The 144,179-nt window shown below is 40.9% G+C and overlaps 8 protein-coding genes across 12 annotated transcripts; 2 read left to right on the top strand and 6 right to left on the bottom strand.

Annotated features, from left to right (window-relative positions):
* Window positions 1–46,986: 46,986 nt before the first annotated feature.
* Window positions 46,987–52,661, bottom strand: hoxd3a (homeobox D3a). The gene is made up of 4 exons (XM_054787946.1): window positions 51,798–52,661; window positions 50,410–50,469; window positions 48,565–49,126; window positions 46,987–48,487 (listed from the first exon to the last, which is right to left on the bottom strand). Exons 3-4 carry the CDS (start codon window positions 49,013–49,015, stop codon window positions 47,745–47,747), a joined length of 1,194 nt encoding a protein of 397 aa, XP_054643921.1. The 5' UTR covers window positions 49,016–49,126; window positions 50,410–50,469; window positions 51,798–52,661; the 3' UTR covers window positions 46,987–47,744.
* Window positions 52,662–55,526: 2,865 nt separating this feature from the next.
* Window positions 55,527–57,471, bottom strand: hoxd4a (homeobox D4a). Its single transcript, XM_054787947.1, has 2 exons — window positions 56,323–57,471; window positions 55,527–56,057 (listed from the first exon to the last, which is right to left on the bottom strand). Exons 1-2 carry the CDS (start codon window positions 56,726–56,728, stop codon window positions 55,759–55,761), a joined length of 705 nt encoding a protein of 234 aa, XP_054643922.1. The 5' UTR covers window positions 56,729–57,471; the 3' UTR covers window positions 55,527–55,758.
* Window positions 57,472–69,625: 12,154 nt separating this feature from the next.
* Window positions 69,626–70,780, bottom strand: hoxd9a (homeobox D9a). The gene is made up of 2 exons (XM_054787100.1): window positions 70,244–70,780; window positions 69,626–70,000 (listed from the first exon to the last, which is right to left on the bottom strand). The coding sequence occupies exons 1-2, from the start codon at window positions 70,746–70,748 to the stop codon at window positions 69,756–69,758; spliced, it is 750 nt and encodes a 249-aa protein (XP_054643075.1). The 5' UTR covers window positions 70,749–70,780; the 3' UTR covers window positions 69,626–69,755.
* A 1,870-nt stretch (window positions 70,781–72,650) lies between these two features.
* hoxd10a (homeobox D10a) lies at window positions 72,651–76,144 on the bottom strand. Its single transcript, XM_054787099.1, has 2 exons — window positions 75,457–76,144; window positions 72,651–73,678 (listed from the first exon to the last, which is right to left on the bottom strand). The coding sequence occupies exons 1-2, from the start codon at window positions 76,094–76,096 to the stop codon at window positions 73,404–73,406; spliced, it is 915 nt and encodes a 304-aa protein (XP_054643074.1). The 5' UTR covers window positions 76,097–76,144; the 3' UTR covers window positions 72,651–73,403.
* A 2,443-nt stretch (window positions 76,145–78,587) lies between these two features.
* On the bottom strand, window positions 78,588–81,880 carry hoxd11a (homeobox D11a). Its single transcript, XM_054787316.1, is given in 4 exon segments — window positions 78,588–78,823; window positions 81,144–81,687; window positions 81,690–81,857; window positions 81,860–81,880. Coding segments are annotated over 4 exon segments (969 nt in total).
* A 3,977-nt stretch (window positions 81,881–85,857) lies between these two features.
* On the bottom strand, window positions 85,858–87,679 carry hoxd12a (homeobox D12a). Its single transcript, XM_054787513.1, has 2 exons — window positions 87,106–87,679; window positions 85,858–86,341 (listed from the first exon to the last, which is right to left on the bottom strand). Exons 1-2 carry the CDS (start codon window positions 87,677–87,679, stop codon window positions 86,100–86,102), a joined length of 816 nt encoding a protein of 271 aa, XP_054643488.1. The 3' UTR covers window positions 85,858–86,099.
* Window positions 87,680–101,140: 13,461 nt separating this feature from the next.
* On the top strand, window positions 101,141–104,848 carry evx2 (even-skipped homeobox 2). 2 transcript variants are annotated; one of them, XM_054787405.1, is made up of 3 exons: window positions 101,141–101,783; window positions 101,943–102,190; window positions 102,365–104,848. In XM_054787405.1, the coding sequence occupies exons 1-3, from the start codon at window positions 101,393–101,395 to the stop codon at window positions 102,977–102,979; spliced, it is 1,254 nt and encodes a 417-aa protein (XP_054643380.1). In that variant the 5' UTR covers window positions 101,141–101,392; the 3' UTR covers window positions 102,980–104,848. The 2 variants fall into 2 exon arrangements, with proteins under 2 accessions (XP_054643380.1, XP_054643381.1); XM_054787406.1 differs by having other exon boundaries at window positions 101,141–101,786.
* A 6,101-nt stretch (window positions 104,849–110,949) lies between these two features.
* On the top strand, window positions 110,950–127,947 carry lnpa (limb and neural patterns a). 4 transcript variants are annotated; one of them, XM_054788184.1, is made up of 14 exons: window positions 110,950–111,075; window positions 111,553–111,647; window positions 112,564–112,605; window positions 115,099–115,286; window positions 115,381–115,439; window positions 115,520–115,560; window positions 116,051–116,134; window positions 116,753–116,804; window positions 116,889–117,122; window positions 118,856–118,961; window positions 123,560–123,630; window positions 123,926–124,084; window positions 126,060–126,237; window positions 127,628–127,947. In XM_054788184.1, the coding sequence occupies exons 1-13, from the start codon at window positions 111,048–111,050 to the stop codon at window positions 126,230–126,232; spliced, it is 1,332 nt and encodes a 443-aa protein (XP_054644159.1). In that variant the 5' UTR covers window positions 110,950–111,047; the 3' UTR covers window positions 126,233–126,237; window positions 127,628–127,947. The 4 variants fall into 4 exon arrangements, with proteins under 4 accessions (XP_054644159.1, XP_054644158.1, XP_054644157.1 ...); XM_054788183.1 differs by lacking the exon at window positions 127,628–127,947 and adding an exon at window positions 126,564–127,526; XM_054788182.1 differs by lacking the exon at window positions 127,628–127,947 and having other exon boundaries at window positions 126,060–127,526.
* The last annotated feature ends 16,232 nt before the right edge of the window (window positions 127,948–144,179 follow it).

Genomic DNA, 144,179 nt, shown 5'->3' with positions numbered 1-144,179 from the left:
AGCTCACTGTATAGGTTTCCACGTCACACTACTAATTGCATGTACACAGTAGTTCCAGGGCAAAATTAACATATTTCACACCATCAGATTTTGAAAGGCATAAAGTTGGACTTAACTTTTCTGTATATGAATGAAAACACAATACAACCGATACCATATGAAAAAAATTGCATTTTTAAGGACGTCCATACGGACTCTCCTAATCGAGCGTCCACGCACAGTGTTAGAATTTTGCATCGCTACAATACTGGGATTGTATTTGTAACATTCCTACATATGTGTTTTGACCTGGACACGCCGCGCTGGATGATGACATCACTAAGCGTCCCTTCTACTGGACCGTAAACTACCGTCCAGAGGCGTACAAAACATCCTTACATTGCATATTGTCCCCATAAAACTACATAACTTAAAAGCTGTTTCAAATAAGGACAGATGAGTTCAATATGACTACTGAATGAAGTGAATGAACTGACCAAAAGAAGAAGTGAATCAGCTGTATTTCACAGGTTGGAAGACAATGATGTCACAGACAGGCAGACTGTACCGTTTAACGTCTTTATCATTAAAAGTGCTAAAAAAAAAATGCCATACTTAAACACAGTGCTTCATTCCATCGATTGATTACCTTGATGTTAAATCAATATACAGTAATCCCTCGTTTTTCGTGGTTAATGGGGACCAGATCCTCCCGCAAAAGATGAAAAACCATGAAGTAGGATTTGCCAAAGATTACAACAGTACATGTACTTACTTAGGTATTTACTTACATCTTTAACTAAAAAACCTTATACAGTAATTAACATTCATCAACATTGCCTTCTGAGAGAGGCAATGTGTTGGTGGCGGAGGAGTGGCTCTCACTTTACTCGTAGAGGCTTTAGGTTCACTCGGAGACTCGAGGAGGCGAATCACTCCTGGCAGTGCTAGTACTGGCTTGAGGTTCATCAGGTTCGTCAGCACCTTCTTCAGCCTCTTCTTTGTCGTCATCGGGCAAGATTTGATCGTAGAGAGCTTTTGCCTTTGTCCTGATCATATTAGTGCCCAAACTCACTGTCTTTTTCCTGCAATCCACAATGCCAATGCAGCTTCCATTTACACAATTCTCTTATTACGCGGAGTTACCACACGTTTCGCTTCCGTATTGAAGGTTATTGAAGCGGCATTGTAAGGGCTTAACTAATCAAAAAAAGTTAGCGCGAACACAACGCCAAGATACAGTATGCTAGCCAGTCAACAGCATGGATGAGACTGGTGAGACACAACAAGGGAAGACGCTAGGTGATGCTGCGATGACGTGCAATCAATCGGCTCACAGGATAAATCCACTCGTGCTGTCATTGGTGGATGTCACGCCGGAAACCAATCACGCGCCTTGTCTGAGTGCGCGTGGCATGTACAGTACAGTACAGTACAGGCATGTACAAAGCCTCTGAGTCAACACATCTCTTTGGCACAAAGGGAAACCTTCTCGCTCACGCAGCAACATGAAACAACTCCTTTTTCCGCAATATGGCTGCCGATATGGCTGTATTTTTTCCATTTTTATTTTTTGATGATTTTGTTTTTTTTCGATGAATATTTTGGAAAAAAACGCAAAGCACTGAAGCCGCAAAATGGGAAGCACGAAGTGGCAAGGGATTACTGTATATGGAAATGGAATGGAAACTTCAGAACCCAGATTGATGCAGTTGAATTGTAGGAATATAAATCGATGCATCGATGTAGTCAATGAATCGTTACAACCCTACCATTTATGTTTCATTTTATTTTAACAATAAAACTAATAACATTCATTTCTGATTGCAAACAATGATAAAATAGCATTGTTCAAGGTCACTTGTTAGGTACACAACAGCTAAAACAGAAGGCGGATAACGACACAGAACACTAACCACAGTCATGGTGTCAGATAGAGCTAACAGACAACTAAATACACACAAGGCAACTACCAATACTACATGGAATGACAAAAAACTAATTACATAAGATTAAACACCTAATATTAACAACTACTTTACAGAGCAGTCCAGCGAAGCATGCTGGGAAGCTTTGATTTTTTTTGGAATAAAATGTACTCACATTTTGAGAATGGGGTAAAATATGCACAATAACAGACTAATAGTAGAATTGTAGTAATTGTTAGTTACAATGCAATCCTTTCTTGTATATGATTAAATCACATATTAATATAGAATCTTAAAGGTTAGCAAATACTGAATCCTGATTTTACAATGTATAAATTATGCCGTTAAAATAATAAAAAATAAAATATCCTTTTATTGACCAGAAATGTACAAATTTGCGAGGTCTTGAATGTGCAGGGATCCACTGTGCCCAGAGCCAAGATTTGAATCCAGTAGATTCCGGTTATGAGACAGACATGCTACTCACCTTGCCGCCATGCTGCCATATATTTATTTATTATGATTATGAAAATAACAATTGTTCTAATGTTAAATTACATTTTGCAGCTTTAAACTTTGACCATGACAGGAAACTTTCATTTCTGAAATACTCAAATGTATAAATTATTCACAAATAAACCGCTTGAACATTATATGCAGCAACTCCAATCACATTGAAATATGATCAATTATGGCATTTTAATTTTTACCCAATTGCCTCCCCTATCTCCACTTATATTGCACTCGTCTGCTGGGCCGTGCAGCATTAGCAAGGCGTCATTAGGGAAGACCAAGCGGCGAGGTGGCGTGCATTCGGGCAAATGGAAGTCGTAAAGCAACGCTACTCATGCAACAGACATTACACGCCGACCCTCCCCGTCCCTCAGCCACAGCAAATGGCTGACAGTGCACCAATGACACGGTAAACCGCAGGCTTTTCAGACTCAATTTAGTCCAACATTAATTATTCCTCTAAAGTATTCTATGCCCCTGATAATATTGAAATTCATAAATGTATAAGGTTAGGAGAGGCGTACAGTCCGTGCTGCACTCACCAATGTGATGATACAAATCCCATTTGATGGTAACTACCTAATTAGGACTAGCGAGCTGTGCACTGGAAGACTCATAAATCTGTGTTATATCAGACAAATGCCCCTGACTACCTCCTGGTTCAAAACCAGCACAAGTTCAGAGCTTTTTCATGACTCCAACTTTCATGATCTTATTTTACATTATGGCATATGCAGTACTGCCACACCTCTATTTTTATGGACATACATCTTGAAATGATGCACAAAAATGATTTCTTTCTGTTGCTAAGCGGAATTGTTGTAGCAGAGCTGTCCGACCTTCAAAATTTTACATGTTACCTAAAAATATCCACACAAATGCGTGGTGCTCAGCTTCATGGTGACCCTGAACTGCTCTTTAGCTCTGTCCTCATAGGTGAGGAGGGTTCAGATTTGCTGCCTGAGGGCCTGTCATTGTCCATTTGAACCCACGACCTATGGTGTAGGGTTCAGTGGTGCAGACGATGCTCCATCTCAGACGTCCACTGCACTGTGTGCAAATTTGCCACTCACATGTACGCTCATGTCTGAATCCAACAACAAGCAGGTCAGACTTACAACCACAGACGCAAACCAGTTTTATATGATAGCAGTCACCTTTCATAGAAGAAATCCATAGAAACACTCCAAAACAATCCACAGTCAAAAGCAACTGAACACTGACTCAAATAAGACGTGCCGTGTAATTAATGATCGTGATGGGAATTCATTTCTTTGACTGACTCGAGTTCTTCTCGTGCCACTCACTGAAGTGAACGGGGACTTCAATTCACTCGAGTCACCCGTCAACCAAGTTCGGCAGCCGAGCTCTTGATGCTCCGCGAGGCCTGCTGGTGAGTCAGTGAATCTCCAGTCTTTGTCAAGTATCCGTGAGTCAGTGAAACTCAAGTCTTCACCAAGTACCAGTGAGTCTGTGAAACTCGAGTCTTTGCCCATTACCCGTGAGTAAGTGAAACTCGAGTCTTTGTCAAGTACTCATGTATTAATGACGCTCATGTCTTCGTCAAGTGCCCATAACTCAGCAAAACTCATGTCTTTGTTGAGTACCCATAACTCAATGAAACTCAAGCCTTTGTCGAGTACCCGTGAGTAAATCAAAGTCAAATCTTTGTCAAGTTCCCATGAGTCAGTATAACTCCAGTCTTCTTCAAGCAACTGTGAAGCACACACGTTCCATCCAGCTGTACAACACCTCACCTGCCTGTAACAGATAATCCTCTAGTATTCATGTTATTGCTTATCCCCCACATCTGTCTTTTCTCTTCTTCTCTTTATACTGTTTACACTGTTAAATCTGCTTTGTATTTACTTCTATTTTTATCCATATCCTTGTGTCTTTTGTAAATATGCTAATCTATGCTATTTATGAAAATTGTCAAGTGAATGGACAGCATGCAAAAATGATAGCATGAAGGATGTTGCTGCATCCTTACAGGTCCTTTTCTTTCTGTCGACGAAGGCACAAAAACGAAGCATGTTGCATTATTGCTCGTATAGTCTTTAGTGTGACTTTTAATGAGACCACAGAAGACTGACACATCTCCTTCTTCATGGTTTGTGGTAGAGTTAACAGTTTGAAGCATTTAGAGCCGCCGCCTTCTGGAGAAGAGGGCATATTTGACAGAGTTAGCAGTCAAGTTATGAAAGTCATCGTCAGGACTGCACTTGAATTGTTTGCTTTGACTTTCTGTCACAGGAGATTTATCGTTCTAAAGTAGATACTGTACACCTATTCAGCTCATTCCTCTTACCAACAAAACAAAAACCCTATGGATGCCTTTCAAAAGTCCAACTTGAGCTTTTTGCATGTGTTCAGCCTAAGATGAACTGCTTCATTTATGAGGAGGCAAAATACTGGTGGGACAGAACAAATCTGTTTTTGTCTCATCTATCATTTTGCTGAGGAGAAGCCATCAACATTACCATCAGCGTCTGATAGAACATTCCTGTATGTTGCCATGGCTCCTGTGCAGCTGCTAATGATTTAGTGTACTGTACACACACAGGACACCACACTGGCTACATCTGCACAGTCTAATGAAATTGTCAGTCGACTGGCTGGTTTCCTGAACTGCATTTTACCATACTGAAATGTCTGACATTTTAACTTTCTTACGTATCCACAGTAAATAAGGCAGGGGTGTCCAATCTTTTTTCACTGAGGGCCACAAATGTACGAACTTTGCCCTTTCCAAATTTTTTCCCATTTTTGCTGTTGTTTTTTTTTTTTATTTACCAAATATTTCAACTTTCTTCTTAAATAATTTTTGTACATTTTTGTTTTGTAATATTATGACTTTATTCCCATAATATTATAACTATCTCCCCAAACTAATTTTCCACAAATTACAACTTTATTTTGTTTTATTTCTCATCATATAACAACTTTGAAAAAAAATCTAATAATAAAAAATGATAGTTAAAGTCTCTGCTATTAAAATGACAATAATTATTTAGCATTATTCATAAAATTGCCTCTTTTTGTCATTAATACCTTTTTTGTCTTAATATTTATTTTTTTCCTCATAAAATTATAGCTGTTCTTCACCATTTCTGCTGGGGTTTTTTCTTACATTTTCTTCTTGTAATTTTGACTTTATTCTCATAACATAACTTTTTCCTCAACCTAATTTTAAAAAAATTACATCTTTATTTGTTGTTTTGTTTGTTTCTAATAATATTACAACTTTAAAAAAAATTATGACATGGGCAATTTAAAAAAAAAAGCATACATTTGTTTGGTTTGACTTAAATGAAAGTATTAAAAAATATATGAATAAAATAAATTAATGAATGAAAAAAATGCATATATGACAAACAAAAATAACTTAAAGAAAGTGTAAAAATGAATAAATAAAAATAAAAATGACTTCAATAAAAGTGGTTCACAACTTAATGATCATGTGGGTCCCAGGTTGAGACCACCTGAGAACTCCTGGTCTGGCCTGGCAATGGTTCTCCATGACCATCACTCCTTAATGACAAGTGGCAACCCAAATTGCGTATATTTTTCAACTGAAACTCAAATATCTTATATTAGCATGTGGGGAACAGTACATACAGGTACTACAAGGTTACTCAACATGCCTTGCGGGTTGTAGATAGTTTGGAGTGTACTGTATGTTAGTGTGTAAGCGTTATTGATACCTAGATAGTCCCTGTGGTGCAGGTGCTTTGTGTGTTCCATTTGTGTTGACTTGTGGTGTTTTGTACACACCGTGTTGCGGGTCCCACCAGTTGAGAATCTAGTGTAGGGATGTCCAATAATATGTCTGATAAGAGCATAAAAATTTGATGTCAGCTCATATCGGTATCAGTTGTTCTGCCAATAATTTTATCAGATAAGGTGTTGCCTGGATTTCGCCCCAAATGAATTGATAGTAACCTTTTGGCATTAGCTTAAGGGATATTTTGGTATGGGTTGATATCTGTATCAAAAGTGAAATGTTGGTTAAAAACCGAACCGGTGAGATACTGTATGTTGCTAAATGATTGATTATATTAAATCTTACTCATGGGGAAGGATGTGTACCAGAAATGTTGAGTCTCTTTCTCCTCATATGCAGCCTGCAGGGAAGCGACGGCGCAGTAATGGAGGGTTTGTGACATTCAATAGAGGACATCATTTCACCGGAGACCTTGCAGCAGCCATACAGAGCAGACAGAATGTGACCAGATGGAACTGGACTAAACTGTCAACATTTCCCATTAGACCAGCCAGCAAAGTGGGTTCTACAATGGAGATTTGTATTTATTTTTGTATTTTCATATCCAATGCATGCACAAAGCCAGCAAAAGCCGTGCAGAGTTAGTGCACTGCAGCCTCCTGAGTGTCTCATCTGGGAGGACAAAGGTGAAGACTGGCTGTAATAAAGCCGTATGCCCGCTGTTAAGAAATGAAATGTAAAGCCATCACTGTGATCCATCTTCATTAAACAATTTCCCCTCTCCCTTACTTTCCAGGGTATTTTTTTTTCCAGGGGTCAGGTGCTATGTCTCCGCCTCTTGGGTGTCGGCATGTGTTTAAGTGTACTGTGGTGCAGCAGCGCCAACGGATGGCTGCTGGTCTCGTGCCTACTGGCTGCCATTCAAGCCTTGGAGGGCTTCCCATCACCCCCCTCTACGTGATACATTGCAATGTGACAAACGCAAACAGAGACATTTAGGAAAGCAGTGGGAGAAAACCTGTAGTTGTGTTGTTAATGCGCGTGCAGTGCCAAACTCAACTGGAAGCTTTGCAAGCCTGACGTGCATTACACTGTTGGAGCAGTGCATAATCTTAGTACTTATTTTCCTTCACGCCCGCCACTGTTTAAATTGTATTATTATTATGAATTAAATCATTATAAAGTACAGTTCACAATGTAGTGCAATTCGACGCAAAAGCGGTATCATTTCATGCTCAAATTGATTCATTCTGGCAGAGAGTTATTCATTTAACAATATGTTTTTTGTACCACACTGTGTCACACTGAATTGTGCTTTCCAAAGGGATTACGTTCCACCACCACCACGGATACGCCCATAAAAATGTATATTTTTGACACACGGCTCACTCCTCCCCCTCCAAACTCTCCTGCCAGCTTGTTGATGTTGACGTTCGTTGCAATAAAAGTGACTGCTGGACTTATTAGATTACATTATCTTCAATAAACACATTTAACATTTTAAACACAAAAAACTATTTTGATTAAAAACAAATTTATGGGGCCGTGAATGTGGAATGTGCGGGGATTCACAGTATGATAACAGAATAATATTTGATTTGCATAAATTAGCCAGGGTAGGCTCCAGCTCGCCTATGACTCATAACAAAATAAGCAGTAGAAACTGTATAAATAATACCATAATAAAGTTAAACCCTGATTTTCGGTGTTCGTATGATTTGTTTTTTGTCAAAAATTTCTGCTAAAATGTTTTGTTTTTATTTTTGCCAGATAAAACATTTGTTTTTTTGACCAAAAAGTTTGAATTTGTAGAACAGTGAATGCCAAATTGTGACTGTGCGGGGTTGCACTGTATATTGTTGGCAAAAGTGGCTAAAACATTGAAAAGAAGCAGGACTAATGTGATGCAATAAGGCTGTAGACCACTTCAAACTACAACCACAATAATAAGCATATTGTCAATGAAAACCAAGCATAATTGTCTTTTTTAACATTGGTACATATATGATGTGCATTCCTACCTGTATTATCATATCTTTATAAATTATTTACCAATTTATGGTGAATCAGATGTATTTTCTGTGAAATAAAACTGCTTTGACACAAAATTTGCAATGCGCTGTAAATGAAAACCAAGCATAATTGTCTTTTTTAACATTGGTACATGTATGATGTGCATTTCTACCTGTATTATCATGTCTTTATAAATTATTTACCAATTTATGGTGAATCAGATGTATTTTCTGTGAAATAAAACTGCTTTGACACAAAATTTTCAATGCGTTGTATGTTGGCCCAATCAAGCGGTAAAATACTATCGAACTGCACCAATTAATCGATGAATGGATTATTAATTGACTATCCAATTAATCGACAACTATTTTGTTATTTGATTATTTGATTGCTTGACTGTTTTCTTATTTAAAAATGTAAGTATCCTCTGATTTCAGCCTCTCAGATGTGAATATTTTTAAATTTCTTTCGTCAGCCATGAAAGCAGACCTATTTTCTTTGTGTTTTAGGCAAATAAAAATATTCACACACATCAGCTTTACCTTTGGAAAACAGTGAGAGACACTTTGCCTGTTTTCTGATATGTTGCAAACCAAAACAGTAACTGTTTGTCTTGGTTCATGTTGATTTGGTCGCACACAGAAAAATAAAAGAGTGTGTGGGGCCACTTTAAAATGGCTTGAAAATGTTTTTACATATATTCAAAGCCAAAGCATTGTGTTATTAATTGTTAGAATTGTTAGAATTATTTACATTTTGCTCTATTTTTCCATTTTTTTCTGGTTTAAGTGTTTAATTTTTGTTTTAATTTCATTTTAACGTGCCACAGCCCAAAAATAAACGAGCCTCGGGCTGCAAAAATGTCCACCATGCCGCACTTTGGACACCCAAGGTCTAGGCCCTAACCGATTAGTCGATTAATCAAACGACAATCTTCAGATTAATTGACTGATTAATAAAGGAAATAATTCTTCAAATGAAGCAATAATACAGTAGAGGCAGCGCTAATATGGTGCACTAAGGTTCTAGACTGGTATAAACTACAACCACAATAATAAGCATATTGTTATTGTCAATGAAAACCAAGCATAACTGTCTTTTTTTTTGCTTGTACAGCTCTTGCACTGCACAGGTGTACAGTGCTTACAATTGCAGCCCATAATCACACTATTCAATTTAAAAAAAAGTACATCTGTGCTTAAAAATGTTGTTGCAACAACACAATTAAATGATTTATGAGCTTTTTTTTTTTAATTGACTGTCTTGCTGTCTGTACTGATTCTGAGGGAAAACGCAGCAGAAGCGATCAGATGAATTGTATTTCAGTCAAAGTTGCGTTTTCTCACAAGAGAAACTCTGCAATCAATCTTCAGCCGCGCGGTTAGGTGTATTGCTCTGACTGCAGCCATCTCCTGTAATAGCTTCAAAGATTCCCTCAACACTGCAGGGCAAATCTGTTATAATATCAGACCCCAGCAACAAAAGAGACGCTTCACAGCCAGAATAAACACAGCAGGTGAGACTTGGGTGCAGTGCAATGGATGTGGAGGTTCTGTCAGGAACACACGTACAGTAGCACCTGCCGTGAATGAATGCAAGAAGTGCATTAGCACTGACACTCACTAAAAAGCTCTACTGATGCTGTCACAAAACCACTACAGTATCACAAATCTGCTCCTTACCTCCCGTGCCATTTAATGCAGCTTCTCCACGGTGCATGGGAATGGTGCTTTGTGTGCTTAATGCAAATTGCCAGGCGAGGTGATTAATTCATAATGTGTTTCAGTGCAATTGAAGGCAGCGGGGAAGTGATCAAGGGCAAGGACATTATGGAATGGTACAGGCCGCATAGGGGTGGCTCTGCTTGCTCCGCACTGTACCCCCAGCACGACAACAGCTCATTACACGGAGACAAAACACCTCCCCCATTGATAATGAGACGCTTTCACGAGGATTTTTGCTTGTTGTTGTTGTGCGTTCCTGCCTGGGCTGCACATCATTCTTCATCAAAGTGAATCAAGTATTGATCCAGCTCTACAGTGCATCTCATATCCATGCGCCATAATTGTACTGTGCAAGCAACGTGTCGGAGCGATGTGTCGCATCTAGCGTTGCAACATATGCACTGTAATGCATCACCAGCTGCAATTTAATAACAGGCTATGAATGAGATGATGGAAATGAGTTTGAAGAGCTTCCAAAAATAAACAAAACAGACAAACATTATTTTCCTTTGCTCTTGTTAATAGAATTTAGAGTGCAGAAAAGAATATCCTCCTCTGGGGAAATAAAACAGAAAGAGTTTCTGTGCTCCCAGCTCGTGTTGTGCTAAAAGTGTATGTGACAGTTGTGCTTAGCCGTTGTCTTCTTGAGTACAATAACTGAGACAATATTAATACTTATATGGCTCTGGCTTTTTCACACAAGCTCAAGCTCACACACACACATATGTGTTTTATATTGTGTATGGAAAGCAACTAATGTCAGTGTGGATTTAAGCAAAGGTAATGAATGAATTTTTACTAACATGATATATTGATATACAGTAGAGCCCTACTTTTAGCAGGGGTTCCCATCCTAGCCTGCCAGCGAATGGAAACCCATAAAAATGTCTATTTTTGACCCACGGCTCACTCCTCCCCCTCCAAACCCTCCTGCTAGCTTGATGTTGATGTTCTCCTTCAATTTTGGATCAACTGCATCAGGAAGGAAAAATCCACTGGAGTATCGTCCCCCTGATTCTGACTTTGGATTAGAATAGCAAGCAATGAATACACCTCCTGCTGTACTATCTCTACAGGGGGGAAGTGAAAACCTTTAAACAACTCACAGAAACACACAATTTAGACAAACAAGATTTTTATAGATACCTACAGCTACCGTTCTACTTTGAAAAACATATTACAATTACTGAGGGAGTATGTTCAAGTCTCATAATTTTTTTGTTGATATCGTTAATGGAAAAACAAAACAAAAAAAAATATTTCTAGAATGTATTTTTCCCTACAAGAAGAGAAAGGCAAATGACAAAAACAGGTGGGGAAAAAGATGCAAACAAAATTAACTGAAGAAAATTGGACAAACATGTAAAACATAACATACTACATCTACTTCCCCACTGTGGAGAGAATTTATATGGAAGAACTTGAGGTTCTTTATTAGCCCCAAAATTAAGTAACTACAGAACGACAAACCAGATGATGGGCATTGTTGTAGACTGTGTGGTCAGCAGGTCATTGTAATATTTTCTGGAGATGTCCAATTATCGTTACGTATTGGACAGATGTTATTTCTGCATTTCTTTTACACTCCTATTATTCTTCGTTTACATCACATTGCGCCGAACGGGATCACTGCAGGGACATAACAGACAACCGCTGCTACCATAGCAAGCTAGCGAGCTAACTAGTTAGCCTCTCCATTTGACTTATTCTAAAATTAAGAGAGTGTTTCAAACGGAATGGAGTGGAGTGGAGTACAAAGAAGCCAAAGACCTACCACTTCCACACGGAATGAGAGGCGAAACTTTTTTTCCATTCAATCTCAGCCATGCCATGTCCGTCTCAGCCATGTCATGTCGGCTCAGGTTTGCTGGCTCAGTAGCCAGTCTCCATGCAGTGTTAAAGGTAATGTAATCCAGTGTCATGTCTCATAACATTACTGATGCCTGGGGACCAGAATATTACATATAACTTGTCTTTCAATATTTTTGACTAATAATAGGCCATAGTCCACACAAAAAAACTGCGATCAATTTTTTTTTTTTTTTAACACAATATATTGAGGAAGCGATATTTGCCAGTGTTTATTTGTCAGTGTTTATTAGTGAAATGCATCCAGTGTTCATTTATTACACAAAATGTGACCTGACATTTTTAAGGGAAGTGCTGCTGCCTGTATTGGTATAGGTAATGAAGTGCTGGACGTTATCGGTATATTGGATATTGGTGAAAAAGCCAATATCAAGCATGTCTAGTTAGAAGGTAATGTATTGCGATTGCTTTCTGTCAAAATGGAGTCACCATTGTGTGCATGTGCATGTGAAGATGCTACATATGATATCATTCATGTCCATGCTTTTTCCTAAGGACAACAGGAGCCATGCGACACCCTCAGAGGCTCAACTGCAAGACACAAAGCTGCAGTGGCAGCGCTCATAGCTTCAGGTGACAGAGTGCTGATGATTATAGCAAGGACAATGCCCTGCATGTGTCAAACAATTGGCAAATAATTTATGTCATCTTTTCCACTGTTATTTCCGTGGAGGGGCGCTAACTGTGTTGCCAATATCAAACCTCCTGCAGGGGAGAAGCAAAGCGAGGGACATGCTGGAAAAAGACTGATGGAGGGAGCGAGGAAGAGGAAGAGGAGCAGACTGGGGGAGGGGAAGAAGTGCCAAGCTCAGCTTTTTTTCCCCCTCCTTCCCAACTGAAGATGCACCGCCATCTGCAAGGAGACAAACACGCGTACGGCCGTCATTTGTCCAACGTCTTACGTGATGTGAAGGCCTTCCTCTCGCCATGCCAACCTGTGTGGCAGATGATGTATGTGTTTCTTCAGTCCTGTGATTACTAGCATGGAGCTGCAGAGCAATGCTCTTCACCTCATCAGTTCCATAGGCTGCGCTCCAAGGTGGGTGAGGGATTCACTGCGAGATGCCTTCTGACACGCAGCACAACCAGGGGCGGACCGGCGTGAATATTATACAGTGCATTTCACCACAGCCACCCACTGTGAACAGATCAATCGAGGTGGATGAGGTGAATTATAATTTTAATAGAGTGCCTAGGAGCAGTAATTAAAAAGAATGATTATATTTTCCCTAAATATGAGAAAGTGAGCGCTCCATTGGGGTAGTGCAATGCTGCTTTAGTCTACAATGTACACTGCCTGTTTGCTTCTTTTGTCCTTTGTGGAAACTTTCAAACCTGAACTGAAATGACACAACAATATTCCAACTAATGATTGTTTTTATATGTAACAGCCCACTTGTAGGAATGGAATATTTTACACTCTGTTTTGGATAATATTTTGACATATTTGTTGTTCATAACAGAGATCTCAAGGCCTTTCACTTGGAACAGAAACACCCTGGCTGAGACAGACATGACATGAGATGGAATGGAAAAAAAAGGTTCTCCTCTCATTCCATGTGGAAGTGGTACATTTTTGGCTTCTTTGTCCTTCTTCCCCACTATGATTGAAAGTCTTTCTTAATTTAGAATAAGGAAACTGCAGAGGCTAACTAATTAGCTTGCTAGCTTTCTATGCTAGCGGCGGTCGTCTGTTATGTCTTGCAGAGAGCCCGTCGCCTGCTCAATGTGATGTAAAGAAAGAATAATAGCAGTGTAAAAGTGACTATTGGGGTGTTATTTCATGTCTACAGGGCTCTAATAAAGTTAAAACCCATATTTAGAAAGTCATAAACAGGCTTTCTATGCTCCAAATACAAAAATATTTTGTTTATTAATATTGAATCCTACTTCAAGCAAATTCACTTATCTCGGTCGGTTTGCAACAAATTAACCGTGATAAATGAGGGACGACTGTAGTTTCATTATGAGTCATTATGAGTCACCTGCCTGTCTGCCTGAGACACCCAGCCACCTTGCCAGGACTGGTTGAAACCAGATTCAAGATTCAAGATTCAAGATTCAAGTTTTATTGTCATATGCACGGTAGAACAGGCAGTTCTGCTATGCAATTAAATTCTTGTTCTGTTCATTCTCCCAAAAGAAAGAAAGAAAGAAAAACACAAGAAAATGAATAAGAACAGAAGAAACATTAATACCAATAATTTAAGCAACAACAACAGAAGAGACATTAGCGTTTCCAAAATGGGGACTTGGAACATACCAACACACCAACAAATAGTTAACAGGAAGTTTCCTGATCATTGGGATCGCCTCTACAGAAGGCGTATCAATTTCACTTTACAGACCGCTCAGACTTCACTAGACTCCTGGTTGGGTGGCTGACTGCTCTTTCAAGGACTGGCATTGCAATTGCTTGTATTCACTCCAAATAAAAGAAATTACTTTTTGACTCAGCCCTGGTCAAATGGCTGGACCGAACACCACTCCACAGGACACATTACATATCAATAAGCATTCACACTCACATTCACACCTATGCACAATTTAGAGCCGGGGTCACCACCCTTTTTGAAACCGAGAGCTACTTCTTGGGTTCCGATTATTGCGAAGGGCTACCAGTATGATACTGAAATAGCCAATTTGCTCAACTTATCTTTAACTACAGGTATATGTTACTATTAATAATTCATGATATTCATGTATGGGAAGACACTGGTCATGTTCATGATTTCTCACAATAAATAACAATGAGTTCATAAGAAAAGAAAGAGATTTTTCTATATTTTCTTTAAGCGCAAGTGTTTTTCAAATTGAATATTTTCAAGTGTTCACTTTTACAACAGTTATGGGAAATCACAATGTCCCATTTTCACTAGTCACTAACATTGTTTTCACAAATCATGAATTACTTCGCACCATGTTCTTTTCAAATAATAAATCATGTCACACATCGCTGACACCTTACCATTGTAGTTGCCTCAAGTTGGTTTTCAAGCAATTAGCATCAGTGCTTCTTTGACAACATCCTCGTCTGAAAAGACCTTCTTTCTCTTAATCAAGAGTTTTGTAGCTTTGATGAGCTACAAATGAGTCTTCGGTTGCTTTTAGGGAGTTTTTAACCGGTCTTGTAAAAAAAAGATTGCCGTTTGCACAATGCTGCCTTTAACTCCCGGGCTCCCGGGCTAATTGTGCACTTCCCTGTGGGTAGTTAGCATGGTAGCTTGTGTGAAGCACTGTGAAATGTCTCTCGACATTGTGCCGTAAAAAAAAAAAAAAAAATGTTCCTCCCATTCATTGTGAAAATGTTATGTTTTCTTTCTTTTTTCTGCCATCTTTTTGGGGGTCACTCATCTCATTTTTGCTGCGCCCGCAAGCTTGTTGCCACCATGTTTGTATCTCTCCACAAACGCTATGTTTTGGTCATGCGCACAGCACTGACCTTTGAACGGTACTAGGTCAGAGTTCATTCATATTAAACACTCACAAAATTCTCTGCGTTATATTTGTCGCCATGTCCCTTCGCACTGTCGCCTGTGCATTCATGTGTATGTGATGAAGATGCTCACGGTAATGCCACTCTTCTTCCGCAACGGAGCGCCACGGCCATCTTGTTAACGCATGTGTTCCACAACGGAACTAAATGCGAGCATCTGCATCACATACACATGAATGCTCAGGCGACAGTGCGCAGGGATACGGCGGGAGAAAAATATAAAGCCCAGTGTTTTGTGAGGACTGATTTTTTTGAGGACGCATTTTTGTGATGCAAATGTATCACTCTTTTGATCGCATATGGTTTTGATAAGCCAAACTCCGTACTTAAATGGCCCCTGCAACTAAGCAGATCTCACGGATCTCAGAGCAGAACTGGACTCACAGGACCATTTGGGAGTGTAAGTCACTGTTGGTACAGTACACTGCTGATGGGGATGTCATACAGCTTCATGTCAAAAAATCCGAACAATCCCTTAAAGTCAGAGGGGTGCCCAAAGTCCCAAAGAGTTTTTTTCATTTAAAATAGTTTATTGAATTTGTTTCCCATGTTTTAGTATTACTGAAAACCAGATTCAATATACCAGAATATTCAGATTCAAGTCAAATAGTACAAAAAGTGCTTTCAATGGGTCAGTTAGGTCCTAGAGGGGCACAGAATTCCTAGCGGCACCCCAAAATGGTACAAAACCTTTGAATCAGTGCCAAGCTATCATCACAGGCCATCCATCTTCACAGAATGTGATGTCACGTTAGTAGTCAAATAATTTTAGTTTCTTTTCATTAAGGTTTCTCGTGCTCTTCATGTGTTTCCCAATATATTATTTGAAGTTCAGTTATAATGCAGCAGTGCAATGCATTGTTTGCACACCACAGCAGTTGACCTGTAAGTAACACTGACGCCTTGTCTTCCCACACCCATTAATCACTGCCAAGATTTAGTCAAACTTCCATATTATGTTTCATTTCATTTGGACTATCAAAGGCCCGGTGCTGCTTTTGGACCACAAGTCTTTTATGGATGATGCATAATGTAAGACATAGCTTATCCAACATGATCACTGCAGGCTATCTGGCAGTTTCGACTCACTTCTTGGTACCTCACTAGTTCTGATTTTGTTCCAAGTGGAGCCTGCATGGCACGCTGGCTGCCATAATGAGACTCTTGCTAAGTTGAACAGCAGGACAGGAAGGATGTTGTCACTTTAAAGTTCATGACTAAATCTTCCTCGGTGAGCTCGGAGTCATTTGGAGCACTGTGGGCTGTCTGTCAACAAAATATCTATCTGTCTATCTGTCATTGTTCACCCGGAGAGAGAGAGAGATGTTTTTGTAGGGTGACCTGGCCGACTATTCTGTGTCAACTGGTGTCAGGCTACAAGTGCAATATAGCAGCGTGCCTCCAGGCTTCGCCCCAAACGAGGCCCCTTATGCCCCAAACAACAACCAAAAGATAAGGCTCCTCGTCTGCTCCATAAGGGGGGACTGGAAAGGTGACAGCCGTGGTGACCGGACAGGAAACGCCTCAGCCAACCAGTGTTTATGTCAGAGATGAGCCAGGGCGCCTGCATGCTTGTTAAGTTGCTTGCTCCATGTTGTCGTCATTTTATGTGCCACAAGACTTTGGGCTTTTGTTCCTGTGGGGATCAAGTCTTGCCTACCGCACCACAGTGGAAGCTTTATTTCACATCACAGAAGAGGAAGGAATGGCGAAACTATGCTGTGCATCCCTTCATGTTTCAGTTAGGACCAAGTGAACAACGCAGCCTCAGTATTTCTGAGAGCATTTGTCCAGACTTTAGGACCTCACTACAGCCACAACATTAGGTACACCAGCACAATCCAATGATAGCCAATAAAAAAATTGCCTTGAGAAAAGATAATTATGTTCCATTTTGATTGACACTGTCAGAGAGGTTTTAATTTCCTCTGTCAAGTGCAAAATGTCATGACTGATGTCAGCAAAAGCTATGGGACCAATTTCCCATTTGTTGTTGGGTGGCACATGAGCCAAAGAAAAGACAAAGACATGCCTGTGACTCAAACACTAGATAGGACTAGAGCTGTCCTATCTCGTAACCACTCATGAATAATAATAATAATAGTAATAATAATAATAATAACTTCAATTATCGCTCCTCACTATATCGCGTTGTTTCAGAAATAAATAAATGAATAAATGATAGCTGTTTCATAGTAGTCTATTATTAGTCAAAACATATTGAAATACAAGTGATATGTAGTATTCTGGTCACTAGGTGGCAGTAATGACGCAAAACATTGCAACATTACCTTACATTATATAACCTTAACACTGCACCTAGTCATGAAGTCAGCCATGGCATGTCCGACATGACGGAGTGGAAAAAAAAGGAAGAGGTGCATTTTTGTCTTCTTAATTTTAGAAGAAATTAATTCAAAGTTAGCTGGTTAGTTTGCTAGCTTGTTAACTCACTAGCTTGCAAGCTAGCAGCTGTCTCGAGTCCCTGCCGCTAAAGGGTTGCGCAATGTGTTGTAAACAATTAATAATAGGAGTGTAAAGGTGACTATAGGCATGTAATTTCATGTCCACAGCATTGTAATAATGTCAAAACCCTTATTTTGAAAAGTCATAAACAGGTTTTCTGTCCTCTAACTATGAAAATGTTACATTTATTAACAGTGAATCCCATACGTGGAAATTCATTTATCACAGGCGCGTCTGGAACCAGTTAATTGCTTTTGGTCAGACTAGAGCTGTCCTATCTAGTCTTTGAGCATGACACGATGAAGAGGCAACTGGACATTTCAGGTTGTCTTAGAATAGTTATCTCAACTGGTGGGTCATGACTCAGACGAGGGTCACAGGTCTTTACCTGGGAAAAAAAAATAGTAATGTAGTGTCCATAAATGCACCTCGTGTTCTTGTCTGTGCTATTCACAAGGTGTTTAGGTCGCCGATTGCATTGAGGGGTGATGGTGGGTCCCGCAGCTAAGCCTGTTGAGAACCACCGTCTTACGAGATGTTTTGCCTGTTCATCAGTTTATGTTCATGTGATTAGAGCTGCCCTACCCAGTCTTTGAACATGAACCGATAAAGACCACTCGGATGAGGGGTGAACGTTGTCTTCTTAGACAACCTAAACAGTCCAGTTGCATTCAATGTCCATTGTTGTGTCCATACGTGTCATCCTCCATGAACATGAACGTAGCCTGCTAACAAACAAACAGATACTCAAACTCCTCTGACCAGGCACTCAAATCTGAGGAGCCCTTGAGCAAGGCACCTAACTCCCACAACTGCTGTTTACTACGGTGACGGGTTAATAGCAGAGGTCAAATTCGGTCATGGTAAAAACAACAAAGAAGGGCTTCATCTCACTTGAGATGAGCAAACTATTAAAAAACGCCATTCTGTATGACGCAACACTTGATGCAAACTACAAAATCAAAGTTAAAAACTGAACTACGGGTGTGAACACATCCTAAAATATACCCAACAAGCACATCAACCCTCCCAAGCAGATATGAAGCCAAACGTGAACTGGATGGACTATAGCATTCCGCTATAGCAAAGTTTCTATTGTCATTTTTGCCTTTCGGGTACAAATCAGGCCATCCAGTTGAGTGATTCTCAAAATGGGATGCAGAAAAACTCATTAGGTTCCCCCTGAACCTCCCTCAGCTGTGGTTGAGCTGCAGCAGGTTAAGTGTCATTCAGAAATTAGCGTTCTCCTGGTGTAACGCCGGACGCCACCATTTTTTGTAACTACATTAAACAAACCCTCTGAAGACCTCAATGATGCATGCAATCTTAATTTTTATTACAGCAATTTATTATACACTCCCCAAGCTTATGACAGCCCCGACTGTCATTAACAGATTAATTATAATTTCCCCCCTGTGATCCGAGTTAAAGGGAAATGTGATGCGGGCGTCCCTTCGAAACGCTGAGAGTTGGACAGCCACGTATCAACATTCCAGCGGCTTTATCCTTGCAAGTGAAACAAAAGGAAGCGGGGCTCCCGCTTGCAGCCGCTGTGCATAACAAAGCACTCAGAAACAAGTGATGCACTTCAAAAGGACACAACCTCCTCCCAATTCATCATGTCAGCTCCTGCTTGCTTCTTCAACAACTAACAGCAAGTCTCTGCCCTTCAACTGCACGCACACACACACACACACACACGTCTAAAAACTAGCAAGAAGAAACTTCTACCAGGCATAATTTTCTTGTCATTCTTTTATATGGCTTGACTTGACTTGTCTTGACTTGAGTTGTCTTGGCTTTGCTGCAGGCCTTTTTTTGGTCCTGGACTGCATTCACACTTGACCAAACGAACCATAGTAGCTGAGCAAACAGATTGTAGTCAGTTTTGACCAGGCTAAATATGACAATTGTGAACGCACCCTACAATCAGAACATATATGACATTATATTCAATCGGCAGCCACAAAATGAGGTACCCCTGCACATGGACTGCAATACACAGGAGAGGACATCCATCACTGTCAAAAAAAAGGTATAATTCTTTTAAACAATATGATAATTAATCTAAATAATAATCTACCACTTGCATTTTGTCATGAAGTAACATGTACACAAGTCTCACTCTTGCACTATTCCATGTGATTAGGAACATCTGTGTTTGCCTAGGCCTCTTGTCAAAATGGTAACTGTGTAAAAACATATTTTTAAGCAATATGGAACATTTTCATTGTGTACTGTACTAGCTTTTCTCGATTTGCATACAACACGAACAGTGTACAATGTACAGTGTACAGTATTGTTTTCTCTCCCAACTGGAAACGCTTTAATCAGTTGTTTATTTTGAAGGCCTGGCTTTACCGGTTACCGGATGTATCACGCCGATGTTGTGCTAGTGTGGACTAGCGGACCGGAAGCTGTGCTGGTGCTGCTGAGCATAGTATTTTTTATATATACCGTATATCAAAGATAAAACACGATACACTATTCAACCGGGAAGGCACCGGAAAAGAGGGGCAAATACGGTAGTTTACAGGTGAAAAGGCTAGGTTTAACAGGTATAAATTACATCCTTGTGAACAAAAACTCAATAAACACGAACAAGCAAACCCAACTGGGCTAACTTACCAATCTTTAGGCGTAAGACACGCTCACGTCCATAGTTAAGCCAGAAGTCCGATTTTCCGTGAGTGGAAGACAAGAAAAACATTTTAATTACAACAACGCAACGTCCTTACGTTGAAAACTTCGACCACTTCCGGTTTGCAGGTGCCTTTGACTTCTGATCAATCAGCCAATCACAGCACGATGACCTTATAAGGGTGCATTCTACTTTCTGAAACCTGATGTTTAATATTTTCATTACATTTTGGTAAGAGAAAGCCATCAAATTAACCAGTTTAGTAATTAGTTGATGGAAATAAAAAAAAATTCAACATTGAGTGCACTCAAATTGAAATTTACTTCATGGAACTATGATTTTGTTTCTCTTTTTTTGCCTTATTGCTTTGTTGCCCTTGGAAAGGAAGTTAAGGAAAAGTGAAAAGGTGACATTTGCAGTGGAAACAAAGCAAGCGTTTTGCTGGCTCAGCATGCTCAGAGGATGTGACAGCACTCCCTGGTTTGTTGCATGAAAAATCAGTGGGCAACAATGTCATTTTTCTCCACAGTTACTGTATGAATGAGCGTCAATGAGCATACGTTGATGATTTTATGGTAATGACACAAAATGTCTCTCTGTTGTAAATAATCCTACATAACACAGAGACTGAATGTGGTCATTACAAGCCACAATGCCACGAACAAAAATCTGCTGATATCTTATCTGCAGATGAACTTTACTCTTCAACGGTCTTGGTGCTACTATTCAACACCTCATTGTGAGCCAGTGCCCAGCAACGTGGTCACCAGCTGGATGCTAATAACTAAACAAGTCAAGCCAACTTGATCTATGCAGCGTGAGGCTGACAACATGTCATTATTGTACTGTGGCAGTGTTGTCCCTTTTGGGCTACTGTACTGTATTGGGATTTTACGGCCTCTTTTTAAGATTGAGATCGCTGGTAATTTGCTTTATTTTGCACAAACTTCACAATTTACCACCTGTTTTGGGTTTAGGTGTTCTTTACCGTTGCAGTTAACCCACGTCACTGTTCACTGCCCCTGCAAGTTTGTGGTTTTTAGGTTTTTAGTTGTTGTTTTTTGTGCTGCTGCTGCTTTTTTTATTATTATTACTTGTTGTTGTGTTATGGCTCAAAATCATTCTCATTTCCGGAACTCCACTTTGTGGGAAAATCTGGCTCTCTAGTGCCACTTGTAGTAAACACACAGTACATTTTCACACATGAGTAACAGCACATTATAGGAACTGTTGACATAGTTTGAATGCTTCAGATATTTTATGGAGAAAAAAAAACTGACCAAAAATCTGTGAATTTGACAGAATTTTTGGTTGGACGCCATTAGACAGGTGTACTCAATGATGGGGTCAGTGACTGTATAAGTCAAGGGTGTCCAAAGTGTGGCCCGGGGGCTTTTTGCCTGCCCGAAGCTCACTTTAACATGGCCCCCAGGGAATATTCCGTACCTAAAATTGAATAGCGATCATGATGAAGGACGGTAATGACTTTCCTTTTCTATGGTGCACTGGCGCTTGAGAGACATAATGACATAATGAGCAGCACAAACCACAATTACCTCTCGTTCAAATGCTTTGGCTTTTTGCTCCAGAGTCCTCCTGTGTCCAAGGACTTAATCCCTGGGTTTGTAAACAACATCAACATGTAACAATAAGAACACAACAAAAAACAGACATTTATGAAAATAAACATAGAAGAGAGTTAAAAATGTCAATCTTATGGTGTTATCATGCTAGCATCAACTTGATACTAATATGGCCCTTGGTATCCATATTTGGAACAACCTCAATTGAGCATGTCTTGACCTACACTTTAGTCTTTTTAGTGCTTTTCATAAAAAATCACCCCAGTTTTTGTATGATTCAGTTTTTGCCACAAATGTTTGCCAAAATGATGCCCCGCTTTACATGCACTGTCTCAGTTATCATCTAATATTAATACTAGTAATAACAAACTGAGCAAATTCAAGAAACAATACAAGCAGTTGATGTTTGCAAAATACAAGGAAGAAGAGTCTTGAACTTTTTTTGTTATGTTTGTCTCTATTCTATCCATCCATTTTCTATACCGCTTCATCCTCATTAGGGTCGCGGGGGCATGCTGGAGCCTATCCCAGCTGACTTCAGGCGACAGGCGGGGTACACCCTGGACTGGTCGCCAGCCAATCGCAGGGCACATATAGACAAACAACCATTCACACTCACAGTCATACCTATGGACAATTTAGAGTCGCCAATTAACCTCAACTGCATGTTTTTGGGAATGTGGGAGGAAGCCGGAGTACCCGGAGAAAACCCACGGGGGAGAACATGCAAACTCCACACAGAAATGCCCAGGGCAGAATCGAACCCAGGTCTTCCCGATATTGGCCAACGTGCTAACCACTAGACCACCGTGCGGCCCTTGTCTCTATTCATTATTATTTATTTATTATTACACTGATTGTTATTTATGACATCTATTTTTATGAAAAAAATCTTAATAATTCCATCATCATATTGTTACATTACCTTATCACTCTTCTACAGTATGTATGAGTATGTATGAAAAAATCACATATGGAATACAGGAAAAACATCTAAATGTATACTGCATTAGAATAATGCATGTATACTGCATTAGATGAGGAACAGATGGGGGGTGGAATTAAATAAGCTTTGCTTCTTCCTATTGAATATTTTTGTAGTTATGGCATAGAAAACCTGTTTGCCACCTTCTAAATACGTTTTTTTTTATCATTATCAAAGCTTTCTAGACTTGAAATAACTCCCATGTAGTCAGCGCTACACGCCTATTACCTAATATAGTATACATAATAAGAGCAAATAATTCAGTTAAGACAGTTTACCTTGTAGGGGAGTAGAATTGATGGTGGACAGGAAGTGAGGTTAGGGGGTTCAGAGTTGAGTTTGGGCTTGTTGTGGGCTATGGCCGCAACAGTAAGCTGTGTTATTGTAATGATTATTAATATTATTGTACTTATTGTGGGATAATTTAAACCTGCAATAAAAGCCTGTTGTTCCAGCAATCCAGTCTGGTGCTTGTCTCACAGAACAAGTGCCCAAACAAAGCACCTATACCCGTTGGTGACTCCCTGTCAGTGTGTTTTTTTTTTGTGCGACTGTTAAATAACCTGTCATGGGGTCAAAGGGAGTTGCGAGTGCCAGCAATTTGATAAATAAGGTTTGAAACACTATTGAATTCAAGACAGAACTCATGGCAAAGTACGATGATGGCGCCTCTTCGCCTCCTCTTTCGCCGCTCCTCGCCATCTTCACCAACAGGAGTCTTCAACAGAGGTAAAAATTATGTTTAATGTTTATTTATCCAGTTCATTCATCATTTATAATAATTTTTTGTTTTCTGCAGGTAAAACTATAATTATTCTCTGTAATATGTATTTTTTTTAAATTTATAAATGTATTATAAATGTATGTATTATAAATGTATTTTTTTATATAGTTTTGGGTGCCTTGAGCAGATGAATTGCATTTACATTATTTCCTATGGAAAAAATAGCAGTGTTTTTTTTATTTTAATCACCTTTTGGGATGAACTAATAATAAAAACTGAGGTACCACTGTACACTGTAGTGTGGTAATATGACCTGACGCCACTTGGTTTTTCTGCCTAGAGGTCCAAGTAGTGAAACAAGTTCATTTTTTCTGCAGATGCACCTTCAGGGCGTGGGAGCATATAGAAAGTGTTTCATGCATGCTCATTGAGGCTTGTGCATTCAAAAAATAAATAAAAATCCACCGTGGCCATGCATGCAGCCTGACTGTGGAAAGAAATTGGATTTTTGCCCGCTGACTTTTCATGTAACCAAGCAGGGAGTGTGTGAGCGCTGTCAGATTCTCAGAGCATGCTGAGCCAGCAAAACACTCCCATTGTTTCCACTGCAAATGTCACCTTTTCACTTTCATGTACCTTTCTCTTTCAAGAAAGCAATAAACACATACAGTACATTTTAAGTGTGACCAGTGCTGAATCTAAATACACAAATTCTTAATATAAATGTCCTTTGACGTTTTCTTCTTGTTTTTTTTCATCGCGATTTCTATTATGACCTTATAAGGTAATAGAGAGCTGATTGGTTGGCGCTATATATGGTCACTTCTTGTTCACCTGTGAACCGGAAGTAAAAGAAGTGGAACGCTCCGACCGCTTTTTTATTTTTTTATTATTATTATTATTATTTTTAGTAGTATTTGTAAACAGTAAACAGTTTGTGAATCGTGAGTGTTTTTAAAATAATTTGTACTTTATAGTTTTCTCTTTGGACTTCTGTCCCAACTTTGGACGTAAATGTGTCTTCATCTGTGAGTCTGCTGAGTTTTCTTTGTTTGTTTTCTAGTTTTATTGAAACATTTAGTGCTAGATGTGACATGTGTTGTGCGTTGAAATGTGTATTGTTGCTGTTTAAATGCGATGTCTGTAGATGGCTTTGGAATTTGGCGCGTAAATCCTTAATGATGACGTTTGTACCCACCGTGGTGCCCAGTGATTTATTCGTGTTTCATAACCAGTGAGTCTTCCTTTGATTATTCAAATGATTGTTGTTCCTCAAGGTACCTATTTGTACCTTTTTTGGGCCTCGCATTTGCTTAATTGGTGAATTTCAGTGACTTTGATGACACTTCCTAAAATGTCACCCCATCAAACGGACTCTTGGAGACTCTTTGGTAAGTTGTAATTAACATATAGTATTAACCATTCCAGTGTTAGCTTACATTAGCATGCTAGCACCTGTGCATAAATAGTTCCCAATTAGGTTACTATTGTATTGTATTGTAATTGTAATCATATTGTAAAATGGAGGCTCACAGTGATTTAAGTGTATTTCAATGTAGTTTCTAAGCTTACTGTACTGTACTGTGGAATGTATTATACAGTATATTGTCCTTTGACATTGCTGTAATAAGATGACTGAACTTTGAGAAAATATTATCTTGGAGGTAATACAGCTGAATTTGTAAGTAAGTCATGTTTAGAATTGCGGGTACTTATCAACCTTACGTTTCAGGTTGCTTTCTTGACAGATCTGGATCCCGGAAGTCTTTGGGAGTTTTCACACTTGGGTCCCAATGTCACAAGTGGGAGTCGCCACTTGTAAAAAGGGGCGGAACCCAACGCAAGGAGTCAGACCAAAAATGGAAACAAAAGGTATTTAATAACAGAAAGTGTCCCGAGCGGGAAAAGTACAACACAAGGGAAAGTCACAAAACAAAGTAGAAAAACACAAAACACTGCCAGCAGAAGGCTGACAGGAATAACTAGAATGCAACTAAGAAATACTGCAGGCAAACCTGAGCTGGAACAATAACTAGTGTAACACGAAATAGTACTGAGCAGAGGGACAAGGGTGAGCCAGAAAGCGGGGAACAGGTAAGGAGCCGGACGAAGCGGAACAGGTAGCAAGGAGTCGGACGAAGCGGAACAGGTAGCAAGGAGTACAATCTGGCACTGGCTTCTCGTTGCCGCTGGGTATATAAAGGGTGCTTGATGAGATTGTCAGCAGGTGTGTGCTGGGAACTCCACCCACACCGGCTGAAGCTGCACAGAGAGCAAACAGACACAAGGCGGCAGCAGAGCGACAAACACCATCGTAACAGTATTCCCCCCTCTTATAAGGCGTCTCCTGACGGCCTACCTGGTTTGCTAGGGTGGAGATGGTGGAAGTCGCTAATGAGTGAGGGATCGAGGATACAGGAGCGGGAGACCCAGGAACGTTCCTCCGGACCGTATCCCTCCCAGTCGACCAAATACTGGACCCCTCTACCCCTCTTCCGGGAGTCCAAAAGAGCCTTCACCGTATATGCTGGCTGGCCATCGATCATACGCGGCAGGGGCGGCGCCTCGGCCGGCGGGCACAGCTGGCTGGAGGAAACTGGTTTGATGCAGGAGACGTGAAAGACTGGATGTACCTTGAGGGAGGGCGGAAGCTTGAGCTTGACAGAGGAGGGGTTGATGATGGCGGCGATAGGAAAAGGTCCCACAAACTTTGGAGCCAGTTTCCTGCTGGTTCCTGCTAGAGGCAGATCCTTGGCCGATAGCCAAACCTCCTGGCCCACCTGGTAGTCCGGTGCCGGAACCCTATGGCGATCTGCCAGGCGTTGGTTGCGTGCGGCTGTCCGTCTAAGTGCTGCCAGGGTCTCCCGCCAGACCCTTCGGGCGCGACGCAGGTGGGCTTGGACGGACGGAACTGCGACATCCGACTCCTGTGCAGGGAATAGTGGAGGCTGGTAACCGTAGGCAACTTTAAACGGTGACATACCTGTGGCTGAGCTTATGAGGGTGTTGTGGGCATATTCAACCCAGGGGAGGTGGGAGGACCATGATGCCGGGTGCTGGTGGCAAACACATCGTAACGCCGCTCCCAGGTCCTGGTTGGCCTGCTCTGTCTGGCCGTTTGTCTGAGGGTGATGTCCCGAGGAAAGGCTGACAGATGCCCCCAAGGTCCTGCAAAAGGCCTTCCACACTCGGGACGTGAATTGGGGACCCCTGTCGGAGACAATGTCAAGTGGTATGCCATGAAGACGAAACACATGTCTCACCAATAGGTGCGCTGTTTCGAGGGACGAAGGCAGTCCCGGCAGGGCGACGAAGTGTACCATCTTAGAGAAACGGTCAACAATGCTCAAAACGACGGTCTTGCCTCGGGAGGCAGGTAGTCCAGTGACAAAGTCCAGGCCGATGTGGGACCAAGGGCGGGATGGGATGGGTAATGGCTGAAGGAGTCCGGCCGGAGCACGGTGCAGAGTCTTGCTTCTGGCACAGACAGAGCAGGCCGCGACGAATCCCTTTATGTCCGCGGCCATGGATGGCCACCAGAACCTCTGCGCCACCGCGGCTTGTGTGCGACTAACCCCAGGATGGCATGACATCTTTGACGAGTGTCCCCACTGTATGACCTCCGACCTAAGATCCTGGGGAACGAATAGTCTTCCCGGTGGGCATCCTTGAGGCCGTTCCATACTGCTGGTAGCCTCCGAAACCCTCTTCTCCACCTCCCACTGGACTGCCCCCAACACCCGAGCCACAGGTATTATAGTCTCTGGTGCAGTCTCCTCCTCCGTGGTCCCAAAAGTCCTGGACAGCGCGTCGGGCTTAATATTGCGGGAACCGGGTCTGTAGGTGATGGAGAAGTCGAATCTGGTGAGAAAGAGGGACCACCGGGCCTGACGGGCATTGAGTCTTTGAGCAGATCTAATGTAAGCAAGGTTCTTGTGATCGGTTATGACCATGAACGGAAGAGCTGCGCCTTCCAACCAATGACGCCACTCCCGCAGCGCGAGAACGATGGCCAGCAGCTCTCTATTTCCCACATCATAATTACCCTCTGCTTTCGTGAGGCGACGCGAGAAGAATGCACACGGGTGGAGCTTTTGGTCGACTGGGGACCGCTGCGATAGGACGGCTCCCACTCCCGTATCCGATGCGTCGACCTCAACTAGGAACTGTAAAGCAGGATCAGGGTAAATTAACACCGGTGCCGTAGTAAAGAATCTCTTAAGTTGAGTAAACGCCTCCTCCGCCTTGGGGTTCCATACAAATGGTACTTTGGAAGATGTAAGCATGGTCAGGGGTTGGACTTTGCTGCTAAAGTTACGAATAAATCGTCTATAAAAATTTGCAAAGCCCAGAAACCTCTGCAATTGCTTCCTTGTTGTCGGAGTCGGCCATTCGACCACCGCCTGGATCTTAGCGGGATCGGCACGTATCTGACCCTTCTCCACAATATACCCCAGGAAGGACACGGAGGTGGTGTGAAATTCGCATTTCTCTGCCTTGACATATAACCGGTTCTCTAGAAGTCGCTGGAGGACGAGCCGGACGTGACGGGTATGTTCCTGTAGGTTCCTAGAGAAAATGAGAATGTCATCCAGATAGACAAAGCAAATACGATTAATCATGTCTCTTAGCACATCGTTAATTAAGTTTTGAAAAACCGCTGGGGCGTTAGTAAGTCCAAATGGCATCACCAAATACTCGAAGTGCCCCATAGGTGTATTGAAGGCTGTCTTCCACTCATCTCCCCTCTTTATGCGTACCAAGTGATATGCGTTCCGTAAATCTAATTTGGAGAATATTTGCGCAGAATGCAAAGCGGAGAAGGCGGAGTCCATAAGTGGGAGAGAATACCGGTTGCGGAGAGTGATACTGTTGAGCCCCCTATAGTCGATACAAGGCCTAAGTGACTTATCCTTCTTAGCTACAAAGAAAAATCCCGCCCCCAACGGGGAAGAAGACGGGCGAATAAATCCGGAAGCGAGCGAGGAGGAAATATAGTCCTTGAGGGCTTGCAGTTCAGGGGCCGAAACATTATATAGTTTGGCATTGGGCAGGCTAGCATCAGGTAGCAGCTCAATCGCACAGTCGTAAGGGCGATGCGGGGGAAGAGTTTGAGCGCTGTCCTTACTAAACACTTGCTTAAGATCATGATAGATCTTAGGTACCCCAGCTAGCTCAATCCTCTCCTCGACAACGTGGGCAACGGGGGTCTCAGTGACAGCAGAACGCAAACAGTTAGCGTGACAAAAGGGGCTCCAGTTATTAATACACATTCTGTTCCAATCGATCGAAGGGTTGTGTAATTTTAGCCACGTGAGACCAAGAACAACCGGGGCGGAACGAGACGGAATTAAATAGAAACGGATACTCTCAAAATGATTACCCGACAACCGGAGTGATAGGGGTTCGGTCTGGTGAGACACCGCCGCCAAGAGACGCCCATCCAAGGATAGTACCTCCTTAGGGGAGGGTAGTTCAACTAGCTTCAGATTGCAAGATTTAGCAAAATTAGGGTCCAAAAAACAGTCATCAGAACCAGAGTCAATGAGTACAGTCACTGGGATATTATTCCCCCCTCCCATGATAGTTCCATGGACCTGTAGTCTGTGTGGGGGTGTGCAAGACTGAAAAGGAGTGGCATTGGTCTTATACTCACTATCCCTAAGCGCAGGACGATCCCCAACCTTGGGTTGATCGATCCCTGATACCGATGTGAGGCTCTCGGCCGATCCCAAGGTCGATCCCCGCCTCTGTCCAGGTCTAGCAGGGCATCGTTGGAGCCGGTGATCTGGATCGCCGCAATACAGGCATAATTCCATCTTGAGGCGGCGGGTCCTTTCTGCTTGCGTAAGACGGCGAGCTCCCAGCTGCATTGGGGTCTCAGTGGGTGTCGAGTCGGTCTCCATCGGCAGGTGCCGGGCGGGTCTCCTCTCCATCGGCGGGGTTGATACGGGTCGCGGAGTAGACGGACGGGTATCGATCCTCCTCTCTTCCGCGTGCTCCTTTGCTCGGTCCCTGATACGATTATCCAATCTAATAGCTAGATCTATGAGTTCGTCCAATGACACAGAGTAGTCCTTGGCCACTAATTCGTCCTTTATGCGAGGATTTAGAGCCCTACGAAAAATGTCCCGAAGAACGGCAGTATCGGTGTAGCCGCTCTCGACAGCCATGACCCGGAAGTCAATAGCGAAATCCGCCACCGTGCGTCCCCTCTGTTTCAGTTCTAGTAATCGACCCCCGGCCTCTCTACCATGCACCGGGTGGTGAAATACTCGTCTCATTTCTGCCAGAAATGTCTGCATAGAGGTGCGCGTGGCAGGAACTGACTTGCCAATGGCCATAGCCCATGTCGCTGCTCTGCCGGTAAGTAAGCTCATAATAAAGGCTATACGTGCTGGGTCCGAGCCGTAAGTAGTTGGCTGTTGATCAAACACCAGCGAACATTGGTGCAAAAACTGTTCACAGGACTGTGACTCACCCGAAAAACGAGGAGGGTGAGGAATACTAGGTTCCCGTCCTGAGTTAGTAATCAGTGTCGATAATGAGGCAGGAGTGGAGGTAATCACTGCAGCTGTGCCTGCCTCGTCCTCCTGCAGCAGGTGTGCACATACCCTTGCTAGACGTTGGTCCATGCTGTCGACCGCTAGGGTGAGTGCGGAAACGGTGTCCGTGAGGTCACGCAGCCTCTTCTCATGGTCGCTGACCAGCTGGCCTTGATGAGACAGGGCGCTGCGGAAATGGTCCAACCCTGCGGGCTCCATTGTGGCCAGATTGTTCTGTCACAAGTGGGAGTCGCCACTTGTAAAAAGGGGCGGAACCCAACGCAAGGAGTCAGACCAAAAATGGAAACAAAAGGTATTTAATAACAGAAAGTGTCCCGAGCGGGAAAAGTACAACACAAGGGAAAGTCACAAAACAAAGTAGAAAGACACAAAACACTGCCAGCAGAAGGCTGACAGGAATAACTAGAATGCAACTAAGAAATACTGCAGGCAAACCTGAGCTGGAACAATAACTAGTGTAACACGAAATAGTACTGAGCAGAGGGACAAGGGTGAGCCAGAAAGCGGGGAACAGGTAAGGAGCCGGACGAAGCGGAACAGGTAGCAAGGAGTCGGACGAAGCGGAACAGGTAGCAAGGAGTACAATCTGGCACTGGCTTCTCGTTGCCGCTGGGTATATAAAGGGTGCTTGATGAGATTGTCAGCAGGTGTGTGCTGGGAACTCCACCCACACCGGCTGAAGCTGCACAGAGAGCAAACAGACACAAGGCGGCAGCAGAGCGACAAACACCATCGTAACACCCAAGGTCCGAATCCGGATACTTAACTTAGCTTTCATCCCTCCCAACTACACTTTCACTTAACTCATAACTCCCTCTATGGGCCTTTCCAGTCCGGTTTCCACCCCTGTCACAGCACAGGAACTGCCTTCCTAAAAATTCCCAAAGACCTCCTCACTACAGCTGACTCTGGCCTACTCCTACTCGTCATCCTCATCCTCCTAAAGACTGTCATCCATTGGCATCCCCCACACCCCCCTCGACTGGTTTCATTTATTTCTTACAGCTCTTCCAAATACCTACAGGTGTGCCTCAGGGCTCTGTACCGGGGCCCCTTCTCTCCATCACCTACCTTCTCCCTCTTGGAAACATCTTCTGCAGGTTTAACATCCACTTCCCTCCTCCCTCACCTCCTGCTTATCAGAAATCAATTACAAACATCCTTTAAGTAAAGAGTGACAAAATTGAACTTGATGAAAAACGTAAGTAAAGCATAAAGACAGAAACACGTAAAAATGGTGGCCTTTTTGTAACAGTGCCTGTATTGTCAGGTGTAAATTATTACCAGCTTTTTTTTCTTTTTTTTTTTAACCAAAAACACCTATTTTTGGACAAATATAATAATAATAATAATAATAATAATAATAATAATAATAATAATAATTGGTTTATTATTAAATAAATAATAATTGCAGGGGGGAAAAAAGCCATTTTTACATATTTTTTTCACAGATAACACAAAGGATTTTTTTTTTACGAAAAATTGAATTAAAGGGCCGTGTTTGCTGCGAGTGTGCAGTTGTACCATATATTAGAGCGGGCCGCAGCGTGAAATATTGATTCAGCAAGATAAGATGATCACAAACTTGCCAGTTGACTCGGCTCACCGGAAGGATCTCCACCGTCGGTGCTCAAACAAATATCACAGTGACAGATTGATTCATGGGGACGCCAGACATGTTGATAGTCGCAATCAGTACGAAGCGCCGGCCTGAGCGGCAACGAGAAATTACTTTTTTTGTGTGTGATGCATGGATCCCGCTGTTGAGCCTAGTTCATGGAAAGTTCAGCTGAGCAGCCTGCTCTGTCATGGTCCTTTCTGAATAGATTCCTTCTCCGCTATCTCCCTGGCAGGCTGCGGGTAATGGATGAGGTGCAAGGCTCGAACAAAAAGCACATCTGCATGCACACGATAACGTGTTTCACAAAGCAGTGGCGGCTTGCTTTGAACAAGGACCCTCTTGGACATTTCCACACATGGTCCTCATAAACAGTTCAGATGCGATGGACTGGCCATGTTCCTGGTCTGATGTATACGCCTTTTTAATATGCACTTTTTTTTCTTTTTTTTTTACCTCAGCGACAGGAGGATTTGTTTTTGCCTGCCCCTCTATGTTGGTACAACCAGTGTAACTTAAATACAAAGGAACTCCCTATCTTGAATGCCAATCAAGTTGTACAATTTGAAATTTGATCACATTTTTTGGTCACAGTATGCCTATGAACTTTGGAGTTTTTTGAATGTGTCGCCTTTTTCACAGTCGTAAACTACTGTCATGTTCAGCAGTTCAATGCCAATAGGGAGGAAACTTCTACTTTCTAGAACTGCTTCGCCTTGGCCCATGTCTCATCTTTTAACTGACAGATAAGGGACAACAGTCAGATGCTGATAAATACCGTAAATTCCTGACTATAAGCCGCTACTGTTTTCACACGCTTTGAACCCGACATCTTAAACAGTGATGCAGCTAATTTATGGCTAAAACAACTACAGTTCCCATGATGCTTAGAGTGCCGATTCAGGAAGTGCCGCAATGCCACGGATGTAGATTACCTTCACCAGTGTGTGAATAAGGGGTGAATGGGTTCATTTCACTGTGAAGTGCTTTGGTTGCCTTGAAAAGCGTTATATAAAATCGAATCTGTTATTATTATCATTATGCAGCATTTGTCTTTTGGTCTGACAAATCTTGAGTAAGTTTGATCAAGTGTAGAATCACTACAGCTTCTGCTTGGACTGCTAGCACTGCGGCAGCTGTTAAACTGAAGAAAAAAAGTGTCAGTCTCACTCAATTGGAGCTAACGCTGGGAACACCAAGTGCAGGTAGGATTGCAAGGTTTATTGTGTATCTTTCTGTTAACAAAATATCCCATGTTACAACGTGGATACCTGCGGCTTACGGGCAACTGCGACCTATATACTGTATGTACAAAAATGTCATCTCTTTAAATTTGGTGTGTGTGCTCAATAGTCCGGAATTTACGGTAATTTTACTATACAATATAGTGGTACCTCAGTTTTTGTTACAAATCCGTTCCAAAGCATCTGGCTAAAACCGAATCGTGCAAAAACTGAAAACATTTTCCCCATAAGATATATTGTCAATCCAATTCATCCATTCCAGGCACACAAAAATTTTAACACATACCACTGAAATATAGAACAATTACAGTAATGCCTCGACACTTTGCGCTTTGAATTTTGTTGCTTCACTCGATCACGATCTTTCAATAATATGTTAATTATGATGTTTCATGGTTGACTACAGGCCTATTATTTGTTTTAAAAAATGCATATTTAAGCAAATTTTACATATTTTTTTGTCTTAATTTGGCATTTTGAAGTATAAAAGTTGCTAAATGAAAACAAATATAAGGTATTCAGAAGATGCATTCAAAGACGTCGTGATGATATGTAGTATTCCAGACTAGTCACTAGGTGTCAGTAATGTTACTGTAATGTTGGGTGAGACAGACAAGCACCAGACTTGATCACCGGAACAACATGCTTTTATTGCAGGTTTTAATGATCCACAACACTCACAATAATCCCTAACACAGGCTACTGTTGCACGGGAACACGTTTAAGGCAAAATACATGAGCGCAAGTCTTATATATACTGTATGTCTTATATGTTATTTATATTTTATTAATTGTTTTGAGTTATTTATTTATATTTTCTCTTATTATGTGTACTATATTGGGTAATAGGAGTGTAAAAGGGACACTGGGGTGTTATTTCATCTCTAGAGGGCTCTAATATTGTAAAAATCATATTTAGAAGGTCGGAAGAAGATTTTGTAACTACGAAAATATTCCATTTATAAATAAGGAATCCTACTTCGCAGATTCGGGTCTGGAACCACTTAACCGCGATAAACTAGGGAAAATTTACCAAATTTTTTTCCGAAAATTGCCTCATATGAATATTAGGTCATTCGAAAATTGAGCTTGCATTGTACTGTAATTCTAGACAAATTTTACTCTACATTATAACATTAACATTATGATTACATTATCGAAGCAATATTAAAGTAATGAATGTGCCATGCACTTCAAGATGCATTTCCTCGTGCACTTTGGAGTAGATGCTATAGCTGGGCATGCACGGCATTGTATAATTGACTGGCTGGCCCTGAGGCAGCTGGAGGTGTTCGCCATCTCTCTGTGGTCACACCTCAGTGCCTCACAGTTGGCGAAGCCGGCAGCACCACAAATCACACACGGCTGACAGCCGCGCTCGTTCCCTCGCATCCTGCGGAACTGCAGCCGCCGCAACAAAAAGCCTGGAAGCTAAAACATTTGGAGCACTACGGTAAAGTTTTCCCTCTGCTTTATCTGCAAAACCAGTCCTGATTAACTGTGAGCAAACGGTGGTGGCATTTACCCTGCCTGTAACCTTTAAATATGGCTGGGGAAAACCTCTGCTCCAGCAAATAGGAGCTTCTGGCCAGAGAAACGTATTGTTTTCCACTCCAGAGACGGAACAGATGGGGACGTGTGCTTCTGATCGAGCCGGCAGGGTAGGAGTATGGGTAGACTCTACGTTTACACTTCAGAACATTAAAAACCCGAACATAAGCAGCAGTGAGCGCATAACTACATTTAATACCCCCATATGTTTGCTCATTTATTGATGCAACTTCCTGTTTGTATTTTTTATGCCATTTTATCATGGAGTCTCTGTTCTTCCACAGATGCTCTGAATATATTTAAATGTGATTCCAATCATGAATGAAGAAAAAAATTCTTAACAAGTTTAAAAAAAAAAAAAATCAATGTCCTGTCTGATTTATTCTCGGGACATTGAACATGCGTATAAAAAAATTGCGTACGATAGAAATTTGAATCGCAATAATGCAGCCCAGCCATTTCCCGCAAAATTGAGAGCTGACAAGCTGCAACGGGCTCCATGGCATCATCAGTGTAAGCGTGGGCTATAGCTAGCTCTGCAAAAGTATGTTCTTCCAGAGTGCGGCGCCGCTTTTTGAAGTTACTCATCCTCGCCTCTATTACTGCAAATAAACTACATTTCATGCAAATATTATTATCACTAAAAGAGGATAAGGAATGGCTAAACTAAGACAGAGGAGCCATGCTAACCACAAAGCTATCTTGAAAATAAAGTAGCGAAAAAAAAGTCTTGCTGGAACCACGTGACAGCAGAGAGTAACCAGCCGTGAGCAGGACATTCGCAAGTACAGTCGTGGCCAAAAGTTTTGGGAATGGCACAAGTATTGGTTTTCACAAAGTTTGCTGCTTCAGTGGTTTTAGATTTTTTTTTGTCAGATGTAAGTTACAATTACTGTATGTTGTTCCCAATGCCACTTAGTTACCACTTTTGCCTTTGGAAAGTGCATTGTTCATCACTAAACTGTTCTTGGATGGTTGGGAGAAGTTGCTTTCAGAGGTTGTTTTGGTACCATGCTTTATCCATGGCTGTGTTCTTAGGTAAAATGGTGGGTGAGCCCACTGCCTTGGCTAAGAAGCAACCCCACACATGAATGATTTCAGGATGTTTTACTGTTGGCATGACACAGAACTGATGGTAGCGCTCATCTTTTCTTCTCTCAACTGGCTTTTTTTCTGGATGCCCCAAACAATCAGAAAGGGAATTCATGGAAAAAATGGTTTTACCCCAGTCTTCAGGGCCCGTTTTTTTCCAAAAGGTTTAATCCGGGTAAAACTGATCAGGATTTGGCAATCCTTTTTTTTTTTGCTATCCATGATCACGTAATCCATTTTACTTTTGAGCAGGGTTTTCAAAGCAACATCGGATTGGATCAATTTGATTCGGATGGAAACTTTTCAGGATCGCCAGGATCGACGGTCATCTCCAGCCTTTGTACTTGTCAACACTCTCGCCTATATTAACCAGGGAATCACTCACATGATGTCAGCTGGCCTTTTTGTGGCAGGGCTGAAATGTAGTAGAAATGTTTTTTTGGTATTATGTTCATTTTCATGACAAAGATGGACTTTGCAATAAATAACATAACATACATTCATACATTATAACATTCAGAAGCATGTGCTGATTGCCATCATAAACACTGAGGCTGCAGATTTTGTGAAAATTAATATTTTTGTAATTCTCAAAATTTTTGTCCGTGACTATATCAAGTCTGGAGAGAGAATACCATCGCTACAAAGCGCACATTGTGCGAGCATACGTCCAAAATGTGAAAATTACGCATTATGTCAGCTGGCACAAGAGCCTTTGTGACCTGTTTTGAAATGGTTTTATTATCATTTATATACCAAATAATATATCTTGATATCGCTGGTTATCGCAAGAGGCTGCAGTATATATTGCAATATGGATTTTCAGGCCATCCCTAACCTGCAGGATGAATGACAAATATTCACTGATACTGTTTGATTTTACTATCAGCAAAAAGACTGCAGTATGCATACGTAGCCTCTAGTGGGGTAATGTAACTGTGTCTTCCTTGAATAGCCTTTGTTGCGTATTAGACTTTTAGAATCTGACCAATTTAAGTCATACGACTAAACACATAGCAACGCCGTGAATGGACTCTTTGCTGGAAAAGTGTTATAAGAATAATACAATGCATAATGCATTGTTGTTTGCTTGTATTAGGTTATGCCAAGACTTTCCATATCAAGCTTCTCCCTCTTTGAGACCCACTTTTACATTACTAGACCCCAAAAGGGCGTTTGTTGCATACATTTTCATTGCTTTTAATATTTTTTGGTGAAAAACTGTCTTGTGCAAGATAAGGACCACACATGTTTCCGATGATGTCTGGTGGCTTGAGTGCATCCCAAAATTCCTTAAGTTTGATTGTTACCCCATTTATCATTATTGTCTTTTGCAAACACAATACCAGCGCTTCCCAGAGGAATTAGGGCAGAACTGCAGAAGACAAACAATTTAGTAGCACTGTGCCTCACTGAGCAGCACTGTCAGCCTGCCAGGAAGCCACCATGTTCCACAATACATCTCCAGGCGACACAATAACTCACTGTATCCTATAAATGTATGAAAGTTATGACCATTATGTCAACATTTTCAAGCTTTTCAAACTCTGTAATGGACTGTATGTGTGTTTTTAAAATTTCCTTATCGTCATTAAGTACCAGGAGGATAGGTAACATGTAACATATGAAATTATTTCCACAAACCTTTGGCTGCCCCAAAACAATCCATATGTGTTAATGTTCAGAACTATACCTTCACCATTACTGTATATAATGATGTAGCCATCTGTTTATCTACAGTCTGACATTTATTGGTGTATAGTCGATTCTACTGCTCGTGGGACTTCCTTTCCGGACCCACCAGCCATCCATCCATTCTCTATACCGCTTCTCCTCATTAGGGTCGCGGGGCATGCTGGAGCCTATCCCAGCTGACTTCAGGCGACAGGCGGGGTGCACCCTGGACTGGTCGCCAGCCAATGGCAGGGCACATATAGACAAACAACCATTCGCACTCACATTCATACCTATGGGCACCAAATAACCTAACATGCATGTTTTTGGAACGTGGGAGGAAACCGGAGTAGCCGAAGAAAACGACCCACCAGCCATTGGTGAAAATCTTCAATAAATTGAGACGCCCATAAAAATATACATTTTTGACACATGGCTCGCTCCTCCCCCTCCAAACTCTCCTGCCATTGTTCACTCGCAACAAAATCCAAAATCCAGGTTTAAGCCCTTAATATGCCTCACACACTTGTTAAACACATAAAGTATAAAATGTATAGGTGCTCACCACTATGAATGATAATTTAAGATGATTGATGAATACATTCATTATTAAACTGTGGCAGCATCGCTTTTGCATCTCACCGCAATCATGGTGTGTTCAAGCACCGCCGAACAAAGTGCGACATCTCAACGCTTGGCAAAAAAGCATTATCAGTAAAGCAAAAAGACATAAACATGTAAAAATTGTTTACACCGCCATCTCGGATCACATGCATTTTCATTTTCTAGATTAAACGGCAACGTCGATATTTAGTTTCATATATTTTTTACAGTTTTGCAAATTGTGGTTGCAGCAGAATGGTGTTTATTTTGTGTTATTTTGTTAATTGATGATTTTTTTCCAACAAAACTAGTTAAAAGGGATGTTAATTGTTCAGTTGTCCATGCATTTGTCATTTGTAATTATTTTTGCATCATTTTCTTCATGTAAAAGTAGGATTGTTGTTGACTGTATCACTTTTTGTAGACAGTTGGCAGAGGTTCAGCACAGAACTTAGCTCTTCTAAGTACCATCCCAGTTGTTAATGAATTCAAATAAAAACACAACAAAGATGGACTCGGCAGCCATGATGTGCAGGACAAAATACCCCCAGCCTCCCTCCCCATATACTGCAGAAATTGTGCTATTTAACTGGCTCCCATTCGATAAGATCCCACTTGGCAGCCTTTTCTGCAATGACACCCTCTCCTAGCAGAAAGTAAATTAAGTGGGGAGCGAGTGCAGTGTGCCGCGGCAGGAATGCGGGGCCTGAGGCAGCCAGAGGCGAGGCAGCTGATGCTCCAGGGGAGCCGGAGTCCACATTATGCTGCAGCGTGGGCCACAGCGGCTACGGCGGCTGACAGCCCAGCGCCCTCAGCGGACGCTCTCGGACCGCCGCCACCATATTCTCAGGGCATTTACATTATTCAAAGATAAATGCATTGTCAATTTTGTGTCTCCAAACACTAGATATGCGCCCCGCTTCACTCCTCCCGCAGCCAAAGGTGGACTCACCTCCACCTGCTGCAAGACACTCGACAAATGAAATCAAATGTCTTCCTCAGTGGTGCGGAATTACTTAACCCTGTGAGCCGCTGCTGTGCTCTCAGATTTTAGATTGTAAAGTAAAAGCTTGGTGGAAGAAAAACACTTATATTAAGTGTCTCTCTATGTTTAAAGGTAGTTGTCTGCATCACAATAGAGGCTGACTTTTCCTCCATATCAACAAATTCATAGTTCTACTATTGCTATTTGATTATTTTAGTCCATAGAAATCAAACTTGGGTCTATTTATGGTGGGTTTGTGCCATTCCATAGTACATGAGACATATACAGTAGGCTACTGAGATCCAATTTAAGAGCCGTATCAGAACTCTGCCTTTAAAAGATAATAGTGCCCATCTTGATTAACATTGTAATAAAGGTCAAACATCCACCCTATAAAAATATAAAATAACCAGTTTCAGGGTGAAACTGTCATCATGCACAAAACCTTTATTAATTGTACAAATTGTGGTAGTGTTGAACGCATAAAGCACCGAATCACCAAACAGCCAGACACTTGCACCCAAAAGCCCAACACCTTTTATGCCCTTGAGCAGTGCATGCCACTTACTGGTTGTGTAATGATAGCAGTAAATGATAAAGATGCGTAATAGTAGTATTATGGTAATATAAATAAAACGTATATAGGTCTACATTATAAATAGACACATTATTAGAAACAAAGTAAACAAAGGAGTTAGACTTGACAGAAATAGTGTTTTGTGATAAACGATTACATGTTATATAATAATACCTTTAAATCAAAGATTCTCAACTGGTGATTCATGACCCAAAAGCGGGTCGTGGGTCTTTGCCTATGCAAAAAATAAATAAATTATGTAATGATGACCGCACAGTGGCCTAGTGGTTAGCATGTTGGCTGCACAGTTTGGAAAATCTGTGTTGGACATCTCTGTGTGGAGTTTACATGTTCTCCCATTGTGTACGTGGGTTTTCTCTGGGTACTCGGGTTTCCTCGCACATTCCAAAAACATGCATATTGGGTAAACTGGCAACTCTAAATTGTCCATAGGTATGAATGTGAATGTGAATGGTTGTTTTTCTATATGTGCCCTGCGATTGGCTGGCGACCAGTCTAGGGTGTGCATCGCTTCTCACCCAAAGTCAGCTGGGATAGGCTCCAGCATACCCCCGTGACCCTAGTAAGGACAAGCGTCATAGAAAATGAATGAATGAATGCACCTCACATTTTTGCCAGCACGAGGTGTGTGCCTACTGTAGGTATCTGCATAACCGTTGGAAACAGTCCCTTGAAATATTTGAGGAATTTGACTCGCTGCTTGTCATCGAGGGGTGATGGTGGATCTCGTAGCCAAAACAGCTGAGAACCACTGCCTTAAATAATTATAAAGGAATGAAGAAATAAAAAATGACTTGGTATAACAGATAAATATGCAATGGATGATAGACAATCAGGATAATTATATCAGACACTGTGGTTCAGGATTGTTATCCTTATACCCTGTTAGAAGTTGAAATTGTAGTGTTGCTTAAACAAGCTTCTTGTTATGTTCCGGCTTTGTGGTACTGTGGCACGATCCCATGATGCGAGAGATGAAAACCAAAGTGCTATGCAGTGACAGAAATCCACACAAGAGCAATGTAATGACAACGCTCCAACCGTCTAACGGCGAGCGCACCTGAACTAAATAGAAGGGCGACAGAAACTAGCAACAGGTGCGTGTGATTAACGTAATGCTGGAGCAGACCAAACAGGGCAAAACAGGACATAACTACAAAATAAGAGTATACCAACAGGAACTAAGGCATCAAAAGGGAACATAAATGAGCTGTCATTAAGGCAACGACGCAGATCGTGACACTCATATTAGTACATTGTTTGACTTCCTTGGCCAATGCGTTACATATATTAATTCCACATACTGGTATGCAATATTGGCTTTCTTTCCAATATACCGATATTGTCCAGCACCTCATTACCAGTACCGATATACACCGAGAGCGCTTCCCTCAAACAGTCATGTACATAATAAACACATTGGATGCATTTAACAAATAAACACTGTTTGTGCAAAATAAGACAAATACTGTAATACGCAATGTAAGCAAGGTGCAAAGTCCTTCTGACTCCTGGTGACTCTTCCTCAGGTGTGATGTTGATTTGAAGAATTGAAGGAAGAGGCCTTACTCCCCCCTCGCATAACCAGCACTTGATGCCATGTTCCACATGACAGGTTGGATTTTCCTTAGTTGTCACATCACTTCCTGTTTGTACTCTTATTTTGCTTTTCTGTTTCGTGGGACGATCTGCAGCTGCTTTGTGTTTGCCGGAAAGCACTGCAGCGGTACCTGTTTCTTATTTGTACCGTAATTGGCACTACTATTGAAGTGGAGCAAAACATAACACTTCACAACCATTGCAAATTATATGTTTGTGACCCTAAGGCTAAACTTGGGAATAATTCCATACCACGGAGCATGCGTGTCAACACTCACACACCAATATGATCTGATATGATTTTATGCCAATATTACAGTAAATACATTTATTGTGCAAGAAAATATGTGATTTAGATTTGATTTGATTTGATTTTTAGGTTTTTTTTGTAGATTTTTTGGTCCCGAATTGACGTTCACATCAAAAAGTTCCACCTTCCTGCCTTTTTGAATTGTTAACTTTCAGATTGAAAGGTAAGAATACTGTTATTCATTCTGCAATCATGCTCGTATCTTAAAGTAGCAGGCGACTTCATTGAAATAACGTGTCCGGGATTACAAATGAAAAGCGTGCGGGATCATTCTTTATCCACAGGACAGATTAAATTCCAAACCCTGTTACTGAAATAGGCACACTTGTAGCTTGCCATGAATTAGAGCTCTAATTATATTAGGTACTATTTTAAACAAAATAACACATTTCTTATGATCCATAGGTGTAATTTATAGCAAAGCCAGGTTCATTTTCCTGGGCAATCAATTTTGTGCTGTAGCAGAAGACTAATATCATTATGGAAAGCGCTGAGAGCCGAGTATCGCACTGAGCACAGGAGGGTTTTTCCGAAGATAAATGAAGATGCAATTTATTCACTCATAATTTCACACAGAAGATGCCGTGAAGGAAATCCTTATGAGCATCACAAAAAGGGCGGAGGCGCTACTACTCAGTGATGTCGTCTAGCAGGGCTTTGTCGTGGAGGCGTGGCTAATATACGAGTGACTTCAAGTTATCTTTCACAAGAGAGGAGGAGAGGAGCATCCTGGTCAAGCCCTCCTAAATCACAGCCGCGGGAGCGAGTCATTTATTACACTTACAATTATATCTATCATCCACACATAAGAGCTGCCATAAATCCACACACATCAGTGTGCAGCATCAGTTTCGCTTTCCCAGCGAGTTAGTCTTAGCCTCTCACACTTGAAGTGTTTTATGAATCAGCAACACTGATCTTGCATTTTATTGGCGTTAAGAGAACCAGGATTTAGGGGAAACTGCTTGAAATGGTCAACATTTCTGTCAAACTATGCTATAAAATGTTGTTTCGTATTATAACATCGACCATTTACTTGGCTAAAGCTGAACAACTCTGCGGGCCGCATAATTCGGAATTCAATCTAAAAATTTGGGGACAAATAACCCCTGAAGTTGTGCAAAACTTCAGCTCAGCCCTCAGTGCCACATCGCTGCAGCGGAGTCTGGGTTAGAGTGTTTTTCGTTCAACGTCAAAAATTTAGGGCAAAACTTTGCCGTTTGCTTACATTTTCCGGTTAGCGTACAATATGGCGCGTGTCTTGTTGTGTTATAACACTGTATAAGTCCAATCACAAAACGTGCTTGTTAGCTTGCTAATACAAGGAAACTGGAACTGGAAGTCAGTTCCGCCGCCCATCTGTGATACAATCAGTGGTTGACTCTCAAAAATGTGAATACAAAACACGTTTTTGTAATTTTACATGCATAAAACAATTCTAAATGCATATACATGATGAATAAAAGGGATAAATGAACATTTAAGGTTGCTTTTGCCTTCACTGAAAACAGGATTGTTGCCAAAGACACAATATGGCAGGAAGATCAACGTGGACAACGCCTTTCTGGTTTGCTGAGTTACTGAATTTCTTCATTTCAATAGTGTTTCTCACCTTCCTTATCAAAATGTTGGCATTTTCAGCTTTCTTTGGCTGAATTTTGGGTTATTTTGCAGCCATGAACAAAAGAAAAGCAGAGATTTGAGGTGAGATACATCATTGAATTCAAGAAACAGGAAGGTGGTGTTCGTACTGATCTCGCTGCCGCATCGTGCCTTTGCCAACAATCACGTTCATTATAATTAATAATAATAAGTAAGTATCCTTAAATGTTCATTTATCCCTTTCATTCATCATTTATATGCATGTAGAAGTGTTTTCTGCATGTGAAACTATAATTGTAAAACTATAAAAAACTGGTTTGTGTTAACATTTTGGGCTTTCTAGAATAGATTAGTGAGTCTAACCAAGGTTCCACTGTAATTACTTCACGAGCCGTACTCTTTCTGGTATTGTTATGCATTTGAATCTGTTGAACATATTTGGGATGCTTGTATTGTTCGGTACTTCACCTCCTACATTTTCTGTAAAAGACGCCCGCTAGTCACCACTGCAGTTATGAGCACAGAAAAGGCAAAAATTGGGAAAACTCACAGCAAAACTATAGCAGTGTCAGCGTGGTCGCTGGAACTTTTAACATCAGCAAAGTAGCTTCCTCAGTAGTCATGCTCCTCCCAAAAGCAACACTTTTATGGCGCAAGTGTGTCTGACTCACACTTTGACATGTCATAAAATATAAAGCCCATTTTACAAGATGTCAGTGCATTTACCCAAAGTGGCTTGTCAATGACACTAACACATGCTTGTGTCCTTTTTCCGAGTGGATCAGTGTATTATTTACAACATTGTGTTTCTTTCATCACTAGATGGGAGTTGTTACATGTCTTTTTTTAAATATATCAGCAGTTTTTTAAAAGGAAATCAAATTATTGAAATAATTGCCACTATGGGAAGGTCCAAGCTTTTTTTCCAGCAAGAGCTGCAATTAGAAAACCTGAAGAAAAAATAAAAGAAAAAAAATACTAAAATGAATTAAATTGTATAAGTAAATATAAAAAAAGATGACTTAATAATCTATTTCAGTTGATTTCATTTATTTTATTTTATATGCCTGACATGTGATCATGTGACCCAACCCCCTTCTAAAACATGTACTGTTTAAAATCAAATCAAATAGCTCAGTATATGCTCAAACATGGGGGTTCTCAAATGCTCTCAGCTCAGGACCCACATTTTCCAACGGTCATGAAGTCACCACCGACTCAAACAAAGCAATTTTTTTTTAAATAAAATGAACTATGACATAAAATTGACTTTTTAAACATTAATACACATAATTACATGCCCAAAGTGCATTTTAGAGGAATGAATTAAGCCACTATTATTTACTAAGGAATGACTGCATGCACACAGATAATGCATACATTTAAATTAAATATCAAAATTGCAGTATTTCACTAATAACTGTGCAATAGTTATATACCAAGGAGGAAGATGACCCAAATATTACTCAATTTGGCTTCAAAATAATAAAACAAGTCAAACACGGGTTGTATATTACATATGCATATATTCCATATACACATGTATACATATTTTGACTATCTGTCCCACTTTTGGGTCCCGACCCACCCATTGAGAATCCCTGTGCTAAACTATCTGAACAAAACATTCATCTTAGCCTTGTGTTATAGCTGATATAGCAAATGAATGTCATATCTAACAATACTGTAGCTCATTAATAATTATTTTTGGAATGTGAGAAACTAGCTGTGGGCAAAAATGGCCCCCGGGCCACACTTTAGATACCCCTGCTTTATGCAGTACAGGATTTGCTTGAGTTTATTTTTACAATTTATTTCATGCAAATCAATAAAGTGTCATAAGTCAGTAATTGTGTGTGTGAGGAGGAACTTTTCCGGTCATTTCATTGACAACAAATTATATAAATGCAGGTTTTCGTAATAAAAACACATGTATTTTGTGTATAGAAATATATTCTTGCACGGCATAGAAACACAAGTATTTAAAATTTTATTGTGAAAGGAATGAGATGAATGCAAGCCATTTATCTGTAATATTTAATGTAACATTGAATTTGGTCGCGGGCATATTAAAACACAGAGAGTGTCATTTAATTGTGCAACAGAAGCAATAAATCATACAAATATTAATAAATGTCACATTTCCCTTTTACGTGATAAAGTGTTCGAGTTCATGCAGACGAAAACTCCCGTAACAGCATCAGTCCAGACAGTCGTGCTTTTGTGTTTTTCTTTTAAGTCCCTCCTCAGGTCCATTTTTAATTGGAACTGAAAGCCTCGATCCAGCGCGTGAGCATCCACAAGCCTCGCTTGCCACCAAAATAAAAGACCAAGTGAGGATAACGTGACAATTTGTTTTCGTTTTCTATAATAATTTCTCCCGCGGCGATGTAAGCCCCTCAGATGGCGTGCAAAAATAAAAACATTCCTCCTCGCCAGGGATGGACTTGGATGCGGACACGGAAGTATCGCGAGATCTTCTTGCGGGCGTAAACCTTCCTCTCATCCTTTACACAAAAAAACAACAACTTGAGTCAACTTGTGTCCAACACTGCGTGGAAGACCAACACAAACGTTACCAGTCGGTGGTCCTCCTGCACATGTAGACGCTGGAGCCCTTGTTTGGCATCAAGCCACTGCGCATGTGCGGTTTCATCTCCAATCAGGGTCATGAGCAGGAGCTGCTGGTGGGATGCTCTTCGCTTCATTCGTTGTTTTACTCGTTTTTCTAGAAAAGACATCTATAGTAAATGAAATATGAGTTGTTTAGATGTTTCACATATGAGTAATTGGTAAAACTTTTATTCCCCACCCCATAGGCGCTGAAAAACGTGTTATTTGGGGGTATTTATGTTAAAATGCATGAACATACTGGCATATAGTTCTTTTTTTACTGTGCTTATATTCATACTGCAATCTATGTCACTGAATATTCATTTTTTAACAATCCAGTTATTTTTGCAAGGGTTTTTAAGGAACTATTTTGAATTTAGATGACCCAATAAGCGCGTGTGCACATACTGTATAGCAGAAATGTATCAATTCCTCATCAATTGTTTTAAATCACATTTTACACGCGCAAAAAAATGATGAGCGTTAAGACATTTAGACATGAATTTAATGCAACATTTGGAGGGCGATGTGCACACAGCGTGTTTATGGCCTCCCCCCTCCCCATTAAAGATTAGCCTGCTCGGTTTGAAACGTGTTCCTTGGATTTGGAATGCAGATGCTTTGTTGGCGAGGAGGGGGAATCAGCGAGGAGTCTGAAAGCGACGAGTTTTTGATTAATGAGCTTTGAAATGGCTCTCCAGGAGCAATAAAGAATGAACTGCTCTCTCTTTCTTTCTCTCGCTCACGCACACACACACACACACACACTCACGTACACGCGAGCATACACATTAAAACGCGCACACGCGCGCACTTTCCCTTTCTTGCTCGTCGATAAATTGGATATGTTTTTAAACGTCCACCCGTCTAACTTTAGCAGCGCGCTGATCAATAAGGATGGAGCTCATTCTCTTATGATAATAATCATACAGTAAAATAACACACCGATGAGGATGATGCAGTAAGCTGATATAGACTGGCTGCCCTCATACCAATAAAACATCAATAACCTTATTCTGCTAAAATGCACTTTGCATTATAGAGGCAGTCTTGCTTGGATATCCTGGTGTCTAATTTATTGATCGCTTCTCCTTCTTGGCTGGGCGTCAGTGGGCCGCAGAAAACTAAAGAAGGGATGGGAATCGAATAATATTTAATAAAAAATATAATATGATGCAATGATAATAAAAATCTAATAATAAAAACAGTACTGTTTGACCACTTTATTTACAAAATGCTCAACACAATAAAATAGAACATTTCCATATAATTAAGGTGTAATTCCATGAGGTGGAATAACGATGGAAACAAACAAAAAGTAGGAATGGAGTACACAAAATGACATGCTGGTGTGTACAATATTTGATACTTCGATAGTCTACGATTTGCACACAAGTTTAACCATGGACACATAGTGGTGCTTATACACTATAAAATGCCCCATTTGTCCCCCGATTTACAATTACAAATCATCTTTTCAAACCCTGTTTCGCCATCAAGTGCACTGATCTGTCCAATCTTACAAACAAGAAAACAAACACACACATAAATACTCGCTTAGAAACGATAAATAATGTGCAATAGTTGAATAATAAATAGATATAAGAGCCAAAAAACGCATGAGGAGAAATAAATACCATGATGAGGATGAGGAGACAAAAAAAAATCGGGACTCCAAAAGTCCTTCTCACTAGGAGTTTCTACGTTCATCATCTATACAAGCCTTACTTTCAAGTCAAATATTCAGTCCAAAATGCGCATTGCACTTTTATATCAAAAAGAAGAAACAGGAGGAACAACTGGCAGACATCCCCAAATATCCAAGAACATGGGAGAGGCTGTATTCTTTCGAAAAAAATACACAATAATATTCATTAATACTGTGATCGTAATAATAATAATGCACGTGACTCGCTGCATGGGAGTTATTCGACTAATGAGGTAATAACATGATATTGGCATACACGCACACACGCGCACGCACACACGCACACACACATACACATTCGCGCGCGCGCGCGCGCGCTAGTAGACGCCTTTATTACAAGTGCGTGAGTTTAGGCGCTTCCTGAATCCTTCCCTGAGTGGCTTGGTGCGAGGTGAGGTCCGTGTAGGTGGGGTGGGGGTCACAGGGTCCGTGGTGGTGGTTCCCCGGGATCTGAGCGGCGCAGCTGTAGTCCACGCTGGTGGACGAGGGGTGGGGAAGGTGGCCCAAGTTGAAGACGGGGCCCGAGGATGGCATGGAATCCACAAAGTTCCCGCCCACGTAGACTGGGCTGCCTTGCAAGTTGGCGCCGGCGAACGTGCCGCCGCTCTGCATGCCGTGGTGCTCGTACTCGGCACTCTGGTAGCGCTTCTGCTGTGGCATGCAGCCGCCCAGCGGGGCCGTGTAGGCGGCCAGACCGTACATGTTCTGCTGGGGCTTGGCGAAGGGCGGAGGCGAGGGCGCATCATAGGCCAAAGTGTTCTGGAGCTGGCCCGAATATCCAATGTGATTGGGGCCGCTAAGCGGCGGGCTTCTGTCCGGGGAGTGCCCCAGAGGCGAGTGCGCCAGCCCTTTGGACTTCTGGTCCTTTTTGTACTTCATCCTCCTGTTCTGGAACCAGATCTTGATCTGGCGCTCGGTGAGGTTGAGCAGGTTGGCCATCTCCACCCTGCGTGGGCGGCAAAGGTAGCGGTTGAAGTGGAACTCCTTCTCCAGCTCCACCAGCTGCGCGCTGGTGTACGCGGTTCTCACCCGCTTGGAGGCCGGTCCGGACGGGCTCTTTTCATCGCTCACCTCCCCTGCAATTACAAATATTTGTTACGACTGTAACCCCCACCCCCAGCCCTCCCCCAATGCACATCCATCTCCATCATACCTGCAGCGGGGCAGTTATTGCTCTTCTTGTTGGCATTCTGCCGGGTCTCCTTCATCCAGGGAAAGATCTGCTTGGTCAAGGCGGGCGAAGCGTTGCTGCCGCCCGGGGAAGACTTCTTCTTCTGCGCTGCAGAGCCGTTGGAGCCGGGTGAGGGTGGCAGCGGAGCCCCGGCCTGCTGCTCCCCCACACTGCTGCTGTTGCTGTTGCTGTTGGTGTTGCTTTGGCTGCCGCCGCTGCTGCTGCTCTGCCGCATGCAATCCCCGTTTAAGTCACTTTCTTTCAGGGTCGGTGGCCGGACTGCGGGGGTCTGGATGGGGCACACCGGGCCCTGGTAGTCCCCCTCGATGTTGGCTGGAGGGTACGACTGGTGAGCGTAGTTGTACGAGTCAGCTTTGGGGTAGCTGTAGCCCCCAAAGAGTGCAGAGTTGTCGTAGTATGTTGCTTTCTGCATTGTAGTTGTTCACTCAAAGACAATAAATCAGGGAAGTATCTCCAATGGCATGAGTATCGTGGTAGATTTATCACGTAATTGGCCTCCCCCACCTTTGCTCCAGTCTGTCACCTATAAAAATATGAATAAACATTTTACTCCTTTAAATTATTTTATTTTACACTTATCTACAATCAACAATTCTATTAAACTATCTCCATATTGCAGCTCCAGTATTGCTTTTTTCTTTTTTTTTTTTAAAGACAAAAACAGTTAAAGTTTAACTTTCCCTAAAAAAGGCCCTCTGTGGGGCTTTGGTGAGCCCTCAGAAAAGGAGCTGAATCAGCATTTGACACACAAACACAATGGCCTTTTCACTAATCACAAGGTCTGACAAAGCGTTGCGTCATGCGTTGTTCAAGCTTTGGATCACATGTTCACACACTACTCTACAGCATTCATCTCAATATAAATATCATTTCTGTGTGTGTGCGTGTGTGTGAGCAGAGAAGGTGGCATAGCTGTGTGTCGGTTGGTGTGGGCGTGGTTGGCAGCAATGTGTGATCATTTATCTTTACGCACGTCTCCACCTATGTTGAATATTAGGTACACCTTCATAATCTAACGCCATTTAATACGAGAGTGATGCTGAAACACTGATAAAAAAGGAGCAACGATTAATGTAATAGTCTTTGTTAAAATGGTGCTATTTTGTTCTTATCGCCAAGTGATGATGCGCGTTTTACGCACAAAAATAAACACGTTATGTCAGATTAATGTTTTTTGTTTTTTGTGTTTTTTGTAAAGCCCGTGCAGGCCGGTCCTAATCGCCGTAATAAAGTTGCATGATAAATATGAGAAGCGGGGGCTACTGTATGTTGGTGGTAAAGTCCTCGTCGTGCTGCATAACAATTGCACCTGTCAGTGTGGACCGCCGCGGCAAAATTTATGACCGCAAATGTTGGCGTTGTAAACGCAAACCAAAACAGTGCACTCCACTCGCAGCCCCTCACAAGTGCAACAAAAAAGCGTAGGTGGAAGGCTAGGGAAAGAATTCCATCGTGGGCCGAGCTGCTTTTATAAAGCAGGGCTTTAATATGCCTTGCTGCAGCATTAGTCGGCTGCACTGCTGCAAGAAGAGACGTTGAAAGCGTGAGTAGCCTGCCGGAATAAATGGATTACATAGAGGAATTCCACCTCATTATTATTATTTATTTTCGGGACGTGTCTATCTCCTTGTCTATTTGTAATTATACATTTTAATTGGAATTTACTGCCTAAATAATGTGGAGGCACAGTAAATACATTTGCTGGATATAGGCCATGCCCCGTGTCTGGTTTGGTCATTGACGCCTCACTTTATGTGGAAAAACAACAGCAACAAAAGGGGCTCGTTTGCTTGTTGTTATACTCACCGAAATTTGCGCAAATGGGTGTTTTGTCCTTTACGCATTCATCATTGCTCCTAGTTCCACCTGCAAAACACACATCACTAAATATATATTTGCATAAATATTTGTCAAATAAAAAATAGAAACAAATCTTTGCCATAAATATTTTTCCACCTGAAATAAAAATGTAAATTATACAATGATAAAAACCCCTTTGTTCGTTCTCTTTGCACACTTATTGTCTCTGCAAACGTGATGCCTTTAAGGCTTTAAAAAAAAAAGTCCTGCATGTGCACTTTTAAAATACAAAGAATAGGCCAAATATTTAGCAGTCATAAGCAGTTTTTGCCTGACCTTTGGGTCATGCAGCGTTTAATGAACAACGAGAGGAGCCGTTTTAGCCTTCAAGTAGACCGGCTGCAAAATCCAAACCACAATTTCAAGCAAAAGGAGAAGAAGCTCTACACACACACACACACACACCGGCTCCAAGAAATTCACATTTAGGAAGAAAATATTTGAAAAAATAATGTAGGAATTGGAACCACTTTCTAGTTTGCCTGCTTTTTAAATTTGTGGATTATTTCCGTCAAAGTAAGGCAGATTTAACATCGCTTGGATGTGGGATATTTGTTAAAGCTGGTCTGCTCAAGTGCTTTGGCCCACTGGGCTACTAGTAGCAGACATGCTCCTCTATTCAAGGCGCAGTGTTCTTCGCCTACGCGCTGTTACGGTAAGTTTGGTCCACACAAAGGGCCGGGACTCCATGTAGACACTTATTATTTCCATTGCTACTTGAAGGCGCATGCTGCATTGTTTTGCAGAAATTAATGCATATTAGTCATTTATGTTGTGATAAAATTGTTTTACTATTATTATACGTATTTTTTTTCATGATGAAAAATGCATACAAAGAATGAAAACGTATGCGTAACGTCTCAAACGAAATTCACGTCGCAAAATAGATGAATTAAATTGGAATATCGGTGCAAAAAAGCTTCACAAAAGGTGAGAAAATCAAACTCGTCTCCTCGTCGAACATATGACTTGATGTTTTTAACAAAGCCACGCAGCTCAAAGCACATAAATCACCGCAAACGCCATTGTGACGATAAGACAACAAATTAATGTGATTTACGATCCGCGAGTCAAAAAGAAGAAAAGTCCCCTCTACTTTTTCCTTCGTGCTGGTTCTCGTAGAAATGAGCTGAAAAGTGCACCGAGTTCCGTTTCTTTCCTTTGCTTTCCCAAATTACGAAGGTGCCTTTTGCTCTGCATCCTCCGCACGCAGCCTTCACGAGCAGCTCTTTAACAAGCGCCATCCTCCTCCAAGTGGAATAAATCACGCATCCTTATTTCCTTGCATCGAATGAACCTGCTTAAAGGTTTCTTTGCGCCATGCAGCCGCTTACCTGGAGGTCAATTCATCTTTTATTTAAAAAAAGCAATAGCAGCTCACTCTTGCAGCCTCTGGAATAAATCCTTTTGTGTGGGAGACGATGCTGTCCTAAACCTGATCTTGCTCTTTTTCAGACATTTCCATACACCAGTGGATGTAGTATTCCCGGAAGAGTGGAAGGACTCAGCTACCAATAAAAAGCCAACATTGGGTATCCTTATTTCTGCACGGAGAGGAGGAAAAAAACTGTCTGGCAATCAATCACTAAATGAAATAGCAGGAATTTAAGTGTAGGCCTGTGCAGATTTGGGAGCTAAACAGTAGAATATTTGGGTTTAAGGGAGGGGGAGGCTTTATGATGACAAATAAAGGCACTGCCCTGCAAGATGCAAGCATATTTGTTCACGTGATTGCTCTTCCTCTACCTCACCAATCCATTTTGACAAAGGGTGGCGTTTAATTCCTCAGTATGTTTCTCGGTTAAATATTTATTTACAGATCCTGCACTGCTGCTGGAAACTGAAGTGTGTTTTTTTTGCTAAAAACCTGCAGGATATTTGTATTTTTTTATATTTTGCATTCCAGATTTAGGCAAACAATTGCATTAAATCTGATATTGTTGCCCCACGTATATTTAACGTGTGTTCTATATTGACTTGTAAAAATGATTTATGGTGATTTGTATTCAAATAAATCCTATTATGATATGATACAGCTAAAAAAAGATAAGGCCTTTGTTCTCAGGAAAAAGAGAATGTGGAGCACTTAGAGGAGAATGATGAAGATTTGGAGCGTCGGCTTTTGCTTGCTGGGAAAGAAAAAGATTCAAGACTGGCTGCCACATATGTTCACAGGGTAATAAAAGTGAAAGATTTACAGTTTTCGCCCCCCTCCCTCTGTCTCCCTCCCTTCCAACCCTTTCAGGAATTACTGGCAATGATTTACAAGGATGCAGAAGTGTCAGCCGGGCCAAACTTCCACCTCCAATCCAAGCCAGTGACCACCAAGCAGCATTTATTTGCACTTCATGCAAATAAACGCATCTTCGTTTACTGTATTTTGCACCAGAGCTAAATTGGACTTGAAATGGGCCAGAGAGCAATAAAAATCCACAATGACCATGCATTCATCTGCAAGATTCCTCCTCTAAACCACACACACACACACCAATAGCACAATAAATCAAATAAGAGCACATTTGGCTCCAGAGCGAAGCCGTCCAGCATGGAAGATGCAGTAAATACAGACCTTACCCGAGCATCCTTGGCTTTGGGATGTGTCGCTCCCGACGCTGCTGTGCTGTTTAAAGCCTATTATTGTTTTTTTTTCCTTTGGCGGATCTCTTCAGTTTTTCAAGTCTAGATAGAGTCCTCGCGATTAATGACGACGCCAAGCTTCGAGGGGGTGGGGGGGACGGTGCTGCATTAATTATTGGGCCAGTCACGTGATCTGGGTGGTGGTGGCGTAGGTGCGGGGGGGGGGGGGGTTTCAAGCTTTACAGCGCGACAATGTCGAGGTGAATTTCTGCGAATGCAAAAGACGACGCACTACTATAACGCGATGCTGGGTTGTTGTCAGGAGGAGGAAAAGAGGAGGGGAAACGAGGCGAGCGTGAGGGAGAGTCAAATATGGCGGGATGGCGAGGAGCAGCACTGGCGCATGCTTGTTCCCAGCGGTGGATGCGGCTGTCATTGGAAGTGGCACAGCGCCCATGGCTGCCATTTATTGGCGCGCACGCATGTAGGTCAGCGTGGCTGCGAGCGCGTGCAGTCCAATCACACCTTTTCTTCTTATAATAATAATAATAATACATTGTCCCCCCTCCCCACTCCCTGCAAAATAAGTACTAATGTAGCATGTTAAAGCCATCCATTCTCCCTCCTCTGCATCTAAATGCACATCATATACGGCGTGTTGCCTTCAAGGACATCACTTTTGTTTTATTGGAGTCCGCTTTACACGCACATACGAAGACATTTGTGCATATGTGCAGGGTGGATCACGTAGTACGTGTACGTGTGTGTGTGTGTGTTGGGGGGGGGGGGGGGTGTGAAGATTGTCTTTCCACATGTCTTGTTCGAGGCCTTTTGTGTGCTTGATAGTGGATGCATGTGTGGTATAGCGCAAGGTGTGGGGTCCCAATAGTAGCAACAACAAACAATAAAAGGCTTGGTTGTTATATTATTTGAAATCAAATATAATATCAATGAGCATATATGATTCAAACAATGATTTTAATTTAGTTTGAACACTTACACGTCAGATTCAGTAAACTCCTCGTTACATTGTTTCGGTTTTGTACCAAAGAATCACGTCCGAACAGCAAATCATGGTACTTTTTACGGCAATATATATATTTATATATATCTAAAGCTTATAATATAAAACAATATGGACGCACTAAATACTAATATTATTATTAGTGTTTAATTGTGTGTATTTCGTTTTTAAATGCAAAGCAATAAAAATTGACATCGAATTCCTTAAAGGCGAGCTTCAGACAAAAGGTAAGACATTTCAGGGGTGTTTTCACGCATTTGTCTCCTCGTGCGTCAGCGTAAAGAAATGCCAAATATATGTTTTGAAGTGACGTTTAAAAAATATATTCTAAAGGGTGCTGAAATAAGACACGTCTCTCTGTCATCATTTAAATGCATCATCTGTAGAAATCTTTATTTGTTTCCAATATACTTCTCACAACCCGGTGCACAAATACAAGGTAGAAAGCATGTACAAAAATAAAACCAGTAAAAGAGATTGCATATTGACACGAATCGTATATTGGAACCTCTGTCTTCAAATACTGTGCAGTTTTTTTTGTTTTTTTTTTAGATAGAAAGAACTCTGTTTTACAAGTCACGCACTGACTTGCTTTGAATGCTTCACAGAGTTTTTTTGTTTCAAAAAAGGAGAAAATGCTGCCTGTCCGGCCGGGTCAGGGGTGTCGGGGTCATCCCTTGCGGCTCCAACGTGTCCCCTGGATGAACCTGCCACCGACCTTCGCTTCAAATACCTCCTCAACAAGACCTCCAAGAGCTGGGAGAGAGCTTCTGGGCCCTTTCTTGTGTTGAGACAATGACGGTTTTAAAACAAAAAACGAAAAAAAAATAAATGCCTTTTTTGTGTGTGTGTGTCGAAACCTGACATGACACCCCCGACTCCTAAACCCTTTGTGTAACTAAAGAAAGAAATAAAAAATACATTCTCACATCAAAACTAAGACGAAACTTTACATAAAGCCATGCACAAACATATATTTGTCAAAGGTTAATTCTTAACGAGTAGCATTCATTTCATCGGGTGTGCGCGCGATACCAAAATGTACACTTTTTTAAAACAATAAATAAAAACAACACAAATATTCCTAAATATTTCAAACAATTCGATGCCATGCAGGAATGATAATGAAAAACGGGCATGGCAGAGGTTGAACATGTATATAAAAATGACAAGGCGAGATTTATTTCAATGAAAAGGAATGTTTTGAAGAAAATATATTTCAAGAAAAAAAAGCTTTTATCGTACAAAATAAGTTAAAACATACATATGACCATGACGAGCGATATTTGGGACTACGAGAGCAGTTGTCGTGCTTTTGGTTGCACTTTCCTTCAAGTAAATTTGCGCGTCACTGAGATGTGTGCGTAATTCCAACGAATGTTCTTAAACGAAGTAGAAACGACACAATTAAATCCACAAAAGCTGAAAGTGGACGTCCGCACGGAGCCCCCCCCCCCCGCATTTCCCCCAAAAAGAAAAAAAAGTTTGGTTGTAATATTTTATGGTGCGTCTTTGCAGTAAGCGAACCATAAAAGAAACTCGAACACCTCCGTGAAAATACTGATTGATTTGTATGTTTTCTATCCCAGCCTCAAGTCAACACTGATTTTATTTTCATTAAATAAAAAAATGTCTAAAAACGACTTCAGTCCATGCAAAAGTCAGATGCGACTTCTCTGCTCGTGTCTTGGTCTTTACAAGGACGTGATGTCAGTCTGGTTGTCCTTGTGGAGGCTTTGCAGGTGGCCCGGGGTCGGTACCGACCTTCCTTTAGTGTTCGGCAGTTTGTGGTCCTTCTTCCACTTCATCCTCCTGTTCTGGAACCAGATTTTAATCTGCCTCTCGGAGAGACAAAGCGTGTGGGCGATCTCGATTCGGCGCCTCCTGGTCAGGTAGCGATTGAAGTGGAACTCCTTCTCCAGCTCCAGAACCTGCTGCCGGGTGTAGGCTGTTCTGGAGCGTTTAGGCTCGGAACCCGTGTAATCCGGGTTGACTGCGGGAAGGAAACAAATATTGTTTTTAAAAGGAGGAGGAATACACACACGTTTATTTGAATAGAGTGTTTTTATGCACACAATTACGCAATTCTAGCACACATTTGCACACTACACGCTTTGGTTTCCGCGGCCTGCTTCCAGAGCTATAAAATTTACGACTTGTGTAATTGGCGAGGCCTTTGAAAGGCTCTCATAAATAGAACACTGAATGATTCGCAAACTACAACCATGCGTCATGAGCGCGTAAAAGGGCGACCTTACCCGTAGTGACGTGCACTTTCTTCATCCATGGGTAAACTACCGCGGGCTGCTTGCCTTGCATCCCATTCGGGCTCTTTGTGTTCTGCTGTCCACACGTCCGGGCTCCGGCCACATGGACCGGCTGCGCTTGCTCTGTCTGTGCGCCAAAGGGGCTCGGCTGGCCGGCTCTGTCGTGGACGTGACCCCGTGGCTGCACCGGGGACTCCTGCACGGCGTTGCAGCCGAAAGCTTGCTCCGTGTAGTTTGAGCGTGGGTAGATCCCCGGGTGCTGAAAGTCAGTGTCCTGCGATGGGCTGAAGTAGTCCGAACCCTGCTCAGGTATGTAGTTATTCTGCGAATATTCCTCGCAGGGAGGAAATTTTGGATCCACATACTTGGAGTTCACCATATACGAACTCATGGCCATTAATTTGTGAAGGTAGAAAATACTAATTTTTCTCGAGTTGTCTTTTTTCCTCCCTCCATAAAGCCCTCCTACTTTGGTGTCAACTGAATAAAGTTAGCGGACCATGTGACTGTGTCGGCCAATGGAGGTGACGCTGCTCCTCACACGGGTAAACATACAACTAAGAGCAATTTCACCCACTCCAAATATGCCCTAATTGCACTCATGGCGGAAAAATAAACCCTCAAACATCTGTTTGCAGGTTAGGAAAACAAAGTTCCACCCCCCGAGAGAACAAAAACACTTTATACCTTGCTGCACATGCTAAAAAATAAGATAAAATAATACAAATATGCTTTAAATAACAAACATTTTAAGTAAAATCACATTTTTCATGCGTGCTCTACGTCCTGGCATCTGCGCAACAAAAACGAAGCCCCTCTGGTTTAAAAGCAGGGGGATATAATGAGCGAGGACAATTGATGGCGACTGTCTTTGTCAAGGAGGGGGTCATGCAAAAGTTACACCAATCTCATCCCTTCATCTTCTGCAGGCCCCTGGAAACAATTGGCCAATGGCCGCCTCTGGGAATCATTCATTGAGGTAAAGAGACAAGAGGAGGGAGGCGTGCAGTGCCATGCAGGAGTGTATTTGTTTCATTCCAACATGTTGCTTTATTCATGTTATTGATACAAGTATGCAGCCTCCATCATGTTCATTACAGAGAGAGTGAGAAGTGTCAGTGTAGCGCCAACAGGGTGTCAAAAAGTCACTAAATCGAAGTTTTTTCATCGACCATATACTCCCCTAGAATCGAATCTGTGACTGTGGTTTGATCACACAAATTCGGTTCTACAGGGTATATATAGACGACGGGAGGCGTCCGACAGATGCAAGAGGAGGAGGAGGTGGGCATGCAAGTGAGGAGACTGACATGCACTCTTAGAGGAGGTCATGCAAATGTCTTCATCTGAGGCAGTGCTTTCTGTAGCTTCTGCACTTGGACACCTTGTGTGTGTGTGTGTGTGTGTGTGTGTGTGTGTGTGTGTGTGTTTTCCTGCAATTTCCGTCATTTCCCTGTTTATTATGGCCCAATTATTGGCCTGGAGACACCCCCTGCTTGGCATTCCTCTCACTTGGAGCTGGGGAAAAATGTGGCTTATCCTATAGTCCATGCAGTTTAATATTATTCATAAATAATTGTCCAAAAAATCATTTTTAAATCTAAAGATGAAATAACCTTTCTTTTTGTTCATGTGATATTTTCTGAATGTAAAAAACAGTCCACTTTGGGTGTATCCTCGTATATATTCCATAGTCCAATTTATTATTATTTTTCACTTAACTATATTAACTATGGATTTAATTAAATTAAAAAAAATATATCATTAATGTGTAAATATTTTTTTTTAAATGGTTGCGTTCATTTTATAGTTTCTAAGTGTGAAAAAAATAAAACCTGTCAACTTAAAACTGGGGAAAATGTTATATGAATATTTTCCTATAGTCCATGCAGTTTTTTTTTAAATATTATTAATCAACAGTTGCTTAACTTCTGTAGATTTAATTAATTGAAATTAATGTATTTGTTTTTTGTTACTATATATTTTTGAAATATATATCTATACAAATAAAATGTTTTTGTGTTCATTTAATGTTTTCTAAATGTCAAAAAACATCCACTTAGAGCTGGGAAAAATATTTGTTTTGTTCTCCTATACAGTCCATGCAATGTATTAATATTCATAAACTGGAGCACTTTACGTTTAATTAACAGGATTTTTAAAAAGTACTTTAATATTATAAAACATAAAATGTAAATATATAAAATAAAACGTTTCTGTTAATTACATATTTTTTAAAAGTGAAAAAAAACATACAGTCGAAAATATCCTTTCTGGATCAATAAAGGCTATCTCCACATGTCCACAACGTGAGGCCACTGAGGTCACTCCAAATCGTTTAACAAAGTTAGCCCCCCAAAAATTATTTCTCAGCCTCTCTGACAGCTCAAAGGGTGCAAAAGTTGACCAGTTCCATTTTAGTCATTAACTATAAGCTCAGTGGCAGCTACTCTGCCTCCTAAACAGCTTTGCATCCAAGCTTTCAGTCGTATTGATTAATTATTTTGCATATAAAACAATCTTAATCGATTCTCGCCACTATCGCAACGTTTTGCAAAATAAATATAGAAATATTTTAAAGCTGAAATGCTTGTTAGGTCCATGCAGTGTGTGCAAAAGTGAATCATAGAATTACATGGGAACTTATGTGACTTTTATTGAGACAAATATATTATTTTTTTTTAATTATTGTTTGTGTTTCTCCATTTTTTATTTTTTATTTATTTAAAATATACAGTATTTATTTGTCCATGCAAAACGAATGATTATAATAGCAGTTTAAACTGAGACAAGGTGACACTGCGCACAATTGGTTCCGAAATTCGTTGTGGTGTCATGTAACAAGTCCAGACGTTGTATCAAGGTGTGTGTTCGTGTGAGACAGCCTGACCTGCCTTTCACCTTGCCCAGGCCAGCACTTGAGACGGGTCAAAGCCGAGATGCAGCACAAAAGAAATATAAAGTCAGCGTTTTTCCCTCACTTAAGACTAAGTGGGAGTGCTCGGGGCTCTTTTCGGTCTATTTGGGGGTTTGTGCACTGGCAAAAACACTCAAAATAATCACTAAACAGAATGTTTTTATTCTGCATGTAGGCTTTTCAATAAAGGGAATAATATACAATGCTCAATTATGAACATAGTAGTCATTATTTGGATATTTGGTAGCTCTTAGATTGAATGCCTTCATGATAATAATTGAAGCATTAGGCCTCTAAAGCATGGAGGCCACGTGTGAAAATGTCATTTTTAATATTCAGCTGACTTTTTTTCTAAGCAGAAAGCTACTTGAAGAGCAACGAAACGAGCAGCTAGACAGATGATTAGAAGTACAGTGCATATCAAATCCTAGAGTTTTAATAGGCCTCAATTGAAGCAGTTTGTGTTCAATGTTTGAGTCGAAATCCAACAAAACAGCCAAAAAAAACCCAAATTCGAGTCAGTCATCAGCACGTCATCTGCGTAGCACCCCCTCCTCCTGTAACCCCCAACTGCAGCCAGGCAGGAAACTACATCAGGTCTGACGTCTATGACATCATACATACGCCCATGCAACAATAAAAAGCCACCTTACCGCAGAGCCATCACCACCAGTACCACCAGTGCCACCGGTACCACCACCGGTAGCATCGCCGCCCCCAGTGCCACCACGGGCGGCCGCAGCAGCCTGCAGGCCGCCGCCCGTGCTAAAGCTCCGTGGTGCTCTCCGGCCCATCTGGAGCCACTTGCCAATACACAATGAGAATTATATTTTGTCTTGTCAAGCCGAGGGCCATAAAGCAAACTTTAATGGCGTCACGTGTTTCCTCGCAGCCACTCACGAGAGCGCGCCGCTCCATAAATAATCCTCTAAAGTTGCACTTCCTCAATAATGGCGGTGAGGCTGCAGAGCATGCAGGGGAAAGGAGGAAGGAAGGAAGGAATGAGGAAGGCGGGAGGTCACGACACCGATTGGAACATGTGCACTGCCACAATCAACACTGTTTAGACTCTTTTTTTTTTACTTGTGTGGTTGCACTTTTAAATTATTATTATTATTATTATTGTTATTTTTATTACTATTGTCTATTGTTGCACATCCCTAATGTTACATCCGTGTCCAAGCCTGAGACCTAATGGTGATAGGAGACCATGAGATCATGAAGCTCTTATTTCACGGATAAGACACTTCCAATAGCCTAATAACAAATGTAATATTTTATTTAATAATTAGAATAAATATAATGATAATTACTATGTATTATTACTAATATACTGTATAATAAATGCATTTATTAAAATAGTAATACATTTAATAATATTCTTTATTATTATTATTTAATGGGATTATTTGCTCCTAGCTCCTCTCACCAAATAATAAATGTAATATTGATTATTATATTTTAAAAAAATTTAATTGCCTTTTCAGAACACACATTGTAAATTTGTGTTGGTAATAATTTATTATTAAAATTGTATATAATTATTATAGCTAATGCACGGTGCGTACATTGAATAATAATTATTATTTGTTATTGCTCTTATTATACTTATAATACATTTATAGTATTATTTATAGTAATTGTATGTAGTATAATTTATAGTATGATTTACAGTATGTAGAGTATGATTTATAGTATTATTACAAATATGAGATTTATTATTGTTTTATTATTAAATATTAATATAACTACGAATAGTAGTAGTAGTAGTGTGGTAGTATCTTTGTGCTATTTACTTCCTTGAACAGACCACCAAACGTAGTGACGTCACTCATGCTTGTAGCCAATCCTCCTCCTGCGAGGAAGCTGATGCTTGTCCTTGTGAGCCAGATGCTGTAGTTTGTAGGTACTATCTATCTGCAATATATCATCATCACGCACTTTTACAAATGTAGATAATGACCATTTTTGCTTCCATGTATTGACACGAGTCAAACAAAAACAATGTGTTGATTTCTTTTTAACCACATAACAACACAGCGGCTGGCGAATGTCTCCCCAAAACCTCAATGCTGGTCACATGACCACGCGTCTCCGCCAATCAGAGCGTAGCTACGCTGTCCCACAGTGCCAGACTGTTGGACAACAGCGCCTTCTGCTGGCGGCTAGCAGGTTGGCCCAGTTTCCCTGCCACCCACTACCACCGCTGTAAAAAATGACCCTACACAGCCCAAACGCATGGTTGGACCTTGATGCTAAACGAGGAACCTTCTTCAAATTTGAATTGAAATATGCTCGAATTACTTTTTAACATTTTTGTCCTTTTCTGTATTGGAGTAATTGACTCTAAATGATGAAAGCAGTTTACAAGGTTTAAAGCAAGACTCCACAATATGTGTGGCCTTTCCTCCAAAATATGTGTTGGAGCATGAACCTGGATGTTTAACAATGATCATGTGACCTTTATAATAATGTTCAAAATAGTGACATTGCTGAAAATTGTAGACCAGTCAGCGAATCTTCATTTCTGCACTGATATTTCTATAAATGGCCATTTATAGAAATTGTTGCATTCCTTGTGCTTTTAGCACAAGCGAGGCATTTAAAAATAATTGTATAAATGGAGATTATATAATCTTAGCATGCGAAAACTGCGTGAAAGCGCCTTTTCCCAGGCTGCACTTTGTCTGTGAGTGTGTGTGTGTGTGTGTGTGTGCAGGCTCCATTTTGCCGCATTGCAGTCAGGCTGTAAATACTTTCGCAGCTGCCTGTCAAACAGTGAAATACTGTCTTTGTTCAATTGGCCCCCATCTCCATGCAGCTCTAAAACAACGACGCCAACTGCACGTCCTCGGAAAGAACAAAAATCGTGCACATTATGCAGAATACATAGCAAAATGTGTGTATTTTCTTGCAGCAATTTCATCAAGAGCGCGTGCAAAGCTATTGCGGATTGAGTAGCTGTGCAAAACATTCATGGATTCACTTTTTTGCAAAGATATTCATGGTGAAATGTGTTGAAATGTTTTTACTGACAGGATAAATCCTCTACAACCAAACAGAAACCTCCCAGACAGAAGCAATCGATTGCTAAAAGCACGAACTGCATTCCATGCACAATCTATGTCCTTGTGTATCTCTTGAAATTATTAGCATTAATGTGTAGTGCGGTGCATTTAAACGGCTTGCTATACATTGCATGGTGAAAGCAACAGGAAGCTGTCAGACCTAAGAGCGCCGAAACGTCACAAAACCTCACAAGAGCGCAAAAACTCACACATAGCAGGACGATAATCCATGTTTAGCGGAGCCATCTTCCGCATCTCGCCTCTCCTGCTTCTGGAAAGTTGAAGCTCCTCGACCACTTGCGTGCACGTGCGATCATACCTCGATGAAGCAGATGACTGGCAGTTTTTAAAGAAAGCTTAGGAGAGCATATAGACGCAGAATGAGGTGATGGTTTTGGGGGGTGCGGGGGGGTGGGGTGGGGGGGGGGGGGGGGCGGTCGGCCGCGCCTGGGAAATGAGGAAAAAAAAAAAAAAAGAACCATGACGACGTTTGCAGCTTCTCGCGCATGACCACGGGCGTCCAATGACAGGCCGCGCCAGCACATTAAAACGTCCGCTGCCAAGTTGTAAATTGTCCGCTCACAAAAAAGGAATTTCCACTGCAGTAACTCTTCCTAGTTTTTTGGTGCATAAAGGCGAGGGGTCTTTTGGAGGGAAACAACGTCCCCATTTTCCCTTTTGCTTCTTGAATGCGACGAGCGGGAGCTCTAGAACGACCTAAGAATGACTTGAAACAATAATATGCCTTACATTTATCTGTGACTATATTTTAGTCAACGTAACAGTGTTTACTCCAATGACTGTTTAGTTTGACACTCTTCCACGCATTTCCCACCCATTATGATGTTTGGGTGGGAATCACAAGCCAGATAAAATAGTTTGTGTGATGTTATTTGTTTGGCTCATTAGCGATCTTTTTTTTTGTATCGATGAATGCATTTTTTCTTTCTTGGATGCCGCACTGCGGGCCTTGTGCGTGCGTGTGCGTGTGTGTGAGCGCGCGCGCGTGTGTGTGTGTGTGTGTGTGTGTGTGTGTGGTGAGGTGTGCTGTGTTTAGAAAAACTGGAGAAAAAAACTGATGGCGTGGTAGTCATTATTTACATTATTAGAGTTTATGCTGGCTCCTCGTTATTTATAGTCTCACTGGTGCTGTACTTGTCTTTCCAGGAGTCACATCGCTGCACCATTATTGTTACATCCAATTATCGTACTACCTTAGCCCAGGCCATGCCTTGAACATTTTTTAAAGCTAATCGTTGTTTAAAAAATAAAAGAAAATAGTTGGTAATATATAAATAACGTTTTTTAAAAACATAAAAAGAAAGAAAAAAGCTCGGAATTAATTGGTAGTGTATCAATAACCTCTTTTTTAAAAACGGGAAAAATATAGATAGATAGTTCAAGATTCAAGAGTTTTTATTGTCGTATGCAGAGTAAAACAGGTAGTTCTGCTATGCAATGAAATTGTTCATTCTCCCAAAAAAAAGAAATAAAACAAGAAAACGAATAAGAACATAAGAAACAATAATACCAATAAATTAAGCAACAACAACAGAAGAGACATGAATACCAATGAATGAATGAATGAATAAATAAATCACCTTTTAAAAAAAAATATTCTGTAGTATATAAATAACCTTTTAAAAAAAAGGAAATATCTGTTAGTATATTAACCGTTTTTTTTAAATAACTCTAAAATAATTGAAAGTGCACCAATAACCTTAAAAAAACAAGCTAGAAAATAGTTGGGAGTATATTAATAACCTTTAAAAAAAAAAAAGCTAAAAAAAAATAGTTGGTAAAATAATACTATTTAAAAAAAACGTGAAAATAAGCTCGAAAATAGTTGGTAGTATATTAATAACCCTTTTTTTAAAAGCTAAAAAAAAAGTTGGTCAAATAATACTCTTTTTTAAAAAAGGAAAAGCCAAAAAAAAAGCTGCAAATACATGGCAGTATATTAATCACCTTTTTAAAAAATGTATTCCTAATAATAATATATCAGCATGATATCATCGTTTTACAACGGTTTCATTCGCTCTTTTCTGACTGGCTGGTGTCAATCACATGGCCCCATTGCCTGGAAAAAAACCCGACAATCCACGAAAAAGTTTCAAATGTAAAAGTTTTGAGGCAGGCCTACATACATATCTACATTCGTAAAAGTGTATTTTTACAAAATTGGAACATTTTTGTATTTTCATCGAGCGTGTACTCCCTTTGTGTTGTTTTTTTCTAAAGCTGATTTATGACATTAAGTAGAAATAAATTCAGTCGGCTGTGCTTCGCAGTCATATCACAACCTGGAGTATTAAAAAAAAGACAGACAGAATATCAGCAAAATTATGCAAACGTGTGCGAAATAAAAGCAACACGACTCATTTGTAGCATCCGAACTATAGCACATTGATGTGAATAGTGTGTTCAATGTGTCCAACGCTCATGACTCCACCCACGCGCTTAAAAAGCCACTAAATAGCTCGGGGGGGCTTGGCTGGAATATGCAGCGTCATTATGGCGACGTCAAGTGTGTGCGTCTGTTCTACTTCTGTTACTTTAAAAAACACACATTTCTTCCTTCTGTTACTTGCTTCACAGGCGCAATGATATGACGTCATAGACAGGATGCACCTTTTACACTGTGCACGTGAGTTAAAGCAACATACATCTGTTGCCCACGCCCTTTTTAAACTTCCTCTTGAATTTAAAGGCTGTCTCTTGAAACGTTGAAGTGTTTTAAAATGCCTCTTAAAGTTTTAATATCGACTCAGTAATCCAAGCAAGGTCTTTGGAAACATGCATATGCTGTTTCCCTTTGAGTTCTTGTCGGCATTACGTCTTGCCACGTTCAATAATTGTAAAATGTAATGCAAAAATGGCTTTTTTAATTAGCAGATTAACACTTTGTAAATACTTAATGAGCACCGACTGCAGAGGGCGACCCCCTGCTTGCCAAATAGTCAACCCATACCTGCAACCCCTTAACCTTTTATACTTTTTATTCCAGGATGAATCCTATAGTAAGCATTTCTCACACTTTACAATAGATGAACATGTAAATAACACCAACACAGCCTCATACTATGTGTTATTATTATTACAATATACAAGAAGGCCTCCCTTTCCATCTCCAAATAGCAGCTCAGCATGAGTAGTTGGATAAGCTGCCAAACAGTGACGGGCTTTATGAATTATTTAATGACTTTATAAACATTTTAGTGCCTTTTGAGAGCACGTGTTGTAAAGTTCTTTCAAAACATGTTTTGCGCCTCGCATGCGGTACCACCTTTTTTTTTTTTTTTTACAAGCTTCGTCAAATACTATTTAGCTGTTACGTGCTGGTAGAGCTTGAAAATGCATTTGTCCCTGCATATAAAAGTGGGATGTCATGAGGGTGTGCGTGGAAAATAAGACAGAAAATAAAGCACATGCATAACAGACCCCAAAATAGTCCTAATTGGAGCAAACAAGTTAATGGAAGTCCTCTTTATGTATGCAAAGAAGTACACGAACTATGAAATCCATAATTGTTATCTGTGGTTGGTCTTTGTCCTGCAGGGGTCACAGCTCACTCTGCTTAATTTTCATGATGGAAAATCATCTCTCCTAGACCCAATATAACATCCCAATTCATTATCCGACTGCTGCATGATTTTATATTTCCTGTAGTGGTCGTCAGCCCCCACGCATCAGACATTTATTCTCATGACAGTCATCGCTTTTATGGCAATGGCTGAACCAGTGTTGACCTCTCAACAAACACACACACACACACACACACTGGTGATGATCTCTTATTCTTTCTCTGCTCAAAAATATGTAACAAAACAAGGAAAACACACCCATACAACCCATTTTTTTCCGCCATTCATGTACTCTAATGGTCTGTAGTGTCATACAATAGAACTACACTCGAGAAAAATATAAACGCAACACTTTTGTTTATGCCCCCCATTGTCAAAGATATGTAAAAGTTCATCTATGTACACAAAAGGCCTGTGTTTCTCAAATATTGTTCCCAAATCTGTGTTAGTGAGCATTCATCATTCACAGTCCATCAACCTCACAGCTTTGATGATTATTAGGCTGACCACAATAAAAGGCCACTGCAAAATGTGCAGTTCAACTGTAGAAGACGACAGTTGTGTTTATATTTTTGTCGAGTTTCAGACTGATTTTTGCAGGTCAGGACTAAGCACAGGCACGGTATGAAAAGCCACGGTTTCAAAACCATGAAAATTTTGCGTCATGCCGTTCCTGCGGCGTGAGAGAAACTGGAAGTCCGGTGCTGCCGCTACTTGTGTTATTCCTCGCAGTCAGAAGTGGGCTTCGTTGCGTTGCCAAAATGCGTTAGCTGCCTCTTATTTACTTGTATTAATGTCTCTTCTGTTGTTGTTGCTTAAATTCTTGGTATTTATGTATATGTGTTTATGTTTCTTATGTTCTTATTCTTTCTTGTGTTTTTCTTCTTTTCTTGGGGGAATGAACAGAATAAGATTTTCATTGCATGGTATAACTGCTGTTTTACCATGCACATGACAATAAAAACTCTCTTGAATCTCTTGAATCTTGAATCTCTTTAGCATCGCTGAAGAGTTGCTGTCGCCGGTGTCGGTCGACGTATTACTTGACGTCGAGGGTCACCAAATGTGGAGATGTGATTGAGAGGTAAGACAGGAGTGGAGGATACGTGGTATGAAGCGTTTATTCTCCACTGAACAACAAGCAACTCACAACGTCCCAGTTGCTAACGACAATCACACGAGCCAGAAACAGACGTTTGTGGAAAAGTGCGACCTGCCGCTGTGAAATAATAACGTAACATGATGAGTTTTCAGAAAAATGTCATGCTGTGGCCTTATTCAGCCACTTGATTGCATCTATATGCATTTTGCTTGTTTTTTGTTTTTACTGAGAAAATATGTGTTGTGTTGTGACTTGAGTTGCAGGATTAGCCACAGCAGACCGCATTGAGAACTGCGTTTGATGAATTTTGAAAGAATTCAGTTATTTTTTGTTATTTATTTTAAATACATATGTTCCACTGCCATTGTATGGTTTAAAAATGACTTTTTTTTCCCTCTTTTCAATAAAGATATTTCAAAATAGCACATATTACAGCCGCAATTACACTACCGTGAAACAGTCAAACTGTGATATTTTTGCCAAAAGCTGGGATAGGCTCCAGCATACCAGCGACCCTAGTGAGGACAAGAAGATGGATGGATGGATGGATGGATGGATGGATGGATGGATGGATGGATGGATGGTACCGGCATCAGAATCTCATACCGGCCCATGGTGCCTAGTCAGGACATTAAAAAATAATATAAAAACACAAATACCTTACATTTTCACTGGGCAGGAGAAAATACATTTAAATAAAATGAATAATAATCATCATCACAATAATAAATAATATAATTTCAATTTTTTTATTTTAAAAGGTTCATTTGGGAAAAAAAAAAGGTTACATTTCGTAAAAATAAGTACTTTTTGCCGATGATATTTATATTTAATTTGGAAATACATATATTCTGATAGGAAACAATACCGTTATTTGATAGTCATGCCACAAATGTTACAATTTTTTTTACTTTTTAGTCACTTTTTTGGCAGCAGCAGCTCATTTTTAAATGATGTGTTTATTTGGATTTTTAAGGTCAGCGACTTCCCCTCGTTTTATTGCAGTTCCACACTGTGAACGGTTCGATTACGTTTTCCAGCGTGTCGTCATTGTGCTCAACGGCCGTATTGCTCAGGCTCAAAGAACTACAGCGCCCTCTAGCGCCTCACGGCTACTCCTCCTGTAAAGCTGACTGCTCCATTGTTCATAAATGCGGCGGAAAGACTGGGAATGCACGGTCTGCACCAAAATAAGTGAGGTGTCCTGACGTCCGTCCCCGTCGTGCCACCCTGTGCGCACTCATGAGTATTTGGCACAAAAAAAAGTGCGTGCATGCACGCATGCAATCAAAGTGAACTTTTGTTTCCCATCAGTGTGAAGTTGCTGAATTCTCGTGGTCGTTAAGATGTGGGGGTGATTTCCTGTGAAACAATCCATCGGCCAGACACCCCTGTGTCCACATTTTGTTTGTCAGCAGGACACGCAGAAAAGGACCAAGAGAGGGAGAAGGATCTTTCAAAGGGCCGGTCGGTGTAATTACTGACTGCCAGGACCAATAAAGTCATTTAGGCCAGACGTCTAGCCATCTCTATAGCTTTATTTCTTCCTGCTCTAAAGCCATTATGCCCACAAGTTGGACCATGCTAAACACCCCCACTAAAAGTTACCATTGGAAGTTATTTGGGCTTATATACACTATAGCCACGATAATCCTTTTAATCCACCTTGTTAGCGGCAGCAATATGCGAGGGAAAAGACTAATACTGAATTAAATTATATATGAATTCACTTAACTATCAATATTTGAAACGTCAATATTGTATGATATGGATATTATACTTTTTTTTTTTACTAAAATGCATGTCTGTTGCTTGTATTTACACTTTTTAAATTTAAATACACACGGCAAACATGCTTTTTAAAGTAAAATATAGCATCAATATCATATTATTACAATATTTTGTTGCTTGGTTTTTATTTTTAAACATTTCTAGAGACAAGAAGCAACAAAGATGCATTTTAAGGACAAAGTAGTATCTCTGCAATATATCATTTACAATATTGCTGCTCTTATTTAAATTTAAAATAATGTTAACACAACCAACAAACAATAACAATAACAAATAACATTAAAAAATAGCATCTTATATATATATAATTTATAATTACAATATTTCAATGTTGTTTGATTTACATTTTTTACATTTTAAAAGCAACAAACGTTCATTTTAATAAAAACAAATCTATATCGTATATCATTCCAGTATTAAAATGTTTGTTGCCTGTATTTAAAGTTACATTTTGTTTAGAATGTTAGCCCAAGCAAAAAACATGCATTTACATCTTTTTAAAAGTATCTTTATGTCATACTTACAATACTGTTTTTTAAAGTCAAATTTAAGTACAAGCGATAAACAGGCACTTTTGAAATTAAAAATATAAAACCTATAGAATATATAATGCTATGCAATTTGCTGCTACAATTTTAATTTATTCCAAAATGATGTTGTTGTATTTTGTCTCACACATACACAGTCCACACCGTGTGTGTGTTTTTTGTGAAATTGGCTCAGATCCTTTGCATATTATATTCCAACAGAAACGGCAGGCATATAAGAGTGAAAAGGTTTTATGTACAAATATATACACCAAATAAATGCTTTCCTTCTTTGCCACCACAACCGAATTGCAAAAAATTGAGAAAAAGGCACTCTTCCTGATAAGTCCTGATCCATTTTGTCGCAATATTAGCCTTTAGACGCCTAAAAAAATGCAATTGTCAAAAAAAGCAGCGCAGTAGTCCTTCGTGCACTCATAGCTGCTCCTTGCCGCCTCTCTCTCGGTTCATCTTCTTCATTTTCATCCTGCGGTTCTGGAACCAGATCTTGACTTGCCTCTCGCTCAGGCTCAGTATGCGGGCCACTTCATAGCGGCGGTCCCGGCTCAGGTACATGTTGTACAGGAACTCCTTCTCCAGCTCCAGAGTCTGATATTTGGTGTAGGGGCAGCGCTTCTTTCTGCTGGAGCGCGCCTGGATCCAGTTGGCTGCAGGGTTGCCTGCACAGAGACAACATGGCTGCAATCAGTGGGCACCTTCGAGTCTAACTAGAACCGCAACAGAACCATATTTCCATCCTGATGTGTCCGTGTGAGCATCTATTTCAGGAGTGTTGAGAATCCTGTCAAATAGGGAGGGTTCTGTTCGTCTGTAGTGGGCTCCAGGACACTTTTATGGGTTAGTAAAACATTCAGTTTTACGCAGTTGTAAATCAGCAGAGGCTATTTGCATCAAGCACTTACTTGGGTCAACTTGTTTCTCCTCTTTGGGCTCGCTGTGGTTGGAAAGCTCACTTCCACTCTGCGCCCTTTCTGGACCCTCAGAACCGCTCCGACACGACAGGACCCCGCCTGGAGGTCTAGCCTCCTGGCCTCCTGGCTTGATGCTGCTTTTCGGCGGGGAGGGAGCAGGCTTTGGGGCGCTGCATGACGGCGGACGTCGGCTGGGGGGGAATCCGACGAAGGGAACGTGGTTGGGGACCGGGTCCATCCAGGGGCGCACGCCGACGCATCTGCCGTCCGACTGGTGCGCGTATGGATGGTAAATCCCCTGCGGGTGAACCGAGCGCCACGGCGGAGAGAAGACGGCGGATTTCGGGGTGAAACTGCAAGAGGAGAAGTCAGCGTGGTTCCCGGCGCCTGGCGGCCTTGCGGCCATGGTGTGCGGGGGCTGCATGAAGCGAGCACCGTACACGTCCTCCGGTTCCGAGCCCACGTAGCCGTTGGCCAGGGCGCCACTGGACGACATTTTTTGTTTTTGGACACTGGCAGTCAAAATAAAACGAGGAGCACTGTCGGGGGAAGCACCTCTCTATGAACAATCATAGTATTTTTCCTGGCCTGCATCGACACGGATTGGTTCCATGGATCACGTGATCATATTTACCAAATACTGTCAGTAAATCAAGCCTACCCTTGTGCGCCCCCTATTCTTTTTTTCTCTCTTATATGACTTTTTATTTCGCCAATAATCAAAATGTAATGGGAGAGGTGAGTAATTATAATTACACACACTCACACCCGCAAAAACGCACTCTTTTAGCCCCCCCCTTTAAAATAAAGCTTTATAGACTTGAGCCATCCTCGTAAAATAGATGCAATAACTTAAAAAAAACACAACACACGCCATTCCCGTGCTATTGTTGTGCATATCTTCTGATTTAGCTTCACTTTGGTGAAATATTCACTGCAAAGAGAGTTAATAATAACCTCTTAATACAAATATTTATGCGTCTCAATAAATGTTTTATGAGGTGCGTGTGATCATACATGCCACCTATAAAAAGCAAAGGCGTTGCCTTTTCAAAGTAGCATTAATTTGTGAAATAACAAAAAAAACAGTTTCTTACACCTTTTCGTTGAGCACAAGATAAATTAGTGTTACAGAATTCCTGATTTTGTACTTAAACATGACCCCCCCCCCCTTAATAGTGCACACTCTTGAATGCAGGCAGTGAATGCAAAGTAAAACACGCTCATTTGATTTCATGAGTGATTTTTTTTTTACTTATTTAAATTATTCTACATTTGTTGACTGTTTGCTAATTGCATTTTTCAGTCGATTACCCATAATCCTCCACAGCGCTGTATATTATCAATATTTAATACGTGAAAAGCAGCGCCTTTTGCACAAACGCAACACTTTTTATGCCTTAATGAACTAATAAGCACAACACAATTCGGATCACTTTATTGCAAGAGAGCGCATACTTGCTACACACATGCTACATAACCACACCGGAAGCTGTGTTAAGCCCTTTTATAGGCCAGTGGGAACATATTACACAGTGAGCAAACACTTTTACAACGAAACAAACGCACCCTCTGCAGCCCAGATCTACACTCCACATTATTAGGTACATCACAATGACATCCAACACATTGCTGCCTTTCCAGTGTTTTGGTTACACGGTGGTAAAATATGGAGCAAGTACACTAATAAACACACAAACTGCAGTGTCAGTCAAAAGTGAACTTTTTGATACAGATGTTGTTGCAGCAGGGGTGTCCAACATATTCCACCGAGGTCCGCATACTGAAAAAATAAAAGATGCGGGGGCCACTTTTACATTTTTTTTAAACAACATTTCAGCTTTGTGTTACTGGTAATTTTATTTGCTGTTTTTCCAAATATTTCCAACTTTATTTTCATTTTTTCTCGTAATATTATGACATTATATTTCATAATATTTGGACTTTATTATTGTAATTATATATCTTTTTCCCAACCTACTTTTCCAAAAATTGCAACTTTATTCTTTGTTATGTTTGTTTCTTATATTACAATTTTTTCCTTTTTTTTTCAGCCTTATGCTATTTTTTTCTCCTATTATTATGACTTTACTCTTGTAATATTTTGTCTTTATTCTTGTAAAAATACTGCTTTCCCCCCTCATATTTATTGTTGCTTTTTTTTTTTTTAGGGGCCAATAAAAAAACAGCCATGTGGCGTAGATGGCTCCCGGCCTGCACTTTGGACACCCCTGTGTTATAAAGTAATCCCTCGCCAATTTGCACTTCAAATTTTACAGCTTTCCCTCTATCACCATGTTTCAAAAAGAAATAAATGAATAAATCATGCTGTTCCGTGGTCGTTTACTGAAAAATACACATTTAAGCAAATTTGACCAGTTTTTTGCCTAAACTAAGCATTTTTAAGCACAAACTGAATTAAAATACAAATAGAAGGCATTCAGAAAATTCAACATTCAAAGAGGTTGGTGTTGGCATGTAGTCTTCCAGACTGGTCACTAGGTGTCAGCAATGTTACTGCAATGTTGGGTGAGACACACAAGCACCAAACTTGATTGGCGGAACAACAGGCTTTTATTGCAGGTTTGAATGATCTCACAACAGGCGCGATGATCCCTAACGCGAGCTGCTGTTTCCAAGCTGAAACTCAACTCTGAACCCCCGACGTGACTTCCTGTCCGCTGTAGCACTGGAACACATTTATAGCAATACACACGTGTAGGATTCTTATATGTCTTATTTTATGTTATTATTTCTACTATATTGGGTAAGGAGTGTAAAGGTGACTATAGGGGTGTTATTTCATGTCTAGAGGGCTCTAATAATGTTGAAAAATTTATTTAAAAGGCCATAAACAGGTTCTCTACGCTTTAACTCTGAAAATGTTCCATTTATAATTAAGGAATCCTACTTGGTGGAAATTCACTGATCATAGTTGGATCTGGAACTAATTAACCACGATAAACGAGGCATTACTGAATTAGATGTCAATGGGTTGGGTACCTAAAAAAGTGGCCGATGAGTGTCCAATAATTTAAGAAGAAAAAGTGTGGCAAGTAACACCGAGCAACATAAAGTATGGCAGGCAAAAACAATGTCCAGCGCCACACAAATGCTCCAAGCGAACATCGAAAAAGATGTGGCGAGTCGTTCAGGAGAAAGTCAGATTACAGTTCAGTTCACGCACTCGACATTCCCGACTCATTTTCTTCAGCTTCATCCTTCGGTTCTGGAACCAGATCTTGACCTGTCTGTCGCTCAGGTTGACGCTCCTGCTGATTTCCAGGCGGCGCTCGCGGGTCAGGTACATGTTGAACAGGAACTCCTTCTCCAGCTCCAAGGTCTGGTGCTTGGTGTAGGGGCACCGCTTCTTCCTGCCGCTTTTGGCCGTCAACCAGCTGCTGGTGGGGGTGTCGGTCTTGTTCTCTACAGGGGGCGGTGGGTGGAACCAAGCACATGTTGGGTTTTAGAGGTGAGATGAAGAGTCTATCCAGTATATTTAGCATGCAAGGGCAATTCATGTCCTTTATGGCATACCTTATAGAGCATCGCCCTGCAAATGTTCGAGCTTTTGCGCATAAAACACATCTCATTCACCTCAAGTTGGTAATAATTTCAAATAATTTCAAACCCCAATACATGCTGCACTGATAGTGTGGTTTTTTTCGTCGTGTGTTGAGATTTTGCACTTGATTGTAGTTGTGTGCCGTGAGATGTGTGAGTGTGTTTGGCTTCGAAAGTCCATCCGGCCTCAAAACTTGAAGTGAAATGAACACAAGTTCATTTATGGTAAGTCCTTACTGGAATTCTGGATTATGTAGACGCGGCTTCGCTAGCCTGCTAACCTCTAGCGCTAGCCTGGTGACCAGGGTCAAGGCTACACCGTGACTCCCATTCCATCTTATCACTGATTAGTGGTGAGTAGCGATACATTTTTTTTTACTTTAAATGTGTTTAATAAAGTGTGTGAGGCATATTTAGGCATTAAAGCATGGATTTTGTCGCAAGTGAACAACGGCAATTGAAGAGAGAAGGGAAGGGTTCTGGAGCTGAACCCAATTTAACCATTGCAACCGGAACTTTTATTGTGAATCCCAAATCGGAGGAAAAAGTCCACGTCAAGCTAGCAGGAGGGTTTGGAGGGGGGGGTGGAGCGAGCTGTACGTCAAAAATAGACATTTTTATGGGCGTATCAATTACTGGCTTTCATGAGGATTTACTGTACTTAGTCATGTTTTCCAGGGACAAAAAGGGCACAGATGGGTTCTCAAACTGTACCACCTTATAGCCACAATCCGTTGGACGTCTTCATGTACACACAGTGAGTGAACGAACAGTCTGAGGTCATTTCTGGCCTTCAACCTCTAATCTAAATATAACAACAGGAGATAAGATACAATACCTTTGATTACTTCACCGTGTTATTCTGTGAGAGGGTGTCTTTAAACCCCTGACCGGTAGTGTACCTTCACCACCGACCGTGAATGTACTCTGACAAAAATATAGTAGCCCTCTCCCAATTACTTTGTGTCTAAAGTAATGTAAAAACATGGCTAGTTTTTGAACTTTGACGTAACTTTTTGGAACTGTCATGACCAAAAAACATGAGCATGCACCTTTCAGCCTATGGTGGGACCCTCTCCTTTCGACACAACCAAAAGCGTGGTCATTACTACCCTACGGTACTGTCTTTACGTGTATGTTTGTACAGTATACAGGATAACCTACTCTGCCAAAATAACTTCTAAAAATAAATGTTACCACCCTCAGTCTGAAGTATATATACAATATTTGTACACGTATCCCTGAAAGTAGTAAAAGTCAAGTGTTAAGCAGTACCCTTTCAAGTAGTCCCCTTCAAATACACTCTGAACTCACTCTGCCAAAATTATAGCAACTCAATCTAAAATAATGCAAAAAAAAGCGATTTTTGTCAACTTCTTGCAGGGATTGTTATTATTTTGCTAAAGATAATCCACCGGGGTCATAAAGCAGCAAAGAACTGACTTTCACATGGACTACAAAGTTGCCTTGGCGGTGTAAAAACACTAGAACGCAAACGTGTACGCGCCCAGTGCAGCGTGCATGCATGATAAGAATACTGTAAAAGCGCGCGCCTAGAAAGCCTCTCATTAAACATTACGACTGCGGAGGCTTGTTTGTCTTTTATTCCCCGCGTTTACGACACTGGAGGCCAAACCCACCTTTCCCATCCCGCGGCACCAGCACATCAGGGCTGCACTCTGCGGCTTCCACGACGCACTTCTCCTCCTCTTCTTCTTCTTCTTCTTCTTCTTCCTCCATGGATGCGCACGGATCCGCGTTCTGGCTTGTGGGCTGCGGTTGCGGCGTGATCAGAGCCGGGCTGCGATCCAGCAGCTGGTGGCGGTAGTTCTCCTCATGCCTCCCATTGGCGTACGGCTGGCTCAGTCTGAAATAGCCCGGGACTGGAATCTCGGGGATTCGGTTCGGTTCGGACACGAGAGACTGGTATGCGTGGACGACTTCCGGCGGGGTTTTTTGCACTCTTTTCTCCGGGAACATGCAGCAGTTGCCCTCCTCCTTGATGCCCTGTGCGTATGTACAATTTGGACTGGGCGCATCGGTTCTGCACGGCTCGGCCCAGTTGTCAATTTGAGCGATATAAGAGGGCACACTTTGGTGGCTCGCGTCCCCTCTTTTGGCGAACGAAGGCACGAGTCCACAGGTTTGCATTCCGTAGCTTCCCATGTCAGACGCGTGAGACATGTGCATATTGGCGCCAAAAGTCTCCGTCCTGTACGCGCCTATTAAAGCGTCCACTAAGAATGGGTTTGCAGCAGGAGAGCTATTGGAGAAGGACATTTTTTGGGGCGAGTTGGACGTCCTTTGTAAGCAGACATGTCTCTGCTGTAAGTCAGGATGCGTCCCGACCACATGACAAGCCCACCAATGAGCTTTGAAAGTGGCCTTGAGACGCAGCCTCCTCGCGCCTATGCGCACGCTCCCACTGCACTGCAAGGCGCAGTCTGCAGCGACACCTAGAACCAGGACTTGAAATTGGTGGATAGACTTGTCGGGGGGTCGGGGGGGGAGGGTGGTGGTGTTGGGTGTGTGCATGCATGCTGCAGAGAAACACTTTGTTACAAAGTCGTTTTACAACACAAAATACGTCACGCGTCACCTCATTTGCTTGACTTGCCTGACTGGTTTCAGGCAAGTACCCTTGTCGAATGCTCACGGATCGTCTATGTGTGTGCGTGTAGTCGTCTAAGTGCATGAATGTGTGCGTGCGCGTCAGACAATGCAACCTCTTTTCTAACGTAAGTCCGTGTGTTTGCATTCACCTCAGCCTGGCGGGCAAATCCAACAACAGATAATCGTGCGTTTAGTGTGTGCGTCATGTTTTGCGGTCCAGTGTGTGAATTTAATCAAAGCTGAGGAGTCGGCGGTATTTACCGGACTTTTTTCGCCAGTTCGGCCTTGCATTAAACCGCATAACGTGCATTCCCTTTGAGTAGTGTAACGAATAGTGGCGACAAATAGACGCTATCAGACATTTTAAATGTACTCCAGCAAATACTTTCAATATCAGATTGTACTAGATAGAGTAGAATCTAAAATATATATTATTTACATATTAATATATATTTGCCATCTAAAATGTGTAAGTGAATAAAATGAGGGGTTTATCTCCTGCAGTTCTTTATTTCATTTGATTTTTTTCTGCAAATGTGTAGAAAAGAGTAAATAAAAGCACACTATTTTAAAAAAAGAGTTGTTTCTTCCCTCAGTGTTGCAAATTCATTCAAGAAAAATGGAACAGAATTATATAATTAATGTTGGTGGTATTTAATGATCAACATTTTTACTATTATTTTCATTTCAAATGCAAAGACCGTCCCTTTTTGGTATTTGGACAATAACAAAAATCACCCTTTTTTATTTTCAAAGTGAATACATGGCAACAAGAGACATTTATTTCAAATAATTCTCTTCAGTAAATCATAAAGCAAACGCCGCGATGCACTGAAATGAGTTTATTCTTTTCTTCATGCGTCACCAACAACTCATACACACAGAATATGTACACACGTCTCAACGACAAACCATTAAAAAAATAATACATGTGAGCATATTTCAGCTTTATCATACCGGAGCCACTTTCAATATGTTTGAGAGCAAAATACGACAGGAAAAAGACGATAACTCAGCGTCTATGTTATACATTTACAATGTGACATTTAAATGAGAGGATTTATATAAGTAATCCTCTTTAAATCCCAGCATTTATCAGAGTACCCAAAGGAAGAAAGTCGACGTTTTGTGCATTCAAGTCATTAAAAAAACCCAGAGTGAATACATACTGAGAATATTGGTTATAGAGGATACACTCGCTTCATTTTGCTGCCTTTAAACATTAAATACTATTTTTTTTTAAAGAATAAAGGAGGTTAAAATCAAATTGTTGGTCCATTTAAAACGTAAAAAGCCCATCCAAAGCCAACATGTTGAAACAAAGAAGCCACCCTTGAGGACGACGAAGCCTTTCCACGATGCAACGGCGAGGCTGCCCTCTTGTGGACGCTTTGGGAATTACAGCACAGTTGCTCATGTGGATTCCCTGCTGGACTTTGATTGCAACGCAGTTAAACGCTTCATGAAACGTGTTATTTAACGCCCTTTTTGCTAAATAACGGACGCTGTGGTGGGATTTAAAAAGCAGGACGCCGAAATTCGCACATGGCGTCGAGGTGAAATGACGGTGCAGCTTTAAACATAATAAAAAAGAGACAATTTGACTCACTTCCATCTTGGTCCTTTGCGTGAACAGTCTCTCTTTCTGAGACGTGAAATGAGATGTCTCCAGCTCCTCTGAGAACGAGACAGGAAAGAGTCGGACACCAAAGTCCAATAGCCCCTTATTTAGACGTTTACAGCTGCTTTTATTATTCTGTCTAGACGGTTCAAGGTTTAGTAAACAATCCAGTGTTTGAAAGAAGCTGAAATAAAGGCCCGAGGGCCACATTTCTCCTGAGGCAAAGCTGCAAGAAAGTGTCCAAAATGTTCCCTGGAAGCTGTTTTTTGTTTTGTTTTTCATGTGACATTTTACATGTTATTGAATTTCACACCACACGGGCATGCATCTTTTAAATGCACACACACACGAATAAATAATGCTGGCTAAAATAGTTCCTGATAAGAGTACATGAGTACATGAAATGAATAAATAAACGCATTATAGACACGTCACGTGGCATTTTTTTTGTGAATTTCAAATACATAGTGACTCACATATAGGGCGGGAGCAGTCTTTGGCGTGTGTATGCGTGTGTGTGTGTGTGTGTGTTGTGTATCAGAATAGAGGATTGCCGGTAAAATACTGTAAGCGGTCGCGGTTGAGCTTCTTCTCCTTCATTCTTCTGTTCTGGAACCAAATCTTCACCTGGCGGTCCGACAGGTTGAGCATCCTGGAGAGCTGCAGGCGTTTCTCCTTGTTGATGTAGACGTTGAAGAAAAACTCTCGTTCAAGTTCTCGGATCTGGTACTTGGAGTACGGACACCTCTTCTTTCTTGACTTGGTGGACAAGGCTGCACACAAAAGGGAGAGGGAGATTATTATTTCTACTTTTCTGGTGGGGGGGGGCATGTCTATCTCCACCAGCAGTACATGAAATGCACTAAAATACACTTATTTTACTTTTATTTTTGCCTATGAAGCATCATCCTCCTAAATTACATTCATTTTTCCTCTGTAAGACACGTGCACACTATTAATAATGCATTATTAATGACATAATGCTATTAATAATGATGCTATTAATAATGAAGATGAAATTACAAATAAAATATAGGTCAACATTATAGGTATAGGTGTTTTTTTATGATTTTTTTCAGTTTTTGTGGGGAAAAAAGCAAGGTTAAAGTCTAAGATATATAAAGTCATTGCAATAAAGTATTTGAAAAATCATGCATGCAACAGTATTCCAACTGCACCACACTTTTACCACCTATTTTTGCGTATGGGTGGTGTTTTTTTCATAAATAATGCAGTTTTCCATCTCAAAATGACACTTGAATACTTATTTTTGCAGGGATACGCACTTGTTCACGTGCGCTTTTCCGTCTCACGAGTTCACTTGAAATTGCACAGGGTTTGACTGGCCCAATTTAAGCCATTTTATTATGATATTTAGCGCAGTAAATTGCAAGAAAAGCGCATTCATTTTTGCCCCAGTTTGACGTCATGTGACGCAGTTTGGCGGCGCAACTTGACCCAAATAAGCAGCTCAACAATGCCATTTCCTATCCCTTGCCTAAAAAGACATGCATCTGCCCCTGTTTGTAAACAGGCACACACAACATGACGGGAAGAAGTTAAATAAGTCCACCGAAATACGCATATTGCACCCTTAATTTTATGTAAGGGACGCTTTGTGCGGATATACACACTTGTCATGACCAAAAGGTGCACTTAAATGAAGCTGTTCTCTCGTGCCCCCCCATCACAAGAGTGACACTGCATGGGAATAGTATCTCTTCCTTGACATTTCCTCCCCAGTTTGTCACTAAATTACACAAGCTATGTGTGAAAAGTGTTTTTTTTGCACTTTCTCACACTTATTTTAACAAGCAGTCAGTGCAAATGTGTAACATGAGCGAAATAATGCACAGTCCCGCATCCACATACAGTGTAAGTGTGACATTTTCCTCCTCAGATTGTCACTAAATTGCATTTATTTTGCACACACTTCATGAAAATGGACAAAATGTGCATTGGGTTTGAATAGCATCTTTTGCACATTCACCAAAAATGACTTATCCCCCCGACCCCCTTATTTTAACACAAATAATGCACTTAAATAAAGCTGTTCTACCGTCCTGCATCTCAAAAGTGCAAGAATGACACTACAGTAGCAATAAATGCATCTGTTTGCCGCTCTTGTATGACATTTCCTTCCTCAGTAAGGTCATATTGTCACTAAATTGTACTTTTTTGGCACGCGCTTCGTTAACATGCGCGAAATGTGCCTTTAGGTTTGAAAAGTACTCTTTCCATTGTCACCAAAATGCACTTATTCCCATTCATTTGTACACACGGTCAGTGCAAACGTGTAACATGAGCGAAAGAATGCACTTAAAGGAATATGTTCTGCAGTCCTGCATCTATAACTATAGTGCAAGAGTGGCATCCCCCCCCTCAGATTGTCACAAAATTGCACTTAGTTCAAACTCAATTCAAATGGACAAAATGTGCGCTGAAAATGAAAAGTATTGTTTGCATTTTTACCATAAAGCAGTGCAAACGTGTAACATGGACGTAACTGCACAGTACTAAATGCAGCTGTTTGACCTTTTCCTCCTCAACAATGTCGCAAAAGTGCACTTAGTTTGCACACTCTTAATCAACGTGGACAAAATATGCATTCGGTTTGACAATTATTTTTTTGCATTGTCACCAAAAACCACTAATTTGGACGCAGTGTCAGTGCAAACATGAAATAATGCACTTTAAAAAGCTGCATGCATTTGTTCGCCTCTCTTGTTTGACATTTTCATCCCCAGTAATGTCAGATTGAGGCTAAATTGCCCTTATTTTGCACACGCTTAATCAACACGGCTACAATGTGCACTGGTGTGTTTTGCATTGTCACCAAAAAGCACTTATTCTTCCTTATATGGGCGCAGGGTCAGTGCAAACATGAAATAATGAAGCTTTTCTGTGGACGAGTCTGTTATGTGAGCCGCACGTGAAGACTTTGCCATTGTAAATAGCTTTACAGCCGTAAAGAGCATCTTATTGGGATATAAAACGCGTTTGCATGCTTATAAACGAGCGTGCGCGGCCACGGCGAAGGACACGCCATTGTCCACGTCGGACAGGACCAATAAAGGACTGCAGGGGACCCACTCTGCTGGCTGCTCTTGTCGCCACAGTTGGAGGACGAGTCCTCGTCCACGCTGGCCGCCGCGTCGCCGCCGTGCTCCTCCACTTTGGCGTCGCCGTCGCTCTTTTGTCCGGGCTGCTCCGCGCCGCCTTTGTCCGGGTTGGAACCGTCGAAGAACTGGTCGAAGCCCTGCGGCAGGACGCCGTTGCGGCCGACGCCGGTGAAGAAGTTGCACGGCGAGCCGGTGCCCGCGTGGGGGGCGCCGTACAGGGGCTCGTTTTTGAAGGAAGACTGGATCAGATCCCTGTGCATGATCTCCTCGGAGGCGTAGTAGGAGGCGTAGTTACCCCGGTAGTGCCATTTGCTGGGGTGCTCCAGTCCGTAGTCCCTGAAGGAGACCTCCCGCACAGGTTGTCCGATGTTGGCCGAGTAGGGGAAATTCACCTGGCAGGAGGTGCTTTGCGGCAAAAAGGAGGAGACGGAGGTGAAATCAGGCGTGGAGACGTAATAGGTGCAGCTGGGCAGGTACATATTGGACGCGCGCTCGTCGTAGTCCGTCATGTCTGCTCCCGGTTCCTCCTTGCTGCCGCGCAGGAGCAGGAGAGGCTTTGGCGGCTCCACGGTGTTAAACTTGGGCCATCTGGCGCAGCCAAGACGCGCGCAAAGGGGAGGAAAAATCGCACGCAGGCTCGCTATACATCTTGATCGATTCTTGAGGTAATTGTGTCATGTGATCCCCAGCCGAGAAATTACCATACATCAATATCAGTCATTAAAAAAAAAGTGTGGGGAGAAACTCATGTGAGGCCGTGGGAGAGCCTCCATTGGCTCCCGGGATGCTGGGAACTCCTCTCGTGCGCCATCATGCCCGAGGAGGGAGGAAGAGGAAGACTCTGGAAGATTTCAATGGAATCTCACTCACGGAGGAGTGACACATGACAGCAGCCATCATTTGTGCACTGCAATCCTGGTTTTCTACCCTCCACCCTCCACCCCCCGCCCCCACCAATTCCACACGACCCCACCCAGGCATGGAAGCATTGACGTTGACCTCCAGCCTTATTAATGAAGGGCGAATACGGAGGAGAAGAGGAAGAAGAAGAAGAGAAACCCCGCCAAGGCCACATGCGCGTCCACCTTAACGCACCAGCAAACACAAAGAGTCACGTGATGTGATTACACATTTGAAGCCTCATTGCGTGGCCTCAATGTGCGCACGATGATGCTTGGCGCAGTTAAAGGCGCATAAACAAACGCATGATGGCTTGTAATTGCACATTCTTTATTGTCTGCCGCGCAATCAAACACACTCTGCACCCCCCCCCCCACCCCCCACACCCTCCTCCCCCAGCCCCTCACGAGTGCGACGATAGAAGGAATTAAAAAGAAATGTGCGTTTAAAGGTCTTTTTTGATGTTATGGAAACGCACGTGCAAGTACAAGTCACACGCACACGTCTTAATTAAAGATATGCACATAATAAGGCTGCACGTTTGTGTCGTGTTTGTATAACTGCAACACACACACACACACACACACACTCACACAGGCCATATAATCTGCAGTAAACTAATATACAGTCAAATAAACAAAACCTCTTCACGTTTCTATGCAGTTTTATTAAGTGTATCATGGATTCGCTTTGAAGGCACAAAAAATGCGTGCATGACCACCCGTGAGCAGCATGGGTGTTGCAGTGTGTGTGAGTGAGTCTTCTTGGAGGTCACACGCAATGTGGCTGGCTCGAAGGCGACGGCCTTTATTGTTACTGTGGTGGGGGGGAGACATCAGCTCTGTGTTCACCCTCCACTGCACCACACTTTGTCTCCAGCACTGCAGGGATGGAAAAAATACACACGCGCGCGAAATAAATGGAGCACCTTTAAGTTACAACCTTGAATTTGAATTCACTGGCTTCTATAAAGAACATCTCTGAAAGTCAGCCGGTGAGGGGTGTACAGTAGTGGGGGTTTTTATTCTACTTTTGGCCACGTTTTAGCCCCCCTTCTGTCACCACGTGTGCTCTAAAATCTGTTTAGCTTTGCACGCGTCAGTGTTTTTCATATATGTTGTGAAACTTCTGCTAGAAAGAACACTATTACTAATGCAGAAACATCCCGACTTGGAGAAAAACCCAAAACAAATCCAACAAATGTTCTTTACTTGATACATTTGGTTGTATTTTTTAAAATATGTTTATATTTAAATTATATGTCATAGAGCACTATTGCAAACGGAGGAAACTCCTGACTGGTAAAAGAAAAAAAATCCAACAAATTTTTTAATTTTATACATTTTGTTGCATCCTTTTATATTTTTATTTACATTATTTATAGCTTTTAGTTAGTTAAAAATCTAAAATGCACTTATATTTGCAGCCTGTCCCATTGTTATTTGTGACTGATAATAGAATATATACAGTATGTCATATGGCCAACAATGCAGTGAATTACTTTGGATACCGGTCAGCTCACCAAAAAAAGATGGAATAGTGGAATAGTTCCAAATACTGCAAAAACAAATATTAAAAAAAACCTTCCTACCTTACCCTGAAATGCTGTAAAAATCAAATTTTTAAAAAAGTGTTATTTGATTATTTTTTATATAATTTTCACCTCTTTTATGTCACTGTTGTCGTGTGTTTTTAAAAGATATTAACATGCTTTTGACATTTCAAACATCTTAAACGCTACTTGTAAAGAAATCCAAGTTACTTCTATTGTTCTCATGGAATGTGTCTGTAAAATTGATGAAGTACTGTATTATTTATACTGTATATATAAACTAGAAACTACTATAAGATACACTATACTACAACCTATAAACTAGCTGTACATAGAGAGAGAATAATATATAGAGATAAATTATATGTACATATACATATATATATATATATATATATATATATATATATATATATATATATATATATATATATATATATATATATATATTATATATATATACATATACATATATATATATATTATATATATATACATATACATATATATATATATATATATATATATATATATATATATATATGTATCAGCTGATACAACTTGGAACCACATTTCTTGGCTTATACCAGCTATGTATTCATCACTATGTATTTCTTTTTCTATGTAATTTAATATTGATTTCTGTTTGTTTGCTTTTTATTCATCTATTCAGCTTCTTTTCTTAATTATGGGACACTTATCAGCCCGATGCGTGGGAAGCAGCAATGCACAGTCCACTAACTTGACCTTAACTTTGTTTGGCACCCCCACTGTCTTTAGGGCCCGCAGCTAAATGACGCTGTCTGGCGGCGTTTTGCCGCAATAAAGCAATAAAGTCACAAAATGGGGGCGGAAACGTTGCACAGAGGAAGCTCTCTCGCCTTTGCCGCTCCAAATAGTCTCCAGCAGTAAAAAAAAAAAAAGAAAAAAAAAGGATGCTTACTCAAACGTCTTGTTTAGCATCCTGGACACACCATTAAAGATTTAGACTCCATTATATTCCAATGTCCTTGAGGGTCGTCACTCTCCTTAACATGTTAAATACTGCTATGATTCGACACTAATGTCTTGGAGTGATGATGAAGCAGGCTTAGTTAAAGCAATATTACGTACTAGGATACATATCATTGTACTTGCATGCATCCCAATGTGGAATTACTGTTAGCGACCTGCATGTTGTGTGCTTCTTTGGAGCAAGATTCTATAAAGGAGACTGCTACGAAGTTGCATGTTTGGCTTCTGATTGTTTAGCTGCAGTAACCTTCAAGTGGCTTTGCAACGGTGCAGCCGCAACGACACGTTGCACATGCGCCATAACACAAACCAATCACATCATTTGTAGCTTTTTTTTTTTTTTTACTTACAATTAAAATGAGACTTTCTATGCAAAATGCAATCAAAATGATTTCTTTATACACAGTGCACACGCTTTCAATAGACAGTTTTTTTTTCAAGAATAGTACGTGACAGTAATTTGTTTAGTTGTTTTCTTGCAAGCTGTAGCACGTTTGTCAATAAATAAAATGTACTGGATCATTTAGCGTGCACGCGTATGTCATTTTCGGGTTGCAGAAAAAAAAAGTGTAGTATTTGGTTGGAGCCAAGCTGCGCGTGCCACGCTTTAAGATGTATGCATCATGTTTAACTGTAAAAAAAAAAAAACGGAATTACTGGTAAAATAAAGTCGGGAACGATGCAGAAAAATGCACTGAAACTGTTAACGGTAACATTTTCAAACAATTATTTCAACATGCTACCCATTTTGGTGGAATTTTGTGAAATAAACAGAAAAAAACAATTCGTATTCACGTGAGATGAACTCAGTACATTTTTTAATTTTAATTATTTATACGTATTATTTTTTGACACAATGCATGTGTGGAAAAAAAACAAAAAATATCCAATATTCTAAATGAATTCGGTAGATGGCATGTGTAATTTATAAGAATAAATAATAACTACTAAAGCAACAGTTCATTTAGACCTTGACAAAAGTATTTTTCTGCCTCAAATTTCGCTTTTTGTATCTTAAGTTTCCTTTTATGGAGTTCACTTAATATATTCACATGCATTCTGATTATTATTCAAATATTGGTAAAGAATAAGTCACTTGACGTCAAAAAAAAAGACATTTATTTACAATAAAGCAGTGAAATGAGAAAATAGACGTGCATGCATATGTGTATTATTATATACATATATATTTATGTATGTATAATAGAATGGGCCTAAACATAAACTTGATTTTAAGACACACAAGTCACAGAGGGAAAAAACAACAACCCACAAATATTTTAAATAGTCATTTAGGAGGCTCGTGTCCTCGCGTCCAAACCGTCCATGGCTGCCTGACTGTGAAGTATGACGTAACGGGGGACTGAAGCATCTCACGTACGTTTATAAATAAAAAGTCCACGTCTGGGGTGGTCCAAAACATGAGGTATACTTCTTCATCACCCACCCCCAAACTCGTCATCAATACGCACCAAAGGCTTGTTCTCGCATCAGGAGTCGTTTCTTCTTCATCCTGCGGTTCTGGAACCAAATTTTCACCTGCTGGTCGCTCAGGTCCAGTCTGTCAGAAAGCTCCTTCCGCTTCTGCCTGTTGATGAACTCATTGAGGAGGAATTCGCTCTCAAGTTCAGCCAGCTGAGGTTTGGAGTAAGGCTTCCTCTTCTTTCTGCTCCTCACCAGGTGGGACGAGCACCATGGACCACCTGCAGCCGACACACGCACACACACGCACACACACACACACACACGAATATTGACAATCAACGCCATTATTGATGCACAAAGCCACTTTGAACGTGCAAAGTGCATCTCAAAAAATGAGAATAGCATTGAAAAATTCATAGGTCAATTCAAAAAGTGAAACTTTTATATTCTGAAGTGAAACATTTCAATATAAGAAGTATTTTAAAAAATAATTTTGATGATTCATTTAAAAAACAAAATGCAGTATCTCATAAAATGTGAAAAACCTCAACATAATACATGATTTGTATTTATTGTATTATTTTTAAAAGATTTTTGTATTTAATTTGCCTTTCCTGAAATCAAATAATTTTTGCACAATACTCAAATGTATGGAGATGCAGCTGGATATTTTTATTGTTTTATGTCTTGCACTTAAACACATTTTGGAACACATTGTTTCTGCTATTATGAAGTATGAAATACACGTCATACCAGTGACATAAGGAAGCCTAAAAATGAGCAACAAGTAAATAAGGAGGTTTTCTCATATTTATCTGTGTCGGTGCATATTTCTACATAAACATAACACTTTTCTTGACCTTGAAAGTGTTTGAATTTGAACATAAGTCTTAGCAATATGGCCAGCATCAAAACACAACACGTGGCCCATTGTTTATAAGTCATACATAGAGTACATGGAACACAACAGTGACATGGACAGACTATTATATGACTATGGCATTCTTTGCAATAGTTTCCCAACAACAAAAATGTACTTGACCTTCAGCAAAAGTGGACCTGGTGCACGTGAGAGCGGAAGGAGGCCGAGCTTGCTGTTTATTGTTTGCATGGAGTCGACCTGCAGAGTCCTGCTCCAGCTGGATGGCAGAACCTCGGTCCTCCACGTCCAAATACCCGCGCAGCCCCCCGGCGTGGCCTTGCAGCTCCTCCGCGTAGACCTGATGGGGTCCGGCCGGCGGTGGCGCCTTGTGGTCGGGGCCCTGCAGACACCGCGGTGCAGGCGGAGGCTCCTCCGGGGCAGCAGCCTTGGCGGGGTTGTTGTTGTTTACAGGCGCGGTCGGGTTGGCGCGGAACGGAGGGCAGTAGGCTCCGAAGGCGCGGTTCTGTGGTGGCGCGACCGGGCCGGACGTGCACGAACTTGAGGCGGGCCACGGGAGCGTGCACAGCTCTGCCCTCCTGTTGAAAGGGATGTGGTGGTGGTGATGGTGGAGCGCGGGCATGTGGGCCCCATTGCCCCGCAAGTTGGACAAATAGAGCGACTCGGGGGTGGGGGCCAAATTCAACAGAGGTCCAACATATCCCGGGTTCAGAGGGTTCCGCTCGCACATTGCCATGGAGCTTCGCGCACACGCTTCTTGCAAAGCTTTTTAGCAACTCCCGAAGAATAACTGCTAGCTAATTGGTGATTTGTCAATGGGGAGTCACGTGACGTACTGCCGCCCCACCCTCAGGCTCCAAATAGAGCGGAACCAAACTCCATGCTGGTCAATGTGTGTGTGTGTGTGTGTGTGTGTGTGTAGTCATCTATTTTCCACCTTTAGTGTGATTTATTAGAATAAAAACACCGTAAAGCCTCTATGGCAGGAGCAAGAGCTTTTTTTTTAAATATGCGGCAACCAGCATTCTCAAATGGTTCAAGAAAGTAAAAAAACCCAAAACGACTCTACATACTCCTACTACATTTGTTTTTGCCACCAAACATGCTATGTCTGCCTCAAAACTACACGTTATTAAAGCTACCAGGAAACAGCTGTATTTTTTTCTTTCAAACGAGCACCAATAATAATGCTAACATTCATAATTACTCCCACACACCAAGTTTGATTAAAACTTGTTTGCCTCATTGAAATACCCATTCATCCAACTACAGGGGCCTTTGATATAATTTTATAGATATTTTTTATATTTTTTTTTAATAAAAAAATTATTGAAGTATATATAAAATATATTTTTAAAAATTCTTAAGATAAAAAAGTCACTTTTTTAAATTGACTTTTAATTATTTTATTATATATATAAAAATAAAAAATATAATACACACATATATAAATGATGTATAATATATAATTATATTTTAAATATTATATAATGAGTATTTCAGCTTTTTGCTCTGTTTTTTTCTCATTTTTGCTGTTTTTTTTTTATTTCTATATGCGCAGGCCAATAAAAACAAACGGGCTGCACCTTGGGCACCCCTGGCTTATCCTGCTCAAGGTGAGAAGGCGCCGGAGCCTATCCCAGACAACTTTGTGCGAAAGGCTCACTAACAGCCGTCATAAGGTAAATATGAATATACTATATTGCCATTATTACATCAGCATATTAACCATTCGTTTACACTTAAAACCCCCACCTAAAATGGCTTTAGTGTTCATGATGTTCATCAAAAGAGACGTTCAGGGTTCATCGTAGCCACTAACTGCATCTTACAAAATGAGAGTAAAATGTGCTTCAAATCACAGCAAAAATGCGCATTCATACGTGGTTTATATGATTGCGACTGGCCTGTAAAATGCAGAGAGCTGAGCTAAAATAAGCTAAACTAAGATGCTTCAATTTCGTGTGCCATTTGCATACAGAGCTTGTATTTGTGCTTTGATTGCGACTTTTACGGGTCTTACGGTTTCATGCTGCAGCATTAGAAAATATAAGAAACAATGAAGTCCTTCTGTGCCGATCATCAGCAGACAATCATCACGCACTTGATTTGAAATCATCCATTTTCATGACGCACAGCCACGATGATGCATATTCGGTCATATGATGCAACTGGAATCCAACACACGGCAGCACAATTTGACGTTTCCCGACTGGATTATTGGCATCGTTTGTTCTTTAAATTGACATTATGCGCGTTTTAAATGTCTGGAATTGGATATTACAGATGTGTTCAATTCAAGAGGGGCGGCGAGTGTTGTATTCACGGTCTAAGAACTATTTTAAAGCTGCAAAACGAGGGAATAATCACGATTACGATCAATGCTGTTGCAAAAACTGCAACATCCACACACACAAAAAATAATTCAAACATAATTATCTGCTTAATTTCACATTTTAAACATTTCTTCTTGCATTCAACACCCCGGTTGAACCCATAAAAGCACTTTATAGGGACAACAAGGCAGGTTAATACGAAAAACACATTTTTATTTGAAAGTCATGCACGTGTCACGTTACCACTGCACCATTTGCCGTGCGAATAATGAATTAAAAATACTTTTAACTTTACAATATATATATGATAATACTATATACTATATAATAATACTTTTAAAAACACACGTGATTATTTCACCCCTTGACGGAGAACACAAGGAAATCTGTTTTTTTTGTGTGTGCAAAATTCATTAATTTCGTAATTTAGGACCAGAATATTCACCAGCAGTCTTATCCGAGTGCATTTTTCTATCAAACCAAATATATTTATTGGTCCTTTGCAGGAAATTGCTTGGCTACAGCGGCCACAGTGTGGTACAAACACGAAAAAAACTAAGAATACAACATTTAAAGGAGAAAAATGTAAATGGAATAAGTAAAATACAATTAAAACATAAACAGCCTCCTCTATGAGCATCAATATTTGTGTATAAATACCGTGCAGTGAGGGTAAACGAATTGAAATGTGCAATTGTTGAAGAGATGCAGAAAAATGTGCAGAAAAATCCACATGGAAGACAGCATAAGCGAACATCACTGGTAACCTTCACATACACAGCATAAAAAACACATTATCAACAATTAAGTCTGCCTTATGTCTGAAATAGTGACCATTTCCCAATATTTGAGATAAACACTTCACATTTGTATATATAATACCACACACTACTCAAAAGAAACGTCCTGAAATATAAATAAAGCAATATTTGCCTTTTTTAAACTCCAGATTCCCGGTGTAAAAGTGGAGGTGGAAATAAGGAGTGTTGTTGTGCTTTTTTTTTTTTTTTTTTACTGCTCTTTGTCTGTTGGAGGAGCCAAAGTGAGGAGCTTCACTGTGCTCGTTTCCTGTGAAGGAAACTATCCGCAGTATTGTCCTTGGTAATAAACTTGCTGCTGCTGCTTCCCTCGTTCAAGTTCTATGCTGGTCTGACACACACCCATACACCCACACGCACACTCACACACACACACACACACACACACACTGCGACACCTATTTGCAAATTCCATTTAACGGCATAGTATTTGTTAAGACAGAGCTGCTGACTTCTAAAGGAAGTCTGACCGAAATCCAAAACGACGAGGCGTCTTTTTTCTTGCTATACTGTAATTCCTTTTGGCTTTTTTTCCTAAGGTTTTTACGGGCTAAACTGACGAGACTTTTTACAGACTGCAGTGTGGCTCTAAAGGTTCTAAAAAAGGCAACGTGAGACTAGTGAGAACCTGGCAAGGAACCCTGCAAAGCTGACATACTAAAAGGTAATTCACGTCATTCACTGATTTTTTTTTTAGTCCAAAGAATCCACTTTCTTTTCCACAATTTTTCTTTATCCAACAAATTGATTTTTTAAATATAAATTGTCTTAAAATGTGTGCGTTTTTTAAAAAAAATGTTCTTAAAAGGAAATAATAAAGTTATGCATATTTCAATGCAAAGCTTTGCGTTATTAATTATTATCAACATTTTATCTTTTTCTCATTACACTGTGCTTTTTTTCTCATTTTTTCTATTTAAAAAAATCCTGGTTTATCCTGTTCATTTGGATTATTATTGTTATTATTTGGACTAAATAAGAACAAAACGACAACAAAATGAGCATTTTGCAAGGTCAAAGTACGCCTGGTAGCTATAGTAGGTAATAAGTTCACTTCCCTGCATGTTAAAATAAAAATATTAATTGAAAAATACATTAGAATATACACATAAATAAATATTTATAAAATATAAAGAAATAAAATACAAAAAAATGACTTCAAATACTAATTGGCTCCTAAATAGGCCAGTCAGCACTTTATTGTAATGAAGTCATGAGCGCTGCCGCCATCATTAATTTATATTCATACTGTCAGTACATTTACGTGCGCAGGAAGTGCATATTAAAATAGTTTAGCATCCCCTAAAATAGAATTCAAAGTGCTACTAGTTGAAATGATCATTTAATATTCAATCAAGAAGAAAGCAGCATAATCACCAACCTGGTCTTGTAAAATGAAAAGTAGGCCACCATTAGGTAAGGAGTGTCAAGTCTGCAGGCAACTTCTTCTCTAAAAGCCAATTTCAGATATTGCAATTGAGCCCCCCCGCATTTGTTACTATGGATTTATTTCAACTAAACGCTGTTTTTAACATTCCTAAAGAAATGCAAAAAAAGAACCCCCCCCGTCTAATATTACCGAGTGATCGCTGTCCTTATTGTTGTATTTGCAGCAAACGTCCACTAGATGGCGGTCTTACTCAAGAATAGCGCAAATACAGTAATGCACAATGAAACGTTGCCCTGCAGTTTGAGTTAACACATTATTGAATCATAGCTTGCAGGGTGTGATATTTAACCCCCCCCCCCAAAAAAAACAATTCTAAGGTGAAATAAAGTGCATTCATCTTGTTGCAGTGAAACATTCTTCACCACAGAGAAGTACATTTACACTTGAATATGATACACCAGCACAATAAAACACATATGAATCAATGAATACCTGTCTGCCATGTTGTATTGGCTCAGTAGATATAGTGCAGGTGTACCTAATGTTGAGGTGTGTGTATGTACAGTATGTCTATTCGAGCATCCCAACAGGTAGTTCATTTAAATGGCTCTAAAGCGGTGCCAGTGCCAATGCACTTCTACAGGAAGAGCTTTATTGGCAGCAAATTCCATCCTGGACACGTGAGTGAGCCTGGCCGAGCCGTCTAAGGCTGACGTTCTTCTAATGACCAGAAGATGGCGGTAAGTCCACAACAGTTTCAGTTCAGTCAAATAAAACACACGACGCTACTGTATGTTCAATGGGGCTTCACAAATAGGACTTTTACACAAAGATTAGAGATCAGCCCGCAGAATGACAAGGGAGGAGCTGGTTAATGATGTCAAGGGAGTAGGGAGCACAGTCAGCAAGAAAAATAAGTACGTTGCTGTAATGCAGGGGTGTCCAAAGTGTGGCCCGAGGGCCATTTGCAGCGCGCACACCTGTTTTTTTAATGGCCCCTGTGCATATTTTAAAAATACCTGTACAAGTAAGACATAAAAATACAAAAACAACAGCAAAAACAGAAGAAAATAACAGTACATTGACGAGAATAAAGTTATGATATTCCGAAAATAGTGGTAATCTTTCAAGAAAAAAAGTCATAATTTTTCAACAATAAAGTTGCAATATTATGAGCAATAAATTACATTTTAGAAGCATAAAGTTTAAATATTAAACCAAAAAATGTTTTTTTTAAAGTTGTAAAATCACGACAAAACAAAAAATAAAGATGCAACTTTTGGGAAATTAGGTTGGAAAAAAGTTATACTATGAGAATGAAATAATAATATTTTGAGTTGAACTCATAATACTCTTGAGGAAAAAAATCACAGGAAAAAAATATATATTTATAAAAAAACAAAAAAATTTAAAGGAAAAAAATGAACAAAAAATGCAATGTAAGACAAAAAGTTCTTAATATGTTATGTCACCTATAACACAAAGCTTCAGATGAAGGCAGTTTTTTTTATTTAAACATGTAACATGGGTTGATTTACAAAATGTTATACTGTATATCAAAGTGGCCCTTGATTTCTCAGTATGCGGCCCTCGGTGAAAACAGTTTGGCCACTCCTGCTGTAATGGGATGAGACCCCCCTGCTCAAGACGACGCATGTACAGACCTGTATGAACGTTCGACATAAAAAACACCTGAATGAATCACACAAGGCTTGGAAGAATACGATGTGGTCAGATCAGACCAAAATTGAGCTCTTTGCCATTATCTTGGGGGCGAAGCAGAGAAATGCTGACTTCAATCTGCAAAACACGGCAAAAGAAGGCATTTGAAGGAGCCCTCCAATGAGAAGCACAACAGACACCAACAAATGGACTCAATTTTCATGATTTGCACCAATCAAAACAATACCTGTAGGGGTATACTGCGGAGCGGGTTTAGTGGGTTAGCGAGGTGTGTTGAGTGTGAAGCCAGGCTTGCCTGTACAACAAAGGTGGCTCTCTTTTAAAGCAGCTGTATCACCATGGTAACTTAGGCTAAACTCAACCTGGTCCCACGCTAACCAGGGAATACGCTACATTTACTCACTTTGAGCCATGCATCAGGTATAAAATGCACTATGAAATATTAATTTGGTCAATGTTAGCAGACATACAGTATGTGGAGGTGCTTCACACCTACAAATACCTGGGAGTGGCTCTGGATGATAGACTGGACTGGACTGCCTACATCAAGGGTGGCCATTACGTTGATCGCGAGCTACCGGTAGATCGCCAAGGTAGTTTGGGTAGATTGCGTAAATGTCATTTTGCAGTTGTCATATGACATCAGTCAGCTGACATTAAGCGCCCCTCCTGATTCGCGCTCGCTCCCCCGCAGCGTTTCAAGCTACAAACGAAGATGCAACTTTCATCTTTATTATTGTGATTATGGATAAACTAACTCTGAGGTAAGATGTCTATATAACAAACGTTATCTGTTCACTTGTAGCGGCTAGTTATGTAGAAAAAAAGTGTATTGTTTACTAGCTTTGCTTCAGGTCATGAACTCTACTACAGAAATCAGTGTTTTCTACACGTTCGCTTCTTAAGCTATTATTTCATGATGAAATTAAAAATGTGCCCATTGGTGAAACCTTTTCAATATGTTGCCTTGACTTCGGCTGCATTGTCTTTTGCGTAATCATTTTAAATTCTTGTATATGGCTAATGTTTGATAGCAAATGCTAACTGGATGTAGTACATGAACTGTGTGCCCTCATGAACGTTACATAGCTAATGTGACTGACATATTATCAGTACTCAGGTTATGTACACAATTATTTAGGAGTTATGTATAATTGTCTTTATTTCCATAGTGAAGTGAATTATGATAGCAACTACTTTCATTACCTGTAAACTTTGAAAATGTGAATGTGAAATACTAATCATTCATATTTACAATAGAATTTCAGAGTTTACTGGTTATATTTTGTATATATTATATGTTTTATAGAAAGAGGTAGATCATTTTGACTTGTACTTGCATGCTGAGAAAGTGCGTGCACTCCTGATATACAGTACATGTATATCGTACATAAATACCTACTCAGATTTTTTAAAATAAATATAGTAAATATATATACTTTCTATATTTATAGTCGTGGGTACTGTAGATCTTTGGGACTTGGTCATTTTAAAAGTAGCTCACAGGCTTAAAAAAGTGTGAGCACCCCTGGCCTACATGTGCAGGAAAGGGCCGAGCCCTCTGAGCTTCCTCAGAAGGCTGGCGTCCTTCAACGTATGCAAGAAGCTGCTGCAGATCTTTTGTAGCAGACTGTGGTAGCTCGTGCCCTCCTGTATGCTGTAGTGTGCTGGGGGAGCAGCCTTAAGAAGGACGCCACATGCCTGGACAAACTGGTGAGGAAGGCAGGCTCTGTCATTGGCACTGACCTGGACAGCCTGACATCTGTGGCGGAGCAAAGGACACTGAGAAGACTCCTTTCCATCGTGGACAATAACCAGCATCACCCAATACACAGCATCATCTGCCGACAGAAAAGTAGTTTCAGTGGCAGATTACTATCACTGCCCTGCTCCACCGAAAGACTGAACAGATCACTCCTCCATGCCATGCAGCTTTTCAACACAGGACTTATTATTATGTATTATTATTTATTATGCACCATTGTGCTACAAATGATCAAATTTGACGTGATCTGTTCCATATTGTTTATTTATTTTAGATAGTCTATCTATCTATCTATCTATCTATCTATCTATCTATCTATCTATCTATCTATCTATCTATCTATCTATCTATCTATCTATCTATCTGTCTGTCTGTCCTTGCATGAGTTCTCAGCCCGTTAGTCTTCTTAGATTACAATATTTGCTGGAGGAATAAGCACCCTGAGCCATTGATCAACGGCAACAGAACACTTCTTTATTCTAGCAAAAAGGAAAAAGGTACAGCCTTCTATAGCCGAAAACATTTCAAAGATGAAAAAAGACAGTTGTCGCTCCAATTTGTTGATTTTGAAAGGAATGAGTGTAAATATGTCAAAGTTGCGTAATGTTGAGTTCATAAATGAAAAGACTAGTAGGGCATGGTTCGTATAATAATCAGTGCCATCTTGCTCATTTACACACCTCCCTCTATTGGCGGGGACAGTGCTGCTTTTAGCAGTGATAATCGGAAGCGTGGAAGTAGAAGATGACATCAAACGCCCCCTTTTATGTGAACGTGCACTGAGCACAAAGCTGAGAACCGGACATTACAAAGTAAGTTGATGATAACCACTTTTGCACTACCGTTTAACTTTGTGTGGGGAACCTAGGGTTTGTTGAGCCGGCTCTTGAGCACAAAGCCCAGGTTTCTTGAGCCACTTCGGAGTCTACCCCCCTGGTCTTCATCTAAATGACTCCCAAGGCTGGAGAGAATGTGATGTCACATGAGACCAAAATTGAGCTCAACTCCGCTTGATGTGTTCCGCTTTGGGAATGTTTCTCCGCTTAGGATCATTTTTGTCATGGGTAATTGAGGGGCATAGGAATGGGGCCTTTTACCATAGAATCTTGGATGAAAACTTCCTACCCTCAGCCAGAGCACTGAACATGGGTCGTGGATGTGTCTTCCAGCATGACTATGACCCAGAACATCCAAACAAAGAAGTAAATCAAGAAGAACAACCTGAAAGTCCAGAGAGTGGCCTATCTGGCCAGCACAGTCAGGAGATCGCTGGTGCCAATCCCCGGCCTGTGGGTAAAAGCTGTTCCAAGACCGCACTTTGGAAAGGCTGACCACATCTCTATATTCCTTTATCCAACATACAGACAACTTCTTAAAAAAGCTCCCCCTGTAAGTACAGCAGTTAAAGTGTGGAATGAAGAAACTGATCAAGTACTTCAGGACTGCTTTGGCTGCACAAACTGGGATGTGTTTAAAACTGCAGCGGGGAGGGAAGATTGTACTGTTGATTTGGATGAATTTGCTTCTGCTGTTACTGGCTACATTAGCACATGCATAGAGACTGTTACCACCACCAAGTATTACAGAAAATACCCTAACCAAAAACAGTGGATGAACTGTGATGTAAGGGCTAAGCTACGTGCTCGTTCGACTGCATTTGTCATGGGCACCGTTGAGGACTACAAAAAGGCCAGGTATGACCTGAGGAGGTCCATACGAGAGGCCAAAAGACAGTACAGACAGAAGCTGGAGGGCTACTATTCCACCTCAGACCCTTGGCGCATGTGGGCGGGGCTCCAGCACATCACAGACTATCGACAGCGGAGTAGCGTAGCCACGTCCAGCCAAACCACACTTCCTGATGAGCTGAATGAGTTCTACGCCCGCTTTGACTCCCAAACTCCTGATGAGCAGAGAGGGGGGCTGGACTTGGGGAGCACACAGGACTCACCTCTCATGGTGACATCAGCTGATGTGCGCAGGGTTCTAAACAAAACAAACCCACGAAAAGCAGCAGGCCCAGACAACATCTCAGGACGTGCACTTCGGGTTTGCTCATCAGAGCTAGCTGATGTGCTTGCTGACATATTTAACCTGTCGCTTGCACAAGCATCTGTACCGACCTGCTTTAAGTCCACCACCATAGTGCCCGTACCCAAGAAGAGCAACGTGACCTGCTTGAATGACTATCGCCCTATAACACTCACTCCTATTGTTATGAAGTGCTTTGAAAGATTAGTCATGACCACATCAAAAAGAGCATCATGACATGAAAACATGATATAACCGGACAAAGCACACAAATGAACCAACAAACTGCTGGCAAAACAAGAGACAGGTGGTGAAGGCACGAGGTAAGGGAAGAAGATGTCCCTGGAATGCATGACAAATGACACCAATCAGCACAAGACACATTGGAAAAATGACATCAAGAAACCTCACAAAAGTGCCAAAATAAAAAATAAAAATCTGACATTCCTATTGCCACAGTGTAGTCTGTTCTCTTTCTATTATTACTATACCTAGAGAGGCACAGTGGTGTGTCACTTGGGTTTTACCATCAAATAGTGGCATGGAAAATGTTGGGTCGATTTAATACAGATTCTTTCTAAAATAGACTTTCAGTTCTTAGCTATTACATGTAGAATGTGTACTTTCAAACTGTAGGGGGTAATGACTTCGTAATAACTTTGTTGGGGAGCTGTTTTTTACAGTTTTTCTCCATTGCTTTGGCTCATTTCTTGAAACAGAAATGACATTCTCAAAATAACACGCAGAAATCTCCAAACAACCTGGCAAATGTTTACAACAGATTTGAATGTCTCATTCATTTCATTTCAAATGTCTTAGTGCATAGGTAGCTACAGTTAGCCTACATTTAGCACAATTTCCAGTTGAATAGATCTTGTTGATCCAAACCAGTGGTTCTTAATGATGTTCTGTCATACCCCCAAGGAGAGAAATGTCCCCCCCCCCCCCCCCCCCCCCCCCAAATTTGAAATACCATTGAGAAACTGATAGTCTTTTTTATTTATCTGTATTCTACAGACTGAACTTGAAACTAAAACCAGCTAAATGCAACAAAATGGAGAACCGGGAAGCATACAGAGTACGGCGAATTCATACATGTTGGCAGGTCTGCGTTAAGATTGAAATTCCTCCCTGCCTGTCAGGGGGGCTCGCCCCACTATTTGAGAAGCCCTGATCTACACTAATTGCCGATTGTCGATTCTCAGGTCTAATGGTTGTTCTCTCCAAAACATGTCGGCAGCATTTCATTGTATATGTCATCACATGCACAATAGTCTGTTCAACTGCCAAAATGAGTCTGTAATATACTGCGATACTATGGATACCATGGATACCATATATCAATCTCTTGGAACATTGGATAAAATGATTATTGGACAGTCAGGTCAAACTTGCGCTGTGATGAGGATGAAAATCTGTGACCATACAGACAGCAGTGTGAGGACGCCCAGGTGGGCGAGGCCAGCGACCAGGAAAGAAGTGTCAGTTGTGAAAGTCCGGATTTGTTTACAGCACTGTAGGCGACATCACTTTCCCAGTTTTTAAAATTGTGTTTATATTACAGTATGTTACAGTATGCTAAACACATTTTCTTATTACGCCAATGTATGGAAGTTATTTTATCTTTGTGAATAAAAATAGTTACAATGTCCTTGGCAGTGTGAGTGCAATGTGTGATGTCAATCCTCGGATGCTGTTGTTGTGAAATCCAATTTTTTTCCTCATGTTTATACACAATTAGCTAGAGAAAACAAACGAGTACAGCAACCATTGTCAATGAAGGACGGGCTAAGACTGAGAGGTGGACATGAGGGATATTTCAATGGTCCTCTGCCATCGTGACAAAACATCCAAACATTTTGACTTGCAGGGCTTACACAATGCCATAGGGAGGATGCATTTTGGTGGCACTGACTATTTTTTGGGGAAAGAAATTGAGTTTTGACACACGAGTCAAGTGTTTTGGGAGACGTGAGCTTTTGCAAGTGAACCACGGTCTTGTGCTGAACCATCCAAGTTGATTTTGCTAAAAGAACCAGGAGTGTTGAGAAAGTCCGGTGTGTTTCAGGAAATGAGCCAAACCAACTAAGAAGGATCTTTGCATCTGTCTTTGCGGGAAAGGAATTAGCTTTCAAGCATGAATGAACACTTTGCAAGAGATAAAAGCTTTTGCAAGTGAGCTGGTGTGGTGCTCAAATGTAAGACTGTTTGGCCAAATGATCTTCGAGTTTTGAGAGTGTCATTTCTGTTTTAAGAAAGGAGCCCAACCAGTGGAGAACATCTGTCATGTACAATGCCACCTCGGTTTTTGTTGGGAATTTCTTCCAAAGGGTTTCACAAAAATCGGAACGTGCAAAAACCAAAGCAATTTTTTCCCAGAGGAAATCACATACATCCAATTAATCTGTTCCAGAAACCCCAAAATATGAACAAAAAATACATTTTATAGAGAATAATTATAAGGTTAGGGTTTTACATGCAGAAGTCAATACAAAATCCGCGGATCCGGAGCACAACGACTCACCATCTTCGATTGTTCGTGATGGGTTTCTTTCACACCTTTACCCCTTTCACAACATTAGCTTCCTTCATTTCTTCTTTCTTGGCCAACATGGAACTTATTGTTGATGCGGCAAACTGACTAGTTTGTTTAACATTCTCATTCAAGTTTTCAGTCGACCCGAGCAAATATTTTTGTTATTGTTAAAACTGGACTATGTCATCTTTTTAAACATGAATAGGCTACACATAATTCTAGGCAAAAGGGGGATTTTTTTCCCCCAGATTTTTTGCCACCCGGTGGAGACTATGGCGCCCTTACCGTCTGTCTATATTGCCTAATGGACCAGCCGGCTCTGCAAATAATGCATGGATTCAAATTAAATATCAACAGTGCAATAAATAAGGCCACAAAATCTGATATTTCACTTATAACTGTGCAATGAATATCTACCAAGGACGAAGATGATTAAATGTTGCTTAAGTCAAACGTGGGTTGTATGTAACATATTTCTTAAATATAGTCTTATCATTATTTATTTGTATTTATTGTTATTTGGAATTTCTTAAATTATTTTTAACATTAATGTATTTTTAATAGTTCCGTGTAATTTTTCACTCGCTGTCTGCGAGGTGAGAATATCTGCACTATACAACTACTCTGATGGATTCCAATACAGGAGCTGTAGTAAAATAACCGAAAGAATACACTCTCTCTGAATGATGCAGTGCACTTAAACACGTCTATAACACACACATTGTTAAACGAATACCTCTCCTATAATGTCGATTTCAACTAAATATTCATGTAGGTGTGCAGGGGTAGATTATTTTTTCATCCACAACTTTTATATTGGATCCCATATCGTGTATTTTTACTGTTCATTGCAATAATATCAGGAAACGCCCTCGAAGATAGACTGAGGCCCTAGTGTCAGTGGAAATAGCTGCAACGCATATTATCACCCGCAGGGGACGCCAAAGGACGCTGAGAAGATAATCTGCTGATGCACTCACGGATACAAGATACTAACAAGGTTGTTTGACTTTATGGGATGCATGCATGTGACTGTAAACAACGGAAAGGATAATATAGATATGTTTAACATAAAATACTCAGCAATTTTTAACTGTGTATGTAATGGAAGATGACAATAAATACAGAGGACTGGAATATTTTAACAGCTACCCACTGAATATGTTGTAAAAATGTGCAGTGTGACTACATCAAAGTGTCTCTAAAACGGGATGGGAGAAAATACAGTTTTAAAAAAAGGAAAATTCTGAAAGCATAAAATAAAAAATAAAAAAATAAGGTTGGGAAGCAATAAAGGCTCGCAGAGGCAGAGGGAGGGCCAACAGAGCTGGGAGGGGAGGGAAACAATAGAGAATCAAAGCATAATAATATTCCTAAATGAAGAGGGAAATGTTGCTGCGCTCATTTTATTAATCAGACTGTCAATTTGACCCATGAGGCCAAAGCCAAGCAGCTGTGAGAGGCACTCAGACATCAAGCCGGACAAGCACCTCACTGCTCTCCTCCTCACTCCTCTTCTCTTCTCCTCTTGGATATTATTCGTCTGACCGAAGGCCGCCTCCATCATCAACTGACAGCCCTCTCCTATTTATTTGCTTATAAAGCTGTTACAATAAATGATCATTGGAGCCGCGTCAGCCCAGCATTTTCACAAGCCACAGAGAGGACTTTTTGATGAATGACATATTGCTGCCGTGGGGAGGATGCACGGCACATTTTGAGAGCGCCTCTCCTCTCTTCGCCTTCCATTCTTCCATTTATTGCGTCTTGCTTATAAAAAGCTTTAGAGACTCTCTCCATTTTAGAGACACTTGTATGCGGATTTAGCGCCAGCATCCAGCCCCGTGGACCACTTTTCTTCTGGCTTCCCTTCTACCCCTGCAAGGCTTGATGATGGAGAGGATACGAAAGGAGATGATACTGATGGAGAGGGGTCTGCACAGTCCGGTAGCGGCCAAGAGGCTCGCAGACTCGGCGGGGAATTCCGTGCTCGAGGCCCTGGAGAACTCCCAGCACGGAGGACGGCTCAGCCCGAGAATAACCTCCGCTTCCCTGCATGGGAGTCTGGGGGACATGCCGAGCAAAGGCAAGTTTGAGATCGACAGTCTCTTTGGCTCACACCACGGCGGCGACAGCAGCCCCTCGGCGGAAATTTCCTCCTCAGAAAGCCGGAAGAAATTGAGCATTTACTCGGAAGTTTCCCAGGAATCGGACATCAACAGTGATGTGGAGGTGGGATGCCCCACGCATCGCTCTCCCAGCCAGCACAAAGAAAACAAAGGTAGCATTTCATTCCACTCAATATTGCAATTTCTGCAAACGAATTATTATGGAAAATATTATTATGAACGTCCATTGTATCCATTGTTGGTGTGAAACTCAGTTATAACAATAAAACAATATTTGACTTATTTGTAATCATTATTATTATGATTTCTAGGTTTTTCAGACAGTAATTCCGGATCCTCCAACACAAGTTCAAGCTCCCTGTCCGGCATGAATGGAAACTCCACGGGGGCATCGAACAACAGCAACTCTAACGCCGACCAAGTCAGGAGGTACCGGACAGCCTTCACCAGAGAGCAAATTGGGAGGCTGGAGAAGGAGTTTTACAGGGAAAATTACGTTTCCAGGCCGAGAAGATGTGAACTGGCTGCTGCTCTCAACCTGCCTGAAACAACAATTAAGGTACACACAAATATGTTTTATTTTTGTCCAGAAATAACGCACTAAATTGTTGGGATTAAATAAAAATAAATATATTTTCTAGTGCGTTGAATTGTAATAAAAGTATAATTGGATTAAAAGTAGAAATATAAATATTAGTGCTGAATGTCCGTGGTTGTGTGTGTGTGTGTGCAGGTGTGGTTCCAGAACAGGCGTATGAAGGACAAGAGGCAGAGGTTGGCCATGTCTTGGCCCCATCCAGCGGACCCCAGCTTCTATACCTACATGATGACGCACGCGGCCGCCACAGGAAGTCTCCCGTACCCCTTCCACTCGCACATGCCCCTGCACTACTACCCGCACGTCGGCGTCACGGCGGCCGCGGCAGCAGCGGCCGCGACCGGCGCCGCGTCCTCGCCCTTCGCCACTTCCATCCGGCCCCTCGACACCTTCCGCGCTCTCTCGCACCCTTACTCGCGGCCGGAGCTCCTGTGCAGCTTCCGCCACCCGGGACTCTACCAGTCACCGGCAGGCCTCAACAGCTCCGCGGCGGCATCAGCTGCGGCCGCTGCTGCGGCTGCCGCGGCGGCGGTCAGCGCTCCGTCTGCCGGCGGGCCTTGCTCGTGTCTGAGCTGCCACAGCAGCCAGGCGGCCGGCGCGTTGGGCTCCAGGGCCGCCGGCGCCGACTTCACCTGCACGGCCTCGGGACAGAGGTCCGAGAGTGGATTTTTGCCCTACTCGGCGGCTGTTCTCAGCAAGACCTCCGTGCCGTCACCGGACCAGCGAGAGGAGACGTCACTCAACAGATAACTGTAAACAGCCATCATTTTCTCCACTCTAAACACTCACATTCCCTGCACACACTGGCAGTAGTATTATTATGTTATCGTAAGGCTGATTCCAGCCCAAAAGACACTAACTCTTGCGAAGAAATATTTTCTAATGGACCCACTGTAGCCAACAATTATTATTTCAGACAGATACGGAGTCATTCATTCATCCAATATTGGAGTGAAATGTCACAAAACACCCACACACATATTGTGTCTTCACACCTATTGTTGCATTTCATTTTAAGCCTTAAAACACGCGTAGATTGTGTCTTTGTGCCTCAGTTACTGTAAACAATTTAGCATATTTAACGTTACATTTTATTTAGTCATCGATTGTAAGTTAAAGCACAAAAGAGACTCAAATTGTGTTAAATTCTTAATCATTATTGACCCCCCCCCCCCAAATCTCCCTAATAGTGAGTCACTTTTTGTAATAATAATATTTAAAATTATAATTTTACAGCAATAAAAAAATCCTTAAATTGTTAGTCTCAATTATTTTGGCCGATTTTCCAAAATTCACAAATCCCTCCCACTGTTTTCTATTTTTAAGGTATATTTTGTATCAAAAATAGTAAATGAAAACCTCAATATTTACCTCACTATAGAGTGACTCACATATTATTTCCAAACAGTAACGATGTTTTCACATCCCAGTCATTCTCACAATCAATTTCCACATTTCTATCACGTTTTAAAATCCCTCCAATTGCACAAAAGTGACATTAACATTCTATAAAAAGGAAACGTGCATTCCCAGCGTGCATCTATCTACACGAGCTCCTCTGCATTTTTTTGCATTTGTGCCATGCAGCACGCCTTTCCTCACTATAGAAACAGAGCAGATTTTTTTTTGTTTTGGCAGCAGAGAGCATCTTTGCAGCAGCACCTCTGCTCTGTGGGGACTCTTCTAATCAGCTTGCAGGCGCACATCATTTTGCATCGCCTCTTTCTTGTCAATTCCTCTCTTAATAATGCGAGGATGATGACAAAAATTGCCAATCATGCACCCTAGATGGAGCTCCTTTGGAAGAGGCGGCTGCAAAGGGAACTTGCTCGTTTTGAGACCCGCTGTCAAGTCCTAACAACCCGCGGAGGGAAGTCATTAGACATACAAAAGAGCTGAGACAAAGCGAATGCTGGTACACTGAAAACGCTGTATATGTATATAAATATATATATATGGTTAATAAGTCGCTTGCAAATATGATGCACAAATACTACAAGGAAGCCCTCAAATGTGGAAAATACCTCAATAAACCCAGTAAGTCCTCAATTATTTACAGTGAAGACCATTATATCAAAAACAGTTTTCCATACAATCCCTACAGGAGATCCTCATCTCACACACACGCGCACACGCACGCACACACACACATACCAGGCGACACATTCAGACAAACCAGCCTGTTTTACAATCTGTCTGCGCCTGTGTACTATTTTATTCGTTCCTATATGGGACATCACCGATATGTTAATTATCAAACATGTGAATTGTAAATTGTGGAATATTTTGCAAATATCATTGGTAGTTCTACTGATAGCTGAAAGCCGAATCGTTTGGGGGGAAATGCTTCATAAAATGTGGATGTTATGATTTTTTTTTTGTTTGTTTGTTTCATTTTGTGTGACTTTCTGAATGTTGTTAATGTTAAAAACACTGGATGTGAGCCTATACACAAAATTGGCCTGTAACAATTGCCCATTTCAGAAAAAAATGACAAATGAATATTGTTTTTTTTTTACAGCCACCACGCCCCCCAAATGAGGCTTTTGTTCTTTTTTTTCAAAAGGAGCTGATGAACAAGCACTGACAGAATGAAAATAATATTGATCATTTTTTACCTTCTGGGGTCTCTATAACTATCTCTGTATTTAAAATATCAATGACTGTATGGATTTAAATATTTTAACTTGAAAAAAAAGTGCAATATGAAATGTAAATCCTGTTATTTATTGATGGTGTTTGTTCTTGGAAAAAAATAAAAAAAAATCTCCACACACACCCATCTCTTTTTAAAAAAAACGATTACAAACCCCTCCCCGAAATAAACCTAAAATTAAAAAAATGGTTAAGTAAAATAATGGTACTAGTACAATTAACATGACACAGTTCCATTAAAAACATTGTTTATTAATCATGGAATTTCAGCAACAGGATATAATTTACCATTATTTACACTACCTTTAGAATAAATAAAAAAAAAATCACACACATCCATCTCTTTATTAAAAAAAAACTGTTAATTGAATAATTAACAAAAAAACCCAGAATAAACCAAATAAAAAAATGTCTAAGTAAAAATAATGGTACTGCAATTTGTATAACATGACACACTCCCATTAAAGACATTGTTAATTAAATACACATGGAAATGGGAATTATTTTTACATTATCTTTAAAAAAAATCATCGCACCCATCCATTTCTTTATTACAAATCTGGAAAAATAAATTATTAATAAAACAAAGTAAACCTAAATAAAAATATGGTAGGCCTACGTATATTCCTATATACAGTATATACCATGACACAGTTCCATCAAAAAGATTGTCAATGTAATATCCATAATATCCAATATCCAATTCCGTAACAGGAGGCCTGCAATGAGGGGTCACTCCAGCCCTATAATTTACCATTATTTTTACATTACCTTTAAATGATACTAGCTGATCCTGCCGTTAATTGCGCTTGGTTAAAATATACACAGCCTGCACGAGAATGCCCCCCAGGGACTTGAAGATAAGTTGCTTTTTTGAACGTCCCCATTAAAGAAATAGGATTAGGGCGGCAAAATATGGGCGTGATATATCACCGTGTTTCCTTGCTCTTTAAAGCGAGGGGTGCATTGAGATAGATGGGGGTGTAAAAAGGAGAAGACAGAGGCCAGAAAAACACTGGCCAAAATAACACGATTAGTTTTGCATCCAATGTGCAAGAGTGAGAAGAGAGAGCATCATAACGCCGTCGACTGCCTGTCACCTTCACTGAATGCTACATGACATGAGAATAAATCTTTGGCTTGTTTAATATTCTTCTATATTCTACTTTATTTGGGTGCTAATAGAAAAAACAAATTAAATGTCCACCAGCGAGATAGAAATGCAAGGATCGATGATGCAGCCCCTACTGTCCAATCAGGCCGCCACTTAATTGACTGTATTTTCAGGGTAATTGAACTGCTTGTTGTAAATTGAGGATTTTATAGAAACGACATGAAAAGTGCGTTTACTGACATTCATCGCGTCTTTGACATTGATTATCTGATCAGCGCCGTGTCACGCTCACCTCCAATTCTTCATTACACACTGTTTATGAGCTGTTACTGCACAACTCGCTTGTTCCACTGTGATTGATTGCCTTATTAACGCGTGTTCTTGTAAGTGTGACCGGACTGATTACGATGCATATGTTTAGAATAATGTTTCATTTAGCTGACTGCGAGTAATGCGGGGTGACAGCTGCTGCGGGAGGACAAAAAAGAGAGGGGGGGCGGTATGTGGGGTGTGGTGGTGGTGGGGGGGCTAAACTACAGGGAGCAAGTGGGGCCAAAACGCATTTAAGGTGGAAGAGGCACCTCATGAACAAGTGTCAGCTCAGTCATGTAAACAGGCCATTCATACATTTCCAAGATTTTTATATATTTGACAAAGAATTGTACTGTAAATGACAGTCCACACTTATATGACTGCGTGCCAAATACCGCACGACTAGGTAAGGCCAGAAGGGGCAGTGCCCCACCACATGGTGCACAATTAAGAACTTCCAATACAGTAATCCCTCGTTTATTGTGGTTTTGGTTCCAGATTCTACCGCGATAGGTAAATTTCTGCTAAGTTTGGTGTACAAATCCAATATTTCCGTATATAGAATATAGAAAACCAATTTGCGACATTCTAAACATGATTTTCAACAGTAGTAGTGCCCTCTAGACAAGAAACAACATATTTATAGTCATTTTTACACTCATATTACTCAGTATAGTAGACATAATAAGAAAAAATAAGCTATATAAAACATAAACAAGACTAGTGGTCGTGTGTGTTGCAGTAAATGTGCTCCGGTGCTATAGGGGAGCTGCGTGGGCAGAGGGACAAGAAGTGACGTCTTGGGTTCAGAGTTGAGTTTCAGCTTGGCGTGCGGTTACGGCCACAACAGTAGCCTGTGTTAGGGACCCGACATTACAGTAACATTACTGACACCTGCAGTGACCGGTCTACAACACAACATATCACCACAATGTCTTTGAATGCCATTTTTATGCGTGAGAATTCTTAATCTAGGCAGAAAATTTGCTTAAATATGCATGTTTTTTTAAACTAACAATAGGGCGTATTCAAACACCAAACAGGATGATTTATGGATTAATATGTTTCTGAAAAACCGTGACAGAGTGAAGCCGCAAAATCGAAGCGCCAAGTCATGGCGAGGGATTACTGTACAGTGGAACCTCGGTTAGTGTACATCCCGGTTAGAGCGTTTTTCGGTTCACGCAAACATTTTTGCCTCGGTTAGCGTACAATATGGTGCGCATCTTGTAGTGTTATTAATACACTGCCCGAGTACAATGTCTTAATGTCTTTTTATCACAAAACGTCCTTGTTAGCAGCCTATCAGCTTGTTAATGCGTGGAAACAGGAAGCGGACGTCACCTCCGTCGCCTGTCTATGACGGCATCAGCGGCTGACTGTGTCGTTTTTTGCTAACTAGTACAGGCATGCCACAAGTCTCAAAAATGTTAACACAAAACACGTTCTTATAGTTTTACAGTTATTGTTTTACATGCATAAAACAATTCTAAATGCATGTGATTAATGAAAGAGATAAATTAACATTTAAGGTTACTTTTACTTTTATTGAAGATGTGATTGTTGACAGAGACACGATGTGGCAGTGAGATCTACACAAAAATGCTCGATAGTGACAGTCGCAGCTAGCTGACCTAATCAGTCTTCCATCAATATTTGCGGCTGAAAGATCAATACTTTCTTTGGAATCCAACTATCAATATAATAGCTACAGTGCAGTGCTACAGTATATCGATGAGGAAGAAGGTTTTTCATTCATGACACTAGGAAAGCCTGCAATCTGCTCGACCAACAAGCAACCAGATCCTCTTATCTGGACACTCAAACTTCGGTTTTGTATGCCCCAGTTTTCGTATGATTTGGTTGTCGTCTGAAATTTGTGTTAATATTTTGTCTGGATTTTCGTACAATATTACAATGAACAAACTAGTCTGCTTGTCCTGTACTGTATTGTTCAGCGAAATCAAATGCGCAAACTAAAGAAGGTGAGAAACACTATTCAATTTGATGTCGCCAGGATTTTTGGATGTCCGAAACGGATTAATCAGATTCATATTATTTCTTATTGGCAAAAATTTTTGGCAAAAACCTATTGAAACAAATTAATAACAAAAACCGAGGTTCCACTGTGTACTGTTTATCGTTTTTTTTAACAGTTTCATAGAATCATGTGATTGAAATGAGTGAAAAGTTTTTAAACAGGTGAGTCGTAGTACCTGTTTTAGGAGATCCACTTCCTTGTCAGGTTCAAGCTCCCTCCAGCTGGTCGTAATATGCAGTTGTCAATGTCCCACTCTCCGATGACTGAATTACAGAAAAGGCAATATGCAGATATTTTTCCTCAACCATATCAACCATCAGATGTGCGTATGAACATTCGGCAGTGTTCCTAAGAAAACAGACACTTGTTTATGCCACATAAAAGCATGTGCAACCTTTAAAAGAAATGTATTCCTAAATAAAATCCAGTTGGTGAATAAGGACCAATGTTTGTACTGCTTCCAGACATGGTATTCTTTGTTCAGTGAAGCTATTTTCCTCGCATTTGGTGAAGTATTTGCATCGCACATGGCAGCTGTTCCATGCAGCCCGAGTCCATCAGGTACATCCGACGCTGCCAAAACAGCTCTCGCACCTCTAAGATTCCATTTAACGCTTTAAAATGCGAAGGGGAGACGAGAGCTTGATGAGATTTATGCCGCCATTACGCTTCTAAAGTAGTTTCTGCTCTGTTTGTCTCAAATCATTGCCTCTGTTCAAATGCTACTTTCATATATTACATGGCATTAATTCAACTATAGCTCATTAAGACAGAGCGAAACGGTTAAATTAGCTTATCAAGTCATAATCATGATGAATGGGCTTTTAATTCTGATACAAGCTGGGCAAATTGCAATTTTGTACATTTTGATGGTTCTCAAATAACATTTAACATAACGGGTCATCCCCTCAATCAATTACATGAGGCTCTGAATGGGTTGTATGGAGGATTATTTTCATGCATATGTATTGAAACATGTTCTCAATTATCTTTGGAAATTGCTGTTAGTGGGTTAACGAGTAATTCTTCCAGACGTTCTTTGCCCTGCATATGGCAGTAGTGTAATACATTGATATGTCTTAGTTTTGTTTTTCATTTCCAGTTTAGCTCTTTAACTGCAGCAACATGTGCATTTGAAAATAAGGTACATTTTACTGGAGTCGAGTCTTCGTCCGGTAGCTGAGTCAGTGAAACTCAAGTCTTCATCAAGCACCAGGGAGTCAGTGAAACGCGAATCTTCGTCGAGCAGCCGTTGAGTCAGTGAAACATGAATCTTTGTCGAACACATTGTGAGTCAGTGAAACTCAAACTTTCTTCGGGTACCTGTGATGCAGTGAAACTCGAGTATTTGTCGGACACCCGTAGGTCAGTGAAACTGCAGTCTTTGTCGAACACCCACGAGTCAGTGAAACTCGAGTATTCATCGGGCACCCGTGGGTCATTGAAACTCTAGTCTTTGTCAAGTACTCGTGTGTCAGTGAAACTCAGGTCCAGGTTAGTGGAACTACAGTCTTCGTTGAGTCCCCATCAATCAGCAATGCTAGAGTCTTTGTCGAGCACCCATGACTCAGTGAAACTGGAGTCTTCGTCAGGTACCTGTGAGTCAGTGACACTCAAGTCTTTGTCAAGAATACCCGAGTCAGGGAAACTAGAGTCATTGTGGAGCAATCGTGAGTCAGTGAAACTCGAGTCTTCTTCGAGCACCCATGAGTCAGTAGTTTGAGTCTTTTGCGAGTACCCGTGAGTCAGTGAAATTCAAGTCTTTACCAGACACCGGTGAGTCAGTGAAACTCAAATCTTTGTCGGGTACCTGTGAGTCAATGAAACTGGAGTCTTCTTTGAGCACCTGTGAGTCAGTGAAACTCGACTCTACAATGAGTAAATAAGTGAAACTCAGGTCTTTGTTGAGTACCCATAAGTCAGTGAAACTCAAGTCTGGGTTAGTGAAACTACAGTCTTCGTTGAGTCCCCAGTAGTCAGCAAAATCGAGTCTTAGTCAAGCACCTGTGACTCAGTAAAACTGGACTCTTCGTTGAGCACCCGTGAGTCAGTGAAATGCCAGTCTTCGTCAGACACTCCTGAGTCAGTGAAACTGAAACTTTGTGAAGAATGCGTGGATCAGTGAAACTTCAGTCTTCATAGAGGAATCGTGAGTCAGTGAAACTCAAGTCTTCGTCGAGTACCCGTCAGTCAGTGAAACTCAAGTTTTTGTCAAGAATGGTTGAGTCAGTGAAACTTGAGTCTTTACGGAGCATTCGTTTTGTCGAGCAACCGTGAATCAGTGAAACTAGAGTCTTTAAAGAGCACCCATGAGTCAGCAAAACTCGAATCTTCATGGAGCACCCGTGATGCAGCTTGGACAAGAAGGGGAAAGGAGAGCTGATTTGAGGCAAGGACCTGATCTGTTGCTTTTAGTTAGAATAACTGTTGCACAAGTACTGACACGTTACAGGGATGAGTGAGTGAACGAGTTAACGGAATTTGAACAACTCGTTCATGACTCGCACATTTCTAATCTGTAGTTTTTTTGAGAAGTAAGCCCCAGGCCAAGTGGTCCGTTTGTCAAGGTATAAATGTTTTGTTAATGCGCTTGACAAAAAAAAGTTGCACAGTTTAGTGTTGAACAGTTGGGCACGCCCCCCGAGTTTGACACTGTCTAAAGACAGAACAAATGCACTGCTGTCAGTGCAAGCCACATGCAGTTGAATCCAGTCGGTTGCCAAGGTATGGCCATTTAACACTAAATTGGGATGCTACGCGTCCACTTGCATACTAAGGTTGAATTGCTTTTTAAAACCTTACCTCAGCACCCAGTGCTCAAGCTGCACTGTGTTAGCGTTAACTGGCTAGCTAGCCAAAGTTAGCTTGTGCGGTTGTTGGAAAAGTGGGTTAAGAAGTTATTTAAGCACGATTAATGACGCGTTGAATTATCCTTTGAGGCTTGTCGATGCAGAAAGCTCCCAGACGATGTTACTTTATGTCGTGGTGAAATAAGTCGAAACGGGGCAACTTCTGGGGGATGCTAACTAGTAGTGTTAGCACATGTTAGCACGCACGTAGCTGTCTGCTTGTGTGAGTCTGACAGCTTCATAGTGTACAATGGTCATGTGTAGACAATGAGTTAGAAACTTGTAAGCCTACTTCAAGTGTGTCCTTGCAGGACATTTCCCATGTCTAAGTGAATGTTGACACGGTCCACAGGTGGAAGAAGTTCCCGTTCAAGAGGAGTCTATCACAAACAAGGGAAGCTCCAATCTCTAATCGGCAATATGGGGGCTGTCATCTCACGGTGGAGGGTATGTATTAACAACATTTTGACACGCAATGTTATCATTATACACACACACACACACACACACACACACACACACACACACACACTTGTCACAATATTAGGCACAACTGCATATTCTAATGAATTTCTATTACAAGAGATGTATCACAGAGTTTGGTTATGTTTCAATTTTCACACCTACACTTAGCTACCCTCCTTTCGTTGTTCACTTGCCACACGATTGATGATGTTTTCCTCCAATTTTGCATCAACATTTACAATAAAAGTTACAAACGCACCAGCGAATAGTGAAGACCACAACCCAAGAAAGTCTTTTTTTGACACACAGCTTGCCTGAAAAAGCCTCCAGTCATTGTTAATTTGCCACATAATCGGGTTTAAGCCCTAAATATGCCTCACACACTTACTAAACACACCACCAGCGAATGGCGAAAAAGCACGAGTAATGGATACGCCCATGAAAATGTCAATTTTTGACACACTGCTCGCGCCTCCCCCTCCAAAACCCTCCTGCTAGCTTGATGTTGACGTTGTCCTCCAATTTTGGATCAATATTTGCAATAAAAGTGAGTGCTCCAGATTCAGATTCAGCTCCAGAACCCTCCTTCTCTCTTCAATTGCCATTGTTCAGTTGCGACACAATCCAGGTACAGTATATATGCCTCACACAGAGCTAGCAAGATAGCGATCATGTTTCTCCAAGCTGCAACACATAATCTTAATCAGTATCTTGTATCTCTTGACTGTACAGGTGCCATTTTATGGCGGCCGAGTGCATGGTCCAGCTTGTGATAATACATGTGTGAATTGCAATAGGGATATGTAACAGGAAGTTGTAGCAACTGTCTGATTGCACAAGTGTTGACTGCTGTTATGGTGCTCTCAGCTGTTTTTATTCTCCTGTTTTTCCCTTGCAGGCAAAACCTTCCACTGTGGAGATTTTGGAGGCAATAGATAAGGTATGCATCATAGAAGGACCACTTTGTGTTACTTGTTTACACGCGCTGATAGAATACTTTAAGATGTCATAAAGATTAACAGCATCTAATTGGCTCTTGGGGACCCATGCGCTATGAGGCAGGCCATCAGGTGTGACCGTTGTTAATGATCATGGTAAGGTAGCTTTCAAAACACCGCTCACAAGTACCATGCAAGTATTAAATATCTTCTCCGGCGTGAAACCATCCAATGTGTGCCGAAATACTTCCTCATTTGTTGACGGACATGGCTTTAGTGCTGTGCTACAGTTAAGCTTGCAGGCTATTTTCAGCAACTCTCCTTGGAGCACTTGACACTGCTGAGGTCAAGTAGCATCAAAGCTGCAAAGCATCCGCTCCTAAAAGGCAAAAAAGGAAAAATTACAATATCTTATGTCCTCCAAGAATACTTTTTATTATGTCCATTGTTACACCCTGCCCACCTGTCATACTCTTTGGATGGGAGAAGGTAATTCATTGATTGTTGTATAACAGACATGTCCAAGTGGGGAGCTTTCGCACTGTTGGTTATTTTTGGATTGGGTTAGCAATACTTTAAGGGGTTGCACCAAGCAGTACTTGGCTGTCGCTGCTATTACAAGGATGCTGCAGTCCCAGTCGGTGCAGTACAATGTCTTAATAAATTACCTCAAATGTTGTTATTGGCGCTTGGTCATTTTGTTTTCTAATGCACTATTTAATAATCTTGTTCATTTTGTTAAGATGTAATACATTAACCCAATAAACCAGTGGTCCCTAACCTTTTTTGACCCACGGACCGGCTTGTGTTCCCACAAATCTCCCGCGGACCCGGGGGGTGGGTGGGTGGGTGGGTGTGTGTGTGTGTGTGTGTGTGTCGTACATTATAGCAATCTAATTTATCTTATTTATGTATTGTGTAAAACTAAGACATGAATAACATCAAATTAAAAGCACAAAATGAATGCCGACCCACCATCCACCAGTTCAAGTTCCAGCCAAGTTTTTCCAGAAAGATTATTACAACACTGTTTGACGTGTGTGGTAAAAGGCAGTGCGCTAGCGTGAATTGAGACAAATGTGCACATTAGCACTCAATAAGTCATCAAAATTTACCTTCATGGATTCCCACATAGTATCAGCATTTGAGACCAAATATGAGGTGAAAGAAAAATGGTAAAAATACAGTAGTAGTCTATCTGTGACATGTGATAAAGTTAGCACACGCACAATGGACATGCGTCAAGTGAGACGGATGTAACAGAGAATCCGGCTACTTTTCAAAATAAAACATAAAAAAAATGAAATATATTTTTTCTTTCTCTGTGGCCCGGTACCGGGCTGCGGCCCAGGGTTTGGGGCCCACTGCAATAGACTACACGACACAATACAGCATTGCTGGCAAAATTTGTGATAAGAATTTAACCAAAGTTTAGTGTTATTTCACTCTAGTGGGAAGAATATTATCCTAAACGGCTCTCTGTATGATGGAACCTACAAGCTCAATACAAACTAGAAAAGCACTCTGAAAGCGCAGACCTCCGCCAATCACCATGGTTTCTCCCATATTGTGATTTACATTTATTTTATCTACATATTTAGATTCATTGACCATGACAACATACCGTTAGCAATTGGATTCATAATGATATCAATGTTATTCTGTTATCTGGATCAGTCTTTGCTATTTTGTAGAACCTGTTAGAAACTTATCCTGTATTTTTTTTTTCCAAGTGCTCTGACCATTTTTTGTGGAGTTATAGTACATACCAAAAGTTTGGATACACCTTCTCATTCAATGTGTTTTCTTTATTTTCATTACTATTTACATAGTAGATTCTCAAAACTAGGAATGAACACATGTGGAATGATGTACTGTGTGAAAAGTGTGAAATAACTCTATATATACTATAGTATACTATACTATATACTCATATTTTATCCTTTTTTTTTTTTTTTTTTTGATAGTGCTGCAAACCCTTGGTGTTCTCTCAATGAGCTTCATGAGGTAGTCACCTGAAATGGTTTTCACCTCACAGGTGCACCTTGTCAGGGTTACTTAGTGGAACTTCTTTCCTTATTAATGGGGTTGGGACCATGAGGTCGTATTGTGAGTGTCTAAAATTTTGACCTGTACTGTGTATGCACAAATGCCGAAAATGGTCCTATCTCGCAATCTTAGTCCTTTTAAAAATTCCTGGATCTAGACGGTGATCTGGATCGCCCCTTATCCGAAGAGCTTCGTCAGCGAACGTTCGTTGACGAAGCTCTTCAGATGAGGAGCGAAATGTCTGACACCTTCTTCACAGAAGTACAGATGACGTCTCAAGAAGCCTTTCCCTCGATGGACAACTCCTGTACGACTGAGAGCATACACAGACCCATTGCCATTTATTAAAAAAAAAAAAAAAAAAAGTAGAATAATTAAGTCTAATTTGAATGACAACCTGGAAGTAGTACACGTGTTTGATTGTTAGCCAATATTGTTTTTTTCAGGATATCCAGCTTTATGAGGAGCACGGTGAAAAGTACCAAAGGCAGCTTAAGATCTGGCTGGGCCGACTGCTGTTGTACTCAATCCTCCTCTACCTGATGACCTGCATAGTCGTCTACTGCTGGTACCTACCAGAACAGCTCATGGGGCGCCTTATTCTGTGTCTCCCTTTTGTCATATTTCCTTTACTGTAAGTACACTACAAATACACCCTTAGCGTGGTAATCAGGAACATCACCTCATGAAACCAACCAACCCTTTTTCCAATCATTTCCTCTTTTCAGAGTGTGGTTACTTCGCAAACTTCTGATTGTTATCTTTTCTCGAAGAACCAACAAGAATAGTAAGATTCTTTTTCTTCATTTATATCACCTTGCGTTCAACTTGCTGTGCAATTTTTAAACAGTTTTTTTTCCCTTTCAGATGAAAAACTGGAGAATCTTAAAGGGCAAAAGAAAAAAATAGTAAGTTTAATATTTTAGCTCGTATACATTGCTGAACAGCTGTCGGAACCTTTCAGTATGGCTTATATTGATCGTGTCAGTAGTTTTGTATTTGTTAATAAAGGTTCCGTGCAGATTTGATTGGTTATGAAGGCTTAAGCCAGCAAACTACTTTTCTAATACCACCGTAATAAATGGCATCTAGTGCCTGAAAGAAATAAATCTGAGAAATGATGTGTCATCCTCTGTCAGCTCTAATAACTTTCAATAATTAGGCCTGATGGATTTTCACCATCTCCATTATCGAAGTAGTGAATGTAATTAGTCTTCATGTTACGTGTAAACATGTAGAAATGTTCGGGTATTTATTGTAAATGAACATATGCATCGAATCGCACTTGCTCTGTTATGTTAGGTGTTTGATTAGAGATGTTAATTTGATACGCCTTTTTAAATGAGTATACAGTCTTTTGTCAGGATGGACGCTTTCATAATAAACATCTGGTTTCAGCTTGAAGAAGTTATGGAAACAGAGACGTATAAAAATGCAAAAATGATTCTGGAGAGATTTGATCCTGATTCCAAGAAAAAAATGGTGAGCATGAAAATACAAATACACATATACATATTTTACATACTGCAGCGGTGTCCAAACTTTTTCCACTGAGGGCTGCATACGGAAAAATCTTGTTTTAAACTAACCCATGTAAATATGAACACTTTTTTGCTGTTTTCTATTTCTACAAATATTTAAACTTTCTTCTTGTACTTTTTTTTTTCCCCTTGTAATATTATGGCGATATCCTCTTTCTTATTGTAATATTATAACCTTTTCCCCCAACCTGATTTTCCAAAAATTGCAACTTTTTTTGTTTTGCTTCTCATACTACGGGCTTTTTTTTTTTTTTTTTTTAGCTTTATGCTTTTTTTTTTTTCTTTTAATAGTCTTAATTCTTGTAAAATTACTGCTTCTTTTCACATTTTTACTGTAGTTTTCTTGTTTAATTGAGCCAATAAAAAAACAGCCGTGGGCTGTAAATGGCCCTCGTGCTTCACTTTAAATACCCCTGTATTACACTATAATATAACACTGTAGCTAAGGGGGGCAAAATATAAACTCCTGAATCCCTCCTTTTTTAGTGTAGGTGTACTAATGATGTGGCTGATGACTGTGTAGCAACCAACATGCTATATCTCTTATCTATTTGCGAAGGAGCTGGACTCGACTCCACTAGGACCCCATATGACGCCTAAACCAGGCCAAGGTAGCAACATGAGTAATGACTGCGCCGTTTCCCATCCAGTGCTTTCCTCTGATGCGCCTCACCCGTAGTATCTTCTTTTGTTAGAGCTTCGCCAGCGCTACGTTGTCCCTAAAACCCCACCAGTGTTGGTGGCAGCGGCGGCAAATCCTGGAAGCGGTGTAGCGGCCCGCCCTCCTCTTGCCAGCGGGCCCACCTACCCTGGACGCTCTTCGCACTCTGCTCCAGGTGGACCCCCGGAGAGGCGCCTGTCGGCCATGGCTGCTCAGCAGAGCTTGATGAGGAAGCCTGTGACCCCTGGAACACCTGCTCCAGGATTTGGTGAGTTACCTGCACACAGGGGGACCACATCATAATGTGAACGATTAAGGTGTGATTTACTCTTCCCTGGTTCTCTCTCCCCAGTTTCTCAGGTGCTGTAGCATTCTATTTAAATTGAAAAAGAAATAATTAAACAAGAAAACGTAAAAAAAAAATACAGCAAAAATTTAACACAAAGTGAAAACCTTAAGAAAAAAAAAAGGTAATTCAATGAGGAAAAAGTTGTCATTTTACGAGGAAAAACGTCATAATATGAGGAAAAATAACGTCATTTTAGTAGCATTAAGTTGTAACATTAAAGACAAAAGATGTTATTTTTTACTAACAAACACAAAACTAACAAAACACAAAGTTGTAAAAAAAGCCTAAAGATTAGGTTGCAGAAAAAGTTACAATGCAAAAATAAAGTCAAAATATCATGGGAATAAAGTCATAATTACAAGTAAAATTTTTGGAAAATTGAAAAAAACCCAGCAGAAATGGGGGAAAAACAGCTGTAATTTTACAAAAATAAATTCAGTGAAATTATTAAGAGAAAATGTGAGAGTCAGTTTTGAGAGAAAAAAAGGACAAGCCACGATCAGAGGAGTGAATGCGGCACTTAATTTCTTGTGTCCAATCTTGTAAATTCAAACAAAATTTAAAGTTTTGTTTGAGTGATAAAGCAAGAGAGAAATGTTAACGCCTGTCTGAGAAAAGTGTATGGTGAGCTTTTAAAGCCTTAAAACATAAGTGTAAAAAAATAAAAAAAAATAAAGCTGGCTACTTTGCGGGTTTCACTTATTGCGGGCTATTTTTCACTTTTTGGCCCTCACCGGAAAAAGTTTGGACAGCCCTGTTCTAAAAACAATGTTAATTTATTAGGAAACTGTATGACTTACTTAAACCTCTTACTGATTAAATCTGTCTTGCACATGTACATAATAAAGTAGTCCATTGATAATTATACACTACAAAATGTATGGTTATTTTTGTTCAAAATGTTGGTGAATTGGTTGAGCAAACCGCCAAAATACGTAAAACATTCCATAGAACAGTTGTTCTGCGCTGAAGACATCTGCGTATCTGAATCGAGACCACTGAATAGTCAATATAAATTATTTCTGGACGATGAACACTCAATAGAAGATGCAAATGGGTGCAAACAGTAAAGGAAATGTGCTCCTAGAGGAAGCCGCAAGCTGTAATTGCCATGTGGAATGCCAACTGTGTGGTATGCACGGAGCAGGATTACATTAACTATGATTAATTAGCCAGAGCGCCGTTTGTTCTCTGGGCAATGCTGGTGGAATCTCAGTAAATGTCTTTTAATGCTTGGCAAAATTGCCTTTGGCATTGGCAGCGCCCCCGCAAATGGTTTACATGACTCGATATCACCTGCTTCTGCTGAAAATTGAAAGTGAAAAGCAATTTGATACACAGAGTCACCGCAGAGTTTCCATATGTCGACGAATTAATAACCAGCAGGGCACTGAGACTGTGCCAAGTCTCACAGAAATGACCAGTCATCTTCCTATGATCGCTCTTGATGTTAGATTATATTAATTACTACTCTCCGACACCACGGGGGATCTGGACGTGCTTCGCAAGTGCGATGCGATAGGAGTCATTAACCAGCAAGGATTTTTGTCAAGTGTATCTCTGTTTGCACAGAAAATGATGTCTGATGTCAATTCCTGCCTGCTCGTAATCTTCTATATTCAGGACAAAACTGTGATGTTTGGTTTTCAAAGGGATGCACCCCCCAGGTCCGCCCTTGGCCAGACCTGTGCTTCCTCGACAAAGAGGCGCCATGGACAGAATCATCGAGTATCTCGTTGGAGACGGCCCACAGAACAGGTATGCAGTATATTCTGTGTGTGTATTACAGTATATTCTGTTACTAGTCACCTGATAAGATGGCGTCTTGCTCGTAGGTGGTTTGACCCCCTTTTGCCTTTAGAACTATAACAAGGTTCTAGAGCGGGGGATCTGATTTTGGACCGTTTGTACCTCAGCAGATGAGCAGGTGCACTTCATACTTTTGTCAAATGAATGTGTGTATACAGGTGGTACTTGGGTTTTTGTTAAGTAGTTCCAAAAGGTCTGACAAAAACCCGAACATACGAAAACCGGAGCAATTTGTCCTATAGGACAGTGATCCCCAACCTTTTTTGACCCACGGACCGGCTTGTGTTCCTACAAATCTCCCTCGGTCCGGGGGGGGGCTTCGTACATTATAGCGACCTAATTTATCTTATTTATTATGTATTGTGTAAAACTAAGACATGAATAACATCAAATTAAAAACACAAAATGAATGCCGACCCACCATCCACCAGTTCAAGTTCCAGCCAAGTTTTTCCAGAAAGATTATTACATCGCTGTTTGACGTGTGTGGGGAAAAGGCAGTGCGCTAGCATGAATTAACTTGAGACAAATGTGCACATTAGCACTCAATAAGTCATCAAAACTTACCTTTATGGATTCCCACATAGTATCAGCATTTGAGACCAAATATGAGGCGAAAAATTATTTTTTCTTTCTGTGCGGCCCGGTACCGGGCTTTCCAGACACTCACAAATATTAACAAAAATACATTTTATAAAGAACAATGTTTTATGTGCAGAAATCGATGGTAGAAAGTAAATAAACTAGCTCAATGAACATTTCAATACACGTTTAAGCGCCATATAAAAGTATGAGATTACAGTCATCCCTCGCTATATCGTTCCCTCATTATATCGTGTTTTTTTTTTTAAAATAATAGATCGCTGTTTTGTGTTTGACTATGGCCTATTATTGGTCAAAAATATTGTAAGACAAGTTATCTGTAATATTCTGTTCACTCGACATCAGTAATGTCATGAGACCTGATGTTACATTACCTTTCACACTGCATGGAGACTGGCTACTGAGCCATCAGAGCCCAGCCGACATGTCATGACTGAGATCGAATGGGGGGGGGGAAAAAAGGTTCTCCTCTCATTTTGTGTGGAAGTGGTAAGTTTTTGGCTTCTTTGTCCTTCTCCCCCACTCCATTTGAAACACTTTTCTTGAGTTTAGAATAAGTAAATTGGAGAGGCTAACTAGTTAGCTCGCTAGCTTGCTATGCTGGCAGCAGCCATCTGTTATGACCCTGCAGTGATCCCGTTGCCTGCGCAATGTGATGTAAACAGAGAATAATAGGAGTGTAAAAGTGACTATTGGGGTGTTATTCCATATCTCCAGGGCTAAATCTGTATTTAGAAAGGCATAAACAGGTTATCTATAACTACGAAAATATTGCGTTTATTCATATTTAATCCTACTATGCGGAAATTCACTTATCGCGATAAAAGAGAGACGACTGTATATCGGTATATCTAAAATCCCCGATATCAGCACTCCCATGCAAGCAGTCCATTCGAGACACTTCTATCCAGCAGCCCCTGAATAGAGCTCACGTGGTCACAACAGCGTGTGTTAAAGTGCTAACGAAGTTAGGAAGGTCAAGGTACGAAAAAGAGGTCACAGTCAAGTGCAAAACCTCTGCAGTGGCACAAAAACGGAGCGGTTCAACATGACCGACCCTATTGCGCATCTTTAGCAGCATGAGGAGCCTCACAAAGCAACCCCCCCCACCCACCCAGACAACCAATGCCCTTCAAAACATCCGCAAAATTTGAGAAATTTTCCTCATACTCGCTGTTGCTAACTATTGTTTTGTTTCAGTAATATCGCTTAATAAAGCCTTTTCTAACATTCCACGCTACAAAATAAGTCAAACGTACAGTCACCCTCGTTTATTACAGTTAATTAGTTCCAGACTGGACCATGATGAATTTCTGCTAAGTTGAAATCTGTATTAATAAATTGAATATTTTTGTAGCGCTAGCAAAAGGAAACTGTTTACGATCTTTTAAAAACGTCTTTTAACATGATTAGAGCCCTCTAGACATGAAATAACACACATATGTGACTTTTACATTTGTATTACCCAATATCATATGTATAATCAGAGAAAATAAGAAATATTAGACATACTGTAAATAAGATAAGCTAGCAGTTCCTTATTTCTTTCTGGACAGCGTACTTCCTTCAGTGGCTATTGTCTTATCAATGTATTGTAAATGGTTTTACACTTGTATTTCCTAATAGAGCAGACATAGTAATAAGTAATAATAGAGTAGACAGTAAATAAGCCGTTTAAGACATAAATACAACTCCTGTTCGTGTGTGTCACAATGTATGTGTTCCCTCGTGGACCTTAGTGGAGGGCGGACAGATGTGCACAGGACAAGAAGTGACGGAGTTTCAGAGTTGAGTTTTAGCTTGTCGTGGGTTATGGCCCCCGGCAGTAGCCATTGTTATTATTTTATTTTATTTTATTTTACATGAACTTGGATAAATGCCTTTTCTGCTGATCATGTCGGGTGTCACACCGACACCTAGTGGCCAAATGTGGAATACTACAATTACTACAGTTGGCATGCTTCTTCTGCCTTGTATTTGTATTTTTGTTTATTTAGTCAGTTCATTTAGCCATTTAAGCTTGAAAATGCTTAATTTAGGCCAAGAATAAGTACAACATGCTTAAATATTAAATATTTTTATTTGACTAAAAATAGGCAGTATTCAAGAGAGTTTTATTGTCATGTGCATAGTAAAACAGCAGTTATACCATGCAATGAAAATCTTATTCTGTTCATTCTCCCAAGAAAGAAAGAAAACAAATGAAAGAATAAGAACATAAGAAACATAAACACATAAACATAAATACCAATAAATTAAGCAACAACAACAGAAGAGACATTAATACAAGTAAATAATACAAATAAATAAATAAATAATAAAGTGCTATGAGTGTGTGCGTGTGTTGCGTGCGACGTGTGCGAGTGCTTCGTTGAGGAGCCTGATGGCCTGTGGGTAAAAGCTGTTTGCCAGCCTTGTGGTCCTGGACTTCAAACTCCTGTAGCGTCTGCCTGACGGTAGGAGTGTGAATAATGAGTGTTGTGGATGTGTGCTGTCCTTGATGAGGTTGTGTGTTCTGCGTAGGACTCTAGATTTATAAATGTCTTGCAGTGAGGGGAGGGCTGCCCCAACAATGTTCTGTGAGGTCTTGATCACCCGCTGGAGTGCCTTCCTATCACGTGTTGTACAGTTACCGTACCAAACAGTGATGGAGGCAGTAAGGACACTTTCGATAGTGCATCTGTAGAAGCAACTCAGGATTGTGGTGGACATGCCAAATTTCCTCAGTCTTCTCAGGAAGTACAGTCTCCTTTGGGACTTCTTCATAATTTGTTGGGTGTTGTGAGACCAGGTGAGGCCCTCGCTGATGTGTGTGCCAAGGAACTTGAAGGTTTTCACCCTCTCCACCTCAGTCTCATCAATAAACAGGGGTCTATGCGGCTCCTTTTCCCTTGTTCTTGGGTCGATGATCATCTCTTTGGTCTTATCTGTATTGAGAAGGAGATTATCACGACACCAAGCTATGAGGTCCGCCACCTCTCTTCTGTATGATGTTTCAACACCACCAATGATCAGTCCGATGACTGTAGTGTCATCCGCAAATTTAATGATGCTGGTGTTGTTCTGGGAGGCCACGCAATCGTAGGTGAAGAGCGTGTAGAGGAGTGGACTCAGCACACACCCCTGTGGGGTCCCAGTGCTCACAATTCTTGAGCTGGATGTGCGATTGTGGACTCTGACTGACTGGGGCCTGCCTGTTAGAAAGTTAAACACCCAGTTACAGAGGGAGGGAGACAGGCCAAGTGTGAGGAGCTTATTTGTGATTGTGTTTCAACAACGAAACAGATCATTAATAATTACTGAAAAACTGTGATATTGTGACAGTGTGATGTTCGAACCGCGATGTAGTGAGGGGCGACTGTATATGATTTGTGCTTATATCGGATTTGATTGATGGCCAATACTCAAGGCTGTAATAACGGTATCATATTGGATGTGAAAAACACCCCGACTATATATGCCTTACACACTTACTAGAGGGATTTAAAGTACAAAATGTGTAAGTACTCGCCACTAATGAATGATAATGTTATGTGGCCAATGAGCAGATGGATTTATTAGGCTGTGGCAAAGTCAGAGAAAGTTGTATAAGTTTCACTTTTGGCCTCGCACAACTACGGTGCGCTCAAGGATCGCCTAAGTGCGACGTCTCAGTGCTTCACAAAATATTGCTGTTCATTTTACCTGTATTGTCATGTATTTGTGAATTATTAGCGACTTAGGGTCAAATGATATACATGTTATGTGGGGGGAAAAAAATATATTTTTTTACTAATCTGCATGGTAATGATTTTATACCCATGCTCCACATGTAGGAATTTCTAATGTCCTGAAAAGTCACGCTGACACCAAAAAGTTCAGTCTCAAAATAGATGTCAGCGCATCATGGTATGTTTATTTCAATATAAAGTAATGTCTCATTCACACTGTCTTTCCTTCCTCAGGTTCGCTCTCATCTGCCAGCAGTGTCTGTCCCACAACGGCATGGCCTTAAAAGAGGAATTTGAGTATGTTGGTAAGACTTCGTCAGTCTCCATCAAACGCTGCGCCTTCATTTGCCCTCTAGTGTTTGGCAGCGCAGTATATCATGCGGCTTTTTCCACGACTCCACCAGTGCCGACCCCCGCCAACGCATTCACAGCCAGATTGAATATGCAAACCGATGCCGCGCATCAATCTCGCCGTGTTTATGCATCTTAGGCGTTTCTTCAAAATTGGCTGCTATTCATGTATATTCATCTGTGTCTGTTTTGAAAATGTCTCAGTGAGATGACGTCGGTATGTTTGTGTTTTTATTTGTGTTGTTTCAGCATTCCGATGTGCGTACTGTTTCTTCCTGAATCCTGCGAGAAAGACCAGACCTCAAGCACCCAGACTCCCCGAGGCCACTGGCGAGCTGAAGATGTCACCTGAGGCACCCTCCTCCTCATCCTCTAGTGCCGACAGAGACTCCCCCCAGTCTTTCAAAGGTGACAAGAAACATTATTTGGACATAAGTCTTGGGACATGGCTCGTAATTAATCAATCAGGGGTAGGTTCTTTTCCCCCAAATTCAGATTTGTTTATGCTTTCCATTTTATGGGAACAGTTTGTGGAAATGCCCTTGTTTAATTTTTTATCTTCGTATTACATTTTTTGTATTAATAAAAAAAAAAATAAATGTGTATTTATTATGCACCTGTACTCAAAGGGCAGATTACACATTCTTTGTAACGGTGGTGACATCATTGACAAAGTTGAAAACGGCCACTTGATTAGGAATCCCCCCCCAGGCAATACTGTGCATATAACATGCTGGCAACCTGCAAGGATACAACACTGGGCCAGAGGTAAGCAACAGGCAGGCCCATTACAAATTTCCGTGGAAATTTTATGTTTTCGCATTTCCCCAGTAATTAGTTTCTTTGGGGGAACAAAAATCCTCAAGCAGTGGCGACGCGGGCTGTTAAGGCTGCAACTAGATTTTTATTTCCTGTCTGTATACAACTCGTTCGGAGGGCGGTCAGCCCAACTCCACGAACACATTCGCCTTCGGTTTCGCATCTACTGACTGTTATATGTAAATCAACCACAACTGACTTGGTTGCGCATTATAACTCTTCTGTTAATCAAAATAGCGTGATATTAGATGTACAATGATGCGGACATAGAGCCCAGGAAACTTGCTGAATGTTATAAGGCACACTGCTGCACAAAATGACAACACCTGTAAGTCAATTAAATAAGGTCTAAAAACATGAGATCGCGTCGCATATTTCTTATGACACTAACTGAAATGCTTTGTTGCTATGCAATGGTGTTGCAAGTGCAGCTCTGGGGCCAATTGCGGCCTGTAGCTCGTTTTTGCAACAAAAACCCTAGCATAAATGGAAAAATATAGGAAAAGGCACAATGGAATAAGAAAAATGTGACCCCTCACGAGTCAGTGAGGAAACGGTAGCTCTTTCTTTGGCAGGAGCCAGTCACAAGCTATAAGGGAACTCGGGACAAGCTTGTCAACCCATCGCAGGAGGTCATTACTCAATACAACCGTCTGACTCACAGTGTCATCTTACAAGGGACACTAAAATCATCATACAGCATCTTAACACTCAAAAGGTATATTAAGAAATAAATACCAGTAAGTACCAATACAAATTAAAAAAAACAAAAAACAACAAAAAAAAAAAACAACATTTTTACTTCTTCACCGCACTGCATTTTGTCCAGCAGAGCAGTTCATTGGCCAATGGCTGCCATTGTGGCTGCCGGACCACCAAAGAGAGCTCATGAGCTCGGAAGAAGTAGTAGTAGTTCAGTGAAGTTTGGTGCGGCGTATATATGTACACATCTGCTTTTTCTCTCTAAATTTAGTGTGTCCAACTTAAACACTGGTGCGTCATACACATGTTGTGTTTTTTTATATAACAAATACCATATTTATTTTTAATAGTAAGTAAATAAAATTAACTTGATCATTTTAAAATAATTTTCATTATATAGTTTATTTATTTGATATATATACTATACTGCAATTCTTCAATTTTTCAAGCTTTTGAGACATTTTTCCAATTGCTTCATTCTTGGCATATACGATAGTATCCATGTGTCCCAGTACTTTTGTCCATACAGTTCTTAGTGTTTTAGGTAATCAAATATCAGCACTGCCCAGTGGTTCTCAGTTATTTTCTCTCATGCCCCCCACCCTCAGGGGAAGAAATTTTTTCACGCCCTACTCTTGAGAACCTGTAGTATATATTTACCTCTACAAATCGCTGTATGAGTTTCTGGCACAAGCATTATTCAAGCATGAATAAACACACAACCCCCAGGGGGGCCTGTTTAAGAAGCACTGGCATTGGCAGATCATAATGCTCTAAAGTACATCATACAGATATTCTGAAACACAAATATATCTTACAACTTCCTAGCAGAAGGTTCAAATTTCAAATTGTTTCTTCCCAGATAAAACGGAGCTCGCAGACGTCCCTGAAACCGACACCCAAGAGCCCGTGCTCCCGACACCTCCAGAGCCCTGTCCCGAGTCCGACCACCAAAGCACTCCCGAGTCACAAGACGACGTGCCCTCTGAAAAATCTGACGGAGAGCAGGATTTGTCAGCCATGGAAGTGGAGTAAAGAAGGTCTGAAGCGTAACAAATGCATTTCATGTCTGGGACGTTAATGAAAGTGATTGAGTAAGAACGGTCGTACTTTGGAACCAGGTCTTACTGTGCTTTTCTTTGAAAATAGTTTTTATCTTTGCAGCAGTCGTATTGAAGTGTTTGTTACTTGCATGTAGCAGCAAACCCACCAACCTGTTCTCATAACAGAGCTGTATTATATGTTCTCTCCTCATGCTGCATAGAACATGTATACCTCCTGTATTTAATGTATTGTCTTAATAGGATAAAGTCAGTGAAATGCAAAATATTTTATTTATGACAATTTATGAATTTTCTCTTTGTAGGTGTGCCTTTTAACAGTGTTGGACTGGGCTATTCTGTAGCAAGGTGGTGCTACCAGCATGTTTACACACGATGGTATATAATGAACGCACTTACAATATGTATTTATTTCTCCAAAGGGGTGAAGGAGATGAATGTTGGTACTGTGCCTTTTACATTTTAATCTGCTTCTTCCGAGTATTGTTGATGCAGTCTATTTACATTTAGATAATCCTTTAACTGTTTTCTGTGAATGTGCCCGTTCGTAATGTTAAAATAAACTTTTGACAACATGCTGGTGTAATTATTTAGTTAGCGGTATGTGAATCGAGACGGTTATAGCTCTGTCGCAAATAGAAAAAAGGTAGCCCACGTAAACAGCCGTGATCACAGCAGCTGCCGTGTATTCCGTATGTGTGTCAGGCTTTATAAATTGCCGCCCCGTTTCGGCTCCGGTCGGCTCCTCACGGCGAATGTTTAAACAGTCGGTTTTCATTAGCCAGCCAATTTTAGCTTGTGATCATTTTATTTTAGCCCATTGATCATTTCAGACAGCGTAACATAATGGTGTTGACACCGAGCCCGAGCAGTCTTGATTGCTTGACCCTCTTCATTTGCAAGCAGAAAGTCATTGCGGCTGCAAAGTTGCTCTCCCGCCACCGCCTGACCCGCCTCCCCCCCCGAACATGCACCGTAAAGTATGGGGGAGGTCAACGGCACACATCTTCTATGGGTTTTGATAATGTATGTTTACAGAGACGTGACCTCCGGAGCCTTGTAATGCATCAATGTGACACGCACAGTAACGCCTGATTCCACCGCATGCTGTTTGGGGTTGACCTCTGACAAGAGTCGAAAAAAGAGCGGGACATGAATAGGACCATGTTTGGATGTTTTCACACCACTGGGAGGTGGTTGTGTCTACACAGGCTGGACAAGTGAACATCAGCTTTATCGCGACGTAACACTGACTGAAATTGTTGGCTCTCAATGCAACATTTATCTCTCATGAAGAATGTCACACATGTCATTACCTCCAAAAAATTAAAGCTGCTTTTTGTTTTTTATCATTAATTTGTTCCAAAAGGTCAGACGAATCTCTTGAAAACCGAAACATACAGAAACGGAGGTCATTTTCCAACAGGAAAATAAGGTAAATCCAATTAATCTCTTCCACCCAAAAATATGAACAAAAATTGATTTGATTGAGAATAATCACAGTTTTACATGCAGAAATCAATGCAAAGTCAATATAAAAGATGAATGGATGTAACTTCCCGGACTAGTTTGTTACGTGCAATATTCTACGAAAATCGAGGCAAACCGCATCATACAGAAACTGGGCCGTACAGAAAACAAGTACTGTAATTATTTAGATTGCTTTTCACCAGTCCAGATTTACCAGCGAATGTGGAAAAAACACGACTGTCATAAAAATGACCCATAAATAAATGGGTCAGTGACACTCAAGTGTCTGTCAAGTATTTGTGAGTCAGTGAAACTCTAGTCTTAGTACCAAGAGTCAGTGAAATTTGAGTCTTTGGGAAATACTTGAGTCAGCAAATCTTGAGTCTTTGAGTTACCGTGAGTCAGTGAAACTGGAGTCTGTGTCGAGCACCCACGAGTCAGCGAAAACAGGGTCTGTCGAGTGCCCATGAGTCAATGAAAGCCAAGTCTATGTCGAGTACTTGTGAGTCAGTGATACTACAGTTTTTGAGTACCAAGAGTGAGTGAAACTCGAGTCTTCTTTGAGTACCCATGAATCAATGAAGCTTGAGTCTTCAGCGAGTACCTGTGAGTCAGAGAAACTGGAGTCTTTGGCGAGTACCTGAGAGTCAGTAAAACTCGAGTCTTAATCAAGTACCTCTGAGGTAAATTCAAGTACTGGTGAGTCAGTCAAACATGAGTCGTCAAGCACCCGTGAGGCAGTGAAACTCGAGTCTTGGTCGAGTACTTCTGTGTCAGTGAAACTCGAATTTTCATCAAGTACTCCTGAGTCAATTAAATGTGAGTCTTCCTCAAGTACCCGTGAGGCAGTGAAATTCAAGTCGTTGAATACCTGAGAGTCAGCGAAACATGAGTCTTCATTGAGCACCCGTGAGTCAATGAAACTTGAGTCTTTGCCAAGCACTCATGAGCCAGTGAAACTCCTGCTGGCTTGATGTTGACATTCTTCAACTTCTGATCAATTTTGCGTAATTATCAGATTAGATTCAGTTCAAGAACCCTCCCCTTCTTTCGTCAATTGCCATTGTTCACTGGCGACACAATCCAGGTTTAATTCCTAAATATGCCTCACACATTTATGAAACACATTTAAAGTATAAAATGTATTTAGCTACTCACCACTAATCAATGATAATGGAAGATGATCCTTGACCACATTGAACTTTTGCTTTGCCTTACAGTATGTAACTATGTATGATGTGCCTATTTTAGGAGACTAGACAAAAATCCGGCAAATGTACTATAATGTGTCTTTTCAGGTAAATCAGTAGACTTAGGACAGTTAGGACCATAAGGGACATGTTTGAGGAAACTGAGCGCACAGAAAGACGCAGGTACACGTATTTAATTAGGGCTGCTGTCATGGCAACACTTAATTGATTTTGGCTGTTGGAAGAAATGAGAAATGAAATACAAAACCTCAGTGCCGAGGTCATTTTGTACAAGCGATGAAAAGGCCTGGTGGAGCTGTCCCAAGGTTCATGGTTTCATTCCACTCCCATCTCTCACAACCGCATTCCAGGCCACTTCCCTTAAATTTATACTGATCTTTTATTTATACCCAGAAAAAATGGCAGATAAGAAACATAAGCGTTCTTGATATTGTGTTCTGTCATATCTTGCAGCCAAAGATTGAAATCCCGCGAAACAATTTTCTGAAGAAATGAAAGAGCGCGCCCTCCTGAACCTCGGAGGAAAATAAGCCCGCCGTGCGAAGCGGAATATGAAACAGAGGCCCGGAATAAGTAAAATAGACAAGTGCACCGGGCTTGTCACTTTTCCATTTGCTGCCCTCGAGTGAGAGCACTTTAAAAATTCCCCCCTCATCCCAGTGGAGACCTTTATCGTTATGCTCTATCTACTGTACTGAATACAAAGACGGACGATATCACACGAAGGTATTAAAAGGGAGTATTTTAAAGAGTTGCCTTGAATTTGACAAGCATTAAGTAGCAGCAACAACAAAGTCATGATGGCGGCGCTGTGCTAAATGCGGAGATGAGTGAGAGAAGCATTTTGTGATATTAGACGTAACGACAGGCTCTCGCCAACAGCATCATTACACCGTAATAAGAGCACCATCTCCTTCAGACGAGCATTAAAATCAAATTAGAGTATACAAGAGCTGGCCTTGATGAGCACTGAGGGGTGGGCCCGTAATTGTGGGCCTGAATTGCCACTTGACAAAAGGTCGTCAGCCTCTTCCGAGAAATTAGCTGTGGACATTTGAGCCATTTGAATGCTGAGAGATTGGATTCTATTTAAGAAAAAGAAACATTCATGTCCAATGCCGAATGCATGACAAGACATTGTTTATGTACCAGAATGACATTCAGGGATCAGAGAGCATCGCCATTCATCGCCGGTCTTGATGTCGTTACAACAATGAGTGATGACGTCTCTTGAGCGTAGACACAGTTTAATTATTACTGTCAAGAATATGTCACTGCATTGGAATTCTCTACAGAACCATGAAGGTGGACCATACAGTGTCTGGTAACGTGTGAACTGATCAAAATAGACTCCACACGTCTCGCAATGAGGCATTTTCCAACAACAGTCACAGAAAGTTATACAATAAAATGATGAAATTTTTATATCATTCATTCTATTGAAACACGGTACAAAACGTCTTAGTCCACCATTAGATTGTTAGTAAAGTCCTAACGAACACATAACTAGAATGTTACTCAGGAGTCATGATAGCAGAGGCTGATGAACTTGTGAGTTAGTGAAACTCGAGTCGGCGTTGAGCTCTCTTCACTCAGTAGAATTCTAGTCTTTGTCGAGCAAAATTCGAGTCTTTCTACAGGACTCGTGAGTCAGTTGAATTTAAGTCTTTGTCGAGCGCCCGTGAGTGAGTGAAACTCGAGTCTTTGTCAAGCACTCGAGAGTCAGTGAAACCTAAATCTGTCGAGTACCTGTGAGTCAGTGAAACTTGAGACTTTGTCAAACATCTGTGACTTAGTGAAACTCTAGATTCAAGTTCTAGTGAATCAGTGTAGCTTGAGTCTTTGTCAAGTACCAGTAAGTCAGTGAAACTCAAGTCTTCATTGAATACTTGTGAGTCAATGAAATTTGATGGATGTTGAGGGACTGTCTTGGCTGACACGTCTCTTCAACATTGCGTGGAAGTCGGGACCAGTACCTTTGGATTGGCAGACCGTGGTTGTGGTCCCCCTTTTCAAGAAGGGTGACATGACTCCTCAGCCTCCTTGGGAAAGTCTATTCCAGGGTGCTGGAGAGAAGAGTAGAAACCTCGGCTACAGGAGGTGCAATGTGGTTTTCGTCCCGATTGCAGAACACTGGACCAGCTCTACACCCTTGCAAGGGTACTGGAGGTTGGAGTTTGCCCAACTGGTCTACATGTGCTTTGTGGACATGGAAAAGGCAACCGTGTCCCTCGCGGTGTCCTGTGGGGGGTGCTCCGGGAGTACGGGATTGGTGGCACACTACTACATGCCATTCGGTCCTTGTACAACCGGTACAGGAGTCTGGTTTGCATTGCCAACCTGTTTCCGGTGAACGTTGGCCTCTGCCAAGGCTGCCCTTTGTCACGATTCTGTTCATAATTTTTATGGACAGAATTTCTAGGCGCAGCCCAGTCCTCGAGGGAGTCAAGTTTGGTGGCCTTATTTGCAGATGATGTGGTCCTGATGGCCCCATCGGGTTGTGACCTTCAGCGTTTACTGGGGTGGTTTGCATCTGATTGTAAAGCTTCCGGGATGGGACTCCGCACCTCCAAATCCGAGGCCATGGTTTTCAGTTGAAAAAGGGCGGATTGCTCCCACCGGATTGGGAATGAGGTCCTGCTCCAGGTGGAGGAGTTCAAGTATCTCGGGGTCTTGTTCACGAGTGAGGGAAGGTTGGAGCGTGAGGTCGATAGGCGGATCGGCGCAGTGTCTACAGTAATGTGATCACTGGACTGTCGTGGTGAAGAGAGAGCTGAGCCGGAAGGCAAAGCACTCAATTTACGGGTCCGTCTATGTTCCCACCCTCACCTTTGGTCATGAGCTTTGGGTCGTGACCGAACGAACGAGATTGTGGATACAAGCGGTTGAAATGAGTTTCCTTCGTAGGGTGGCTGGACTCACCTTAAGAGATAGGGTGAGGAGCTCATCCGGGAGGGGCTCAGAGTAGAACCGCCGCTCCTTCACATCAAGAGGGGCCAGTTGAGGTGGCTTGGGCATCTAGTCCGGATGCCTCCCGGACGCCTCCCTGGTAAGGTGTTCCAGGCATGCCCAGCCGGGAGAAGGCCCCGGGGCAGAACTAGGACACGCTGGAGGGATTATGTCTCACAGCTGGCCTGGGAACGCCATGGTGTCCTCCCGGTGGAGCTGGAGGAGGTGACCGGGGACCAGGAAGTCTGGGCTTTGCTACTGAGACTGCTGCCCCCGTGACCCGCACCTGGATAAGCAGGGGAAAATGGATGGATGGATGGACAGTGAAATTTGAGTCTTTGTCGAGCACCGGTGAGTCAGTGAAGCTCAAGTCGTGGTCGATCATTGTCAATCTCTTTTGTGGCGTCTCCTGTTGTGGTCATCGCTACTAAACTAGCTAACCGTGTGAGCTGCTTGCCAACCACCAATAAACAATAGAAGAAGAAGAAGCTAATCGCGTGACTCTGAAAACTGTATGTTTGCAAGTTTTCTCCCTGACAAAACCCACAATGTCGACGAAACGTTCTGCACCCAAAAGGCATAGGAAGCCAAGCATCGCACAAAAAGTTGGTCTTCTGGACATGCTGAAGGAAGGTATAAGTTGTGGCTGTAGGGTGCCATTACGGAATAAATAAATCTTCAGTTTGAGGAGGAGAACAAGGAGGAGAAAAATACAACGACAGGAGCAATATGTTTTAACAAGGATACAAAAACGCTACAGCGGACCGACGCCAGGACAAAAAGGCACGGAGTGAAATACGTATGAGTCACTTAATAATTTACTTGTTTCCAACCTTGTAGGTTCCATCCATCCATCCATTTTCTATACCGCTTCTCCTCTTTAGGGTCGCGGGGACCTTGTAGGTTGACAATTAAAATTCAAACAAAGGTTTGAACATTTTTGAGAGTGTTTAAACAAGAGAGAATTGTGAGAAAATGTTCATGCCTGTCTGAGAAAGTGTATAAATCGTTCGCTCGTCAAACTGGATATCCGGTCGCATCGGCTTATCATTCACAACCCTCGTTCAAGGATCGCCGATAGAAGTGCGAAATATCAACACTTGACCAAAAAACATGATTAATCGATACATAAATGTAAAAATTGTGGTCTGTACATATTACTTGTAATATCACGTATTTATGAGTTATTACAGATGCGTTTTCTGCGGGAATACATTTGGAGAAAAAAAATTTATACAGGGGGGAGCCACTGTATCTATGCACACACCAAATTAGGTTTGTTGCCCTTTAAAGCGCCAGAAAACTACTCGCCAGATGAGGAAGAGGAGAGGCAAGCCACCCCTGCCCAAGCAGCTCATGTGGAAATCATACAAAGCATCCTGCAGGCGGCAGCTTCATTTTATGGCTCCATCTATTACCACTCTGTCATTGTTAATTGTCTTCTTTTTACCTCTGCAGGATTCTCCAAATTGGTCCTATCGAATGTGACAGGAGGAAGAGCATTAAGCATCTGACAAGATGATATCTAAGTTCAATTTCCTCCTCCTCACCTGATTTATACCTGCAGCACATCATTTTCCTTTCTGTCATAAAGACCTCTATAAATCAGTGGTGCTTATGGAAGCGCTGCACAGCAGCCTTTCCCTGGATTTGTATCCCCAGTGTTTGCTATTAGGAAGCCATTACAAGCACATTTTGCTCCCTCAAACAAAAATGATCAAATCTAATACAGGCAAGATTAGAGAGATAAAAGGAGAAAAGCGCTGGCAGAGCTGCTCCAAACAGCCTCCCACCTAAACAATATGTGCTAAACTCAATAAAAACAGATTTTTTTTTCATGTCGGTGACACCATTATCCATCTGTTTGGACAAAATTGCTGCATCATGGTATAAATCTGGCATTCAAGTGACATATCCTCTAAAATAAAAGGGAACATTAACTGCTCTATCTTCTAGAGGCCATGGGACGAGCGGGCTATAAGCCCAGTCGAGTGTGATGGCAGTTATGCTGTGTTTTTACTAGACTGCAGACAATTATACTTTGCTTCTCTCGCCATCACAAGACAAACGGCTCAGGCTTCAGCTGAAATGATTTCAAATAGATTTTCCAAAATGTCTCTTGGCAGATTGCTTCCATACATTATTTCACTTAAATGGAAAGGGGAGGGAAAAAAGAGCGAGCGGCGCTACAAATCAATCATGCGGCTTTAGTACACCCAGAGATGAGAGCTTTCAGTATGTATGTGTGCGTGTGTGTGTGTGTGTGTATAGATGTACTACATGGACACACAAGGACTCTGACAAGATGGGCGACATCTTTGCTGAGTGATGACACACGGGACGCTTTAGTAGGGAGCTGCCGGTGGCAAAAAGAGAGAAATAATGCATATTAAACTCACCCGCTGACTTTGGACCACACTTCTGCAGAAGGATCCATTCAACCAAGCCTTCACGGGATGAATAAAATACATGTCAGTACATGTACACATAGTACACACTACTCATATTGCAAAACAAGTACAGATGCTCAATATTCCCTTTCTTACCGATACATAATCCCTCGTTTAGGGCATTAATTGGTTCCAGGCCCGATCATGGTAATTTCATTTATGCAAAGTAGGATTCCTTATTTATAAATGAAATATTTTCATACTTTGACCACAAAAAGCAACCTTATAAATATGTTTTTAACATTATTAGAGCCCTCTAGACATGAAATAACACTCCTATAGTGAATATAGTAGACATAATAAGAGAAAATAAGCCATTTAAGACATAAATAAGACATGTGTTTGTGCGTGTTGCAGTAAATGTGCTTTGGTGCTGAATGGGGGTGAGACAGGAAGTGACGTTGGGTTGAGTTTTAGCTTTACGTGGGTTACGGCCGCAACGGTAGCCTGTGCTAGGAATTATTGTGCCTGTTGCTATCATTCAAACCTGCAAAAAAAGCCTGTTGTTCCAGCGTAACATTACGGACACCTAGTGACCAGTGTAGAATACTACATATCATCAAGTCTTCCAATGCGTCTTCAGAAGCAGTGGTTCCCAACCTTTTTTGACCCACGGACCGGCTTGTGTTCCCACAAATCTCCCGCAGACTGGGGAGGGATTCGTACATTGTAGCGACCTAATTTATCTTATTTATTATTTATTGTGTAAAACTAAGACATGAATAACATCAAATTAAAAACACAAAATGAATGCTGACCCACCATCCACCAGTTCAAGCCTGGAGTTTTTCCAGAAAGATTATTACATCGCTGTTCGACGTGTGTGGTAAAAGGCAGTGTGCTAGCATGAAATAACTTGAGACAAATGTGCACATTAGCACTCAATAAGTCATCAAAACTTACCTTTATGCATTCCCACATAGTATCAGCATTTGACACCAAATATGAGGTGAAAGAAAAATGGTAAAAATACAGTAGTAGTCTATCCGTGCGGCATGATATAAAGTTAGCACACGCACAATGGACATGCGCAAGTGAGATGGCAGATGTAACAGAGAGTATCTGGCCACTTTTCAAAATAAAGCATCCAACAAAAAAAAAAAAGGAAATATTTTTTCTTTCTCTGCGGCCAAAATGACCAAATGACCCACAGCCCCGGGGTTGGGGACCACTGTTCTGAAGGACTTTTATTTGTATTTTACTTCTTTTAGCCATTTTTTATGTTTGAAAATGCTTAATTCAGGCAAAAAGTACAAAACATTTGTTTAAATATGCATATTTTCTAATAGGCCGTATTCATGCACAAAACAGCATGATTTATTAATTCATATGTTTTTCTGAAACCGTGATAGAGTGAAGCCGTGAAATTCAAAGTCGCGAGGGATGACTGTACTTCTTCTAGTGTATAACATTTAGTAGAAGTCATACACTCAGACCCTATAAATGTATATTAATTACAATAACAGTGGATGGAAAATATTGGAATGTCACAGCATACAATCCAAGCGGTGTACTTTTTTTTTCTTTTTTTTTAGGCCGCTGGGAGAAATATTGAGAAACCACCCAAATGGCAATCTTGGTGGTGTCCTTGATGTTTTAACGTGTGATGCTCGTCACATAAAAGTCAAAGAGTGTATAGTACCCGGGATTTATGGCATATTTTCATCATAACTGCTCGCTGGGCGCTCTTGTTGTCTGCAAAGTCAAAAATCTTAAAGCAACACATCAGTGACAAAAAAAAAGAGCTTGGCAGTGCAGAAGACGGAATTTAGGAACATTTGCACAAAAAAATCCTCTTGTCAATTAAAAATGCCAGACCCCCGGACAGAATGAATGAAAGTACAGTAATTATCTGGTGCAAAAACAAACTGAAGCCTCGTTTTGGTGGACACTGGCCTGTTGGTACCACGGTGCTACGCCAGATAGCTCTTTACTGAAATATTCCCCGTTGCCAGCCATAATTAATTGCTTTACGGTCTTCAAGGCCATAATGCTCATCAGTTATTAATTAGAAATTCATTTCACTGAATAAATAATGCTCATGATTGATGATGAAACTGCTAATTAGGTTCTCGGAGCAATGCACAGGGGAAAACGCCTTTACACTTGAATCTGGGCTGTTAAATAGTTGCTCCTTTAAGGGGGTGGTGGTACCTCTTGTCATAAACCCTGTCATGGGAGCGTCTGGATTCAGGGAGTGCTAACAAAAGTTGCCATTTGCTGAGGTTACTTTTCGCAATCTGCTTCAAGTCGCGAAGATTCCTTTGTTCTGTTGGTCCAGCTAGAAATGAGCTGTTATCACCTTTTAAAAAGGGCCAATTAGCTAAGGTTGCTAACAGTGTTAGCGCACCAGAAATGGTGCTAGCAGGGCAGCAAATACGGCTTGGTGATGACAACAAAAACAACAAGGTGAGATGATTACCGCATTTTCCTGTCTATACACTAAGTCCCCCACTGACGAACATCCGACGTGCGAACACTCGTAGATACGAACACAAGCTGACTGGTCTATTTTTTCATGATTTTTTTTTTTTTAATTGCCATATTTTGTCATTTAAATTTTTTCGAAACACAAAGGCGCTATTTTAGTATTGCACGCCATTCCGCCGCTACGAATGGTGGGTAGCAGCATCCCTCTCACACGATCTTTCTCAGTTCGTCTGCACTTGTCGCTGATGACATCTCGGAGCACGCCGTTTGTACCCCATTTGATACTTTACAGGGATGTTTGTTATCCGTTATCATGGCTGATAAATCGAGTGCAAGTGCTAGTCGTAGTGGCAGGAAACGTCAAGCTATTTCTATGGAAACGAAGATGGCCATCATCAGGAAGTTGGACGGTGGCGAGAAAATGGCTAATGTAGCGCGTGCTTATGGAGTGAATCGCTCAACCATAGGAACAATTTACAAAGGCAAGGTTCGAATTATGGAACATGTGAAGACTTCTATACCAATGGCATCCACTATCATTACAAAGAGGAGTCTAACGACGATGAAGATTTTGCTCCACCACCACCACCAACGACGTATGCTCGACCACTGCTCTTCAAAGGTAAATAACATTTATCATTACGTATTATTATATCATTTTTATTATTGTTTTTTTCATTAATTATCCTTGTTTAATAATACTACTGGAACCAAACTCATATTTACATACATACGCATATACTGTATATGTATATACGTACATGTAGTACCTATACAGTATAATTGGTAATATTACCTTTTCCCCTACTTAAGAACGATTCGACTTAAGAACGGTCGTCGGGAACCAATTGTGTTCGTTAGTTGGGGACTTAGTGTGAATGGCATTTAGCAGTATTTATGATACAGTACGACGGAGTATTAGGGCCACGTTGAAAAAAAAAATAATCTGAGATTTCAAGCATAAATTCGTACAAATGAAGTCGTAAATTTATGAGAAAAAAAGCTGTAATATTACGAGAACAAAGTTGTTATAATTTGCAAGAAAAAAAAGTACTAACAAATTTGCATTTGACCAACTGTACCTGTTGGTTTGTCCTAATCAAATACTGTATCATGACATTACTACTACCACATTACTACTATCAGGAGAACCAGAGTATAGAGCAGAGGGAGCCACCTGCTGTGGGCCAGCAAAATGCACTATATTCGGACACATGCTCCGAGCAGGTCCGATTCTGTTCATAATTTTCATGGACAGAATTTCTAGCCGCAGCCAAGGCGCTGAGGGAGTCCAGTTCGGGGGCCTTAGGATCTTGTCTCTGCTATTTGCAGACGATGTGGTACAGTAGAGCTGCTGCTCCATCACATCGAGAGGAGCCAGTTGAGGTGGCTCGGGCATCTAGTCCGGATGCCTCATGGACGCCTCCCTGGTGAGGTGTTCCGGGCATGTCCAGCCGGAAGAAGGCCCCGGGACAGAACTAGGACATGCAGAGGGGATTATGTCTCACAGCTGGCCTGGGAATGCCTTGGTGTCCTCCCGGTGGAACTGGAAGTGGTGGCCGGGGACAGGGACGTCTGGGCTTCCCTACTGAGACTGTTTCCCCCGTGACCCAGACCCGGATAAGCGGAAGAAAATGGATGGATGGATGGATTAAACAACACTGCTGTCTAAAATACCACATTTCTCTATCCATATAATTATAGTTGCACATTACTTACAGACATTGTCTCCAAGGCAGAAGCCTATAAGTATCATTCAATCTTTGTGCCAATTTACATCATAGCTGTTTATCATTGAAATGTGAATAATTGCAGCCACTAGGTGTCGCCAAAAAAGTTATTGAATATTCTTCCTTTTGAATTTGTGTCTTTGGTTATAGATAGTATTTTGTTGTTGTTGTTCTTCTTCTGCTTGGAGTTTCATTTGAGTATCTCATTGCCGAGCGGAGTGTGCTGGTTTTCGGTAATCAAAATATGGTTGCACTACGGGATGGGTACCAGTACTTTAAAATGATCCTATTTGAAGGGAAATGATCATACAATAATTACCTAATTTGACATTGTTAAGGATCATCTGCTGCAGTAAAACATGACCACCGACTGTGTATAGTGTCACATATAATGCAGCTTAATGCAAGTTTAATACAAAAGCGGACTATGCCTTCACCAATGTCAGCGCAGATTAGGTTCACAAAGTCTGAGAATCTCTCATCTCTCATCTCTCTCATCATGCCGCCTATAATAGTCCTTTTTTAAATGACGAGAGAGAAGTGTGAAAACTCAAGCCGTCTATGGCTCACTATTGATTTTACACCCAACACCCAAGCGCTGTTGATAGTCTCTTTGATATATTTTCCAGTGAGCACCAGTCCCCTCGGACTTTGGTGGAAAATAAACCGCTCAATATACACCTATTAGGATTTCTTGATCTGAGCCCATAAAGCTACGGTGTACAGCGTTTCCGATGCTCATTGCATCATAATAGCAACCAGAGCAGCAGCTATTACTTTCACAAGATGAACCGCCTACATCCAATTGAGCGGCTCGCTGAAATGGTGTTGTTTGAAAACAATTGATGAGATGGACCTGCGGTAGAAGAGAGGCACGGTGGAACCTTAAAGGTGGAACACCATCCATTCCCGGTCGCCAGTCGGCCTCCAGTTTGTTCAGAAACACTGTTTCACCTTTGATAACAAGTAATCATGTGTACATTAGATATAAATACAAAAAAAGATTCTCTTTATGAATGTCCTGAACTCCTATTGTCATGTGTCATATTGCTCATATTGAGCAACAATATAGTAGATCCCCACTTTTCGCAGGGTTTACTTTTCGAACTGACCAGCGAATACCAAAAATCACGAGGAATTAAGACAATTAGCCCCATTAAAGGCCCATAAAAATATTTACTTTATATATACAGTAGGGCTGCAGCTAATGATGATTTTCTTGATTGATTAAGCTGAGGCTTGCTTCGATTAATCGAGTAGTGGGTTAGGCTCTACACCAGGGTGTCCAAATTTTTTCCGCCGAGGGCCGCATTCTGAAAAATCAAAGGATGCGTGGGCCGTGTTTATATTTTCTTTAACCAACCCATGTAGATTTGATGTTTTTTAGATTTAAAGAAAAAAAGCTTTGTGTTATCTGTGACAAGCATATGTTAATTAGTATGTATATGATGTTATACTTTTATTCCTTGTTTTTCCATTTTTCCTGTTTTTATTTTTATTTTCTTTACAAATATTTCAACTTCTTTCTCCTACATTTTTTTCTCTTAATATTATGTCTTTATTGTCATAATTGTTTGACTTTATTTTCGTAATATTATAACTCTTACCCAGCCAAAATTTCCTAAAATTGCAACTTTATTCTTTCTTTCTCAGATAAAAAAAAAGTTAGTCTTTAATATTTCAACTTTATGCAAATTTTTTCCTAATATTATGACTTTATTCTCCTAATATTTTGTCTTTATTCTTTTACAATTAGTGCCCTTTTCTCAATTTTTGCTATTGTTTTTAAAATGTCCTTGTTTAGTTGTATTCTTAGAATGTGCTGAGGGCCAATAAAAAAACAGCCACGTGCCGTAAATGGCCCCCCGGGTCGCACTTTCGACACGCCTGCCCAAGCTGGACCAATACGATATGAACCAAACTCAAACAGTTCGTGGTTTGGCCCGCAACATATCAGAAAAAAGTCAAAAATGGCAATCACTGCTTTCCAAAGTCAAAGCTGAGGTGTGTAAATATGTTGTTTCCCTAAAACACAAAGATAATAGATCTGCTTTCATGGATGACTAAGGAAATTAAAAAAAACATTCACATTTGAGAGGCTGACATCAGAGGATATTTCCATCTTTAATCAAAAAACCATAAATCAAATACCAAAATAGTCGATTCATTGGATAATCGATTAATAATTGATTCATCAATTAATTGTTGCAGACCTAATATACAGTGGTACATCAGTTTTGGTTATTAATTTATTTCAAAATGTCAGGTGAAAACCAAAACATACTTACATACATACATACATACATACATACCGCTTCTTCTTCGCGAGTGCTTGCAGGCTTCTTCTTTGTTGGTATTTGTAGCTTTTTTTTTGCAGCTCTGCGACGTGGGCATGGAAACTAGGAATCGAAATAAAAACACGAGAATCGGAATGTTAGTCCCGGTTGCTTGAGACTCGATGCCCAACCCTAGCAAAAAACGAGGCAAAATTTTGACAAAAAACAACTCAAAACGAAAACTGGGGAGTACTAAATCCAAGATTTGACCGTACAGTCATCCTTTACAATACCGTGGTTTGACTATCGCTCCCTCACTATGTGACAGGTTATAAAAAAATAATTCATAAATGATTGCTGTTTCGTGAACTTTGAATATTTAACGACAAGTTATATGTGGTATTGTGGTCAGTAGGTGTCAGTAATGTTATGAGACATGATGTTAGATTACATTACCTTTCACACTGCATGGAGACTGGCTACTGAGCCAGCAGAGCTGAGCCGACATGTCATGGCTGAGATTGAGTGGTATGTGCTGAAGTGGTACATTTTTGGCTTCCCTACTCCGTTTGAAACCCTTTCTTAAAGTTTAGAATAAGTAAATTGGAGAGGCTAACTATTTAGCTCGCTAGCTTGTCTTGTTATGTCCCTTGTTATCCCCTAGCTTGCGCAATGTGATGTAAACAGAGAATAACAGGAGTGTAAAAGTGACGATAGTGGTGTTATTTAATGTCTACAGGACTCCAGTAAATGTTAGACCCGCATTTAGAACGTCATAAACATGTTTTCTACTGCGAAAATATTCCATTTATTAACACTGAATCCTATATCGAAGGAATTCATTTATTGTGGCCAGGCCTGGAACCAGTTAACCACGATAAACAAGTGACAACTGTATAGCAACAAATAACGTACATTACCAGTCAAAAGCGGAGACGCTTCACCACGTTATTGTATGAGAAAGTGTTTCCAAACGTTTGACTGGTAGGGTATGTTAGCATTTTGCTATCACATTTATCAGTCCGGTGGTTCCTTCAATCATAACATTTAGTGTGTTTGAGAATGGACGATGTCTGAGGTGTTCATGTTAGCACCACACACACCAAGATTCCCCTCAACACAAAAGAGCAAAGGGAGAAAACAGCAGCAGATGATGGTTTAGCCTCATCCAACAGGAATACTATTACTGGTCTCTTTCTCCTGTCATCGCGGGGGGAGTGAGCAATGGTGCCCCCACCCCACTCGTCCTCCCTCGCTAACCAGTATCTGTCCTATTAGCAATTTATAATGGAGATCAAGAAGTAGTCTGTGCAGAATGAAGACAACTGTCTGCACCCTTTCCTAATTGGCTGTATGTTCTCTTTCTGATAAATGGCTTGCCACTACCACAGAGTCCCGTGGTTTTTATTGCCCTAATAGGCCTCGCTAACTGGATTTACTAACAGATAGTGGGTCAAAAAGGACATAGAGAGCAAAAATGTTAATTAATATCAATAATGGCCAATTATTAGTTTGACAGAGGGATCCCAGCGAGTTGTGTGTGAGCTAACTTGAGGGGGAAACACTGGCAAATTAGCATAACTGTGTGTGCGCGCTCCATGGAGGTGCCCAGCAAACATCTGTTATGTTAGAAATTCAAATAGAATTCCTATTAGTAACCCGAGCTGTGGTTGCATAATCAGTCATTCTTCTCCGGCCATTTTGGAGGAGCTAACAATGCCCCTGCGACTGGTGGAACGCCTCCCTTTGGGCTTTCCAATCAAACGCGGCCCCATGTGGACCTGCACGTCCTAACAACCGACAGGGCAACGTGGACTTCTAAGGGGAGCTTTGTGCTCTGACAGGAGCTCAATGTATCCACCCATGACACATGACCACTGAATAGAATTTTCTGTTTGACTACAGCAAAAAAACAAAAAAAACAACTAAGTTTACGGTCTGTGTTGTAAAAAATGGTCTTTTTGTATCCGGGGTTTCACTCCAGATACACCAGAAGATAGTGACTAATTAGCACTCCCATAAAAATGTCTATTTTTCACACATGGCTCGCCCTCCCAACATCCCCCCCAACCCTCCTGTGATTGTTCACTTGCAACACAATCCAGGTTTAAGCCCTAAACATGCCTCACACACTTATTAAACACATTTAAATTAGAAAATGTATAGTTACTCAATGCTGGTTGATGAACAGATGGAATGGGAGTCACAGTGCAGCCTTTAGCCTGGTTGTCAGGCTAGCGCTAGAGGCTAGCTGGCTAGCTGGCTAGCTGGCTAGAGAAGGTGTTTCTCCAGGCCGTGTCTACAAAATCCATACTGCACAAATCCAGTAACGTTTTTCCGTCGTATATTAATATTGTATTCACCTCATTGCAGGTTTTGAGGCCGGATTGGCTGCCGAAGCTAGGGCTAAGGTAGCCAAACAAACTTTTGCATCTGAGCACACAACTGGTGCATTCAAGATTGGCCGAACACTTGGCGAAAAGACATAAACATGTCAAAACTGTGGGCTGGTGTATGTATGCTGTATGTTTTACCTGTTTTAACACGTTAATTAGAAATTCTTCAGATTTAAGGTGAATGAGATGTGTTTAAAAAAAAAAAAACAGCCTATTTTTGGAGAACATTTTTTTTTTTGACCAAAACTTTGCAAATTTTCAGTCGCAAATGTGCGGGGATCCACTGTTTACATAGAAGCTACATTTGTCAAAAAATCATTTTCTCCTTCCCGCCCCCCAATATTGTTGCTATCCAATGAAGAGCACGTGCATTTTTTTACCCCCTAAGCGACTTAAATAATATATAATCATTTAATTTATACATAATATAAAAAATTATGTAGCTCTGTTTTCATTAAAATATATAAAATACATAAATATATAAAATATTTAGAAACATTATTAAAATATATTCAAAATAAATAAATTGCAGTTTGTTTGTTTTTATTCTGTGAAGGCATTCCATCCTAATCTTGGCAGCACGTTTTACGGCCATAATATACATTGTTCCTGTAACCGCTTGCAGCCCGTGATGGTGGCTTCGCTGGTGATTTACAAGTCTGAGAGTGACCTTCTCCTTTATAATGCGAGCATGTAATTCCCTGGAGTGTAACGTCATGTTTGATCAGAGGAGCTACTCGTGTCCTTATCTCACGAGTGCTCAGCGGAAGGTGCCGCGAGTCAGATGGGCGGCGGAGGGTTCTCCTTAAGGGCAAAATTGTCATCAGCTGCGTACGCTTACATGCAGCGTATATACTCAGGTTAAGAACCATACCAAGTTTGATGTGTATTTTTCTAAACACGTGGGATGTAAAATAAACAGCACACCCCACAAACATACATATGGTACTGGAAATTAACATTTTCATGCAAAAAGACCATGTTTTGCCAAAATGTATTTTTCACAGCA

Source organism: Dunckerocampus dactyliophorus, chromosome 9 (genome assembly GCF_027744805.1).
Source record: "Dunckerocampus dactyliophorus isolate RoL2022-P2 chromosome 9, RoL_Ddac_1.1, whole genome shotgun sequence".
Taxonomy (NCBI): domain Eukaryota; kingdom Metazoa; phylum Chordata; class Actinopteri; order Syngnathiformes; family Syngnathidae; genus Dunckerocampus; species Dunckerocampus dactyliophorus.
The sequence above is the reverse complement of the archived record's forward strand: the minus strand, read 5'-3'. Positions and strand labels throughout refer to the sequence as shown.

Bases quoted from the DNA above. Each gene is read 5' to 3' on its own strand.
- hoxd3a (XM_054787946.1), bottom strand. From the start codon at position 49,015: ATGCAGAAAGCAACATACTACGACAACTCTGCACTCTTTGGGGGCTAC. The intron at 48,488-48,564 runs GTATGATGGAGA...TTGTAATTGCAG, and splicing joins CAATAACTGCCCCGCTGCAG to GGGAGGTGAGCGATGAAAAG.
- hoxd4a (XM_054787947.1), bottom strand. From the start codon at position 56,728: ATGGCCATGAGTTCGTATATGGTGAACTCCAAGTATGTGGATCCAAAA. The intron at 56,058-56,322 runs GTAAGGTCGCCC...TCCTTCCCGCAG, and splicing joins GAAAGTGCACGTCACTACGG to TCAACCCGGATTACACGGGT.
- hoxd9a (XM_054787100.1), bottom strand. From the start codon at position 70,748: ATGTCGTCCAGTGGCGCCCTGGCCAACGGCTACGTGGGCTCGGAACCG. The intron at 70,001-70,243 runs GTAAGTGCTTGA...GTCTCTGTGCAG, and splicing joins GGAGAAACAAGTTGACCCAA to GCAACCCTGCAGCCAACTGG.
- hoxd10a (XM_054787099.1), bottom strand. From the start codon at position 76,096: ATGTCCTTCTCCAATAGCTCTCCTGCTGCAAACCCATTCTTAGTGGAC. The intron at 73,679-75,456 runs GTGGGTTTGGCC...CGCCCCCTGTAG, and splicing joins GGTGCCGCGGGATGGGAAAG to AGAACAAGACCGACACCCCC.
- hoxd12a (XM_054787513.1), bottom strand. From the start codon at position 87,679: ATGGCAATGTGCGAGCGGAACCCTCTGAACCCGGGATATGTTGGACCT. The intron at 86,342-87,105 runs GTCAAGTACATT...TGTCGGCTGCAG, and splicing joins CAGGTCCACTTTTGCTGAAG to GTGGTCCATGGTGCTCGTCC.
- evx2 (XM_054787406.1), top strand. From the start codon at position 101,393: ATGATGGAGAGGATACGAAAGGAGATGATACTGATGGAGAGGGGTCTG. The intron at 101,787-101,942 runs GCATTTCATTCC...TATGATTTCTAG, and splicing joins GCACAAAGAAAACAAAGGTA to GTTTTTCAGACAGTAATTCC. The intron at 102,191-102,364 runs GTACACACAAAT...GTGTGTGTGCAG, and splicing joins TGCCTGAAACAACAATTAAG to GTGTGGTTCCAGAACAGGCG.
- lnpa (XM_054788184.1), top strand. From the start codon at position 111,048: ATGCAGTTGAATCCAGTCGGTTGCCAAG. The intron at 112,606-115,098 runs GTATGCATCATA...TGTTTTTTTCAG, and splicing joins TTTTGGAGGCAATAGATAAG to GATATCCAGCTTTATGAGGA. The intron at 116,805-116,888 runs GTAGCAACATGA...TTCTTTTGTTAG, and splicing joins GACGCCTAAACCAGGCCAAG to AGCTTCGCCAGCGCTACGTT.